Source organism: Diadema antillarum, unplaced genomic scaffold (assembly GCF_040938485.1).
Source record: "Diadema antillarum isolate AM-2024a unplaced genomic scaffold, OU_Dant_1.0 scf00000117, whole genome shotgun sequence".
Classification (NCBI taxonomy): Eukaryota; Metazoa; Echinodermata; class Echinoidea; order Diadematoida; family Diadematidae; genus Diadema; species Diadema antillarum.
Genome location: NW_027271006.1, coordinates 1,518,056 through 1,662,234, shown reverse-complemented (window position 1 = coordinate 1,662,234; position 144,179 = coordinate 1,518,056). Strand labels below are relative to the sequence as shown.

Here is a 144,179-nt window from a genome sequence, read left to right as displayed (position 1 = left end):
ATTTTGAGCATCAGTATGGAGGACTTGATTGTGTCTACATCGCGATGTTACAACTTCAAGAAAATTCCTAAATTTCAGATAACTAGTGGCTGTGAAAAGTAGGTTTCAATAATGGAGTCATAGTTATATAAAGATATTACAAGTTTTTTGCAAGTAGTGTTCTTGAGGCAAACTGTGACAGGGAACGTCACACCATGTTAGAAAAATTGCAATTTTATCAGTACTTTTTCTGCCAATTTTTGGATGACGTTCTGACTGTCAAGAGTGATGTCTCAAATTATCTTGATATCTCAATTTCTCACCATCAGTGTGAATGGGCCTCACACTTCTTTTATTTCTCTTACCTATAATAACTGGCTATATAGATTGCTAGGCAAATTTTGGGCAGACACTATAACAGCTGCTGCTAATGCTGTGATGTACACTATTCCCCCCCCCCCATCCTTTTTGCCTCATATCAGAGTAAACCAGATAAGTTTGCTAATCTTAAGACTACTGCTTGCTTTTGATGACTCACACTAATGGAATATATGGAGACCAGTCCTCCTGGGTTATCTGCCTTCAAAGCATTACAGGTGTGTTTTGAAAAATGGGGACTTTATGAGCCATTTTGCAGCGTACATGATTTAGTAATGTCATATTCGTGACGCATTTTTGCAATCCTCTGAGCTTTGCATATATAGGTCATCCTTTTATATAACACATACATTCAGGTAGATGCATGTAAATTATATGTATATGTATTCATAGCTGTTTTCCCCAACCCTGGAGGATGCAGGGGACCTAGACTCTTTTTTTTTTCAGAATAGTTAAAGAACTGGTAGATTGTGATGAAATTTTGTGATTTACCATAGTATGTTTGCATTTTGAGGTTTTTTTTCAATCCCAGAATAGTTTTATGCAAATAATTGCAGAATGAAAGTGGACAGAAAGAACCTTAGTAGGACCCCCCCCCCCCCCCAAAAAAAAAAAAAAAATACATGGCTACAAGCAGGTGAGATTTCAGATGAGACCTGAACTGATCAAGAGAAAAACATAGTTCCAAACTATCAAGGAGCTGATTCCAGAGAGTTGGGATTACATATTACATATCTTTTAAGCCATAGATTTTGCAGGGTTTTTATTGTCATACGTTTCTTGCATCAGGTGCTGTACACAAAGTTTACAACACGCAAAAATATTAACCCTGATTGCAACATGAATGCAACGTACACGCATACAGTTATCTGTCTATGTCTGTACTCAGCGATCGTGAATTTAACAAATTTTAAAATTGTGGGGAAGTCCCGATTCACAAAAAAAAAGACTTTGTAAATATATGGCGTATACAGTAATCGCTGCACATATGTTTTGTCTTTAGAATGACAATTGCAACAATTCCTTAGCTGATGTTTTCTCCTTCGAGATGTCAGAAAAGCTGTTGTTTTGGTATAGTGGATAATGTAGAGATATTTAGACATTCAAGATTGGCATACAGTTCATATATCATATGTCTTACAACAAGTACACACTTCACCGACACCAGATTTGATATAGAAAAGACTGAATGCCTTTATGGCTCTTTTCAAGATAAAGTTTGTCTGAAACACAGCACCCTTCTCTGTTGGAATTGATGAGCACGCCTTTAAACTCGGGGTCTCTCATGCCTCAAGTGCAGTAATGGACACTGGCCATTTCTAATCTCTAAATGCATCATAAATGTTTAACCAAGGCAAAGACCGGTGGTTGCAATTTCGCATCTGGCGGAGGAGGTTGACGAGCAGGAGGTTGATGGGAGTGGAAACCAGGTTTTGATGTTTGTGAAAAGAGCATTCTGGGCTACCAAATATTGATCTTTGGGTACTTCAGAGATAGCTTAATGGAGAGACCCCGCCAACAGAAATCCTATTAAGGGTCTCATGGCATTATTGATTTTTGGGTGGTTTTTTTTTCTGTCTTTCTTTTAGTCTGGTGGTCCATACAATAGAATGAATGCTCGCCCTTTTGTTTTTAGATTGGTAGTAATTGAAGGTGTGAACACTGTAATTATGCTGGCAGGGTACAATGGGTATACAGGGGATGGAGAGAGAATGAGACGGAAGGGGGGGGGGGTGAAGAAGAGGGAAATAAAGAGGGGGAGATGGGAGGAGGAGAATATAAAGATGACAAGGGTGAGAAAGAGGATGATAGTCATATAGAAATAGGGAGAGACACAGGGAGGGGAAGGAGAGACGGATACAGATAGGTATATGAGGGCAGATGTTTTGTACTGGTAGGAGATCTGTCTTATTTACATTGCATGTATGTGTTGGAGGGGGAATGGGGAGTGGTATTAAGAAAAGAGAAACAGTCGCCACCAATACTTTGGATTGTGATAAACAGGAACACCACGTGAGGGAGCAATATGGCAACATTTTCAGAGCATATCAACTGTCCCACTCATATATAATTGAACATTGGTTACATGGCATTTTTCCCACTAGATATTCATAGACTTTTTTTTTTGCTGAGGAAAGGAAATTCAATAAATGTATAAAATCTAGCTACAGATACTTTTTTGGGAAAAGCTTTACCATGACTGGAAACTATAACAAATGAAGGAATATTCCACAGTAGCATGGGATATACCACCAGACAGTACATCGCACAGTCCACGAGGCTAAGCTGCCACCCTAATGATGGCTAGGACTCCAAAGTCAGTGCCAATAGCAGTGTTTTAAAAGCCAGATGAAATACACTGTTACATGTTAACTCTTTACATGTATTTTTCATATCAATGCTGGTAGTAAGTTTATGAAAAGAAATCTAATTTTCCATGGAACTGATATTAGAGGGAAAAAAGTGTCTTCATTGTTCAATTCAGTTAAAAGATCTTATTCTGAAGTTGTCCTGATATAGCAGCAATGACTGTACTAGTCATTTTGGAGTGTTTGGGAGAGTTTATGTGGTGGGAAATGAAGGATGTCAATTGCACCATGAATGTTTTGCAGTTTGTTGGTGTAGGAACCAACATTTCATGGAGTCTGACTTTCATTACTTGACAAATACTATTTTCTATGTATAGGTACTGCTATAGAACTGCAGCTGCAAAATATGATATATCATTGTACATTCAAATTGTGATGGGATAATGGTACACATTGTTCTCTTATTAAAAAATAAATAAAATGAAAAAGGCACATTTCAATTTAATTCAATTTTTTCCATCAATAGAAGGAAATACATAATACAAGGTGATACATTTGAGTGGTCTGGACAAATCCTGAACAGTTGGTGTGTGAATTCCTTTAAAAAAAAATGAGGAAAAAATGTAGCCAGTTATAGTGCAAGATCTAGTATCTAGTAGTTATTTTTTCCTTCTGGAAAAAAAAAATGACTTTGGAATTTCATCTCTCTGTCAAACTCTGATTCTCTTGTTTATGATTTTTTTTTTCCTTTTTTTCATGCTGCATTAGTAAAAAAAAAATGAAAATAAAGAAAGATAGAAGGAAACAACCAAAGCGTGTGAAAATTGAGTAAAGGAAGGCCAAAGTCCGCATTATGGCCTCAGTTACAGTTCATTACATATCTGTATTAGGCCACCGAATAACAAGAATAAAATATAAAAAATATGAGTAAATTTGAGTTATGATGTAAAACATTGACGTAGTAAGTTATTGATCAATATTGTCGAAGCTCAGTCAGTGTGGTTTCATGGCTTTAATTCTGTTGTAAGTGTTTTGCCTGGCCATGGCCTAAAGTGGTTTCCCTTTGTTTCCCCCTTTTATTCTATACAAAGTTTGTACATTATTCATAACAGCGCCCTCGTGCTTCTGCAACGCATGATGAATCATAATGTTCCCCGCACCGGAGAGCAGAGACAAGAGGCTTTGTTTAATTAGCGTTATTGACACGGCCCCCAAACGTCTCCCCACTGATTGTCGTGTCATGATTGACAATTGGATGCCGTCGCACACCGAATGAAGCATACTGCTGCCATATTCTCCTGCCATTGTTTCGTAACTTTTCGGAGAATATTTTTCCAAAGAACGCAACAATCCAAGAGTTCGAAATTACACGCTCGCGCTCCGAACAATGCAAAGGTCATTGGCAGCTTCAACGTCCAGTCACCAGCCACCGAAATCCAGATGCCCGCGAAAAGCCATGTCATTGGTCACAAAACAAATATAAATAAGCAATTTATCAAGCATGACTTCATTAAGTCTGCCAAGTGTGCTTTAAGCAAGGGATAATTGATTCAGAGAAGAACAGAAAGATAGATAGACAGAAAAGGAGATAAAGACATAGAGAGAGAGAGAGAGAGAGAGAGATAGAGAAGGCAGAGGGGAGATGGAGATGTTCTGTTTCTATTTATTCTGCTCGAGGGGGTTTAGCGCATGGTGTCAATCAAGTTGTGCCGAAAACGCAAGGAAATTAGCAGAACAACATCACAGCCCCAGAGGCAAACAAACCTCATCAACAAAGTGCATGTGAGTAAACAGGAGAGATTCAGAATGGAGGAGGATAAACCAGAAAGATGACTGACTGAAGGGGGAGATGGATAGAAGGAACAAAAGATGAGGAGAGAAAGAAGATGACATGATTGGAACATGGAAGTATGCGAATATGGATTGAAAGATTTAAAGAGCATAACCTCAGTAGTCATCTCTGTTCAGATGGTTATGCTGTAAAACAGGGAATGTTCACGTACATTAAAATTTCATGAATTTCGCGAGAGCCAAGATTCTTGAATTAAGATGCACACAAAATTTCTTGTCTACACTATGTGCATTGAATGCCAGATGCAATTCTCACATATTTCACGCCATGAAAAAGGTCATCGACTCCAATTCGTGAAAACTTTGTGCTGCAAAAATATCATGCTTTACAGTTAGCATAGAGTTATTTAGAAATATTAAGTAAATTTGGTTAGAAATATGATGGAAAGATTGGCAGACAAATATATACATACACACATACATACAAATGAACAGATGTACAAACATACATACATACAAGCATACACACATACTACATGTACATACACATTGAAGGAGACCCAAAGATGTAGAGATGAACCCAAATAATCTCATGTTCTTGTTCAGGTGTGATTAAATTATGTTTTCCATTTGACCAAGATGTTGGCACTTTGGTGAAAGAAGATGTTCACTGAGTAACAATGATGATGGTGCTGTCTTACTGTTGAAATGAGAAATATGATACGATTTTGCCCGGTTTGGTGGCATAGAAGTGTTTAACAACATGTTTAGTGCAAAGTTTAGAACAAAGTTTATTATTTTGCTTTGATTCTTCTATTGTGCCACAATGTGGATCATTTCTGGAAATTTGATCACAGAAGCCAAAGGGATTATGATGCTAATGCAGAAGTGATATTGAGACTGCTGGGGTAGATACAATTTGAATTCAGAGTTAGTGGATGAATTAAAAAACAAACAAACACTGTGTTAAGAAGAAGGTCTATCGCTTACTTGAGATGTAATGAGTTGAAAATGCACAGAATACATCTCTTTATCTTCTTTGGAAGAAAGAAAAACATATAGATTATAAGTAACTAGTAACAAATTTGATTAAGTAGAGCTTTGCTTTTTATCTCACAAAATGATTTATCGAAGTACTTGTGGTCATTGGGGGTCACTCTATGCCTGCCTTGCTCGACAAATGTATTTGCAGTTGGCATACAAATTTGTTGGAAGTTTTGTTAATGATTTAGCCAGTGGATGTTTATTTCCATAGACCCATAGCTCCCTTATCTGAGTACACTATCGGCAAATCCTTCCACAACATTTTGGAAGCTTACCAACCCCATCATTCTTATCCTGTCCATCTTCTATCATCCCCCCTTCATCCTCAGCCCGTTCCCCTTCTACCATTATCCCCACCGGTCCCCTCCCTTCCCTCCCCACTCCTCTACCCCTACCAGCCCATCCAGTAATCTCAAACCCACACAATCGGATGATTACTGATTTACCAGCCCCAGCTTGCCAGGACATGGGGAATGATAATACCTGCATGTAGCATCTCTTTGTTAAAGATACAGTTAACCATAAATCCCCCCCCCCCCCCCCCCCCGACTTCCAGTTATTTTTGTTTAGCTATTTATCTCCTGCTTGTTTACCCCCATCCCTTTGGTGGGCTGTGGGATGCGACCCATTGTGCTTTAATTAGCGGGGGAGTTTGTGACTTTTGTGAGAAACTGGCACATTGTTGCCCCCCTTTGTGGTAGACTGTGGGACCGCTTAGAGTCAATTGTGTCCATGGGTGAGCACCGGGGTAGAGGGGTGCTGTTTTGTGCTTGTAGAGGTGAGTCGGCAAACAATGACACAGTTGCCTAAATTGGTTGCGAGCACATTGTTGCGAGGGCTAGAACAGTGGAAGGGATTGGCCGTCTCATTGAATCGCGACTGATGATCAGTTCTAGAGCAGACTTTTGTTTGGAGCAGGCACGGGGCAAAGTTTTCTCGCGCTCCCACCTCTCTACTGGCAAGAAGCAGAAAAAAAGAAAGAAAGAGATCGGATGTTCTCGCAGGTGCTTTTTGGAGATAACCAGGTTCTGATACATAAAGCCTTGACTTGATGGGATAGTTGTCATTTAGAAGATTGAAGAAGAAAAAATGAGTAGACTTCACCTTGGCATAACCTCTCTGGATGCTGTCGACGAATGCAACCAGGAATAACTTCAAGCGATTTCAAACGTATTGCCACACTTCTAGTTCTTGCAAATGAAACATCTGAAGAATTGTGATGTTAGTGTACTTGCTGGATGATGGTATCTCGGTAGTCGACTGGATAAAGCAGTTTTTTTTTTTCTACCCTGGAGCAGAATTTCTTCGTTAATTAGGCGTGTGGTATTCTTTCATGTGGTTTCTCCGAGGGATGGCAGTGGACTAAGTTGGGATTTGTCATTATTCAGAAACCTTTTCTTTGGAACTACTTTAGTACCATGGATGTACGAGGAATAGCCCCAGGGCCCAACCCACACGCGCCCAGCCCGCACGGGTCCCTCATGCGCAAGCCGTACTTTCGGCTGTGCAACGGCAAGCCCCAGCTGGCCGGCTGGATTGTGTTTGAGAAAGGTATTTAGCTCACTCAGTTGCCTGGGTACAGGCATGTTGTTTCACTTGCTGTCTGTATCCATATCTTTGATCTCTTTCTCTCTCTCTTTTCTCTCTCTCTTTTCTGTATCTCCCGCTTCCTCTCACTCTCCTGTATTCACTCACCAATCCCTCTTTCTTTATTTCAGTCTCTTACTCTCTTGCTATATATCTATCTGTTGCTATCAATCTTTATATCTATCTATCCAAATTATATAGCTATCATTTATCTGGTTATCAATCTATCTACTGTATGTATGTATGTATGTATGTATCTATCTATCTATCTATCTACAGCTGTATCTATCTATATATCTGTCTATTTATCTATATCATATACAATCTATTTTTCATGTGTACACTTGTATTTATCAGTCTCTAGATATCCTTCTCTATCTTTTTTCTCTTTCTTGATATCAATTTGAAAGAATGACATTTTGTTTCCTTGTGTGAAAACACTAAGGACCTCTGTTTTGGATGTGTTGCATCATTTCAAAATGAGTTATATTCTTAGAAAAAGAATCGGGATCTATTTGTGAAGATTATATTGCCCTCTAAGTCATCAGATCTTATGGATGATGGTAGGATAGATTCTCAGTTATGTAGACCAAACTAACAAAAAAAAAATGCTGATATTTTCCCTTGACACTTAGGCTACATGCATGCAATGTACACATAGGCCTACATACTTTTTAGACATTTTAGCACAACATACATAGTGATTTTTTTTTTGTTTAATAATTGATATTTGTAATCAATAATGCTGAAATTTATAGACTTTTTTGAGAATCTTCAGTCTACTGTATTGTGGTACGGACATTCAAGAACAATTTACATGTAAGTGAATGTAACTCATTTGTGTATAGAGCCTCAACTGCAGGGCATTGTTTCATGAACATACTGAGATACATGTATCATGAATACATATGAAATATAGTGAAAATTTATAGTATCAAGTATCTTGTTGTAGATTAGCTTAACTGTATCTTGACTCATTTTATACAAGAGTTGGGAATACATTTAATATGGTATATGCATCCAGAAAAAGAAAATGGGTTGAAATACTATCAGTTGTAGTACCTTGATTTGTTGTTGTTGTTGTTGGTTTGTTGGTTTGTTGTTTTTGTTTTGTTTTGGTTTTTTTTGTTTTTGTTTTTAGGGGGAGGGGGTTTGCTTCAAGTGCACCCCCAAAATCAGGTGCAGCCTATCAGTCAGCAACTCATGATTTTTTTTTGTGGAATTCCCATAAATTGCATTGCCCATAGGTTGTCACATGATCAATCTCATTTAAAGTGCCAGCATGGTTTTTAGCATTGTTGAAACAAATTGTAAGGTTTGTTGTAGAGCGCTGCAAACACGCCAGCCTGCTAGCCCTGGACACCAACTCACCGTATGGCAAATTAAAATAGTGGTAATTTGTCCTGCATAAAGTATGGAGCCCATTGCCTGAGTGACCATCTGGCAAGGGGAGAAATAAAGTGTATTTCTTGCTATGCCCTGACATGGTTAAATTCTCTAAGCTTGATACAATCCTAAACAAATGGACCAACAACATGTTACAGTGTGTAAGTTTCATAAAACTTTTTGTTGACCACCAACCCAACATCATACATGGATATGAGTGTGCTGTCTGCATATATATTTCATTACGTGTGTTGCTCTGTTTCAAATCTGTGAGGAGTGATGTAACTGTTCAATTCTTATGTGAAAAGTGATATGTAGGTTCACCATGCTACTGTATGAGCTACTTCTGTGCGTATTGTACATTGTGCAATGCACATACAAAATGTACTCATACATTGTTTGTTGTGTATTAAAAATTATATCAAATGATATCTTTCTTCATTTAATGATGCAGTAAGGAAAGATAGAAATAACGTTTAGTTGTTTTTTGTTGCTCTTGGATGATGATTAAAGTGTCTCCAAAATCGAGTATTTTATGCCTGTTTTGTCAAAGAAGAGGAAATGGTGAAGACTTGCAATCATTCATATACAGCTGTACATACATGTAGACCTACACATAACCTGAGGCAGAATTTTACCTATGTCCACACACACCTCGCTGTCTGCACATGTAAACACTGGGCGATATTTTTGGTGAGTACACATTCACACGGTATGCATGATATGAAATAAACAAGAGGAATCTTTTCTTATATCACCCCCCCCCCCCCCCCGAGAATTCAATGCATACAGTTTTTAAAATTTGTGAAGGGAGGGGAAAAAATGAGAATGGTATGTTTGCTAATCACCTGTTAATTCCTGAGAGGCAGTCTAGCATAGTGAATGAATGGTTGGAAGATAAGTAAAAACAGAATTTGGTCTCCTGTTTCATAATATGGCATAGAATACCTGCAATATTCCCCACTATTACTGGCAAAAACTCAGGCATATAATGCCCATAATGGTTCATGCAGATAATGGATTGAATAAATAAGAGAAGTGATGTGAGATACATATTTACAGAAGGTATTTCTGTATGAATAATTTGCATTAAGTAGATTTAAAGTATGCTAGTATTTTTCAACTTCCATGTCACTGTAAAGGATTTTTAAAGGTAACATGTGGATTCAAGTTTCATTTCTGCTGTTTTGGTAGCAAGCTTGAACTCTCAAAAAAATTTTATATTTCTGTTATTTGAAAAGCAAGTATACAGTATACTACAATGATTAATCATTGCTTATATTCATATCAAAAAAACAATATGCTATGTCAAATTTTTATGCTAGTGCCTGTTAAAAACAGAAACATATGAACAATGAAATATAGCAACTCATATAATGTACCATGTATTCTCAGCTGTACCAGGGAAGTGAGCACACCTCCCTGACTGTACCTTGGGACTGTGTAAAGTTCCATAAACATTTTGCATTTTGAACCTGTAAAATGTACATGTAGGTGTAACCTGAATGTACATTTGTCTACTTTGGTGTGTTGCTCAATTTTAGTCCTCCTTGGCAACTGGGCAACTATAAAATTCAATCTGCAAATAGATTGTAGGCCTACTGCAATTTGCATTGAATACCCAAATGTGTGCAGACTGTTCATTGTTACCAAATCTATGCTTATATTTTTGTAGTTATATTGCCTTAAAAACACACACACACACACACACACACACACAAAAAAAACATTAGGGCCGACAGAATCTCAACAATGTAATACAGTTTTGGTGCTTGCTATACTTCTACTACTACTATTCAAAAGTCTACTCGTACCACTAGTATGAAATCGAGAATGAGCACCATGCATTTTCAGCTCACAAACAGCAGTTTTGCTCTGAGTAAGTTCAAATCGTGCAATACATTTTTTTTTCCATTCCAAAAGGAACAAGCTGAACTACAATATTGGGCCTATGTGTACATGGTAACATACAAATGTACATGTAACTAACCAGGGAGGAATCTTCCTGGACTATTAAACCAATTTACTTGCATTCTGAAAGAATACATTATTTTTAAGAGAAAGTGTGATAAAATTGTAGCTGTATGCATATTGAGAACAATCGTGCTCTTCATCATGCTGTAAAAACTTTGTTTTGCTACTCCTTTGTCATTATGTGCGAACATGGGTGCACTGCCACTCTTGCGCTTGCTACCTTTCTCTCCCAGAGATGACAGATTGTTATACCACTTGAAATTTCCGTGTGAAATGTGTTTGTTCAGTAAAAAGGTTGAAGGATTTGTGCGTGTATGTGTGTGTGTGCGCTCACTCGTGTTTTGTTTTGTTATGTTGCTCAGATGGAGCAGACAGTAGGCAAGAAATAATTCCATAAGATGAGGTCAGAGGTGATTGGTATTAGGGGTCTGGGTAGGATTGGTTCTTCGATGACCTGTCAAATTTATCGCAGTCTTCTCTCTTGCCCCTGGAGCGGAGGCAGAGGAGAAAATCGGAGCGGATGACTCAAGGTATCAAGGACGGGGTAAACCCAACCAGACTTCTCTGACTCTAATCCCGGGATCTTTGCAAAATTTCCCCATCGCCTGTAGCAATGCCATATCCCTCCATCCCTAAACATCCACAAAAAAGGTAGAAAGATTGTTAAAAGGGGGAAAAGTTGATGAGAATGCTGTTTAAGAAATACCTTCTGTCCTCTGATGGAAGACAGAATATTCCTTGTGGAATGAGTTTTTTTTTCTTTTACACAATGAAAGGAAAGTTGAGGATGTCCTCTCAAACAGAAAGATAAAGACTGGTCTCCGAGAAGAGGTAGAAAAAAAAAATCATCTTGTTTATCTGGTTCAACATGAAGTAGTACAGTAAGAGGAAAAGAAAGATGCCGTTATGTGGTCAGCATTAGCGTTGTAGTTGTGCTTTATCCATTAGAAAACTGAAGTGTTTTTGTTGTTGTTCATTCTGCCGGTACCAAGGGACTTTTCAAGGGTTCGCCAGAAAAATCAGTCAAGGAGATATGATACATTCAAATGTGTGTCGTATGAAGCATCAAATGTCGTAAAGGATGCTATCACAATCAAACAAAATATAAAACTTTTTTTCTTACATAAATGATTATGGAATTCATCGCACCATTACACCATTTCAAACTTGGAAGCTAAGTGATTTGCGGTTTGTTCACACTTGCCTTAAAAATCGCAGATGTACTTTGCAGTCATAAAAAGACAGTCGCACTCTGTCAAACCCATTCATGCAATGCAGCAGTATGCAAACACAAAGATACCTTGTACATTTCTAAGTTTTTCCCACCTTTGCAATGATGGTAGTATGTAATGCTACTGCAAGTTTCTGCGGATGCTGAGCAGAAAGTACATTGCTTTCTTAAAACAGAGTTGCAAAGCACTCTAGGGTGCAGGGGGTTTCATATCAAGTCATGTTATGTTTACCCTCGCTTCTTGTATGGGCGGATTGTTCAGCGAGATGTGAAGGGTGATATCCCGTTGTACCTCTGTTTCCGTGAACTTCTGGATAGATTTTCTGCATTATTGTGTACACTTTTTTCCCCTCCATCACTATACTCATGTATATCCCTCAGTGTGTCAGATGTTATTGAGTTGATATATGAGTGACTGCATTTTTGATGCAGATTAATCCATCCATCAACACAGAAGCTTACAGAATGTCTTGTGTATTTAAGAATATTAAACTTGATAGTGTTGTTCTTCTGACAAAGTGCAGCTGAGTTTTGGATATTTTTAGCTGTTAATGTTAGTACTGCATCATCATTCGTAAGATTCATTCTCAATCTGCAGGGGTTTGTTACACTATTTTCCATCTTACACAAATAAAAGTACACAAATAAAAAAGCAAAAGTGATGCAGCGCTAGTGCGGTGGTACAATCATTCCAAAAGTGGAAACTTTTACATGATTACATTGTGAGAGTTGATGGAAGCAATAGGCTGATGTCAGTGAAGTTCACTTGTTCATAAGTACAATGTATGTACATGAGAGTAGACATTTGGTATCGGTACATAGTACAGTAGGCCTATATTTTACTGTTTACATGAATATTTACTTCTCTCCTTTTCTTCTTTTTTTGTTTTTGTTTTTTGTTTTTTGCTCTATTTCAGGTCAGTGGAGTGCAGAACTTGTAACATTTTCCATAGTGTGAAATATTTGCAAATTAATTCCATGTTTACTGTACCGGAAAATATCATGGTTTATTAGGTTTTGCTGCGTCAATAGTCTCTTACAACGTGGTTGACTGTAGAACAAAGATGAACATTTTTTTTTTTGAGAGAGAGAGAGAGAGGGATAGTTGGGGGAGGGGGATTTTTAATTCCTACCCAACCAATAAATTGTATTGAAACAGAACAACTTAAGCTACCTTTATGTATTTGACTGATAAGGTGGTGTTGATAGTAATAAAACAGTGTTATACATTTTAAATGATTGGAATGCTATAAAAACCAAAACATTGTTCAAATAAAAAACAGAAAGAGCTCTGAGGAAACTGATTTCCATTCTTAAATGTTGGTTATTGAAAACCATCTAATGTACAGAAGTATTAACTTGGTACTTAGAATGTTATCTTTGGTGTATTACTTGATTGTTACATTATTCATCTATTCATTTGAAATGTGACTAATGGATGTCAATAATGAATGTCATGTAACTTCGATGAAAACCTTTAAAAAAGAAAACATAAAAGGAAACATGCCTGTGGCGCATACCAATATTACTGTGCTTTGCTACAAAGGTTACTAAAATTATAAAGGACAATCATCCCTGAGGGGCATAAATCCCTGACAAAGGGGAAAAACTTCAGGAATTTCTGTCCTTGTAAGTAACTGTATGCTGCACCCCCCCCCCCCCAGGAATAAAAAACATTTTAAAAGATAGACATTAGTAAACATGCTAGGGGCTCCTAGTTTTACTATGGAGGTCATGTACACATGCAGGTTTAGCCTATGCCTGTGATTCAAATGAAGATCGAGTTCAAAGAAAGATTGCATTTACATTGTGATACAGAACATATGTGAGGCCTGTTGTAAAGTGCACACGGATTACACAATCTGCATTATCTTCTTGAAAGAGGAAGTTGCCAGTTCTGTTGACTTGAAAACATCAAATCTTGGTTGGGGGGGGGGGGGGGGGGGGGGGGGGAATGGGGCAGTTCTTTTTCTGACATTGGATTTAAATCCTAACTCTTTTAGTGAATGTTTTTGTCTGACACATTTTTGGCTTTGAATGTATACACCAAAACCTAGTCAACTTTGGCAGTAATAGAATTTGCTTCTTTAAAAGAATTGAATGAACTGTGTAGGACTTATGTTAATGCTGGTGCACTGCAGTATTGATTTTCAGTGAAATTGTCCATAAGGTTGACAAACAGAATGTCCAGCTAAAGGACTTATGAGTCTGAAATGCAAAGACTAAATAGTTACCAGCTGTTGTAGTTGAAGTTGATGTGGAATGCTGTATTGGATGGACAGGAACATGGGCATTTGATACATGACTGGTCACAATGAGTTTTGACAGTATGGCCAGCACATTAGCCTCTTGCTCTAGACCCATGTTCAATATCGACTATCTTTTCTGATAGATAATTGTTCTGTCTGATCTCATCTTTTTGTGAAGTACAGTGTAAGAGTATCAAGTGCACTTTTTTTCTTTTGTTTCGGAATGTAATTAATGTGATGGAAAGTAACTTTTTTTAATCAATTCTGTGACGGAAGTAAAAGAACAAAGATGATATGCAATATATTTTTTATTTTATTAATTGCTGGCCTAGACTTTTTGTTAGGTTTTGTAGTGATTTAGAATGTGATCAGGAGTCCATAATGCATACAATGTATGTCTATGTGCCTCCTTTAAAAGCAAAACAAATTGTTTTTATCAAGGTGTGTGTATTTACAACACATTGAAACATAAATGAAAAGATGTGTTGAAAGTCAAAAGAAAATGATTGATACTAGCTCTACAGTTTGTCTGCATCACAAGATATGAAGCAAAAAAAAAAAGGAATCGAGACTCAATTTAGGGGCATAAAAGCTCTCTATTTCAATCGTTTATTCTGAACAGAGGGAGTGTCAGTCTAGTTAAAGACGTGCAAACTGAAAGCATTCTTCATGGCGTCATCAAATGAGTTGTTCCAACATGCTTCTTATTGATTCTTCATGCAGTTTGACCTTCTTTTGTGTCTCTTGGATCCAGACAAAAGAAATGGGAAAAAAGCTGGCCTCCCGCATGATGTTGATTTTGACATCTACCAAACCCCCTTTCTGGTTGAGGTATCACCTTGTCCATAACTTCACACCTCAGATTTGGCATCACAGGTGTTGCGGAGGGCCACGAGTGGGTGAAAACGAGGGGAGAATAGAGAAAAGGAAAGCTGGTGGCTGTGAAAGGAAAAACGGAGGAAAACACACAAACTTTTGATAAACATCTCACTGCAGAGCTTTTCAAAAAGTCACAGGATTTTGAAGGCGGGTCATTTAGGCCCTACTTGATACCCCCATGTTCTCAGAGTGGGATTTTTTCAGGGATAGAGAGTTTGGTCTTCATTTTTGCGCTGTTATTGCAAATCGATATCCTTGACATAATTCGTGCTGAGTTTGTATTTCACAGTTGCTTTGATACGATGTTTGCTTGTATACATAGTTTCACGTTGATATGCGCCTTTGCATGTTTCATCAGTTCTATCCTCTGGAACAGATGAATAAGCCAATTTTGCATTTCTTAAAAAATGGAAGGATTTACTGAAAGGTCATACATGATATCAATTTTTTTTTCTTGTTATTTTGCACTTGTATAGATGGTAACTACCATTTAACAGACTAGTAAAGACGACCATAGCTGGTGATAAAATTTCCTTAGCTCCTGTTTACGTAGTATTCTTGAAATAGCGAGTAGCATGTGAGGTTATGACATGGTGTGGGAGCACTGTCAAGGTTGGAAACTACACATGGTACAAACAAGTCTTTTTCTGTAGGCCTACTCTCTTTTGGTCCTGTTGGTGACATATTTACATTGTATGTTCATAGTCAACAGGAATTCATTATGTTTGTTCCAAAATGGGTTCATGTTAGAGACCATCACTCTCTCACAAACTAGAACTTCGTACCCCTTCGTCTCAGAAAGGTGTGTTAAGATCCCCCCCCCCCTTCTCCCACCCCCATCTTTATCCACCAGTGATCTTAAGCAGGGTTTATTTAGTTTTCCCCTAATGAACTTGCCTCTCTTAAGGCAGTTTATCCCATCAAATGCCTCCGGAGGTATCGCATCTCATGTCACCGTCCGTCCATGGCCGCTGGGATCCCCTCAGGCAGTCTTCCTGTGGCGTATGTTTCCTACCTGGCAGAAGGACGCAAGTGCTACTGCCAGCTTGTGATACAAATTGCATCTCAGCACGCATACTGAGTTAGCATTAAGTGCGAAGGTCAACCTGTCCATTTGCATTACACTTGTCACTTCATCACTTTGGAGAAGGTAGAGGATGTTTCAATTGAAAAGAAAAGTGATACAGAGAGAGAGAGAAAAAAAAAGAGAACTTAATGGCACGACATGATACAAAATAGACATCCCTCATGTACTTTCCCATGTGGGCATTTTGGCAATAGCCCCATGCTTGAAGAGGCAAGTACTTGTTCATTTCACTTGCCCCAGAGTCAGTTTGAGTTTGTTAGGGCAAGCTGAAAAGTGAGTTCATAGAGCCTTGATCATGAATGATAGGAGGGAATCTGTTCCTGCATGTGGACTTGTTCAAACCACGAATAACAAAGCATTCATTGAATCTTTTATTGACTTCATGTCATTGAGCAAATGTTCAGATTAGGCAGTGACTGGCAATTAACTAGATTGGAAATAGAGAAGAATATAGTTATGAAACGATAAGGTCAACTTTTTCTACTCAAGTCATCCAGTTTGAGTACCACAGAAGACGACTGCCACCACCAAGACATGGTGTCTACGTCCATGTCCTGGCAAAGGTGCAGACATGGAGTTAACCCCATCTGCCACTAACATGTCCTTGTGTAGTCCCATACCAGATCTAATGAGGTACAGGGCCTTATTGGATCTTCCCCTTTGCCTTGTCTTTCTTTCTTGCCCCGGCGCTCCCCGAAAAATCTCCCATCCGAAATTGTCCCCGGCCCACCTGACGCGAGTTAGCTCCTGATCCCCGCCCAAGCTGGTCGCTAAATCTGAAACAACATCTCCTGTCGTCGCGGCGACGGTGGCTTCCTTCCCTCCCCGCTCCCATCTCGCTCCAGATCCGGACGAGGGGGATCAAATGTCACGACGAGAAGATTGTTAGAAATTTTCTGAAGGAATATTTGATGAAAAATTTGTGTTGTGTTTCTCTCTTCCCTCTGTTGACCATCCCCATTAACTCCAATCCGGGGGCTCCGGGATGGCCAAGACGGAAGCTCCTGCTAATTGTTTCCTTTGGAGCAAGGCGGGGGAAAGCAACGAGAAGATGACATCCTCTCTCTTTGTCCGTCTGACTCTCTTGCCCCCCTCAACCAATCCTCCAATACTTCCTGGGAGAGGCTGCTTCTCTACCACTTTTTCTATACTTGTTTTAGGCAGAATAGTAAAGCATCTATGTTATCCAGTTTGCTGAAGTTTCTGTCAGCGCCAGCCTTACATTCTTACCACATCCAGTCACTTGTGACAAGTGGGCCTGGATCTATTTCAACTGCCGTGTGAGATTTTTGATGCATGGTATTCACAGACCTACCAAGAGTCTTTTCGATTCTTTAAAAGGCTCCTTGAAATATTATCAATTTCTCCATGTCATGAAAAATTCTATTGTAATAGGCCTACCACCCAGATTCGGGAATCATTATTCCCTTTTGAGATATATGAAACACACCAGAAACCCTCCTCACAGCTCATCGGAACTGCCTTGATTTTGATGAGTGAATGTCGGCAGCTTTGTGTTTATATTGTAATGAAGTTCAATTCTGTGCATTTATTTTGTATTTTTTTGTGTTCTGTGTGTGCAGTCTTTTGTCTCAATAATATGTTTTTGTCCCTTTGCATCATCTTTTCTCCACCCATTGTACATTGCCATCTTACAGAATGAAGATGTAATAATTGAAATCATATTTGATGGTAGCCATAAACTTATATTCACCTGGAGAAATAACTGATGCATGATCAGGTATCAGATCATATTTGTCACATGTGTAGCACATGGAAAAAAAAAGATAGAGAAGAACTCACCTGGTGAAAGTCATACAGTATGACAGTTTGGAAGTTTATGAGGAACATATAAGAATATAAACAAAAATACATATTTCGTTTTAATCTCTCCCATGCAGGCAAAGACAGCAGGAAAGATTTATCGTACCCCTCGGGCGGCAACTTTGACTCCGCCCTCGGCAGCATGGACGGGTCAAACAGCGTCAGCACGTCGACGATGACGACGACCACGGCGCGAGGAGACCCAAGTCATGACCAGCTTATGGAGGAGGTAGACCACTACTTACATGTGAGTTCCAACCGCACACCCACACCTCGCTTCACTGTCTTTGCTATGCATACAAATTGTACAGGCGTAACCGTAACATACTGTCAGACCTGCCTTAGTGGCCACCTGCCATATACGGCCACTAAAAAAAATCCCTCCCCCTCCCGAGAGAAAAGCCATGTTAAAGATGCTGTCTTTAGCAGCCACTTTTTCATCTCCCTTGGTTGGCCACTGTAGACAGGTTTGACTGTACTTGAAAAGAATCTTTGCTTAACCCATTGAGAACGAGTCCCAAGTATACTCGGGTAGGGGTCTATGGGGAAGTGCATGTTGTAGCAAAATTAGCCAGTTCTCAACGGGTTAATGTGTAGGGGGACTCCTGAGCTCAGTTCCTAGAACTTTAGTCAGGCTTGCTCGACTTTTGTTAGAGCTACCCAGAAAGACTACTAACAGCCCTTCTCAGAATCATTGCATGGTATCAGTGCAAATTCTATTCACAATACACTGAGCCTGCCAACAGAGACATACATGGGGAAATCAGTCATGCTATGGGGGAGATGCTGTATGTATGAGTGACTTAAACCACCATTGTATTCATTGTTTTGAAGTCACATTTACAGTCACATCAGTCATACCAAACTCGACTGCGACCAACTACGAATGGATTAATGATATTCTGAGGCTAAAAGTACTTTCCAGAAAAACTTGTATGAGAGAAAGCAAGGTGAACCGGAAGGATGTGTGATGCTAAGGGGGGTTTGTCATGTTCAGCATGACATGATAGTATGTAGGTTAGCAGTTTCCTTGCAAACTGATCTTCAATCCAGTAGACCAGTGACAGGTTACGACTTCCGCTGTCATGTCAAAGCAGTTTCATCACTCGTTTTGTGAGAAGTGGGGGACGGGGATGGGTGATCGAGATTGCTGCAAAAAGACATCAAGATGTTGGGCATCCGTTCATGAAGCGGCTCACATTCATCATCACCACATTCCTCAAAATATGACCCTTCCCTTTAAGCAGTGGTTGAGCGAACAGATGGAGAAGTAATCATAATCAGTCTCCCATGATCAATTATCAAAATGCCTCAAGCATCTATCAACGATCAGTTGTCGCGAATCAGGCAAAGCGGGCCCACGGGAGCGCTGTGGGAGAAATCCAAGTCCAGTTAGAGCACACCAATTAAGACTTGGAAGTAAATACCACAGAACCGTTCTGGGGGGATTACATGGAGGGATTATGTACATATGTGAAGCCGCACGCAATAGTTGACTTAACTTCAGGAACGAGATTTTCAAACAAGGACTGCTTTCATGGTGAGGTTTCTTATGTTTGATCACATCAGAAGTTCTTGTAACAGAGACCAACAAAGTGGTCATTTTATTCGTGCAATATGTCAGCCGTGCTAGGATTATACTGGTATGTTCATTGAGAGGAGTATAAGCAGAAAGAGAAGAGTTTACTGTGATATATAATTATATACTGTAAGTATATGATAAAGTGACGTAAGTGGTATATCTAGTGATTATGATATACAAGCAATATAGTGAAGATACAAAGATTGTAAAATCATCTTGTTCTACTCTGTATTAGCCCTCTTTCCTGTAAGTATAATATTTTCATACTTGATGTCAGATTACATTGTAGTCAGCTGAATTTGATTTTTCCTGTCCCAGAAATTTCCACTGTATTGATCAACTTGTCTGTATTGATTGTAATTTACATACAACATACTGGTCTTTCTAACCAGCTCTCTTTTTAGTCTGTTTGTCTCTGCATCTCTCTCCTTGTGTATACTATAAATCTATTCATCTCCCTCCCAGTATATCTACCTATTGTATCTGTCTACAATATCTATCTGTCTGTCTATCTATCTATCTATCTATCTATCTATCTATCTATCTATCTATCTATCTATCTATTTGTTATCTATCTATCTGCTATCTATCTATCTACCTACCTCCCTGGCTATCTGTTAATCTTTATATTGGTATATCCATATATCTATCTGTCTGTCTATCTATCTTTATGTTTATTTCTCTTCTTACCTATAGATTTTATCCTTTATTTAATCCTACAATTGTACAAACAATTCACTGATTTCTCAACTTTGGTTGTTTGTATTATATCCAGAAACAAAGTATGGATGTCCATTCAACAGGCAGTCATAGCACAAGGTCCAGTCTGACGTTGACCGAGACCGAAATGGATCATGATCACGATATGGGACACCGCATCCCTGATGACCATCCAGGTCAGTTTGGATGGGAGATAAGTTCGGGGAGGGAGGTCTCAGTTCAGTGCTTTTCATTGCAAGTTATGCTTAATCATGGTTAGAAATGATATAGTGGAAAGGTGCTATATAGAATATATAAAGGATTAATATTATCTAGCAGAATCGTTATTATATCGATTCAGGTACATGTCCCAGTATGATGCTTAGATGCCTAAAGTTACAAATGTCTGATTGGTTGTATGCAACTGTAATTACAGTTTATTTGATAGGTTTCTGTAGTAATTGTGCCAGAATGTCCTTAAGTTACAAATGTCTGACTGGTTGTATGCAACTGTAATTACAGCTTATTTGATAGGTTTCTGTAGTAATTGTATCAGAATGTATACAGAAGACTATATCTCCAGTGCACAAAATCATTGCATTTTGCTCAGTCTGATTTGTTACACATAATGCTGGATGTTAATAGTTATAAAATGACTGTTTGCATTTGGGCCACAGATTTTTCCAATGCAGGTGCAATCAACTTTGACCGCTTGACCAGTATGCCTGGCTATCCGCCCATCGGGCTCTCCACCTACCCCCACCTCCTCAATGGTGCATTCCAGGGCATGCCGGCCAATCACGGGCGCGGCGACAGTCTTCCGGCCAATGGGATCCCCTGCACGTCCCAGGGCATCGTCTACCACCAGCTGCAGCCGACCAATGAGGACGAGGAAGAGACTACTTTCTCCGGCTCGCTACCGCACTCCTACAGTACTGGCACGGGCATCTATAGCTCGATAAAAGGTTACCAGTCTCTTCTCTGTTGTTTATTCTCATCATTCAAGCCACATGTCTCCACCAACCCCCCGCCCCACACACACGTGTACACACACACAAACACACATCCCTAGACACTTAACAGACATAGAACCCATCTTTTTCCATGTTATTTTATGTTACTTCAGAAACTGCCAACTGCTAAAAGCATTCTTGCTAAAAATATCTGGCACATTGTTTCACACCTGATGTTGATTTGCTACCTGTGTGATCACTGTATTAAAGTAAATCACATGTTTCTTTTTGACTCAGCGCCCCTTTGAGATTTTAGCCGCACAGTTTGGCATTGTTTAAAGTGTCTGACACTCTTTATCAGGTGCAGTAGACAGTGACTCCAGTGAATATGTCTAGATACCAATGTGATTGTAGCTAGCACTTGCGACGTTCATTGAGCAAGGAATATGGCATGCCCTGCTGACTCTGAAAAGAATCTTGGAACGGATGCGCCTGGTAGCAATGTAAACATTAGAAATTGAGGAGTAATTTATCTGTGAGATAATAGAAGTAATTGAGGTGTAGATGAGGAAGGGGGAGCAGATAATTAGAATGACATGCATTTTGCTCATTGCCCTGAATTAAACAGACATTTGCTCCTACTGATAATGCTTTGATGTATTATCGGCCATAAAACTGACATCACAAGTAGATCATATCAGTGCATGTTTGTTGTTTTAAAGGGTGGATTATTGAACGGAGGTAAACATGCAGAAAAAGTTGTGAAAGAAATCTAGTACAAAGCACTCTTCAAAATACACTTCACATCAATTTTTAAATGTATGGTTCTCTGAAGTAGTAAGAAACATTTTCGATGATGGTTTCTTTTTCTTTGTCATCCAGAAAACCAATACAACTCGATAGGCGATCCCAACTCACTACGGCGGCAGGGGCTGTCAAACACCGCTTCGCAGACTTTACCTGGGGCCAGCGGGGTCTACCTCCAGCCCCGGACAGGCAACATCATCCACGCCGTACCCATGTTAGCCACCTGTGACCTGGCCACCTTGCACACCACCAGCACACTGGCAACCAACAGCAGTACCCTCAATGAGCTCAACAACCCCAGGCACAGGCAAGACAGGTGCATGGCATGACCCTGGGATGTAGCCTGTTCATCCATTCATCTCCATCCCTCCCATACCGTCCTTCCATTCTCTATTCCCCCTTCTCCCTCCAGTTCATCTTCCCCGTCTGCTTTTCCCATTCCCTCTTCTTATTTTCTTCTCTCAATTCCTCTTCCCATTCTCCTCCCCTTCTCTCTTCCTCCCCCACTTCCTCTTCACATTCCCTCTTACCATTCTCTTCCCTCATATTCCCTTCCCATTCCCTATCTTTACCTTATCCCATTCCCTCTCCCCATTCCCTTTTCCCTTCTCCCCGCCCATACCATTCCCATTTTCTATTCTCTCTCTTAATTCCCTCATCGTATTCCCTTTCCCCTTCCGACCTTACCATTCATTCTTCCCATTCCCTCTTACCACTCCCTTCTCCCATTCTCTATTTCCATTCCCTTCTCCCATTCCCTTTTCCCATTCCCTTCTCCCATTCTCTCTTTCCATTCCCTTCTTCCATTCTCTCTTTCCATTCCCTTCTCCCATTCCCTTTTCCCATTCCCTTTTCCCATTCCCTCTTCCCATTCCCTTTCCCATTCCCTTTTCCCATTCCCTTTTCCCATTCCCTTTTCCCATTCCCTTTTCCCATTCCCTTTTCCCATTCCCTCTTTCCATTTGCTCTTCCCATTCTCCCCACCCCCTTCTTTCCTCCTCTGCATTTCCTCTTCCCATTTCCTCATGCTATTCTCTTCTATCATATTACCAGCCCATTCTCTATCCTTGCCTCATTACATTCCCATTCCCTTCTCCCTTCTCCCTTCCCATACCATTCCCATTTTCTATTCTCTCTTATAATTCCCTCATTGTATTTCCTTTCCCATTCCCTCTTCCCATTCCCTTCTACCATTCCCTCCACCCATTCTCTTGTCCTATTCTCTCCTCCCTTTCTTTCCTCCATCCACTCCTACCATTCCCTCTGCCCATTCCCTCTTCTTATTCCCTCATCTTATTCCCTTATCTCATTGCATCTTGTCATTCCCTTCTACTATTCCCTCCACCCATTGTTTCCTCCTATTATCTCCTCCCTTTCTTTTGCCCATTCCCTCATCCCATTTCCATTCTCTCTCCCAGTTCCTCCTCCTGTTCCTTAATTCCCTTAACCCATTCACTTTTGCTTATCTTCTGCATGATTTACTATACCCTGCTTGGGCAGTGCTTCAGACTTGGTGATGTGGATTTTGTAATGAAGTGTTGCATGTACATTCAACCTATCATGTCTTTTTAGCCATTTTATGTTTCAGACTGATATATAGCAATGTATTAATGAATTTCAGAATTAGAACTCAAAGGTTGAACTCAACATAAAAATTGAATAAGAAGATCAGAACAAACTAAATGAATTGTTTGCATTCTCCTTGGTTTAACTTTAGGTTGTTTGAGTACCCTCTTGGCGTGGGCTCCGGTATCCACATGCCGGTCTACCCCGGTGCCATGTGTGGCGACAAGCGCACCGGGGACAGAGAGGAGGAGAAGTACCCCCAAAACCCACAGAAGTACACCTGTAAGGACCACATGTCCTGGCGCTGTCTAGCTGTGGTCCTGGTCCTACTCACCGTGGCACTCTTAGCACTGGTCACATACTTTGCAGGTGAGTCCTGTCGCATCTCGTTCTTGTCTTCATTGTTGTTACATAGACTCTTCCCTTCCTTGTTATCTAGGCCCTGATGAGTAAATGGCATCTTTGGGGCTGAATTATGAATCAGGGTGGAACATCTTCAACAGAAATTTGCAATCATTATAAGTTGCAATAATAATTTGCAGTAACTATATCTGCTGCCAATGAATGTAAGCATATATATTGATGCCAATTTGTTATTATAAATCAATATACTGATAATGAATAAGTCATTAATTTTAAATTTAGAGTGTTCTAAGTTGTTGCCATGGTAACTGTTACTTCTGCAACTAACAAAATAATTGCTAACATCTTCATGAAATGGACTGCAGGAGAAACTGCATTGGAGCATCTCTACAGGAAACGTCCACATACTGGTAAATCTATTCTTGTTTGCATGACTAAAATATCATAGTGCTTTGCCAGTGATCATTAATGCCTTTAGGCACTGTCTTTGATGTCTTGGTCAAACTTCATGTGAGGATCCTCAGATAGGATAAATGTGTCTTGATGTAGAAGCCAACCTTTCCCCATGTGAGAACAAGTCCCAGTGATGTGATATCATGATCAGTATATCTGTTGCATGGCAACCCTCAACCCGTCTCTCTCGATCTCCATCTTCCCCACCTCCTGTTCGACGTGATTTGCCATCGTCCAGTGACCCTAAGTCGACCAATGTCCAGTGTGCCCAACCAAGTCAATGTGGACACGAGACCAACACCCGACATGGGATCTGGTAACCCCGGTAACAGTGGCATGACAACGAGAAAACCCAAGAGACCACACCCCCCATCCAACGATATTGGTAAATGTCGACCGTTGTGTGTCTTTATTTTCACACTGCATCATTGTAACTGCAAGAAGGACACAACTCAGAAAAAAAGAGAAAATGTTCATACCTTCTTGGTTCTCTTGTGACACTTTTGGTCCTAATATGATATTTTTTGGTCATTATGCGACATTTTTGTCCATCAACTGATGATATGACTTTAGAGAAATATCTTTTATATGGACAGCAAATGATATGCACGGTACACATATGAAATTATGCTATATATTGCTCGAAAGACATTTAGAAATTAGCGTAATTACTGTCATCCAGATTGTCATCTATATCTGAAGAAAAATATTCACACTCTGTTCTATACCTGTTTCTTTGCTGATGCTAAGAAATTACGCCGACCAGAGGTACCACAACACCACCCACCCACAATCCAGCGGTTCCATACTCCTTTGGGACTGCGGCGCAGCGCGAGATCCCGCCGGGCCAGTTCTGGACGCTCTTCACGCTCACCGACAGCACGGACCTCATCCAGTTCAACCTGACGCTGTCGCGGCGGAGTGGCTTCGTCGTCTACGGCCAGAGGGGGAGGGTGCCCTCGCACAGTTTCTACGACTTCATGCAGGTCCACGTGGGCACCGGGAGGCGCGGCAGGCGCAGCGTGGGAGAGGACGTTGAGGGAGAGAGTGCGGCGTTGACGTACCACGAAATCCTGCGACTCGGCGGTATGGGCATGGAGAAGGTGTCCAGCAATGCGATCGGTCAGGATGGCAGGGTCAAGAGGTCAAACAGTCACCTGATGCACACGTGGTCCTTCATGGAAGAGCTACAGGCTGGAGAGTGGTACATCGCTGTCTTCAATGATGGTCCCTACGCTGAGGAGGTGAACCTCGTCAGTCGGCACAAAAGTGAGAAGACAACTTTTTTACCTCATGTTTCACATTATATACCTATCACTTGGACATCGGAAGTGTGCTCCAATTCGTTTCTTTTCCTGCAATCCAGGATGTGTTCTTATTGTACCATAACAACAGTTCGTACAAGGCACATAACACTTTTGATATGTTTCCTTATAGGCTACCATAAACATATGATAAAGAATAGAACTGAGAAAGATTTTAGAAGAATGAATGACTTCTTGAATGAGAGCACACATTGGGCAATCATTCCACAAGAGGCTTATTTCCTATTTACATTTTTTCTCCATCCTCATGTTTGAAAACAACTGATAAAGTTTCTTGTTTTTTTTCTTTGAGCGTGTTTCATGCACCACGAGATAGCTTGGCTATGGAATATTATGTAATGCACCGTATTGGGAGAGTTCCTTATGGTTAGCTTTGGTCACTCTCTCTTGGAGTACGTTCTCAAAATGTATTGAGCTAGCTTCTTAGTTGTTTACCTGCACTATTTCACTAGTCACTTAAGTGTTCCAGAAGCTAAAGCTTGCTCTAAATTAGTTTGATGCTGCAGTTGGAGCACCCATATACTGTAAAGCTTATTGGTAAAGTTTCAAGCTATTTGTAGTGCAGTGGCTTGATTGATTACACACTGAATTTTCCGTATATGTACAAATCACAACCCCCCCCCCCCCATTTTCCCTTACTTACAGGTGGGTGGAGCTGTCCGGGAGACTGCAGTGGACATGGGGAGTGTCTGCGTGGCAACTGTCTATGTCAGGAGGAGTATACTGGGGATGACTGCTCCCAAGGTGTGTTCTCTTAACTATCAATGATCTCTCATCATTTTCAACCCAACAATTGTTTCTGCTGTATTAGATAGTCAAACATGCAAGATTCTCTCTTTCTCTAAAGAAAAAAAAATGTATGAACTCGTCCTTGCTTACAAACGATGATATGTCAAAGGTTGAAAAAGGTCAATGAGAAAGTTATGTTGAGCTATAACAAATTTATCCTGCTTTTAATAGGTGCTCTGATAAATTTATTGATATTTCCATACCAGAAAGGATAATGTACCATGTGTCATCAGTGTTCCTGTGAACTCTCCCACAGCCAAAGAGAGGATGATGATGGTGATGATGATGATGATGATAATGATGATGGTGATGATGATGATGATGATGGTGATGATGGTGATGATGGTGCTGATGGTGCTGATGGTGATGATGGTGATGATGGTGATGATGGTGGTGATGGTGGTGATGATGGTGATGGTGGTGATGGTGGTGATGGTGGTGATGGTGGTGATGATGGTGATGGTGGTGGTGGTGGTGGTGATGATTGTGATGATGGTGATGATGGTGATGGTGATGATGGTGATGATGGTGATGATGGTGATGATGATGGTGATGATGGTGATGATGATGATGATAATGGTGATGATGATGATGATACCAGTGCTAGCAATCATGAATATTGTGATCTTTGTGTAGGTTATGATTATGATATTAATGATGATACTAATTGTAAAGATGCTGTTCATAGTGGTATTGATGATGATCGTACTGAGAGTTGTACTAACTGTCTGCATATTACATGATCATCGTAGGTATTTGTCCCGTCCTGTGTTCCGGGCGTGGCCAGTATGTCCACGGCTTCTGCGAGTGCACGGGAGGATGGAAGGGACCGGAGTGCAACATCCCGTGGGACCAGTGTCTTGTGGCAGACTGTAGCAGCCATGGAGTTTGTATGGAGGGAGTGTGTGTCTGCAGCAGGGGATTCACTGGACCGGCCTGTGAAGAGGGTAAGGAGGGGGGCAAAGAGGAATGGCAGGAGCTAGTGGTGGGGAAGGGAGGTAGAGGAAGAGCAGGAATAGGAGAAAGAAGAGGAGAGGAGAGGGTAAAGGGGGATGGTGTAGGGAAGGGGAGAAGGGAAGAGGGAGGGGGAAGATAATGGAAGAAGAATAGGCAGAAGGAATAAAAGGAGAAGGATCTGGAGGAAGAGAAAGGAGAAGGAACAAGGGAAAAAAGGAAAGAAGAGGAAGACGAGATGGAGGAGGAAGGAAGAGGAGGGGTGAATATGAGGAGGAAGAGGGAGGCAGGAAAGGGGAGGATGAAGGAAGGAGGAAGATATGGGAAGAGGAAAAGGGAGACAGGAAAAGGAGGAGGAAGAGCAGGTAGCAGAGAAATGCAGAGAAACAAAGTGGAGGGGAACATAAGAAGGGAGGGGCAGGAGGAGGAGGATTAATAGGAGTAATAAGAAGATGGAAGATTAGGAAGAGAATAAGAAGGAGAAGATAGTGGAGGATGGGCAACTGGTAGATGGTGATGAGGAGACAGGGAAAAGGGTGATAGAGGAGGAGAGAGAAAATTAGTGAGAGGAAGATGAAGAATATGAAGAGGACAGTGTTTTGGTTGATTACCATGACGACCACATTAATGCTTCATAATGATTGAAGTGAGGATGATGGTTATGTTCAGTGTGGGTTTTCAATATCTCATAATCACAAAGTAGAAGCAGTCCTGACTATGTTCATATGATTGTTTCATTCCAAGATACATGTAGTATGTGAAAGTAATAATTACGACCTATTTTTCCTGATAATATTGCTGGATGTTGATGGACATTTGTACCGTTGCGTGTCTCCTTACAGCTTGTTTTCATTCTATATATGCATTGCACTCATTTGTATATCTTACTCTTCTCTTCCAACCCCTCACAGAAGTGTTGGTGGATAACACCCCGCATTGCAACAATGATACGGATTGCTTCAACCACGCACAATGCATCTCTGGAATGTGCCACTGTCTTGAGGGGTGGTCAGGCCCGACTTGTGAGGAGGAGGAGTGCGTCCTGCCCTGTTCCCCTCATGGGGAGTGTGTGGACAAGGCTTGCATCTGTGAAGAAGGCTGGAATGGCGAGCTGTGTGGACTAGGTACAGCTTTATTCCTGCTTCTCCCATTTTAATGTTATGAAAAGCAGGGTGAACAGAGGGAATACTTAGAAGAAAAATGTTGGAGAATGTTTTTCTTATTCACCATGCAGCATAGTGCAAAATTCACACCGTGAACAGAGTGTCACAAAGGTGTATTGTTAACAGAGGTGCTGTGTGGGTGTGACTCTGTTTGTGGTATGTTCTGTGTGTTTTCTTTGCTTTTAGTTAAAGAATAGCAATGCCAAGATTCAATTCATGGGAATGAATGAAAATTTCAGATTCAAACAAATGCAAGTTTTCATCTAGATTTTATCCCTTGTACATATGTGTATTCTGTTTGGACTCCACCTGGTCTAAATTCTAAGTATTTGTTGAGTGTTCATCGCCTTTTAACCCATTGAGGATGGGCTGATTTTGCTACAACGTGCATTTCCCATAGACACCTGTCAAAGTATACTCAAGTCTAGTCTTCAATGGGTTAATAGTTTGTGTGCTTTTTCATCCTCACTCCTGTCAACAGAGGGTTGCCCCTTTGGCTGTAGTGGCCATGGCTCCTGCCAGCAGCTTAATGACACGTGGCAATGTGTGTGTGAAGGCCTCTACCACGGCCCTGGATGCAGCGTCGGCATGGAAACGGACTGCACAGATGAAGAAGACAACGATGGAGGTATACACCTTGCCATCTCTGACACTCACATGACATTTTACTTAGATCTTTATAGAAGATGTGATGTAGATAAAAACTCCTGTGTTAGAATACACTAGATGAGATACAAGCAATGTGATGAAATGGATATCCAGATTTTTAGAAAAAAGAAATATATATATATATATATATATATATATATATATATATATATATATATATATGAAGAGTTTGTTTGCCAAAACCGATAAGTCCATATTTGCCAAATGGAGATATTTGCGATTAAAGGTCAAGAAAAATAAAGAGAATAATAAGAAAATTTTTGCTTCTTTTGACCATAACTTCAAAAATGTACCTTTATATGTTATGACCAATATATCATTTAAAAGGTATTATTTTGTACTCTATGACAGAGACCGTAATTCAAAATCTTGAAAAATGGACTTATCGGTTCTTGCAAACAAACTCTTCATATATATCAGCTGTTTAAATTGTCTCATTACTGTTATTTAACCATACAGTAATCAATTTCTGTCACGAATATGCTTTTCAAAGTAAATTGGTACAGGATCATATATATTTTCGTTTCTAGTATTCGTAAAATTTACACGTATACTAGAAAATATACCTGAGTTTTTGAGTCAATACCATGGGGTTGATGTGGTGAACGTTCGATGTGTGGTGTACTGTTGAACTATGTGCTGGATTAAATTTTGCCATGCCACCTTAAGTCAAGATTCTTGTCTAACACTGTGGTTTCTCTGTACCATGCAGATTTCTTGATTGACTGCGAAGATCCGGACTGTTGCCACACGGCTGCCATCTGCATCGGCGACGCCCTGTGCGAGGCCCCGCCCGAACCCATCGAGATCCTCCAGTCCACCAGTCGACACCTCATGATGACCCCGCCTGTCCTCTTCCACGACCAGGTCAAGTTTCTCATTGAACCCAACAGCGTGCACAGGAGCCCCGCCCAGATCCTCTTCAGCAACGACAGGTATAATGTGCACCATCTTTGCTTTACAAAAACTTCCCATTTTTTTATCTGAAACACATCTAGAGCACAAGGCAGGAATGTGTTCCCTTTAAAGAGGTGTTTGTAAATCAAAGTTATGATGCCAAACAAACTGTTTGTCTTGCCAGTGTCTGTTTTGTTTTGGTAGGAGTGAGATCAATGTCACATCATATAAATTTGTTTAAGTATATCTCACCAAACTGCACTCTGGGCAGTGCAACATAAATATGTCTACAGCTACATATATTTTTATATGAGCGTTTCAGATGATTTACCTTCAGAGGAACATTCATAAAGATTTAATGTGTCATAGGACTTTAGAGTCGTTGATATGTTCGTCCCTAATTGAAATAACAATGAAGACTTAAAATCAGTTAACAATATGCCATTGATAGAGATCATTTTGAACACCAAGCGTTATCCAAAGAACTCCACTACACAGATTTCTTGTTTTTGACCAAGAGCTGTTGCTCTGTTTCTACCTCTTTTGGGGTTGTACAGGCTGAGAAATGATGAATATATTCCACTACCCCATTATCATGCTCCACGTTTACATGATGAGACTTTTGTTTCTTAATCTAACTATCTGTTTCACCACATCTCTCTGATACAGCATTGTTTCTGTTGTTCGCGGAAGAGTGCTGACTCACGAGGGCGAACCTGCGGTTGGGGTCAGAGTTCAGCTGGACAACAGACCCTCCATGGGATTCACCTACACCAGATCAGATGGGATGTGAGTTCATGTTTGCACTCTAGTTGCGATCTGCCAAGCTAGGATCCAATAATAATCCCTTCTAGTGTTTGATTTTCATCAGTTCCACTTCTGTCATTTGCTTTGTGTCAAATGTATCACAGATGTATAGTTAAAGATATATTCCTGCAAAGGAAAACAAAACAAGAGGTCACATAGATTAGTGCATGTAACTACCGGTAATGAAAACACTTTTTCATCAAGTGAAAGTTATTTAATTTTGCTTTCTTTTAAAACCATTCTGAAAGTAAGAGATAGTCTGGGTTTGGTTTTTTTCTGCACCATCTATCCAAGTCCGTAAGTTATTCACATAGAATGATGCAAGCAGTGGTCATAGACACTGTTGAAGTATCAGCCATAACCGATTCATATCGTATCCATGAGTATCTGTATAGATGCCATGAGTGAAATCCACCAGTAAAAATGTCATCTCTGCATATGGAATCCGATGAAATGCATTCAAGTGGCTATTTCTGTTGCATACCCTACAAAAACTTTCAAACATCAGGTGACAAAACTTTTTATATTTTGGTTCTTCTGTCTATCCTAGGTTTGACCTCATGGTGAGAGGAGGTGGTTCCATCTCGCTCTCCTTCGCCCGTCATCCCTTCATCACGGCCCACGTCCCCGTCTACGTTCCCTACAATGACTTTGTCCTCCTGGATGACCTCTGGTTGGAGCTGTTGCCGGGGAGACGGGGTGTGTCCTACTCCACCAGGGAGACGGTGCGCTGTGAGGGTGACGCCTACCTCAGACCGGAGTTCGTCATCCTGCCCCAAGCCCCGATGGATAGCTGCGGGTCTCGCGGTGTGCCAGGACTCGTTCTTGATCAGCAGGTACGGCCATCAACACTGCCTAATTGTACAGGCTGGTGTCCACAGTACATCACCATTTGTAATCCCAATACTCTCTTTTGTTCTGTGCTCCGTGAATGTGTTGGTTTGTATCAGTATTGAAAAGGTCAAATTCACTTGAAGTGTGGCAGAAAGTAACTACAACTATGCAGGTCTGCATGCTGAGAGCCTCGTACAATAGTGCTAAGTCCTAGAATTCATACGTACTGTATGTCCCCTTTTGCAACATAGACGTGATATTATAATTTTACATAAATTTTTACGGAGTCCTGGATTCATTCTATAGGGGACCAAGATAAATAAATGACCCACCCAATAAGGTAGGTTAGCAGAATAAAAAAAAAAATTCTCAGAGACCTCTTCATTCCAGTGATAATTCAGACATGTGCAGCCTTTGACCGCATCTCTGTGTTTTTACCGTTTCTCCCCAGGCGGTCCACGCACAGGTAACTGTCCCCAGCGCAAGGTTGAGTCTGGACTACTACAGCCAGCGGGCGGCAGTCAGCAGTCTGCCGGCCAGCCTCCAGGCCCGACTGACCGGTCCGTCCATCCCCCGTAACCTGAAGCTGGTCCACGCAGTGGTCACCATTGCTGGCCGCAGGTTCCACGATGTCCTTGAACCCCAGCCCCTGCTCAATTACACCTTTTCCTGGGACAAATTCAATGTCTATGGTCAGAAGGTGTATGGAGATGAAGATGCTGTTGGTAGGCACCAACTTCACTTGCTTTTCACCAAAATATTTACTCTAAAGAAGGTTTACATTCGACCTGGTAGGGCAAACATCATGAAGGGATAAGTGGCAGTGTTGCACTTATTTTCTTGTAATTTCAGTCAACCATACTTAATATGTTTGTTTTGCAGCACAAAGTTGTGCATGCCAAAACAGCTGTAAAATAAGCAGTGTGCACCTTTTTGTGTGAAAGAGAGTTTGTCATGATGGTGTTGTTACAACACAAGTTTTTAGGTTCATTTGCTGCTTTGCATGTCAGAGTATTGACTCTGTAAAAACTTTTTAATATTCTGCACATTTATTTGGTATTGGATATATTGTAGAGAGTTTGAACTTTTCATTTCTCCTAAAGTGAAGTCTCCCTTTTCAGAAATCTTTGTTGTGATAGCTGTCATCGTTATTTTCAAACTGTGATGAAAAGAATGCATCCTTGAACATTGCATCCCATTCACTTGTATTTCTTTTTTGCCCATCTGTGCAGTTGCTATTGGTTACGAGTACCACACATGCACAGAGGTGATCTGGGCCAGGCAGTCAACCTCCCTGCCAGGATTCAACTGGGACACAGCGGCACTGGCCGGATGGTCGCTCCCCATGCACCATACCTACAACCCACAAAAAGGTGAGCAGCCAAAAACTCACCATTAGGATCTGCACTGAGAGACATTGATTCAAACAGTTAATGGAGATGCCTTGTGGTGAAGTTGTGAAGAACAAGAACCATCAGACTTTGTAATCATTGAACAAGATTTAAAGGGATGGTACAGTATTGGTGGAGATGAGATTTGGACTTTTAACTTTTTGCAAGACCAAGTTAACACTTATGAAATAGTACAGAGCATACCATTTTAAGAGGAATTCAAAGTTTATTTGATTGAAATCGGGTTTGGAATGACTGAAACAACCAAAAACAAAGTAAAACAAGGCAGTCATAATAAAAGGGTGGGTCCCACTCTTTATTAGAATTGCTCTGTTTTGGATATCTCAGCCATAACAAAACCAATTTTCATCAAATAAACGTTGAATTCCTCATGGAATTACATGCTCTTTCTTATTTTATAAGAGGTTTCTCATTATCTCACCAAAAAATGTTAGAAACCTGAAATTAGGTGTCAACCAAAACTATACGATCTTTTTAAACATAATCATACTGGTGTCACCAATATGAGTGTGATGGAGTGTTAATGGTTGGTAAGCTTGTTCCCCACGAATGTAGAGGTTCTTGTGCCACAACAATATTGAACACAACGACTGAGGTTTCTTTGCTTGTGTGTTTGTTTGTTTGTTTGTTTGTTTGTTTGTTTGTTTGTCTTTGGGAGAGGGGACTTAATCAGATAATAGTAAAAAGTCTTTGCCATTTATTCCTATGTACAGGAACACATAAGGTTAGTATAATATATTACCTGAAATATATTGTATATTACAATTGTATATATATATATATCCTATCTCAAACTACTTTAATTCATACATTCTTCTCTCCTCCCTCCTTTTCCTCACCATCCAGCCATCCTGACCCTCGGCGACGGTTGCCAGGTGAAATACCGCGAGCAACCCCCGGTCATCCAGACCGTCATGGGCAATGGTCGGCAGCGGAACTCGGACTGCGGTCAGTGTGAGGGGAAGGCCAAGGGTACCCGCATCCTGGCTCCCATGGCCGTGGCCAGTGGCCCGGACGGCAGCTACTACGTGGGCGATGCGGACTTTGTTCGTCGTGTCGGCCCCGAGGGCAACGTTACCAGCGTACTCCGCCTTGGGTAAGCTAAAGGGAGCAGCCAATTACACAGTTGTATTCTCATTGATAAAGAAATAGGATGCACTGTATATAACTTTTTGATACATACTTGATCGTAGTTGCTCTGTGAAAATCAAACATATTAAAACATACAAATAAAATCAATTGGTTTTACCTAGTAATTAGAGTCAGTTCTTCTTTCTGTGCCTCTTATTTTTTAATTCTATACGCTTTGAGTAAGGCTTGTCTTTGATCAGTATATTTCTGACTAAAATTACCATGTGAAAGACTTGCAGGTATGAAATTTATAGTAATCCTGGCTACCTTTGTCATATCGGTTGTATTAAATTTGTATTGAGGTAAAATTAGGAGATCAATGTATTCAATATAAAAAATGGAGTCAATTGACATATGCAATATTATTTGATCTAAACTTTTTTTTTGGGGGGGGATTGATTGGAAGATTACAGGCAATAATGTTTAGGACAGCTAAAATAAGAAAAAGATTAACTCCCAAAATGCCGTATATCAGTAGCACCCTTTTTTTGAATGTCAGAGGGATTTCTTTTTAAATAAGATATTTATCACGATGTGTCTTAGGAGTAGTTTTGCTAGAAAGCTGGTTTGTTAGTGGGTTCTAGCTTTTATTTTGCCAGAAGTCATTATCATTTACACCATATTCTTTCGATGTGATTCCTCCCTCCCTTAGCTATATTCCAACCTACAAGTACTACATGGCGGTCAGTCCACTGGACGGCAAGGTCTACCTCTCCGACTCCCAAATGATACAGATCTTCCGTCTCCGTGACAACCAAGACGTCAGCGACATCTCCAACAACGTCGTAGTGGTGGCCGGCACCGGGCAGGCTTGTCCGCCGGTGGACAGCAGCGAATGTGGAAACCACGGAGCGGCCCCTCAAGCAAGATTGATTGCACCAAAAGGTAGGATATCTCCAAAATTTTTCCCACAAGCCTTATCTTTTGAGGACTATCATAGCTCTAGAAAGAAATTCTTCAAAGTAACAGAGAAGGCATCAGCTGTTGAAGTAGACTTGTTTATCTTCTCACCCTGATAAGTGATTTGGCTGAGGCATTTGCCAAATGAAAATAATCCCTGAAGTCATTCTACGTATGCCTCAGGGCGTGTTTTGATTGCTTTTATGATGAAATGAACATTGTGTTTTCACATCCTAAAAGTGAATATATTTTTTTTTCAGAGAGTGTGTGTGTGTGAGTGTTTTAATGAGTTTCTTTTTATACCCCAAGGGAACAAATTCTTTGGGTTTCCCCAATCTCTTGACAATTACGTTTGTTACAAATGTTTGTTCCATCATTATGAGATCAAGTTGCAGCAACTCTGCCAGCAAAGAAGTGATGCAAACATATTTTACTCTAGATTTTGTTGTTGAGACTGCAATGTAGACAAAGGAAAGAACGTAATGAGAGTATTTTGTCCATGAACAACTGAAGTGTGGAAATATGAGTGGAAGTATCACAGTGAAACTTCTGACCAGAATTTGGTGGTACTCCACTAAATGTTTTTGGAAAGTAGCTCAACTTTCTGTCGAAACCGCATCCTTTTTGGTTTGCATCTTTTGTTGAGAAACATAGATGATTAATTTGAGCACATTCTTAAACATACTTTCATTGCTGGTGTCATTGTACAGGCATAGCCGTCAGCAAAGATGGTACCGTGTACCTGGTTGATGGCACCAGCATCCGCAAGATCACCACAGACGGTATCATTCGCTCCTTCCTCGGTACCCCCGGCATCCAGGGACCTCTCAGGCTACCACGGTGTCGTGGTACCATGTCCTTCGACCAGGTAACCATGATTTTTTGTGTGTGTTTTTCGTTGTAATGATGATTTTGTTTTTAGTTGTAATGATAAGAGGTTCTGCTGCATCATGCAGCACATTGTTAATGGTGTGTAAAACCTGTAAATAGAATTGCAAGATATCTGACTTTATCAGATGTCTTTTTGATAAGATTTTCTGTGTTAACTCATAATGTATTGTATCCTTTTTGACTGCTGTAACACGTTGAAATATCCTCTTTACAGCTTGAAATGGAAACAGTTTATATTTTGTAATTTTTATGTTCTATAAGACACAGATTCATTGTATTTTTGGAATTTGAGTTTGCATATGTATATATATGTTTCGATGTGAAAATAATCCAAACCAAAAAAAAAAAAAAAACCCAAACTCTCAAGTAAGTAATAGAGAAATGATGATGGGTCAGCTACTTTCTGCAGTGGTAAGTCATTTGTCTTGTTTGTTCTGTGTTCCTTTCGCAACAGGTCAAGCTTCAGTGGCCAACAGAGATAGCAGTCAACCCACTCGATGATTCTGTCTACGTCGTGGATGATGACATCATCATTCGTCTCGGTCAGGATCAACGTGCGTCAGTCATCGCTGGAGTTCCGTATAACTGTCCCCTGTCGTACACAATAGATCTCGGCCAGGAGGATGGCAGCAACCCAGCAGACATCAGCTCGTATGAATATTTGAAACCGAGGCCCGCTAATGAGGTCTCCCTAGTCATGCCGAGCTCCATCGCCTTCTCCAAGAAGGGCACCCTCTATGTTGCCGAGACAAATCACCGCACCATCAACCGCATCAGCAAGATCACGAGCGACGGTCAGTTGTCGCGTTACGCCGGGAAGGAGCTGACGTGTGACTGCCTGCTGGCCGACTGCGACTGCTTCGCGGGGGACAAGATGTATGCCATGGACTCCATGCTTCATGGTCCCATTGCTCTCACTGTCATGCCCAACGATGACCTCGTCGTCGCCGACCAGGGCAATCTCCGCCTCCGCCGGATCTACCCGCGGACGCCCAAGCACAGAGTCGGCCGCTTCCATGCCTACCAGATCATCTCGCCGGACCGGGAGGAGATCTTCAACTTTGACATGTACGGCATGCACATCACCACCAGGAACGTCATCTCGGAGCAAACCATCTTCAACATCAGCCACTCCGGAATCCTCCTGGATGCTATCGGTGATGCTGCAGGTGTTTCCGTGGTGATACAGCGCAGCTTCCAGGGTCATCCCACCGACATTGCCTTGTCGGGGGTGGGTGTGGTGCTCCGCCTCTCCACTGATGATGCAGGCAGACTACAAGTCATCCAGGACGTCCTTGCTGATGTCACCCATAGGTTTGGTTACCGTGGTGATACTGAGCTTCTGACCGCCCAGTGGGAAGGCCAAAGCTTGAAGCGGATATATGAGTAAGTTCCTCCACTAGTACCTGTAGATTAGCAAAATGTGAAAAGACTTTATAGACTGCAGTGGGGAAGAAGTATGTCTATCTGCTTCAGAGTTTGCGCCATCCCCAAATTTAATTTGTGCAATCCAGTCAGCGTTCATGTTGTTTATGTAATAACTGGTTAAAATGAAGATGTTGGAGTTAGATGATAAACCAGCGACGCCCAGAATACTAGAGAGGAATTTGCTCTTCTTCCCATGCATGCCTCATCTCAGCACAAATAACCCAAAGCTGGCATTGTATTTATTTCTTTTATCCACGGTCCAAGTAGAGAAACAAGTTATTATCAAAATAGAGGAAACATGATTCATACTCTTGTTAGAAAATGTTGAAATAGTAGGTGAGGATAGTGATGTGTTCTGGGATGACTTGTGTGTGGATGTCAGCTGACTAAGATTCACTGTTTCTGTGTTTGATTCATCTGTGGCCATCAGGTACAGCCCTGCTGGTCTCCTAACTTCAGCCAGACGTCTCAACGGCGAGGTGGTCAACCTCAGCACTGTGACAAACTCCACTCTGACGTCGACAACCGCCACCCTGCCGTGGCAGACAAACCTCAAGAACGAGCTGATCCATCTGGGCGGCTACGTCTCCAGCAACTTCAGTCAAGGTAGGGTGATGCTAGGTACCGTTATCTTGAAAACATATTTTTTAGGGTGATGTGGCTTGAGTTTTCTGTGAAGGAGGTCAGAAGTAGAGATCTACTACCAGTTCAGGAACCCAATATGTTCTACCGAGGAATATATTACAATGTGGTATTCAGTGTCTAAGTCTATCTCACCATGTTCTGCCTCTTAACATCATGCACCTGCAAAACTGAAATGAAGTTAATTCAATCTACTGTTGTATTGGCATTTGTCAGGGCACCACAGAGTTAGCAGTGTATATTATATGATGTATCTATCTCATGTCGTTTTACTTTTTGCTGCTGCGAGAAAATAAATTATTTTATCCTGTTGAAAGTTTATGGGGTTGTTTTCTATTGTCACAACTAGACCACCTACTCTTCCTTTGTATTTGTCGTGAACATAGTGTTAGAAAGTTATTAGGTGCTTATGGTTATATACATCCGTCTGCAATCATATTGGGCCCTCGTTTGAAAGCATCATTACTGATGTAATTTGATTGTTCGGAGATGTATGAGAAAACTGTACAACAGAGTAGACTTTCCTCATATGTTTTGATTTTAAAATTCATCTCTCCAAATTTGTGTCTGTCATTTGACTTCCAGCTGACCTCATGGATGCCGTGGTCATCGACCACGACAGGTCCACCAGCATCCGCTTCCCCAACGGGCTCACGGTGCAGACGCAGTCCCAGGTGCACCCGCTGATGGAGAACGAAGTAGAGGGCGCTTTATCCAAGCGCAAGATCAGTCTCCTGGACAACAACCCCCACCGCCTGGACTGGAAGTTCAACGTGCGCAAGGGAGGCGGACGCAACAAGGACAGAGTGCTGATCGTCGGGAGAAAGCTTAGGGTGGGTATATCTGTCTCTCAAAAGAGTTAGAAAGAGTAGGGAAAGAGATAAGATCACACCGCTCCTTCAAATGAAACAAAAAAAACGCAATAGAGTGTAGTCAGCATCAGTTGTGCTTAGTTTAAGTTTTTCTTTACCCTGTGTGATATTGTTGTAACCCAGTATTTTGCTGCTCTAAGACAAAGACACAGTAATATGCAACACATCATCAGCAGTTACATGTAACACTTTCCTTGGACACTGCGTCTGTGATGCTGTAATGTTGAACTTCATCAAATGGAAAGCGGGTTGAGGGAGCTTTTTAATCTGCCCCCAAAGGATGCTGGAGACATTATTTGGACTGCCTCATTACTACTCAGCTGCATAGGATCGGAAAGCTGAGATGATATTCTTTGATTTGTACTCCTGTATTAAATTCTTGTCGCATCATAGTTCACATATTTGCAAGTGTTGGATGAGACACTATTTGAACTACAGTAGTATTGCTCAGCTGCATAGGGAATGAAGATTGAATTGCTGTTGTACCGGTACTATTTATATTCCTTTATTAAATTCTTGGCGCATCATAAAAATTCTCAAATGTGCAGGTGTTGGGTGAGAGTGTGCTGTCCCTGGAGTTCAACAGGTATCTCCGCAAGGACAGCATCCTGGACCCGCAGAACTCGCAGATCCTGGAGATATCGTACAACAACGCCAAGCTCCCCATCGAGTGGAAGCCGGCCTTTGGCTTCATCTTGACCAATGCTTCCTACGACTCTCAGGTGACTAACGCATATGATCACCCACTGACCTTATGACCACGGAGCAGGCAACATCTGTCAAATTAGTGCCAACGATTCTTGTCCCATTGGTCTCTGTACGGGTTGAAAATGATGTTTGAACTTCATTCTTTTGGATGTTTCAGTGCATCTCATTTGTTTCATGGTCAAATCTTTTTTATTGTTTCATGCCCATGACAGAGGAAATTGACTAGAAAAGTCATACTTTCATCTAATGAGGATCTTTGTGAATGTGGTGTCACCAAGAGAGCTAATTTAAATCCACTGGAGATGATATAATTATATGCAAGATACAATAGCGGTTATTTTGTAAAGTCTAACTTCTGCATTTTTTTGTAAATTATCTTTCACTTTGATATACAAGAACTTTCTCTTTAAAACAATCTTGGCACTAAGATATATGTGAGGCAGGCTAAATTTTAATCATCTCTTAGTAAAAGTATATTAGGCCTACTCCATATGTCGTTGAGCCAAACTATATTATGACTGAGGAAGAGACAATCTTTGTGCCATGTCATAATGATGTGCCAAGCATCAGGTCACATGTTCTGAACTCCCGTTCTGATTGGTCCTCACAGGGAAGACTGATCCGCTGGCAGCGAGACCTCTTGTCAGAGGCGTACGGCTACGACTCCTTTGGCCGCCTGAACCGGATCCAGCGCAGCACCAATAGCACGTGGAGGTTCAACTATCAACAAGGCATGCTGGTAAAGACCCTCTCTTCGCTTTTTATGTGCTCAGTGTATTCTGCAAAGTTTTGATGACTGCACATTGCCTGATGTTAAAATTGAAAACAATTCCAAATAAGTTGTCAATAAAATCTGCTTATGAAATATTCCATGTAATACAGTGTTAATTCATAATTCTTCTTTATAACCGTACATGAACAATTTTTTTGTGATAGCAAATATTGAATTTACCTCACTGATTATAGCACCAAATATGCAAGACTTGAGGATATTTTAGGGGAGGGGGATGTTTTGGTTCTCATTAAAATCAGACTTTATGGTGTATATTTTAAGTTCTCATGAATTCCTGTAAGTTTTAGTGATTTTCATATGCATTTTTTAAGCAAGCTAACAAGTTTGATATATTGTGGTTCTCCTTTGTCACATTTCAGCCAACTGAAGTCATACTCCCAAATCAGAGGCAATATGTCATTGCCTATGATGATGCTGGTCACTTGGCAACCGTTACCATGCCATCTGGAAAGCGCCACTTTGTGAATTCCATCGCATCAGTTGGTTACCAAAGAATATTGTATTCAGATGGAAACCAGCCATGGCTGATTGTTGACAAAACAGAGAGTGGTCTACCGCTGCGGCGCTACAGACCAGGCACGAATCGCAGAATGGCGTACGTGTACGACAACAAGGGGCGCATCTCAGAAATCTACTATGACCAGACCAGCATCAAGTACAAGTACAATCGACAGGAGTCGCAGGTCAAACTCCTCGAGCTGCAAGTGGGTGACTTCCAGAATGCCGAGCGTCTGCGATATGACGGACCACTCGTCAGGCAGAAGCTGATTCGCATGAGCGGCTTCGGGGGATTCATGAATGGCAGGTTTGACTACGTCTACGACCGCAGCCTGCGACTGGTCAACATCTTTGCAGAGTTCAACACCACTATTCTTCTGCCCCACAACCGGGCTTACGATCCTCTGTATGGCCGCTTGACCCAGCTGGGTGATTTCAGCATCTCGTATCCAGATGTCACCTTGCAGAACATCACAGACCAGAACTTCCACTTGACAAAGAAGTACGGAGATTATATTCTCTTGCAGAACGTGGGGTACAAAGTAAGGGGAGTGACCGTTGTCAACCTGCAGCTCGAGTACAACGTTGCAAGTCGCATCGTAGGCAGCACGTTGCTTGTCGGTGGTACCAGCCACAAGACTGGCTACAGCTATGACCACAGTGGCCAGTTGATGGAAGTGAGGACGGACGACACGACGGCGTGGCAGTACACATATGATGCCAACGGCAACCTGGCCACGGTCACTCACAGGCAAAACACTACCCAGCTCCACCACAACGAGTTTGACCGCATCACCCGGGTGGGGCAGATCGAGTATGTCCACGATGAGGACGGATTCCTTCTGCGGCGGGGTGGGGAGCGCTTCACCTACGACTCCGGGGGCCAACTGGTTCACGCCTTCCTGCTCAATGTGTATGAGGTCCGCTACAAGTATGACGGTTCCGGCCGGCGCATTTGGCGGAAGGACCACACGGGGCGGCAGATCCAGTATTTCTATGCTGACATCAAGCATCCGCACCGCATCACGCACATCTACGACCGCAGCGTGCAGGAAATCTGGTCCTACGAATACGACCCACAGGGATTCCTCTTTGCAGTGAAACAGCAGCAGCGCCAGTTGTATGTCTGCGTGGACCAGGTTGGCTCACCCATCGCCGTCTTTGACGAGAGCGGGGCCTCCCGCAAAAAAGTCATTTATGATCCGTGGGGGAATGTCCTGCACGATTCCTCACCAGCCTTCATGCTGCATGTAGGCTTCCGAGGAGGCCTCTACGACGCACACACAAAACTGGTTCATTTTGCTGGGCGTGACTACGACTCGCTGAGTGGACAGTGGACTTCAGCTAGAGAGCAGTTCTACGAGGACATCGCCCAACCCAGACAGACTTCGACTTTCAATCTGTACAGTTTCCATGGCAACAACCCAGTCAATCCAACATTGCTGCCAAATTACCTTATGAGTGAGTGTCTGAATCCTTATGTTATACCCTTCTTAGTAAGGTCCTTTGCAGATTATTAAGGATAATGATAATCGTAGTGAATGCAGAAACAACTGACAATGAAATACTCACAGTTTTTATGTTGCTGCGTTGGCATTTGCATTCATTGTGAGTTGTGATATGAGTCTTTTACTAACCCTGTGCTTATTTTTGTGCCTCATTGTGCAGCCCTGGATAATTGGTTACCAGTCCTTGGTTACGACATGGCAAGCCTCGTCCCTCAGATTGATCGTTATGGCAACCTCCTGCATTCGACAAACCTGGGTACATACCAAGATGCAAGTGCCTCACAGAATCCAAGCCTAGTCACTTGGGCAAAGGTGTGTATGCATTCCATCAGCTTCTCTGTCTTCAGGGGATGAGCAGTAGAAGAATTTGCTTCAATTCTGTTAATAACACAACAGCCATGAAATGCTAAATTACTTTGCAATTCTATAAGCAATCTACTTTTATGAATCTTTGTAGTGTTTCCTGATCTTACATTATTGCTGACGTTAATAAAATAAATCATAAAGTGTCTAGTGAAAATCTGTGCATTTGTAAGTATTTTACTCATATTAACATCAAACAGATTGAAGAGATTAAAAGAGTTTGGTTCAGGGAAACTAGTGCAAACTTTCCTCTATTCTTCATCTCATCTTCTTTGTTTCCAGGGAACCTGGGGCTTCGAGCAGCAGGCGATGAAGTCGAGTTACGCTCCCGACATCAACTTCCAGGCCATGCCCAGCAAACATTTTGCAGGAGGTAATGTCCCGCTGGATGTCTCCAGGCAGTCCCACCTGTATGAAGTGCCTGTGAGGTATGCCTCGCTACCAACTCTTCTAGACAAGGAAACACTGCTGGCGGTGTCTGGTGAACGGGTGCTGTGCCAGAGTGCCCTGGATTCCGATCTTTCCGCCTCAAGGATTGCCAGCATCATCAACAACTCCCTGGTGTTGTACCGGTGGCACTACTCTGATGGCCAGCAGGAAGTGCGCTTCCTGGTAAAGTCTGGTATGTGGCAGTACGTCAACGACTTGCGTAAACTAGGCTACGACTTCAACATCACCGACACATCGGAGACGGTGACATTCAATGTGAACTCCGTGAGCGTGTCAGCGCAGCTGTATGACGCTCCTTACGAGCACGTCGTCATCGCGCTCTCGAACAATTACACCACGTGGAAGATATTCTACGGCGTGTCGATGAGGCAGGCGGCGGAGATGGTGCTGGAGACGGCACGGGAAGTAGCAATGCACCAAGCGTGGCTCAACGAGCGCCGCATACTTGCCAGCGGGCAGCGGGGAACGTTCTTCTGGACGAGCGAGGAGAGGATATCCATGTTGCAGAACAATAAAGTGCCCGGCTACGAGGGTCAGTACACGCTGGACCCCATGGAGTATCCAGAAATTGCCTTCGACGGCAACAACATCAAGATTGTGCGATCTGCATCGGAATCAAAAAGGTGATTCTGATTTTAGCACTGACGAAAGAATTTGTCAGATATTTTGGATTTTGAGATTTGGATTCTGAGGTGGAGACCTTCACATTTAATCAACATTATGCATTTTGAGTGCTGGAGACATTGGTGAAGATTAAGCAAATTTTAATCTTGTTGCACATGTAAAGAGGAAGAGAACCAAAACTGTGGCTTGATGTAGGAAGATTGTGCCAAAGGAAGTGATAATGCTACACCTGCGATCCGCAAATTAGTCCAAGTGACAGACTGCAAGGACACAAAGCTATTTTGTCGGAAGAGCGCTCAAAAAAATCACTTCTCTGAGATGGATTTTAACACATATTCATCATGCAATGAGCCAAACGTTGTGAGCGTTCACATTTCATGTGTATTTTTTTTCACCACGCTCCAGAACTATTGTGCTTTGAATGGTGCTGAACATAGTATAAAACATTTTCCGTGTGAAAGATATTATAGAACAGCGTAGTTTTATCATCATTTGTTTTTCCCACTGAGAAATGGCACATACGCCGACTGTGGATGGAAAGTCTGTATGTGGACTGCATCAGTGCCCTGGCAGACAGACAATCTGTGTGAATGCTGCCCTCGCTCGGCAGCTTTGAAGAAGTTGAAGTGCACGGCGAATTGATGCAGTATTTTTGCCGGACACAGTTTTTGTTCTTTCTTCTTTCAAGTCAGCAACTAGCTGAAAACTGAGGGAGTGAAAACGTTCGTAGCATTCGTGGCGTCGCTTTTGGGAAATTTTGCAATTGATTTCAAAAGTAGGAATTGTCTTGATACACACAAAGGCACAATCATTGCTGTGTTGCTGTAACAATCTGTTGCTCGATCAATGTACAATACATGGTCAGTCTTCTGAGTAACAGAAGTATGCCATGATCATGGCCAAGATTTGCACATGGGCAAATGTTTGTACTAATTGTAGAGTCTGAGGTTTCTGAGTATATTGTGGTCACAGCTAAAATTATAGAAGTGAAAAGTACCAAAAATTCCTTTAGTCCCCAGCAAACTAGATGGAGGAAGTATGGAATATTCCCTATCCCTCGAGAGATTTTATCCATTTGTGAGCTTTTAGCATGAGTAGGTTGAGTATAGTTTTGGATCAAAATGACAACTACCAAAATGGTGCCATTTGATGGGGTTTTACTTTTGGTGATGCCTTTGCGCAACTATGGCATGGTCCAGGTGCTCCCGCTTGGACGTGAAGCATGCATGCATCGTGCACTGTAAAGGTTCTTCAAGGTTTTCCCATGATACTGTAAAAGTGGATGTATTCGCGCGACTAATTTTTCACGCTTGGCCGAGCAAGAAGAGATTTGCATGATTTTAATTCCGCGGAATCAAGACATCACGCACAGGAACATATGGCAAGCAAAAATATTTGCGTGCTTTTATTTGCGCGCTAGTTTCTGGTTGCGCGAAATGCGCGAAAATTTCAACACCGTGAAAATTTCCACTTTTACAGTACAGGGCAACCTCATTATAACAAGAATCTTGGGACCACTGAAAATTCCTTGTTATATCTGGTTTCTTGTTATATCAGGGATATAAAACAAAAGAGTGTATTTAGTATGATGGGACCTGCAAAACTACCTGGTTATATTAGGTATCTTGCTATATCCGACCTTGTTATAATGAGGTTCCACTATACTCGATTGAGTAGTGCCAGTGTCCTAGAATTGAGATCCATTTCAGGTAGTGCCATAATTAGTAACCTCATTCAGGACTACAGCGAGCAAACAAAACCCAACTGTCCCTGTGGAAAATACACGGGTGGACCAACAGAAACATTATCCCATCTCGAGTCTTTCAAAGTGGACGCCACGCCTGCGTCCGAGGCGATATGTCATAGATGGTACTTTTTATCTAATGATGATGATTATGATGAATATATTTGATTTGTTCAATCATGTGTCCACTGTGATTCATGATATACTTGTTTGGTGTGTCAGCCATATCTGTGTATCATACGACATTTGGATAGATGACGATATTATTGAAATTGATATCATTATTGTAAGCAAAAAAGTAAATATAGAGGTTTTGGTCCTATAAGTTTGCGAAATATATTATTGTCATCTACCTGGCAGAAGGGTCCCATCATGAAATTTTGATCCCAAAATCAAAGTTTGGTTTGTGGCGTAATTTGGCAAAAGCTTTTGAAAGCCCTTTTATATGATATGAACATTTTTAGGTGGTTTTTCGTACACACACAGGCCTTAGGGTCCTTCTGCCAGGCAGGGACATTTTGAAGTATTCAGGTTTCACTCTAATTGTCATACTTATATGCCCCAACATTAAATCACCTTGATAAATTGAAACAGGACTTAATGACATTTGGAAATACAATTGAGGCATGATTTTTATAGAGACAGGGCAGAATATTTTCATAGGTCTAATCAGAGGTATGACTGTACGTAATGAGGAAATGAAGCCGGTTTCGACGAGTTCAACTACTGTTTAGCTTTGTTAAAATCAAGGTGTGTAGTATTCGTTATGCTAGATCAATGTTCACTTGACAACTGCAGAAACAACAACACAATACTTTATGCAACTGCTCATACTCTACTTGAATTCCTAATTTTGATCAGGGCAGTTTTATGCCTGTGCATATACAGATCAAATTTATTTCATTTTTTTTTTTGTAAGATGTAATTTTAGCGATCATGATCAAATTCCTGAAGTCTTTGTTTGTTGAGTAATTTTACACAACAGTATCATTTTTAAGTACAAATATTTGTCAAACCATGTAAAGTTGTTATATTTGTGCACTGTATTCACATATGCAACAGTTTGGTGCCTCCGTTACTTTGAGGCAGTGTCTTACTTGTGAATGTAGCTACCATTGAGCCTGCCTTGCCAATTTGGAGATCTTCTCTTTCTTGTCTGATTTTTTTTTCTTCAAATTTGATCTATGTTTTTTTTGACAATCATGTGTGCTACAGTAGTCACATTAATTGTTTTGTCCTGCTCATTGTTGAAGAAGGATTGGTCATTGTTGATGAAATAGCAAACACGTGATAGTATTTATGAATTATAGCTATGTATGGGACTAAGAGTGGAATTCAACACTGCTCTACCTACAACGTACGATCCAGATTTTACGCTTGGAGATGTTGTTTAGGACTGTGAAAGAACAAAAAATTGCAGTTTCTTGTAGATAAAGGTTGCCTAGACAGTACAAAGTGTGTTTTATCAAGAGTTACAATTTCATCACAGAATGGAGGAGAGATTAAGTGATAACATTAAAGAGAAAAACAAATCATTGGTGATTAAATGAGTATTAAGGTAATTTCAACAGCTTTCGAACAAAATACTATAGTGCTTATTTTTGTAATGCAATTATGTCTACACCTAGATGTCCAACTCTTGTTTATGCAATAATCAAATGTTATTTGTGATAGAGTGTGCCAAAAAAAAAAAATGGATGTAGATTCTGTCTCTCTGTCTTGATGTTGAAGTATATGAAACAAAAAAGTAATGAAATCTGACAACTATTTTTTAACAAATACTGAATATATTTATGTTTGACTTCCAAGTGTGTATTCACCACAGAGAGTAATTCAAAGTTATCTAAAGTTAGCATGTACTTATAAAAGGGAGAACTTAGGAAGAAGTGCTGAGGTGGTCTACCTTTAATTGAGGTAATTTTCTGCCACACCTTTTTCTGTTTTGCCATTATTGCTCTACATCTCTCACCTTTGCGTGAGATCAAATTTGCACATTTTTTATTCTGTTCAAAGTTGCAGCATCTGTTTGTAACTCTTTGTGATATTTATTGGAAGAGATGTCTTTGTAGAGAAGGGGGTCGGTAGAAGGGAGCTTGAAAGTTTTGACAGAACAAAGCTCAGATAAGAAAATGTAATATTGCCTTGGGAAGAGACTACACCCATGTGTGAATTGTTGAGAGGGTATATCACATGACATCCACTACACTCGTAATGCATTCCCACACACCCAATACTGTAAAAGTGGATATTTTCTCGCAAGCAATTTTTCGCGTTCTGCCGAATAAGATGAATTTCACGTTTTTAATTCTGGGGAATCAAGACAGTACATAGTGGTATGTAAATACAACAAGCAAAAATATTCATGTGCTTTTTGTGCTAGTTTCTGGTCGCACAAAATGCGCAGAAATTTCACCACCGCGGAAATTTCCACTTTTACAGTAATATCACTGGACTGAGGGGACGTGCTTTCATGCTCTGCGCAATGCACATTATGTCATGAAACATATTCATTCTACATCAGATTGTTTCAGTAGCCTGCCTCACATACTGCAGCAACCACTGGACTAGTGATGTTCTTGCTGCACTGTAAGTTCAGAAGCAGAAAGGCACAAGTTCCACCTTCTCATCATGGAGTTGTAGTACTCTGTGGTAGGGCACACTACTACAGGGCACAGAATCAACTGAAAAGAAGAGGTGATTATTATATGCTATCTTCACTCTGTCACTTTCCATCAGTGCTTGTATTCTCATGTATGTCGTCTTGATATGTGATATTCTATTTCTAGACACTGAGGGACCGTATCGGTAGGACTTTACTCTCTTAAGTTTGCAGGATTTTGCTTAATTCCTGCGTGAATGCATTTTGAATAAGTGTACAAAGTGATTTTCTCAAGATAAATATATTTGTAAAAAAGTACCAAATACTTTGTATAACTATATTAAATGTTTTATAATCAATATGCTCAAACTATGTCGTCTGGCATTGTGATTTGTGTTTGCGTTTAGCTTCAGGTTACATCATTCTAAATATAGAGGAAAGATAGGGAGAGAAAGAGAGAGAGAGAGAGAGAGAGTGTGTGTGTGTGTGTATGTGTGTGTGTGTGTGTGTGTGTGTGTGTGTGTGTGTGTGTGATTTGTCTCAGCATATTAAGTTCACATGGCAAATACAAACCATGAATATTAACACAAAGTTGAAGTACCCCGGTGATGAAAATTGCATTATACATATTTGTATGTATGATTTTATATATATGTATATATCTTTTTTCATTTGATCCACATATTAGCAGTACAACAGATTTTGAATAAAAACCAAGGCAATTGGCATTTAACACATTCCTCTATCGTGACATTATTACAATGTATTACTGTATGTGTATGTATATATACATACATATATATATATATATATATATATATACATACATACATAACATACATAGTATATTGTATATTGTATATTTGTGTGCATGTGTGAAATGATAAGGGTAAAAAGGATAATTTGCCCCTCCTTCCCCCCCCCCCCTTAGAATTAATGCTGTTACTTGAAGGGATGGTACAGTATTGATGAAAATTGGGCTATAACTTTTTTGCGAGATACCAAGAAAATACTTATGAATTAGTACATAGCATACCATTTTAAGTGGAATTCAAAGTTTATTTGATGAAAATCGGGTTTGGAATAGCTGAAACATCCAAAAACAAAGTAAAATAAAACGATCGTAATAAAATGTGGGTCCCACACTTTATTAGGATCACTCTGTTTTGGATATCTCAGCCATTTCAAAATCAATTTTCATCAAGGAATTACATGCTCTTTCATATTTCATAAGAGGTTTCTCACTATGTCACCAAAAAATTATAAAAACCTGAAGTTAAGTTTCAACCAAAACTATATCTGTAATTGCACCGCTCAACATATTAATACTTTGTGAAGTTTATAAATACAGCTCTCCCTATATGCTAGATTTAGTATTCCTCAAAATTACATCGCACAGATGCTTTGAAATCACCTTCACACAGACAAATTCAATCTCTCATAAAAAAAGCTATGGTTATACCATTGAGAGGCTTAGAACTGAAAGGTATGATGTGTAAATAATTCTGAATGATTGACATTATTGCACTTCCAATGTTTAACTACGATAGACTCGTTACTAAGTAAATTTGAGCTTGCAAATATCAATAAACATGTTATTCTTGTAAGTAGACGCCCGTGTCCTACCTCCGTCTTCAGACTTTTATCATCTTTATTTGCAAGATGAACATCAAACAGATATTCAGACGTACACAGTCATTATCTGTGTGACAATCAGTGTATGAACTCTGGAATGACTGAGATTGGCAGCACAAAAAAGTTCACACAAAAGTTTGTTGACCGTCCAGATTTAGATTATTGTGATGAAATCTCGACAGCCGACATCTATGATCCTGATTTTCCATATCTGCCTCCAAAGTTTTGATATACATGTATACAGTATCTTTTGAATATTTTTCATGGCACTTTATAGTGAATATTATGATATAATATTTTATCAAAGCCTACAAGAAAACCATCACCAGGGTACACAATAAAACAAATGGCCCCAGCCGCCCACCACAGTTGTTGGGAACCACTCCCAAATTACATGTAGTGCAAACTATATATCTTTTTATTTGTTTTGTTTTGTTTTGTCTTTTATAAGTCGTTTGGAAGAAGACATAATGCGCGATACACACATAAATATCTATGTATTTAAAGCCTCATTAATCACGTGACTGAAATAAAGTACCTTCATGAAAAAAATAATCTCATTCACAACGTCTTGCCCCATTGGCCTATACCCATCTTAGCACCTTAAATTAGAGTGCATTGTTGTTGTTGTTGTTCTTTTTTTTTTTGTTCTTTTATGAAGGTGAGCCCTATTGTTATTTTGCCTTGGCCATAAAATCTTATACACAATCATGGAGATATATTGTTTATTGCATAGTCAATATAATTTTGCAAAAAAAAAAATAATACTCCTCTTTTAGATCCATTTCGTACCCTAATTATATCAGGATTTTCAAGGCTTAAAAAGAGCAGTTTGTTTGTTTGTATGTTTGTTTGTTTTACCGGAATCCTAAGGTAGAAACAGAGTAAAATGCTGAACTCTGGTTGAATACTTCAGCACATTGTAAAAATAGTGAAAACAAAGAAAGAATTTTGTCCAATTGGAACGTCAACGATATATCACTGATAGCTGATGACTAATTGCTTATTATAGGCGCACAGCTAAGTCAAATCACGTGTAAAATCATATCGATTTTTTTTTCTCGTCCAAGAGGCTGCTCATTTCTTTTCCCCACGTGACATTGGAAAACAATACAGATACATGTACTAGTATAGTATGTTTATCTGTCACCTATCATCAAACACAGATAACTTCAGATATAAATTTTTGAGATTGACTGAATTCCAGTCTCGAAATAATTCTTGCTGTTTACCTAGTGGGACACTTGATCTGCTTCTCCGAGACAAGCTTGAGCTTTTAGTGATACACTGTACTTGAATTTGAAGACAGAACATTTTTAGGCAGGTTGATTATTGTTTCAAAGCGCTGAAACAATGGAAGGGAAGTAGAAGTAGCTATTATAATATATACACGAAGTACGTCAAATAAGTAATGGTAAAGGTAACGAGCGTGAATCAAAAACGAAAATCCATAAATATTTAGTCTTTGGGGTTTTTCCTTGTTTGTTTGTTTGTTTGTTTGCTTGCTTGCTTGCTTGCTTGCTTGTTTGTTTGATCGTTTGATATTTCAGGTAGTCAATGCCCTTCACATTACAAAGCCTGCCAAATAAAATGTACATAACTTTTCCGCGAGTCTCCTTTTGACGTATAATAAAAAAGACCTATCATTTGCATCAACCTACTGATGTCTTCTTTACACATATGTGACGGTGATTTCCAAAGGAAAGGAGGTTTCAATTCCTGAACCAGCCACCAAAAATCACACCGTTCGATTGATTTTAACGTTTACATGCACTCAGTTTAAATGTGTGGCATTGCACCTTAAGGATGCCATTAAGTTTCTATGTTGATTTTAACGTGTGCATCATAACTTTCAACCGTATGGTAACCTCAAGACCAACCGTGCTGATCCTATTACCGTCTGTTGCCATGAACACACCAGCATATTCTATTTTCTTCGAAAAGTCATGTTCGAAAGTTTCAGGGTTTGTCTTTTGCTTTGTTCTGTTGTTTGTTTACGCAATGGGCAGCAATGATAATGCTAATTGCAAGTCCATGGGAAATGAAAGTAACCCCAGAGTATACAGATTTACTTTTTTTTTCTAAAATTCTATCGCTATAATTCATTCATTCATTCATTCATTCATCTTTATTGGTCTATTACGGACATAAAAAATATTGTTTCCATTGACATTACATTGTGCCAAAATAATCACGACAATTTAAACAGGTCTCGCATAGCAGTTACACATCTCAATGAAAGGTACAATTAATACAAACAGCACCCCACAAATCTATTACATAATCATACATAATCATAAATTATATCATTTCTTTAACCCAATTATCCTATGTATAAAATTGCAACGAGTGCTATTAAGATAATAGTCTTTCATCGTGTGCCATGATATTATATCACTTCTAACATTCTCTATACCAGCATCCTTGCCTGTTCTTGCTTATTTTGTTGCTATGCCGAGGAGAAGTCGTTGCTTTCACGTGGCACTTATCTATATTTCGAATGGCATTATTTCGTGGAAAAAAAAAGAAATGTCGTCCGTCGATCAAACAGATTGTATGATTACATTTTTTTTCTCTCGATATTTTTTTAGTATTAACACTATAATATGCTCAATATTTGTTTGTTTGTTTGTTTGTTTGTTCTCTAGATATAGCAAGGACACTTCTATCGTTCTTTTTCATTCAGTGAGATGATACTTCTCCCCGAGAACATTTTGGTGTAAGAAGCTCGGAGAAATATTCTTGTTTGTGCGTGAATACTGTATAACAATAATTGTATGTATTTTGCTTTCGAAGCTATATAAGAAAAAAAAAACCAGCAAAATATTTCCAGCTATTCCAAAAAGGGGATACCTGTCTTGAATGATCTTTGACCGTTTTTAATTATTATTATTACACAAATAAAATCTACTTTACCTCACGGAAACGATGTTTTATTTTTCTCGCCTGTTTCTGGCTTTTCACAGAGTTGGAAGAGCGTACCATTATCTGTATAATTCTTTCTTCTTCTTTTTTTAAAGTTTATACTCTTACGTCACTGTTTGTGGAATATTTTGCGATTTTTGTTGATCACTGGGCAACTTTGGGCTCGTCAGGAATGCTGTCGTTAACCGGTGTGAGTCCTAACAGTGTGAAATGTCGCTGGAACTGCTTGGCTTTCCGGAAGTTTACGTCAGTTCCGTGCAGCCAATCCAGGATTCCTAGCACCCCGAAGTTGTTGGTGAATCTTGAAGGATGATGAATTCAGATGAGAACAGTTTCAGTTTTGTTTTGACGTGGCGTCTTTATGACACCGAGCCAATCTGACAATTAATACAGTTAACAGCAATTAAGTTTTATCTTAATCATCTATTTTCATAAACTTAAATTGCAGATTTATTTATTATTTTCGTCAATCCACACGGATGACAATAAGGGAAGAGGACATTAAGCGATTTTTTGCTTCGATCTGGCTCTTGGATTCTACGTCATTTCGACACAATGGAAGCTGAATCCTCATCTCAACCAATACTGTACCATCCCTTTAAGAAATGTATATGGGTCTCACAGTTAGATGGAATGGCTGAACAAGATTTACAGAAAGATGCTTACCTTTTAGAATCTATCTCAGACATGAAAACGTAGTCACAAAGAAAATACAACATGAAATGAAGGAGTGGAAGAATAGACTTAAGGTAGACATCGACATCGACATGGACATCATCATCGAGGCCAGCCGACTCACTTGAGATGGTGGAAGTCGTGGGCTTCCGGCGATGGCAGGAGAGGGAGGTGGTATCCACAGTGAGACATCATGGACGAAGTTTGGGCCACCAACAGCCACACGGACGTTGTGAACAGGTGGGACCCCATTAGGATGGGCCCCACGATGGCCGGGACCATGTTGGCCAGGATATGCTCTACGGGGTGGCAGTGGAAAGAGACGATGCCGATGGGTGCCGTCCACTCGTGGTGCTGTTTGTGGTATGAGGCGTAGAGGGCGGGCTGATGAAGCAATCTAGACAAAAGAGGTAAATAGCAATATAATAAACATGAATTTCGTTTCGTTTCGTTACATTTCATTTCCAGCACATATGATCACAACATTTGAATACTACGCACATCTAATAATACAATAATACAACAATGCAATGAAAAACAAACTATGGATCATAATACAATGTTATAATTTCAAGACAAATACAGAAAAAAAGAATGATTGGAAATGGAGGGGACTGCTAAAAAGCAGAGCTTGTAGTCTACAGTACCCTCATTAAAAAAAAAACTGTAGTTACAAAACTGATAAAACGAGGCAAAGAAAGTAAAGTAAAACAGAGACGAAGGGCACACATACAAACACATTAACAAACACTACAGACATCTCCCTTTTTATGAGAGAAAGAGAAAAGGTAGGTAAGGGTGGAATGAATGACAGAATGAGACTATTCAAATTCATGAAATTCTTCCGTCGAGATGTTTTCATTGCAACTGATTGACAAATTGCCCTACATCGATGTAAATAAGCACTAAATTGATAAGTGTTTTAGTAGTAGCCATGATAAAAAATCATGGGCGTACATTACGCAGTACCCGCTGCATGCTATCAGGATTAGAACCAACACTTGCTGTCGGGCGGAAGCTCGGTGGTCTAGTGGAGGTGACGTCTGTCCGGAGATCAGGAGGTCGTAGGTCCGAATCCTGCTCAAGTATGTACGCCCATGATTTTTTATCATGGCTAATACTAAAACACTGATCAATTCAATGCTTATTTGCGTCGATGTAGGGCAATTTGTCAAGCAGTTGCAAAGAAAGAGACTACCGTCTCATTGGACAGAGAAAAGGGGAGAGGGAAGAGGAAGATGATGGGTCAAAACCAGGGCACGTGAGGCATGAGATATATAAGCTTCCCAAAATAAAGGAGTGTAAAGTGGAGTTGTAGTAAACGATAGACGATAATATCCAAGGATATTTCTTCTTCAACGTAGATTCAGGCATTAGGGCGTCATTCTCCCAGCCTGGTTTTGAAGTCACAAAGATTTCTCTCGTCACTCATGAGCGACGACACTCCTATATTTGACATTTTTGGTTGACAGCTGATTGAGATAAACTGAACTGAACTGAACTGAACGATGGAGGTGGATAAACGAACAGAGCAAGGCCTCTGTCAATTCTTATGTTTCAAAGGTCCCATCGAAACATATGTAATCTATGTTAAGCTTTTATTTTCGCGTACAGATATTTGCGAATGAGGTCGCAGGCATTTTCGCAAAAGGTTGTTTTCGCGATGTGACACCGAGGCTATCATAAGTGCATTATTTTCCTAGCATATGGCGACATTTTCGCGTGTTGTTAAATTCGCGGTCCAACAGTGATTTGTGAAATTTGCGAAACTACCCTCGCGAAAATAGCAGCTTACATTATTGCTATATTCTAACTGTGTGTATTTAACTTGTATATTAATGTCGCTGTTACAATAGGGGAAAAATAATTGTAAAATGAGCCCATCTAGAAGATGGAAAGTAAATTTAGTGTCACCTGTGTGTGTAGTAGAACCCGATCTCTTCAATGATGACGAAAACGGCAAACTCGATCAGGAACTGCGAAAACGTCGGCAACTCGTCGACCGTATGGCCACACCCTCTCCATCTCATGAGGTAGTCGACCATGAGGAGGCTGGGGAAGTTGAACACCGTCTGGTTGATGAAGGCTGTTGCGGTGCCTTTCAGAAGCTTGTCACGAGGAACCTTGCCAACATATAGAGTACACGAAGAGGCCCAGGTTTATACTTTCATGGGCTGTGGAACAGACAGACAGACAGACAGACAGACAGACAGACACACACACACACACACACACACACACACACACACACACACACACACACAAGCATTGGCCCTCTTGGCTATGAAAAGAAAGAAAGAAAGAAAGAAAGACAGACAGACAGAAAGACAGAAAGACAGAAAGAAAGAAAGAAAGACAATGTGACACGTACATTCGTATGCTCGTTGCAATACAATATACAGGTTGTATTGTATTCCTATTCCGGTCATATCCTTGCTTGATACATACAGTATATCATATGGCATGAGGGGGAGACGTACTGTAGGCCCTATATTACATAGGAAGAAATTACGCATTTGTTAAACCGTTTATAGGAGCTAACTGGACGGAAGCAATGTCATGTTCTTACTTTGGTCTGATCTCGTTGAACCTTGAACTTAGCGATGAACGAGGGCCAATGAGTGAGATCTGTGATAAGGAACAGACAGCCAAGGACCCAGTACTCCAGCACAATCATTACAACAAGACCTGGACACAAAGCGGTACAAGAAGGGGTCCGAAGTAATCATAAAAACAGGGAGGCAGAAAAATCAAATAAAACAGACATGGAATTAAGAAATTTATGACACTTTCAACATTGCATCGTTTCATGTATATGTTGCTCAAAACCACGTAATGGATTTCATGCTAATGATGACAACGATCACTGAGAGTATAACTACTACTTTTAATTTGTAATCATCGCTATCACTATTACTGATAATATCTGAGGAACAACTTTCATTATTTCACTCCATACCAACATTATACACATCATGTTTTCCAGCATGTCGATATCGGAAGTTCTTCTGTGCCTGAGAGTTCCCAATCAACCACCATCAAAATGTGAATATATCCAGCTTATACTAAACTCACATAATCCCATCTTTGGCCAGCTTCCTTCGAAGTAATCGTAGTAACTGCCCCAAAGGTTTCGGATGACGTAGCTCGGGTGGTAATAGTAGTGCGATTCGGAGCGATCGTGAAGCTCATGACGTAAGACCACGCCCACGACAACCGTTGCTAGGGCAAACACTGAAAAAGTCCACTTGAGGTCAGCTTCTTGCTTTTCCGGTGAAGTCTGGTGGATGATAAAACGCAGAGGAAATAAAGTGCCACTGTGTGTTCAAGTTTATACTTCAATGAGAAAGTCAAGATTGCAAAAACGAGAATGTCATTATATTTCTACTTCAAACCTACTATTTTTTAACATTATCCATTCTGTATGTCTGTTTGTACTATATGTGTATTCATGAGAATAAAATTGAACATAAAATAGAGTCTGGTTTTAAGATAAATTAGCTAAGGATAGGACCCTAACAGGAGCAACAGAAATGCGAGGTCGAGAATTTGAATATTATTCGGCAAAACGTGATTATATAAGAGTCCTAACTGGAAAACACGTCACCCAACCAAACTATCCCTTGCCTTAAGTGTCGAAATATCAGCCATTCTTCATATCATTACTGCATGTAATGTTAACAAACAAAAGTACATAATTTAAAAAAGATATCAAATACCGGTATACAGATTTAGACACGTTCATGATCAAACAAGGGTAAGATGATATGAAAAAGGAAGTACATTTACTAGGCGAGCTCGCCTTGTATATATATATATATATATATATATATATATATATATAGGCCTTTATTTCTGCCTTTTTCCAAATCACACATAACAAAAGAATACATACATTTAGAAAACAAAAATGTACATACATTTAGAAGACAAAAATATATATCCATTTAGAAAATAACATTACACAACGCATAAGCTAACATACTGTCTCACAAATTAATTCAAAGTACATATTTATAATATGCATACACTGTGAAAACGACAGTATTCGATGTATAAGACGTATATAGCATATCACCAAAAAAAAAAAAAATCAGGAGGAAATCGTGAAAATAACAGTTGTAAATTATCTATATGATAATTACTTATTCACTAAGAATATTTCATGTCGTTACAATAAACGAATTTTAGGGGGAAAAAGAAGGGGATTTGAATGATTTGATTTTAGAATTGAGCATTTTTGGACATTACAATAACAGAAAAGCAGGAGACCGCGATCATAAGAAGCAGCTTGACATGGATCGAGGCCTCGGGGTAAAATTCGAAACTTAAATTCGATATATTACATAACTGTATAAAGGACGTGTCTAAAAAATAGAATCAATAATCAACTCATGAGGTCAAAAAGAATAGAGGGGAAATGCAAAATAGCTATAGTTTATGTGTTTTCAAAAGTCATTCTTTACTATAATACTGTGCTGAGGTGAGTGCTGTGCCGTGCTGTGCATGCCATGAGATACAATTTTGTTAATTTAGTTAATTTAGTTTGGGCATATAATATATAATTGAGTTTGTTTTAGTGTATTTGTGTGTCATGTGTATGTCTGTTACTGCAGTATTGATAAATACATGTATAGTTGATGATGTAAAAGTGAAAAGCTATTCTAATGACCATGCATGTAATCGATATGTTACTTGCCATTGGATGACATTTCTCTGCGGACATCAGACGTTTTCATATTTTGTTTCGCTTAATTTTGCTTTGTTTTGTTTTGCTCTTTTTTTTGGGGGGGGGGGGGAATCCTATCTTTCTAAAAAAATTAAGGAGATGCGTACCTTATCGTCAAGACACTGACCAGAATCTGTTTCTATCGAATTCCGTTGTATATTTCCTCTTTTAGTGTTTGTTGTCCTCTCACGGTCCATGATGGAACTAAATGTTCCTGTTAGGATGTAAAAATTAACACAATTGTGCCAAACGTTGGGAGGGGGGGGGGGGAATGCCGCTCTTAGCAATGGAGATAATTTTCCCAAACTTATATGATTGATGTCAATTCAGCTGGAAGATTCATAGTGACACTCTCATAGAATGTTTCGGAGAAATTTGAGTTCACAAGTTAGCATTGTGAAAGTGATCTTTAATTACATAGTTGCCTTGTACGACATAAAAGCTCTAAACTTTCCATGATGTTACCACAAAATTACAACATGTATTATAAAGAAAATACAGTATGAATTTCTTCACTTTTCAAATAATTGAGGTGGAAACACTCCCTTGACCTTTCACTATAAGATACCATGCTGAGGCAAATATATACCATGCCTCCTGTATTAACTATTATATCAATAGATTTACTGCAATGTGCAAGTGACTTGATATGAAATTTATTCTATGTCATAATCTCTACGTTGGTCTATCACTTTGACTTCAAGAGCTGTTGTAGAGTTTCAATCTTAAACAGTAGTTTTGAGCGAGTCGTGAAAGTGAACACGCTTCCGTTTGGAGTTGTGCTCTGCTCGTACATGTACAGTTGTAAAAAGGGGAAATAGCATTTGCTCGCTTGGTGCGCTCCAAGATGACTCATCCTGGATTTCGGAGACGCTTCACCCTCCGTCGAATGAGGGCGAAGAGCGGAGATAGAGGGCTCACACCTGTAAATAACACCCCTTCACAAATTCGTACCAAAGATACCAAAATAAATGAAGAAAAATTGATTAAAAATCATTAATGCAGTTTGGCATAAAAGTGAATAGCTGCAGATATTAAGTATGAATTCCTCTACAAACTGCATTTTGGTTTGAAGATGAAAGCTTTTCTCATGGAATTTGAAGGGACTATATTTCACTGGGTGCGTGTACGGAAAATGGGTGATTTTTTGAGTGACAAGAACTCGAAGTCTGGCTTTGCGGACCCTTGGACAGAGTTTGAGCCGAGAAACCTGCCTTGATAATTGGATGGATGGCAGGGTATAGCTCACTTATCCAGGTTATTGAAGATGAAACACCTCATTTCTCCCAGCTATTTTACAAAATTTTTTGAAATTTGAATTTTAACACACGTTTCTATGGGGAATTATTTACCCGTGTGAGCCCTAGATTTTGGTCGTGGTGGATGTCCGCCGGCTTGATGTCGATAACCAATCAGCTTCTCCTTCAACAGTCGTCACGATGACCTGGTCAGTGTTTTCCTAATGGCTCTCAGACAGTCTATAGTTGTCATCCGCTCTGTAAGTTTAGCTATTTCCTCCATGTATTGATCGATGTCCTTGCTCATCGAGTTTCTCCTTTTTCGTCTACTTCTGCTTTTTGCATCCCCCTTTTTTATTTGTAAAGTGCCTTTAAATCGTGTGGTCCACACTGCACTTTGTAGAAAGTTACTTCATGAGCTTTTCCCAATCAAACACAATAACTGGGCCAGCATGAATACACTATTCTAAGGCCTCATCACCACTAAATACAATCAACTGTGATGTTCTGTACTTCCAAAAGTCGCTTACATGCCTATTTTCAATATTATCCTCCAGTTTTCTCGGCATCGTTACGTGTGCACAACAATCATTACGAATATCTGTCAAACGTGTGACGCCATAAAGTGTATGTCCGTACATCAACTCACCTGATAGACTGCAGTTTCAATTTCGTACACAGCAAGACACAAACATTCTGGACTGTGTATGATATACGTTCAAATTATTTTCTCGCTTGTAAGTACCTGCGATCCAATAAGCAGTGTGATGCATGGATGGCGCGACCCTTACAATATGGTCCAGTGGCGCAAGTTTGAAGGCCGATTCGTGTCGCTAACTGCGACATGGTCAACAGTTTCAGAACAATGTTTGATAAGCAAAAGCAATAGAATTTATGAAGATTCCACTATCTATTTACTCACGATACCAATCGTGCTGCGCACAGCATTTATATCCCTGAACCTCCCCGCAGTACGTTTCTTCAACTGAAATAAGTAGATGTTGTACGGTTGTACAAACAAAGACATTCTGACAACATAATTTACTCCCGGTAGTGACCTTCAAAAAAGGTAGCGCAAACAACTGGAGACTCTAATGGGCATGCACATTATTACGTCATAATCACACATTCGACGGGTATCAGCCTGTGTGTTTCGATGATTGTACAAAAAGAAATTTCGTATAATCCCTTTGCCAAAATCAAAATGTCTCGATTTGTTTCAGTGGCAAAATCACTCTTTGTGACTATTAATGACTATGAGAAGTTATGAAAATAACCAAGCTTGGTTAGATTGTGATTTTATTTGTAACCACTTAAACAAAAAGACTACTAGATTATGTCCAGAAGTGGCAACAAGATTGGTCTGATATGTAGACTACAGACGATACAAAGGAAGCTTGGCATGTCCTTATTATTAAGGGAAAAAATTCCAGAAATTACTAAAAGACCCCCCCCCCGACTCCCATGGGTATCTAAGTCTTTGCTACAATCAATTAGCCCAAAGAACAATTTGTATTATTTTGTATTAATTGTTTGTCCTTTATCATACTAAGATTATAAACGATATGTCGAATTCATCAAATATTCTTTCTCTTTAATTATTCGCTGACGACACTAATGTGTTTTTATCTATCACTGATCCTGATGTATTGATTGATACTTTAAGAACTGATAAGATTACTTCAGTGGATAGCTACAAATAAATTGTCAATAAATTTACCCCCCCCCCCAAAAAAAAAAAAACAAAACAAAACAAAACAAAACAAAACAAAACAAAACAAAACAAAAACAAAACAAAAACTTAAAAAAAACAAAAACTAAGTGTATGCTTTTTAGTAATTCCCTGGAAATTCTACCAAGGAATGTTCTCCTGGATGACACAGTTATAAAGGAAGTCGTCGATTTTAATTCTTGATAAAACACATACCTGGAATGTACACATTGACTCCATTATGTCGTAGGATATCAAGAAACATAGGTGTTATAGGTAAAGTTGACTTTTTTCCCTCCCAGATGTGGTCTTTTCATGTTACACCCAATATACTTTGATATTGCCCTGTTTAAATTATGGCATACTCACCTGGGGAAGACATATAACTCTTACTTAGAAAAAAATATCATTACTATGCTACAGGAAAAGCTCTTCGTATCATTTGTAAGGAATCATAGAGATGCCATACCGACGCTTTATTCAATGAAAACAACATCTTAAAGATTTACGACTTGTATCGTTTGTACACTTTGGACGATTTATATACAAGCAAGCAAGCAAGTTTGTTTGTTTGTTTGTTGTTGTTGTTGTTGTTGTTGTTTTCGGCCACTAAAAATTTGAAATTAATTTGATGATTTGAAAAAGTTTATGCTAAGCCTTGTAATAAATAACATGGGGTGGGTGGTATTATTGTCAATTGACTCTTGCAGCCCCCGTTGTACAAAGGTCATATTACACCATGATCTCAACATTCGAAGTTCGTGCTCACTGTGCTTGGCCTGCCTGCTTATCAGATCGTGTAAATAATTATCCAGATAGCATTGATCTTGCGTCTTCACCCGGCCTTGTCGTCTGCGCTATTAGGCCATTCAGTGGGGATATTATACGGACACAGAACGCGAGTTTCTATAGTTGAATTTCAAGCAGTTGTGCGTAGTCTATAACCACTAACATCACACGAACAGGTAAGGTTAAATTTTATTACATCACTTGTATATTTTCCAAATGAAGCAGTGTCCATTTTCAATTGCAGCGGTATAGATTAGTTAATGATATGATAGCAAGCGTTGATGTTATAGATCAAAGATCTGTAACATTAACACGTATTATGTAATAATCCTACACGTATTATTTTGTGTATTCCCTTCTGATGAATCGATCGCAGTTGCAACTCGCTTTACTGATCCGTGGTAATCTGGAAACAAAAGCAGGAAAATATAATTTCGACATTTCGAAGAAGAAAGAAGAAATGAAGAAGAAGAAGATGAAGATTGTAGAGAAACAGAAGTAAGAAGAAGAGGAGAAGGGGAGAAGATGAGTCTGAAAAGGAAAACTAGTGAGAAAGGGAGGAGGAGGAGAAGGAGAAGGAGGAGGAGGAGGAGGAGGAGGAGGAGGAGGAGAACTCATCCTGTCCCATTTTGATACTTGAAATAGAACACGTGACAAAATCAAATCTCATTTTCACTATTTATCAATGTCTGTGATGTGTAGAGTTGAGCTCGGCACGCTCGACTACCAGACATAGTCCAGAGCACAAATTCATGCCACTTTGAAATATCAACTATTGTAAGAGAGACATCATAATATAACTCCCATTCAATAATAGCTGGAGAAAGATAATATCACTGCCGTCGTTGTGAAGATTGCCCCGGTATTATACAACTCTTGTTGAGCTTGCTGATCCAGTCAAGATATTAACCCAAAAACTTACGAGGGATGTGCTATATTCAGTTCTTGCCTCTTTCTTTTTTTTTCACACGATAAGCCCTTCTCCTGAACGATTTATATGGCCGTCAGTCGAGTTATGCATTTCAATATAATCGAAATGCAGTCAGACCTGTCTTAGCGACCACCTGTCTGTAATGTGGCCACCTGCCGTATACGACCACTCAAACAATTCCCTCCGAGAGAAAAAGCATATTAAAGAACCTGTCTATAACGGCCACCTGTCCATAACGGCCAACATTTGTCTCCCTTGGGTGGCCGCTATAGACAGGTTTGACAGTGTACATGCACACAGTAAAATAACACAATGATGTTGAATTGATCGCTTTTATAACCACTCTTTTTAATTAATTGTATTTTCTCATACCAATTTATTTTTCCATCAACGTTTAAAAAAAAATTAAAGTTGGTTCTTATTTTCTGTCATTAATTATACAGCTATAATTCATTAGTTTGGATTCTTCAATCATTTCATCTATGTTACTTTCTTTATTATGTCAATCTTGTTTATAATGTAGAATCTTTTCTTTAATCGTTTGTGTGTTATACCTGTACGTGATTTATATGAATTATATTGTAGGCCCTATGAATAGTTCAATGTTTTATCATGCATATGTATACAGGGCTCCCCTGGAGAGCAGTTGAAAAAAAAAAACTGAGGGGACTACCTTTTCGAATAAGACTGAATAGATAAAGAAAGAAAGATAATAAGAAAGAAAGAAAAGAATATATATTTTGTTATTGTTTTACATCATGGATTGTGTAGAGTTTCCTTGTCATACAAGGCAGCTGAGGGAATCAACAAAAACTTACAAAATCCTAACTTGTGAACTCCGATTTTCCCAAAATGTTCCTTAAGCGTATTACCTCCTATTCTACAGGATTGACGTAAATCATTCGATTGGGCAATTATTGTCCCCTTTAATAATAGCAATTTTTCCTTTTCTTTTTTTCAAAGATTTTGCACATTTGTTGTGTCATTTATTTTCTTATTACATCCAAGCTGGATCATCTAATTTCATCATGGAATCACATCGTGAGAGGACAGCTCACACAGGGGGAAACATACAACGGGATTCGACTCGGGCCATTGAAAGAGATTTTGGTCAATGCCATCACGACGATAAGGTACGCATCTTCTTTGATTTGTAGGTAGATAGGAAACATCCCCCCCCCCCCTCCCCTAAAAAAATTAAATCCCCAAACAAAACTAAACTGAACATGAAAACGCCTGATGATGGCAAAGAAATATCAACTACGGGTAATATAGTCATTTAAATACTATTTCACGTTTACATCACTAAATCGTCTCTGGGATGACAAGAACTTGTATCTCACATGTTTGGTGAAGATGACGTTTTTATTAATGGTCAGCTAATCAGTTAAGTGATGGCTTGTCCAAATCCTAGCCGTCTTACCCCAAAAATGAAGCCATCAATGGCATGTCAAAGGAAAGGCCATCTCATTTAGTATTGGATATAATGCTTTGGCTGTCATGTCTTTTTTTGTTTTTGTTTCCCTGAACATATGACGAAATATTAATCAGTAGTTATTCAAATGTCCTTAACCTTGTTTGGTCATGAATGTGGCCGAGTATTATTTGATACGTTTCATTTTCCTTGTTTATAAACATTTACATTATGAGCAGTATTGACATAAAGAATGACGAATGTTTCGGCAATAAAAGACAAGGACATTTTAGCATGGTTGGCTTACGCGTTTTCTGGCTTTGAGTTTCGTATTATAATCATAATTTGTCGAATGATATTCAACTTCTCCAGCTCACATGCCTGCTGTTCCTATTTGGGACCCTGTAGAGCTAATTCAAAATACCAGACTTCATTCCATACTTAAATTTATCATGATAAATACATATGAAGTAAACAACAACAATAACAAAAACAAACTAACCATCAAAGAGAATGGCTAATGTTTCTTAAAAATAGTAGACGTGATTTCATGAGTATAATGAAATTTTTGTTCTTATATAATGTTTACTCTGTTCGTTAAAGTAATTAACTTGAACATACAGTGGCACTTTATTGTCTCTGTGTCTTATCATCCACCAGACTTCACCGGAAAAGCAAGAAGCTGACCTCAAGTGGACTATCTCAGTTTTTGCCCTAGCAACGGTCGTGGTGGGCGTGGTCTTACGTCATGAGCTTCACGACCGCTCCGAATCGCACTACTATTACCACCCGAGCTACGTCATCCGAAACCTTTGGGGCAGTTACTACGATTACTTCGAAGGAAGCTGGTCAAAGATGGGATTATGTGAGTTTAGTGCACTCTAGATATGAATTATTCACTCTTCGATGGTGGGTTGGAACTCTTACAGAAGAACTTCTGATATAAAAATGATGGAAAATGATATTGTGTATACGTATGGAGTGAAATATTGTGAGTTGTTTCTGAAATGATAGTAATATTAATGATAATGAGGATTCTTGTATATAGTCATTGTAAATCATCATCAGTGATAATTATCAATATCAACATGGCATACATAATTATGTGGTTGTGACTAACGTAATAGACTTACAGAATAAATTAGCATAATATTTCTACTCTTATACGTCTCTTTTCTACAATATCTACGCTACTGATTGCGCGATTTGGACCCCTTCTTGTATCCGCTATATACTATTACTTTGACGCATCCGAGATCGAGAACACAATATTGCTTGTCAAATATCTCTGTCCATCGTCAGTGCGTGTGTGTGTGTGTGTGTGTGTGTGTGTGTATGTGTGTGTGTGTGTGTGTGTGTTTGTGTTTGTTTATTTGTTTGTGTGTGTGTGTGCATGTATGTATGTTTGTGTGTGTGTCGGCTAATTTATACCCAATACCTTGTGCAATGCAATCAATATTATGTATTTCTTTTCTTGTACCATGGTATTTATCCCTTTGTGTTCAGGTCTCTTCTTTTTGGCTGTGTTGGAGTACTGGGTCCTTGGCTGTCTGTTCCTTATCACAGATCTCACTCATTGGCCTTCGTTCATCGCAAAGTTCAAGATTCAACGAGACCAGACCAAAGTAAGAACGTGGCATTGCTTCGACTCAATCAGTGTCTAGTGGTTTGCTTGTTTGTTTGTTTGTTTGTTTGTTTGTTTGTTTTTGTTTTTGTTTCATTTTCCATCTGAGAAAATGGCTGGATAGATCAAATTCAGCTGCGCTGCTCTCCCATGGGGTCCAGTTGGATGTGAGGACGGTACCACTTTACCGGGTTTAGCGGGCTTTGTTTTTTAATCCCACCTCCTCCTCCCCTCTTATTTCACGTTCCGTGAAACGTATGGGTAACACTTTGTTATTCAATTCAATTCAATTCAATAGTTTATTTATTCCGAAGGTTCGTTATTCCAAATGTTCATTATTCCGAATGTTCGTTATTCCGAAGATTCATTAATCCGAAAAGGGGGAAAAAAGGTTCATTATTCCAAAGCCTGTTCGTTTGTATGTATCTGTTTTACACTGTCGGATTAACAAACCTCCGGAGTAACCAACATCACCCATCATATGAACCTTGTCTCCTTGCATTCTTTGTTGGTAACTAGGTCCCACGTGACAAGCTTCTGAAAGCGATGGCTACGGCCTTCATCAACCAGACGGTGTTTAACTTCCCCAGCCTCCTCATGGTCGACTACCTCATGAGATGGAGAGGGTGTGGCCATACGGCCAACGAGTTGCCGACGTTTTCGCAGTTCCTGATCGAGTTTGCCGTGTTCACCATTATTGAAGAGATCGGGTTCTATTACGGACACAGGTGAAATCTATTTTTCATCTTAAATTGGGTTCATCCTGTACGTTTTTGTTTTTGTTTTTGTTTTTGTTTTGTTTTGTTTTGTTTTTTTTTTTTGGGGGGGGGGAGGGGAGATATAACGACAAATATATACAAATGAATACATTTATACAAGAAGAAGATTGTCATATCATACGTGTTTCGGAGGGACTTTTAGAACGTAACATAAGCCATGACAGAGACCTTGCGCATGCTCTGTGCGTTCTTCCGCGTCCAATGCTGTCTCAACAACAAAAAAAAAAAAAAAAAAATGCCAATTACAGGAGTTTCATCGTGCGTGATTTATCAGTGATGAGAGAAATCATGATTGTGACTCCAAAGCAAGGCAGGCAGAATGACGTCATAATGTCTCAATCCACGCTGAAGAAGAAGTATCCTTTGATATCACATCGTCCACTACTATGTTGTTGTCGTTGTTTTCTTTTAATAGTCTCATTTACCTCCTTTGTTTAGATTGCTTCATCAGCCCGCCCTCTACGCCTCCTACCACAAACAGCACCACGAGTGGACGGCACCCATCGGCCTCATCACTGTCTACTGCCATCCCGTAGAGCATTTCCTGGCCAACACGGTCCCGGCCGTCGTGGGGCCCATCCTAATGGGGTCCCACCTGCTCACCACATCCGTGTGGCTGGTGGTGGCTCAAACTGTTGCCATGATTACACACTGTGGATACCACCTCCCTCTCCTGCCGTCACCGGAAGCCCACGACTTCCACCATCTCAAGTGAGTCGGCTGGCGTCGATGATGATGTTTATGTTTATGATGTAATTCTAGATTATATTTTATGTGTCATGTTTTGTTGGAAAAAGAAGAATGAAAATAACTGAATGAAATGAAATGAAATGAAATGATGACGTCGATGTCGAATACATGAAGCCCGTTCTTCCACTCTTCCTCTTTCATCTCGCGTGTTCTTTTATGCATGGTTTTGTCTGAGAAATATTTGAAAAGGCAAACCTCTTTCTCTAAATCCTGTCTAGCCATCTGAATGATTATAGGACCTATAAATATCTAAACGCTGTCGGCCTTGTCCAAATCTTCACTGATACCATTCATTTATGAAAATGCAATTTGCAAGCTATCATATTGTGGAAATAGCGTATAGGATTGAAATGTTACGTACAACCGCAACATTTCATCCTGGGACACGAACAAAAACATTTTATTTAGTCTTGTTTCCATTAAAACAAGATAATTTCAAACAAACCGAATGGATGGCGGGTAATTTATCAATTGTCGAAATAAACGAGAATCCAAGGGCCAGATCAAACCAAAAGCACATACTGTCGTTCTTCCTATATTTTCATCAGATTGATTTGTCATCAATTTCATCAGGCAGATTGACGAAAAACAAAATTTTAATCAATCAAAATATGCGATTTTAAATGATATTGAATCGCGGCTAAAATATAGTGTATAATGTATATGCCAGATTGGTGAGGTGTCATAACGCCACGTCAAAACAAAATTGAAACTGTTCTCATCTAAATTATTTCATCATCCTTCAAGATTCACCAACAACTTCGGGGTGCTAGGAATCCTGGATTGGCTGCACGGAACTGACGTAAACTTCCGGAAAACCAAACAGTTCCAGCGACATTTTACACTGTTAGGACTCACACCGGTTAACGACAGCATTCCAGACGAGCCAAAAGTTGCCCAGTGATCAGCAAAAATGACAAATAGTCCACAAACTGTGACGTCGGAGTAAAATTGAACTGCTCACCTACTCCATGATCGGCTAGAAACAGTTTTGCGCGTTCGATATTCAAGAAGATGCAACAGCTATAAACTGTAGCATGATGGACCAGAAACAACGGTGAATTGAAATCTAGTTGATAGACAGACGATGATTTTTTTTTTTTTTTGTTTTTTTCGTAGGACAATTCCACCTGGACAATCACCTCAGACCCTTCTCCTGATTCTAAACCTAACCCTGAGGCCCCAACCCTAACCCTAATCCTGAACTTAATCCTGACCCTTACCCAAATTCTAACCCAAACCATTACCATATTAGTCCTAATCCTAAACCTAATCCTCGCTGACTGGTAATTAGCTGGGGTGTCCTTGTGGTTGATTGTCCAGATACGTTGTCTTTTTTTTCACCAAACAATGCCATTCTAAAAGGTAGAACATAGTCATCACGCGAGAGCGAAAATCCCTCCGCGACGCAGTGATAAAATAAGATCAGTATTACATAACAAAAACGAAATTCGCATTTGGTTTGCAAGAATGCTGGTATAATGAAAGTTGGAAGTGTTTGTCGTGGTCATGATGGTAAACAGGAGCGATTATAGCCGAAACAGGACTCTTTGCAAGTTGCTGCACTGGATGAGATGTTATTTTTATTTGCCATGGATTTGGTAATGTCCCTGTGCGATTAACCCGTAATATTAACGGGTATACGTTTTCGCTGTTCAGCTAACGTTTTCCACTACCTTTTGATTACCGCATTATACCCGGCCACATATTGCGTAAATAACAAAATGATAATCATGATTTTGATATTCGTAAAGCTTTTAAACTTGATTTCCCATAGAAAATACAATATGCCCGAGTCTCCATGGCAACAGTACTCTGGTGTATTTTTTTATACTGCAATGAATGTAAATAAGACGACTTTTGCCCAATCTTAAGACGAGTCTGGTAATATTTCGGGTACAAAATAGATGTAAAAAATATACATGTTTTTATTCAATGTAAAATCACTGACTATGCAATTAACGATATACCTTCATGAATGTCTTTAACCAAAACCCCATGCTGCGGATGGATTAGACTTTCAGCAGCGCACCATTCGTTTTATCGTTTATACTAGTTGTATTTTTTATTTTTTTGAGGGGGGGGGGGAGGGGACATACTGCATACCATTGTGCTTATAATTGTCAGTTTTCTATGGTGCATCACGTCATGAGATCAACACCCACATCATACCCAAATCATACAGCCCACGAGTCTTACAGCTCATGAGTCATACAGTCCACGTTTATAGGGACAGCCCACGAGTCATATAGCCCAAGGGTATAATCACAGCCCATGAATCATACAATCCATGAGTTCGACACTAAGCAAACAATCCCCGCGTTGTGAAGTCGAACTCGTAGGCTGTTTTTACTTATGAAGTATCGAGCTCATGGGCCGTTAATATGCCTCATGGGCTGTCTGTATGATTCGTGGGCTGGATATGACTCATGGACCATTTTTCAATGTCTTACTCGTGGGCTGTATGACTCGTGGATTTCGGGTCCCAGTCGTGCATAGGGTGAACCCAATTTCTTGTAGATTTTGGTGAAAACAGGATGTCTCGAGTAACATGAAAAACATTCAAAGAAATATCTGAGAAACATTGGGGGCAGATAAAAAGTAGCAAATAGATATAATCTGATATGCTACTGTAACCTTAGATATGAGTGTGAAGATTTCATCTCCACAATTGAAATCTGAGTGGTCAACAAACTTTTGTGCAAACTTTTTCGTGTTAGCAGTTATAGCCGTTCCAGAATTCACGCCGGAGTTCACGCACTCTTGTCACACATGCAGATAATTCGTGGAGATCTGAATTTTTGTTTAATGTTCATTTGCAAATACTTAGACTCAAGAGGTGGGCCTGGCATGGGCATCTAACTCTAAAAATAACATGTTTATTGATTTAAATGCACGTAAACGCAAGATTAATTAGTCTAGTCACTCGGCAAACATGGACAGTGTATGTCAATCATTCATAATTAATCACACATACCATTGTAATCCGGTTCTGAGCATGGTAACTGTTTACACATCAAAAGGTTGAATTACAGTGTGGAGGTGATTAAGAATGGCATAGGCCCTAATTGTGCAATTAAAAAAAAGAAGAGCTATATAAAGCATCTCTGGGAACTTAATAGAATTTTTAAAAAAACCGCCTCAGAATTGAGAACTTAGCATACCTGTATTACGAAAGTGCCAAAGTAGTTGAGTGCAATACATTGTATCATAATCTACAGATGACATCTAATGTATAGTTTGTGTTGTATTTTGTTGTTGTTGTTGTTGTTGTTCTTGTTGTTGTTGAAGCCTAGGCATAAGTGTAATATGGGGGCTGCAAAATTGGACTAAATGATAATGTGAGTGCATGGATTACAGAAGACTCCATCTGATATAGGCGTCACAGTACTCTCTCATCAAGAAACGCTTCGCTATAGGCCTAATTTATCATCTTTCCAAGTTGGCCCATTTATGACTGGTTCTTCAGATGGACAAAAAGGGATAATAGGCCATGTCGACAGTTTTGGCTGCAATGGGATAGGGCTTCAGCTACGGTTTCCAACTTTTTTTTTAGATAACGAAAAACCTCCTATTGATGAAAGAGCATTTGATTGTTATTCTAAGAGGAATTCAAAGTCTATTTGACGAAATTGGTTTTGAAATGGCTGATATAAACCCAAAACAAAGCGATCTGAATCAAAGGTGTTTGGGACCCACTTTTGTTAGGATCGCTAATTTGTTTCACTTTGTTTTTAGATAGCCTATCTCAGCCATTTCAGAATCGATTTTCATCAAATAAACTTTGAATTCCTCTTAGAATTGTATGCTCTTCGATATTTCATGCCTATGTCTATGATATATTGTGGTTTCTCACAAAAACTTAAAAGCTTAATCCCCATCTCAACCAAAACTATATAGGCCTACGCCATATCCCTTCACAAAGGGAAATTTACCCCCAAATTACATGTAGGCCCTATGTGGACTGAGTTTATGTACCAGGAAGTGAATGAATGGCAATATGTAGTATAACATATCAGTCTTGTTATATGAAGAGTTTATTTGTAAAAGGGGCTAGATCCACTTTTAGTACTTTGGAGAAAAATTGGTTGGTTTGTTAGAATTTGTATACAAGCCTTAGTGTATGGAAAATCTAAATCTAATTTTGTAATAATTTCTATTCAAACGGTTGTCTGGAGTTGAAATTTTGTGCAGTGATGCTAATAACTCAATTTTCATCAAAAATAGATCTAGCCCCTTTTGCAAAGAAGCTCTTCATATATAGTTCTAGTCCTGAACAATAATTTTAGTGTTCTTAATTCGCATGCAACCAGTATTGGAGATGTCTATGATTATATAAACAAGGATCGAGATGGGCCTGCGTGTGTTTGCGTATACTGTATCTCCCTTTTTCATTACACTCGGGTACGACTTTCATTTATTTCCCAAAGTTTTGTAACTTAATAATCAGAACATGAGTGTATTAAAGTGGGAAATAAAAGAAGGTATCCGGGTTTGAATTTTGCAAAAGTTTATCCAAAGTGGTATAACTGGGCACACGTAGATGTAGATCCGACATGGCTACATCATTATTATTTTTAGCTAATTTTGCCAACTGATCGCGCTATCGCTATCCATAGCAGCAGCCGATACCGATCGCTAGTGATCGGTCATATACCGGTAGAAATCAACATGGCCACTGCAATGGACGTTGATCCTCCGTCAACCAGTGCTGCAGTAAGCAGTACTAAAAGCGAGAAGAAAAGATTTGAAGTCAAGAAGGTAAGAACATTCGTACAGATCGCTAACTGCGATTATATAGGTAGATTAAGAGACGTAATAGTCGTACATTAATTCAGGTTTCTTGAGGCAGTTGTGTCAGTCGGTAGAGACGAACGTGAATTGAACGAACTCATCATGTAATTTATATTGAACTGCGGTGGATTGCATTGCTCTTCACCCATTCATCCCATGGAATGTTGTCACCGTCACCCACAAACACGGACGTAGACGCGACTGTCGTGTAACCCAAGTGCTGTAGAACATTTACAAGTTTGCTGTAAAATATGCCACGGATGGTATGAACGAATGTACAAATGTAGTAGTAGTGTACTACTAGTTCTAGTCTAGTAGAACCTAGTCAGTAGTAAAGTGTGTAGAATCGCCAAAACAGCGAGACAGTGCAGTGCTATCTAATCGAGTATCGCCTCACTTGTCCGAGCTGCAAGAGTCCTTGTGACAGTTGTGTAAGTACACATGTATACTACTTTGCTAGTAATTGCAATCATGATTGTGATGGTACAATATGCAACGTTAGCCTATACACAAGTACAACCAAACATGAAGCTTAAGTTAACGTTAGCGTATTTTAGTTTTAACGTTACAAGGATGTATGTGTAGTTCTTTTCTATGTTACAGAGTTACCAAATTTACTTGAGATAGTTTACAGTTTAGTTATCTGGTTATGGAGAAGGGCTAACTATGACCCTACGTACAACTAACATTAGATGTCTACATAAAAATTTAAAATTCAGTGTTCTCATATGTCATGTGTTTCAACTTCTCTATGATGTCATTATCAAATATTGGCCATATATAATAAAATTATTTAGATAACTTTCCTGCTGAGTCATGTACTGATGTAGAAAAAGCCTCAGAAGAACATGCCCTTACGCCATGGGTACAAATATGATTAGTAGCAATTGAATTTAAAACTCTGACATTTGATACTTTGAAGACAGTTTCGGGAGTAACTTTCCTAGTTGAAATCGCACTTGAGAACTACGGCGACAAAATGAAAAATGATCAGTTCCCGAGGCCTTTCCAAAAATGAAAAAATGATTAGTTCCCTTACCAAGAGAAAAGTTTGTGATTTCCCGATATAGAGGCAATATACTGTACAGGGCATTTCTGTTCAGGAGGCAATATTTTGTGCAAGTTGAACTATATCAGTCAAAATTTTGGAAATTCATGAAAAAATAGAATGCTGTAAGAGAAGCAACATACAGTATTATACCAAACATGATATATCAAGACAATGCTGACAATGTCTTTATTTTACCATCTTATATTTTTCCTTTCAGTGGAATGCTGTTGCATTGTGGGCATGGGATATTGTCGTCGATAACTGCGCCATCTGCAGAAATCACATCATGGATTTATGTGAGTGCAAAACTTCATTTAAACTTCTGGAGCATCCCTTGTTAGACATTTAACTGATGTAAGAATTACATTTTAATTTGCCCTTGTAATTTTCATTCTTGATGTCTTTTACTTTGTATCATTGCTTTATTGTTTGGTTAGAAATATAGAAGATACTACATTATGCCAAATAAGTTACGTTCTCATGACTTCATTCTCTGAAATCATACAATGTAGCTATTCAAAATCCAATTCTAGGACCCGGAGATAATTTGATGATGGCTGATTTACTGACAAATGACACCTACCTTGCCCTCGTAGGAATTCAGTGACTGAAAACAGACAAATAAATAAATAAATAAGTAAAAAATAAAAAAATACCTTGAGCATATGGAGCCTTGACTGTGTCACTCTACAATACATACTTCTTCATGAATGAACCATTTGTGTGTTGTTGTTGTTTTCAATGCTTCTCCTGAAGACTGCTTGCTTTTGTATTGCTTTCGTTTAATACATTTTTTTTTTTTTTTTGGTTTCAGTTGAGAAGATCATTTCCAGGCTTTTACGCGATTGTTACTCTTTAGACTTGAATGTGCATTCCACCATGTGCTTGTAAACATGAGTGTGACATTCTGTTCTGTTTCAGATGTATAAGTCAAATGGGCAATTAAACATCCACCTGTACATTCATCTCAAGACAGAAGCAGCGCTTTTCACTTAAAAGGCCATGATGAGGACAATCTATTTGGTGTGATGATTGAATTATGGTGATTTTATTTCATATTTCTTCCAGGTATAGAATGTCAAGCTAACCAAGCATCTGCAACATCAGAAGAATGCACAGTGGCCTGGGGTGTGTGTAATGTAAGTATGAAAGTTACACACAACACATCGCATACTTTATTCTAAATACAAATGTAGTACATGTAGTTAGGATGTACATTTCTGGGGAAGTATCAAATGCTATGCAGATAAGTTGTAATTGGTCAACATGTTGTATGCACTGTCATGAAAACTATATACCAAACTGAAGTTGTATGCTTGCATATGAGATTACCAGGTATCTTACTATATTAAAGAGTTAACCTATGGAAATCAGTAGAGTTCTTCACTGACGAATCATGCAAATTATCTGTTGCTCTAATAGAATTTTTATATGTTGCACGGTTGTATAGTTATGTAGACATGTCATGTGGGACACATAGCAAACTTATTTGTTGGTTGATGAGTTGACACAGAACATGATGTTCATTGTCAGGGAGTCCATTTCTGTGAATACAGTGTTCATCTTTAGTTGCCATCTGCTGTATGAGGAACACCACTGAAAGATGTCATGTCATTGCAAGTAATCACTTCATTTTGCTGGAGTGTGATTCTTTTTATCATCTTTCCTTTTTCCTCTATTTTCAGCATGCTTTCCATTTTCACTGCATCTCACGCTGGCTGAAGACCAGGCAAGTGTGTCCACTGGACAACAGGGAGTGGGAGTTCCAAAAGTGAGTATATTTGAGTTGTGGATTTTCTTTTGTGAGACAAAGAGAAATCACTTGAGCTTTGATGTTTATGGAACATCCTATGGGTATTATATTTGAGGTTGGTTTGGAAGAAAGCAGCAGCATAAAAGCAGGACAGTGGCAACTTGATGAAAGCCATGAAAATGAGAAAAAACAAAACAAAACAAAACAAAACACCAAAGCTAATATAGAACAAATGAACCCATGTTATTGAGGATGTTTGTTTCAAAAATGTAATGATAGAAAGGTATGAATTCCCATGATCTTCCTCAAAGGTGTGGACTCTTACATTAAAGGTGTGTCAAAACGTCATGTGTTTGGTTTGTCCTGAACTTAAGTCTTGGAGAAAATGAGTCTTAAGAGGAAAAGTACAATAGTGAGATTTCATGATCAAAGCAAACAGAAGAGCACATGCACCAGTACTGCACTTAGCCGTGTGGTTTTTGCCAGATGCCCATACAATCCTAAGTCTGTAGATGTATAACTTGGCACTTGATGGTTTCAGATCATAATAATGTCTCTTGTGAGTTACTATCTGAATGTCAGCTGTTATGTCACTGTTTCTATTCAAATAACAATCTCTTTGGGACAACTTCTTGCCTCAGTTAAAGGCAATTCCACACAGTATTAAATTTGATTTTGATGAATTTGTTGGAATCAAATGATAGAAGTTTCATTGAAATCAGAAATGGAATATCATGTTTCATCTTTCCTCCGAGTAAGCCCAAACTGGAAGAGGGTTGTTGATTTAGCAACTGCATCCTTTTTCTCCCTAAAAGGCAGCTTTGCTAGTTGATTGCAAGACTGAAATAATGTGATGTGAGGGATATATTTTATTTCTGATTTCATATCAAAACAAGGAAGACAAGTGACATAACCTCTGCCAATTTGAGTATATGTTTCAGACGTATGTCACTGACTTTTGAAAACATGGGAAACTTCCCAAACTTTCATTTTAAGTATCCAAGTTGATGAAAGCTCTACCATTCTGTTCATCTGATTTTGCTCTAAAAGCCAATTCATATATGGTGTGGAATTGCACTTTGCCACAACACTCTCTAGGAGACTAAGCAGAAGGGAGAACATATACAATTTTAAGTTTTATACAGTCCATGGACTTTATAGATTTGAGGACAGAAAGGCCATGTATAGTTTTAATTAAAAAAGAAAATGTCTTTTTGAATATGTGAACAAAACAAACCAAAAAACATGGTCCCCCAAAGCTTCACTGAAGCCAAAAGATGCTACAATTCCACTCTGTATGATGTTTCAATAACAGTGTTTACACCTTTTTGTGTGCTTGATATCTGAGTGATTTCATCTTTTTCACCAATGGCATTGTTCTTTGTTTCATTTTGCAGGTATGGACGCTGAGTCTTCGTTGGTTGCTGTATGGGGAATGTATTTATACTAAGATGGGGGCTTACTGCTCCCTGGGATGTACAGAGCAGACTTTGTACATAGCGTAGTTAAAGAGAAATCAAAGGCAATGGGAAGGGGAATACCTGGTAAATAAACCTATCAATAATGTACCTTGCATCTGAGGGCGGTGGAAAGAATTCCAGTATACAAAGTGCCCCTTCTTTTTAATTCAATGCGCCTTTCCCTTCATAACTTGCCCAATCAAACTTCTGTCTAACTGCGTCGGTGGCTTTAATGACTGCCTTTGTACAGACTAAAAAAAAAAAAGGACACCTGTGGCAGGCCCCCACCCCAAGCCACATGCTGCCTGATCTGACCGTTGAAATCTCCACACTAGCTGGATAACAACTCCCTAGACCTCCATTTTTAGTGTAGAGTAAACTAGTCGTCCATACAGGTCCCCACACTTCCTTGTGCATTCCAGTTCGTCTCCATACTGCTTGAGCTGTACACAGGCAGCACCCATTATAACAAAGTCTTCAGGACTGGCAGTTTTCTTTTATTATATCAAAAGTTCATGATAGCCGAAGAGTAAAGTACGAGGTACGTAAAGACATATTGTTGATAATTTTAGGACCTGCATTTTTCCTTTGTTGTAACGAGAATTTTGTTATATCCCTGTTTGTTATAATGGGAGTGTCATGTATGATGTAGGCATATAATGTACTGTCAATAGGAAGAGCTGTTTTCGTACACAGCCCCTCTCAAAGGCTGGCAAGTCCCTTTACTAATGCCTGGATGTAAATTAAAAATGAAACCTTGAAGAAAAACTACACAAAAGACAGAGGACCTATGTGTGATGCCGATGGTGGCTATATTACAACTCCCTATAACCCTGTCGTTTGCAGAGCAAGCCAGTTGCCTGTACAGATCATCACATACCCCACTGAGATCTCAGTTTTCTCAGCCCCACTAGATCTGAGTTAACAGTTTGCATATGTATGCTTACTTGTATTGTCTACAACCAGAAATATATGTTTGAATATACATAATAATCTACGACGATTTATAAAATGATTACGATACGGGTGACTCCTGTTACAGTATAACAAAGTCCTTGGGACCGGCAGTTTTCTTGGGTTATATTTAAATTTTGTTGCTTAATACAGTACAGCTGTATACTGAATTTTTAATTCTGTCTAAAGAGAATTTCGTTATGACCATGTTTGTTGTAACAGGAGTGCTCTGCCTGGTGATATGTATACATTTTACAGTATTTGTCAATACACATGTGTACATTCTGCTGCTCCTGAGCACATCAAGGCTCTTCACAAGTAATTCAATTCCCCAAGGTATACGATAGATAAGGCCAGGGTAACTGCAGTCTCTTTGCACTACAAGGTTGAGCAAATTCTTTAATTCAGGGAGGCATTTGTCTTAGGTAACTTACAAATTAGCATCTTCTTGAAGAAGATGTGTTTTCTCTGTTCAAAAATGTAAGATTTGTGTTTTTTGAGCCTCTTTTCGCAAAGTGCAAGAGGCATTCTTTTTTTTTTTTCATCATGGATCAAAAATAAAGTCCATTATGAAATTACATGTACTTGGAAATATCCACTGCTTCATTTATTGTATGTTTACCAACATGGATGTGGTTGATATGTACATTGTACATGTAAATTGTACAACATGTAGTCTATTGTAATTATTAGTCAAAGTACTTGGTAATATTTTCCAAAGATTTGCAATAATGGTATGATTGAAGGACAAGTTCACCTCAATATACATGTTGATTGAGTGAAAGCAGCAATATTAGCAGAACACAATCAGTGAAACTTTGAGTAATATCTGACAGTCGCTTCAAAGGTTATGAACTTTTGAAGTTTCTGTTCAGTCACTGCTGGATGAGAAGACTACTACAGTTAATGATGTCACAATCGTAGAACAATTTAAGGAAAATATAAATAGAATTCCCTCAAAAAATCAATTTCTGAAAAAAAAAGTACACCAACATTCCCTCGGCTTATATTGATGCATGTTGAGTGTAATCATTATTCATCCTGCATTGTGAAAGAAGCAAGTCAAGTGTTTTTTTATTATGTGAAAAAAGTGCAAGTATGTTGAATTTTCTTTGTATTTTCTTTATATTGTTCTATGCATGTAACATCACAAGCTGTTAGTCTTCTCATTCAGCAATTGTGACACTGAATCTTCCAAAATTCATAACTTTTGAATGGATTGTCTGATTTTCCTCGAACTTTCACTGATGTGTTCTACTAATACAGCATACATGTACTGTACTTGTATTGCTGCATTCTCTCAATCCACATACACTGTACATGTATATTCAGATGAGCTTGTCCTTTGAAATCATTATTCCTCTTAACGTACACACACACACACACACACACACAACCCTTACAATGTACTTGTACAATGCATGTCATCAATATGATTCCACTCTGTAGTGTCAGATGCTTAATGCAGCACAACAACAGTAGCCTTTAATGAGAGCTCAAAGGTGTCGTATAGTTTTGGTTGAGACCCAACTTCAGTTTTCTAACATTTTTAATCAGAAAATGAGAAACCTCTTGTAAAATATGAAATAGCATGTAATTCCAAGAGGAATTCAACGTTCATTCGATGAAACTTGGTTTTGAATGGCTGAAATATCCAAAAAAGAGCAATCCGAATAAGAGGTGGGACCCACCTTTTATTACGATTGCTTTGTTTTACTTTGTTTTTGGATGTCTCGGCCATTCCAAAACTGATTTTCATCAAGTAAACTTTGAATACCTCTGAGAATGGTATGCTCCGTACTATTTCATATTGGTGGTTTCTTGGTATCTCGTTAAAAGCCCAATCTTTATCTCTACCAATACTACACCATCCTTAACTTTTGTGGACACATCAAGAACAAGACCACCATGCAGCTAACTTTTCATAGAAAGATTTATTGACAGAAGGTGTACTGTAGTGTGTAGAAATGTCACATTTTACTGAAATGATGGTAAATTGGATTTATTAATCACCTCTAACACAGCTCATCAAGTTAACATTAATGTCACACTCTTCCTCGCATCGCATACAATTTGTAGGTCACACTCCTTGTGGCTGAGGGTAGTCCATAGACTTGGAACTAAATTCAGCTCCTGTTACTTTACAAGTTGATTTCAATTTGTCTTCTATGCGAGAGGAAATATACAGACATTTGAAGGACGTTTGCTGACTCTTTGGACATGCATTTAGACCAAGGCTTTTTATATGAATTAATGAAAAAAAAAAAACCAAGTATACGTAGCAAGGCTGAGTGATACTAAAAGTTTCATTTGAAATGCACTGGCACTGCATTGATATTCTACCCTGGTATGCACACAGAAAAAAACATAACATAAAAAAAGAACAAAAACAAACAAAAACAACAAAGTCCAAACATATAAGAGGGTAGACATACCTCAAATACATGTACCTCATATTCTTAATTCTTATCCATATTTGAGCGATTTTTTAAATGACTGATCCCACAATAAACATATTTTAACATGATTTTGAACACACTGTTTGATGTCGCCACTGTCGAAACACTTATAAAACGTTTCAGACCAATCTGCCACAGGACTACAGCCATAACCTTTTTGAAGGACTAGTTCATAAAGACGAAGTGCCTCACCTAAAGGGTACAACCACTGTAGCCAGTGGGTTTGAACCAGAGACTTCATAACTGAGAGTCTACAGTCATGCCCACTGAGCCAAAATAATTCCTCTTTACTCATTGCTATCCCAATGCATCTTCCAAGCACACGACGATATGATTATGCAAACTCAGAAATGTGTACAAAGATCAACCTCTTGAATTTACTTCAGCAAAACTACATCATCCATCTTCACTGCTTATCAAGTGTAATGTCATAGGTGTACGGTATGTATTTTGAGTGAAATTGCATGATCATTGATGTGGGATTTTGCTGGTAAGGACTTTCTGGGTTCCAATACAACATGCTGACATAGTACAGTTCACATGCTTTTAGAATGACAGTATAACAAATATATACATATTAACAGTATTTCAAATTGGAATGCAAATTTTTAACGACAGAACGCGTACCGGTACTCTTCCACAAAGGGTAACATACATGTACTTCAAACCTCAAGTGCTGTTGTATGAGAATGCTTTGTTATTTTACTCATAGGAGAGATAAGTGGGAAGGGGCTATGTCTTTAAACCCTCAAGAGAATTTATCCTGCACTGAGAAATTTATCCTTGCTTGAATCAGATGGAATAACATTGAACAATGTCTCTGCTGCCCTCGCGAGTTTGAACTCAAATAGGGCATTCATGAGCACAGGTACACTGAACTACATGTATGTCACTGCTGAGTTTATGCTACCATGTGTACTTACTGCTACTTTGACCATCTTGGGACCACTGCTCTAAATACCGACAACAGTATGATCATTGTAGTAGAAGTTGCTGGTGGATGTGACAGAGTTAACGGTACATGGACCCATGACTCAAGAGGGTACTATTACATGGCCTCACACTTATGCATTTGCCGTGTTTTGAACATCAAAATAAAACTAATTTGAATTTATCAATATGACGTTAATGGTCGAAATAATGTTAATCTCAGTTCGTTTCTTGATTCTGCCCACGTTCCTGGCTGGTTCTGCCTTCTACACGAGGCTCCTAGAAAGACAAGATTTGCTTGCTGGCTAGCCCTGAAAGCTTGCGTGCAAACACCCAATCTTCTTTGACCGACAGTTATCTAGCTTTACATCATCAATGGTAATGATCATCACACCTTCCAACAGTGCCCTCTTGAACCATGATTCCATGTACCTTTAAGAAATATGCACTGTATTGGATAAGTCAACTAATTGCACTAAAAGTTTTCTTCAAACTGCTCTGTAGCCACAAACAAAAAAAAACACACAAAAAAAAACACACAAACAAAACATTTGTTGAACTCATATATTAAAAAAAAAACTGTCAGCATTTCCAATATAGTGCAATGTCAAGCAAAATATGTATATCAGATAAGTATCTTCCTTTAAACTACCGGGTATATATTCTCTACTTTTTACAATACCCATGCTGTCTATAACAATATTCTACTACTTTATTGCATCTGGGTAAGAGACTATTTACAAGACAAAGTTGTTTTCTTTAGAAGAGCAGCATCAAAGTGTAACATGATTCACTCATAAACACACTCCACCTCAACTATCAAAAAAGAAAGAAAAAGATATGGAAAGTTTAAGAAATACAGGCATGACACACACGATCAATATTTCACTCGAGTACACGACAAGAAAAGGAAAAGGATATCAACATATAGAAATACAAAAATGTGCTAGGACTTCCAGATATCAAAACCAATTCTCACACTTGAGAAGCAAGTCCCAATCTCCTTCAAAATCTTGCCATGCGTGCACTGCAGGGCAAAACGAACAGACATGTCTGCTTGCCCATGGCACTAGGAAAGCCAGGAATATCATATTTTGTAACACCCAAAATACAGTATTATAAAATCCAGTACTGATCTCATACAATCACAAGTGGTATTGGTGTCACAGTGTCATAAAAAAGTATACCCTTACCTCTCCAGTGTTGTTCTGATTCTGAAAAATGTAATATTGACATTCGTTACTGAAAGCCGAACAAATAATAATAATAACAATAATAACAATGATAATAATAATAATAATAATAATAATAATAATAATAATAATAATAATAATAATAATAATAATAATAATAATGATAATAATAATGATAATAATAATAATAATAATAAATCCTAACACAAAAACTTATACATGCCACTTTGCGATCCCCACTGAGTCCACTGTTTCTGAGTGTGCATACACTGACCATTACCAACATCATTACCATAGTAACAACACACAGCTAATCGGTTGTCACACAGCTGTTACCAGGGCAACTGCATCTACAGTACGTTGCAAATATTGCACATGGCTCTGCAAATTGAACCCCAGGGTGGCATCTAGACATATAGAAAATCCATGCATTTACGAAATACACTGAATGTTGATTGCCACAATTTCATGCAGATAACATACTTCAGAAAAAAATGATGTTTCAACTTTGAAAACCGTATCAACAGGTTTAGCTCACATCAACTGTTTGTGTGTGTTAAGGCCACCGCACACTATACAACTTTTGGTCGCACGACTGACCTGACTTTGGATCTGAAATAAACAAGCGTATTCATTCTGAGGCTATTGCGATTTATTTCAGATCCAAAGTCAGTTGGTCATGCGACCAAAAGGCGTATAGTGTATAATGGTCTTTACACAGTATTCTGTTCTGCCTATAAGGAAACACTTAAATGCTTATCAGCAAGTTGCCATCGACGGGCAGAAGGCTTCAAGTCCCATCTGAAGGATTTGACAGTGAGGATACAGTGTTGTGTGAAAGGACACTGCCAGTGGACTTGAACCAAGAACCTTGTGATTGATAATCCATGGTCCACTGAGCCACAGTGGCTCCCTAGTACACAGCATTTCAGGAATAGCTTTATCACTCAGTGTTAATAATTGCATCACTGGGCCCCCCATAAATCATTCAGAATGGTAAGGATGCAATAACATACAAATTTATCTTGCCAACTCGTGCATGGGAATCCAACTTCCAAAACTGCTGTCAGTTGCAAAGTTGAAAAATGAAAGCACATTGAATGCACATCCTCAATACAAAGTTACAAAATGATTTACAAAGGAGGCAAAAGATAAATTAGTGTTTATAATAAAAGAAATGATGCCACATGAACACTGTTAGGTCATGAGGACTGTGAAAGATGGAAAGTGATGAATTAGCAGACAACAGAACACATAAATCAATTTACAAACTATACAAGAATCTGGTACCTATTAACTGTAACCAATATAATGGATTACAGACATAAAAAGATTCAAAGATGAGTGGAGAGCATGAAATGTTAGAATGTGAGAATCTGTCAAGAGTTGATATATCTGTTAATTTTACATTTTGTAATATTCTGCTCTATATAGTCACACTTTGGCAATACTGATCTCTCTCCGTCGTTCACTCGTGACGGTTACTACTCAGGTATAAATGAACCAATTTCACAATGAACTCAACAAATGTTTTTCCCCAACAGCTCAAATGCATTAAGAGCAAGACACAAAGTCCTACATATGGAGTCAAGGGTGAATTTTGTCTGCTGGTAAAACAAAGATGAACAATTTGGAAAACAAATGTTTAAAAACATTTACATGTTATTACTTCTGTGGAATATGAATGAGGATAATGAAATCAGAAGTGGTCTTAAATTGGGTAATTCAGTAGGAGAATCATGGATTCAGAAATTTTCACACCAAATGTAAAGCACACAAAAATGACAGTGTTGTAAGTCGTGTTGCTAAGGGTGCAGCCACACTGTCCCAAACTGACACAAGATGGCCATACGATTATGGAATCTTCGGTGTCACACAAAGTTGATCCCGAACTTGAAAGCCAATCAACAGCTGAAGCAAATATGACGCTTACAGAGGGTCATCTGATGACACCTGAAGCACGCTAGAAGGCTACATAAAGACGAGAAACTTCATCATAAAATTAACCTTTGCAAGATCTTTGGGCTATTTTTCAGATTGCCAAAAATGTTGCCGCCACTCATAAAGTTGCTGCTGGAGCGTGAGAAACTCCATCGGCAGTACTACAATGGCTTTAAGATGCCCTCACGAATGACGGGAAGTTTCTACAATCAGAGCCGACTTTGAATGTTTCCTTTATCGTGTGTCCATCTCTGCTCAATTTTGGGCCAGTGTGATGCCTGCATTACTATGAACGACAAAAGACACATGTGGATGGGCTGTTAGTCTCATTTCAGACCACTGTCATGAACAGCTACTACCCTATCTCTAAGTGGTGAAAGATAATGTGTGGTTGATAAGGGGCAGCCTGGCCCGATTTCTTTAAAAAATTTGTAAGCATGGGCAGTGTCTCTTAGACCATTGTCATACATGAACAGCTACTCCCCTATCTATAAAAGTAGTGAAAGATAATGTGTGGTGTATAGTGGGCACCCTGGCCCCGTTTCTTTAAAAAGAGTTTGTACTCATGGGCAGTAACAATATTTGTGGGTTGCCATGGCAATGATTTAAATGCTCAGAGCTTACTGCCTGTTGCCTGCTCACTGCCACAGTAACTGCAGACATCATAATTTCTGCCGTAGCTTTTAGCTTTCGGACAATGCTCTTTTTCTCTGTGCTCCAAAGACAAAACATGAATAGCAAAAACGTTGTGGATGTACGAATGAACACTGGCTGAAGGGTAATAACATGCATCAAATCTGAATACATTAAGAAACTGGTCCAGCTCACACTTCATGTCCACGTGTAGTTATTCTGGAGGACAGCCTGTAGCTGGTTGTCCTTCAGAGTTTCCAGAAACTTCTTCTCAAACTTGTCTCTGATGCTTCCAAACTCCATCACACTCTTGGGTTTGGACGCGAACCAGAAGCGATCAAACTCGCTGAAGATGTAGCCTGCAGGCGAAAGAAATGATAAATGGAATATTAACCCTTACTGCGCTTTAGTTGCCTACCAGTACTAGCACATCCACTTGAGCGCTTTAAAGGGATCGTATAGTTTTGGTTGAGACCTAATTTTAGGTTTCTAACATTCTTTGTGAGATAATGAGAAACCTCTTATGAAATATGAAAGAGCATGTAATTCCATGAGGAATTCAACGTTTATTTGATGAAAATTGGTTTGGAAATGGCTGAGATACCCAAAACAGAGTGATTCTAATAAAGTGTGGGACCCACCTTTCATTATGATCGCTTTGTTTTACTTTGTTTTTGGATCTTTCAGTCATTCCAAACCTGATTTTCATCAAATAAACTTTGAATTCCTCTTAAAATGGTATGCTCTGTACTATTTCATAAGTGTTTTCTTCGTATCTCGCAAAAAGTTAAAAGCCCAATTCTCATCTCCACCAATACTGTACCATCCCTTTAACTACAGATTGGCACAGATGTCTGGTAAACTAACTGCCAATGAATAGAGATTACCTTATCTACTTAATTCCTATTGTGTCACCATGGCCTTCCCGTGGGACTGAGGAACATTTCTATGCCTGAGTTGGCTGGTTAACTACTGAACAATTAGGTAAAATGTGGGGAAATTGACTGATTGCTAGTGACAAAGCATAGCAAGTTGCAGCCTTTAAGTGCCACAGAGAGTTAAGGTGGTAGAAAAAAAATGTAGTATCAAGCAATCTATGATTTTTTTATTTTCAAATAACACAGGTAGAATGGAAACAATGTATACACATATGCATTAGTGTGGAAATATGTGGACATGAACAAGAATGAAAAGAAGGATGCACACATATGCATAAATTTTTATCACCCACTATATAGTGTCCTCAATGAGGTGGCATAAATTTGTGATTTAAGGGAGAGGGCACTTATGATTAATTAAGTTATGCCTCCAGTGCCCTCTGGGAGCAAAGAAAGAAAAAAAAAGAAGGAAAATTGTGATGGATTTAAGGACACCATACTCACAGTAGACTTTGTGGAAGTGGTAGATGGATGGCTGCCCCGTAATGGAGTGGTAGAAGTAGTCCCTGAGTGCTCCATCTCGGAGAAGATGATACGTCATGCTGGTCAGGTTGATACCGACCACGGCATACGAGTACCTGATAGACACAGCAGGGATATATGGGTGTAATGGTGACTTGACATTTGCTTCTGCGACAATTGCTCCGCTCTTATTTTCTCATAGGACTTTTAAAATTTGGGTTTTTTAGGTTAAGGCTGTGATAGGGTTGACAATTGCTCCAGTCTTATTTTCTCCAAGGACTTGGGGTTAGGGTTGTGATAGGGTTTTAGGTTTAATTTGATGTGAGGATTAGGATTAGGATTAGGGTTAGGGTATGTTTGTGGGTAGAATTTATGTTTGGCCTAGTGTGTAGATGTATTCATGAGAGCAATTGACACAGGAACAGATGTCATTGAAACGGGTGTAATTTGTGAGCCCATCAATTGAGACACACACACAAATATATAACTTAACAACAAAAAAGAAACTTATCTACACAGGGGATACAATTCCTTCAATAAGTCAGTGTGGAAAATTTGAGAATTTCTTGCCTGGTAATTACTACCATGATACTTGGTATGTCACACTAGCCACATCGAAAACATAGCTTACACTAGTCTTGTTTCTCATACAATGCACTAAAATGTCACAACTACTTGACAAACAAACAAACAAACAAACAAACAAACACTTACCACAGTGTGGGGTGCTGAGAATGCGTCAGCACTTGCCGCGCCACACCATTGTAGTTCTCGGCAAAAAACCTGAAGGAATCGCAGAAAGAGAGAGAGAGAGAAAATATGCATTATCCCTTTTATGTACCCATGTACTTTACTGACATGTGCCAGGTTATTTATTCAGCGACCTCTTCATTCCCTCAAAGAAAGAAAAAAAAACCAACATATATATATATATATATAATAGTAATGCCTCCGATGACACTTTGTGGCGGAGGCATAAAAAATTGCTGATGATGTGACTGGTAGACATAGCACATCAGTGGATATATGCACATTTAACTATGGAGTGAAAACTAATGCCCAGCAGCTAACAACTACAAAGAGTAGATGAGGATTGAATTACCAATTGGAGCACTTAATTAACTAAAGTGAAAATTCACTACAGTGGGCTCCCATTACAACAAAGTCCTCGGGACCGGCAGTTTTCTTTAATTATATCGAAATTTTGTATTAACCGAACAAATAAACAATAAAAAACACAGAGTGAATAATTTTGTTACCTGAATTTTTACTTCGTTGTAACCGGAATTTCATTATAACTGTGTTCCTTATAACGGGAGTGCACTGTATTAAAATTTGTTTAGTCATTTCAGTTTGTCTGCAAAACAAAGTGTGACAAACTTTCACATGAACTTACAGAACAAAAAAAACAAACAAACTAGCAAATGATCAATCATTTCTTTGTAATGTATAATTGCTGCAATCTGTGACGACAAAAAATTACAAAAGCCACACAAGCAGTCTAAAGAGCTATAACAAAGATTCTTTTACTTTTGCAGAAATGAATTACATCTCACACAAGCAGTCTAAAGAGCTGTAACAAAGATTCTTTTACTTTTGCAGAAATGAATTACATCTCATGTTTTTTTATCATATATTTGGACAAACTCTAACTCCTTATCATCAAGCTAGTACAATGAAAGGGAAAAATGATCTCCACATGTATCATACTTACAAAAGGTTTTGAAGTCCCAGCACACCTGGAAGTATCAATACAAATTAGAAAAGAGAAAAATAAACACAAAGTAAGATATGGCTAACTCTGCATGTAGAGCTACAGAGAAACTTTGAAAGTAAAAAAACAAACAAACAAACAAACAAACAAACAAACAAACATGAAGCAAGAAATGTGTTCTCAAAAGGATAAGGAAAAACATAAACCAAAAAATTCAATGATACAATCTTGCCTCGGTGAACCAGTCTTTTAAACAAATTCAGCATAATCAACTACACATGAAAAATAAAAGATTTTGAATACAATCAATCACTAAACTTATACTGGTGCTTGAATGAAAGTCAGGAGCCATGAAGTGCCACTTGATAAAAATGAATTTTAACCAACTGATCTAAACATATTGTGTCTTTGTTTGCACACATACAGACACCTTATAAAGAGTTTTCCTCTACAAACCAGTCTTCATTTTGTTTAATCTCAGGAGATGCATATTACATTCTTGAATAACCTGCCAAGTTCACACCACTGCCCCTATGGACAACAACTGCTTCCAAGCACTTCCCAGGGCTGTCAACACTTTGGTGTTGAATGAACTTCGACAGCAAAAAGGAATTCCAACTCAGGAAGGCTTGTATACTATACATGCAATATATTTTGCAGGGTTTTTATTTTTATGCCTTTCATGAATTGGGTGCTATTTGTAAATTTAAAAACACACACACAAAATCAATTCTGATCCCTTCTTTAATGCAACATGCACACTTACATTTTTACATCAACTGCTGTGTACACCACAATTGCACTATCTAGCCACTCATGAAAATGTTGGAAAGCCCAGATTTGCGAAAAGAATATATGGCGTATAGATTATTATCTTATCAGGATATAAAGAGATTTTCATGGAGCCCCCTTCAATCAGAGAAACCTGGCAGCTCAGACTTACCCATTCCTCTGAAATCAGTTGCTGGGTCGTCGCCTTGGAAACCGATCTCTCCCCACTGTTTACAGGTTCTCTTCTCAAGCTTGTCATTTGGCTTCAGTAATCGCCATAACTACATGAAAGAAAGGAGAAAGCATTTCTAGGTCAATAACTGTGTGATAACATTCAAATGTTGTATAATCATCATACAAACAACTTGCTCATCATTGGCCTTCTGCAGACATTATGTGTACATATCAATGGTTTGCTTTGAAGTATATTGTGACATTATGCTACATTTTTTGGTGCCCAGAAAGAGAGAGAGAGAGAGAGAGAGAGATACACAGACAGACAGACAGATAGACAGATAGACAGACGGAGTGAGAGAGGGTAAGAAAGAGAGAAAACTATGTTGGGTGAAATACAGGATTACTGACCTATGCACTCAGAGCACGCACTGTCCTGGCTTTAAAAGCATGAACCCATGACCTCGGAATATTTTGACAGCTGCTTTTACCACATCGGCACAGGACCGCGAGCTTTGACTCACAACCCAAGAGCTTTTTCTGTTGCATAATGTTACTCATAACCTGAAAACAACAACTTTCCTTTTTCTTGGCAGGCACACAAGATAGTGCAGGGGCTTACCTTCAACAAATCCTGTTCGTGTGCTGGATTCGCCGTGGAGTATTTCTCTTTCTTCAGGGCTTCGATTTCCTTCACCAATGCATTGTAGCCACATATTTGTCTGAGGGAGCTTTGCAGAATCGGAGAAAAGCTGGACACAACAGAGAGACATTGTTCATTTGATTAGCTTTTTCCTGCACAATAGACACTATTCATATTTAAGCTGAAAGCATGGACCAAACTCACAGAAGAAACTATAAAAGCTGCAATCGCAGTGACTTCATGAGCACAGATCATACAAAGTTTGAGGAAAGCGGGAAACTACAAAGAAAATTATGACTGTTAGAGCTGGGTGATCTAACATGATGTCTAAATGCCAAGTACTTTCAACAGTTTCCAATATGCACATAAAAGTCAGATCACAAACATTAAACAGTGTACTCCTTCCATGCTGTGATTGTTCAGAACATGAAATGTTACTGACTGCATTCCCCCCCCCCCCCAAAAAAAAAAATAATAATGATAGTAATAATCAACCAATTGAAGGGATGGTACAGTTTCAGATGGGATGGGACATCAGGTTTCCAACTTTTTTTATGATAATGTTTTTTAGATAATGAGAAACATTTTATAAAATATGAAAGAGCATATAATTCTAAGAGGAATTCAAAGTTTATTTGATGAAAATTGGTTTTGAAATGGCTGAAATATCCAAAACAAAGAAATCCTAATAAAAGGTGAGACTCACTTTTTATTAGGATTGCTTTGTTTTACTTTGTTTTTGGATATCTCAGCCATTTCAAAACCAATTTTCATCAAATGAACTTTGAATTTCTCTTAAGATTGTATGCTCTTTAGCATTTCATAAAGTGGTTTCTAAGTATCTTGAAACCTCGCCTCAACCAATACTACAGCATCCCTTTAATTCCAAAACTTTGACTCACTCTGGATAAATCTTGGGGTCTATGTTCTTGACTATCATCACATATTTGACAGCCTCGAGTACGTTCAAGTCCTCGTCGCTTGCGAGTCTCTGGAGCGAACCCAGATGGGATTGGCGCAGGGATTTTTCTGAGAGACGAGAAGATGTACAGGTGCACTTGCAAGGTATAATCCACATTCTAATAATGATAATCCACATTATAATAATTAATATAATCCACATTTTGATAATCATAATCCATCCATACACATTCAAGCTTTAACCCTTCACCTACACATCTTATTGAATGATTCTATCTGAATGTGCTATCAGGGGTAAAATACTCACAGAACATCCAACAAAATGGATACTTCCACTAACTCATAGGAAAACTCTCCACATTACAACATCGTGTACCAAATCACCATTCCTGTTTATGCTGGTGGTCGAGTCCAGTGTAGAAATATCAACTGAGTTTACAAAACAGAAAAAGCATGATGTGCAGGTTGCCTTCTTTGAAAAAGGTATGCACTCCTGTTAAAGTGCGTGTACAGAAGTGGGGGAGGTGGCGTTTCGGATATTTAACTACTTTGTCAGCTACGCATATTCTTATTGATGTGGAATTTTGGATGAATGCTACATGTTGTACCTACGATAATGTTTCTTTCTGATGCTTATGTCTCACTGTATGGCATACATACCATGATTGTGATTGCGGCTGGCCTACACAAATGGGAAACATCACAAAATATTGCCCACTCTAAAATAATCTACTGTCACATCTTCTTGTAGGTGGGCAAGAATCATAGATCTACATTATTTTTTTCTTCTGAGGAAGCCAACAACCAGTAACATCACCCCCCCCCCCCCCCCCGCAAAAAAGGGGGGGGGGAATGAGAGAAATAAATAGAGAAAGAAGGATATACTGTACATGTTGTATATACACACACAATTATCTGAAAGATGCACTGATTTATGAGAATTGAATTTCACAAACATTGTAGGTATGAATTCAAACGACCTCAAACTTACCAACTGCTCTGGTCTTGCGGCCCCCTTTCGAGTGGTTGCCACAGCAGATGCGCAGCAGCTCGCACTTGCCTGTAGCACGCCTCAGTGCCCACTTGAACATTGGTCGGAACCAGGTGAAGTACACATAGAGCCAGATTCGATACCACATATCCAGCGGCAAGAAAGACAGGCTGGAATATTTGGACAGGAAGGAGTTAGAGAAGAAGGGGGAGGGGGAGGTAGAGGAGGAGGAAGAAGAAGAAAGATGGTGCACGTGTACCTGCTCCAAAAAACTTACATAGTCACCTCATTTGGCATCAGGTTTGTTACTGTAAATAGAAAAGACAACAAAAGAAATATGAATTCTTAGTGTTTTGTCCAATTTAAATACCCTGTTGTAATAACACGTAACTATACACAGAAAGAAAAAGAAATAAATACAGGAGGCTGAATTATGTATTGTATACACATATGAAGAAGCCTCACATAGCTAAATGTATTTCAATCACTCATCAAGACTGTATTCTGCTCTCAAGACTTGTTGTCCAATTCCAGGGCCCTGACATTAATTTTTGTTTTTCCATCACTTGCCTGTCAGACAGGAAAAATTATCAATTTTCAAATTGTAACTTGCCTGAAAGAAGAAAAAATAACTGCAAAAAAAAAAAAAAAAAATTCACCCATGTACAATTGACTTGATGAGCTTCTAATTTTCACCTTATTTTGCCCGGCCCAATTGGACAAGTAACTTCTAGCATTTTTAAATAAAATATTTTCACTTGCCTATAAAAATCTTACTTGCCAAGGGCAAGGGGGCAAGTGCTACTGTTGAGCCCTGTCTATTCTACACATTTCTTGAAAGTAATATGGCGTTAATGCAACTAATATTGTACACAGCCGGGTCACTGTACACAAGTCTGGTCGGGCTAGCTTTAATGCAGTCATCTTTTTTTTCAGTTTTCAGAGGAAGCTTGTGTCAATCTCGCATGTGTCCGATTGATCTTAGCCTTTTGCCAAGGCCCTCTCGCTGTATGGTGAAGAGAGCCCAGCTGAGTGGGGTTGCGCGAGGGCCTTTTGAGATCTGCTTCGCATCCTTTTGTTAGCCCTTTGAATTACCGACTTTTGCTCCCCGATTTCGGGAGCAAAAGTCAACCAATCAGCGTGTCTGTCTGCTCGAACCCGATTTGAATGGAGCGAATGCACGCCGCAGACCTCACAGAACTCTACACACAGTGATGCAGGGAGGTGTGAGAGATCCCTGAGTGATGCATGCGAACAGGCATGACAACACTAAGACTGAGGATTCGTGGAGCGCGCCATTCCATTGATTGGTTGACCGGAACCCGTTAAAATGAGTATTCAGAAGGGTTCACGTGTCATGAATAATATTAATAATGTGTGAAGCAGATCTCAAAAGGCCCTCGCGCTGGCGCGCTCGGCTGGGCTCACTTTGCTCGCCCATTACAGCGAGTGGGCCTTGACAAAAGGCTAGATTGATCTTAGCTTTGCAACCTCCACATTGTCAATAATTAATGGAACATATGAATAGGCCTTTAACCTAAAAACATTCCTTGAATGTTCTTGATTCTTGTTCGATGCCAGTGGTATCTTTGCCTCGGGTCGCCTTTTAAGACGAGACTACTGTATATGAGTGTAAAAACCAGAAACATTTGCAGCCCCATGCAACAACTAACGTTAGCTAGACCCAGATACATATCGACCAAGAATCGCAATATACCGTACTACCAAGGACACTTCCACTTTAATATTAAATCTGTTTTTAAACAGGAAATAAGTGATATAAAAGCATCAAGAACAGCAGTGCCAGAGCTCATTGCATTGGACAGGTAGACGATAACCCTAGTTTTTGTGTCTTCTCAGACTCAGAGTCAATAATTAAATTTACTTGCTGGCATTTTCTGCGATGGAAGGCCAGTGCCAGGGCAGGGCCAGGGTTCCACATAAAACCCTAGAAATATTACAACTAAATTTACTCTGCAAGATACTGCGGTACCGCTGATTAAACTTGAACAGTCATTCTCATTGAATATTTGGGGAAGTGGAGCTTAATAATACTATGCATGACCATCAAGTAAAGAGCTGAATAAAAGAGTAAAGATGTCGGCATATGCTCACCAGGCAAATAATAAAACGGCGGTGAAGCCAAGTATTTTCCACGGCGGCGCGACCGAAGTGAGACGATGGCTGAGTCGAGATGAGGACGCCACTTTCTTTGCTCTTCAACTGCTTTAAGTTTACCGGACACAAACTTCTTGAAATTCCCACTATTATTACAAAATATTCTCCGCCGTTCACATCAGTCTTGTCCGTCACTTTTGGACCTCTATGACAGCATCCAAAGCAGAAATTAGCTAGGCCACCGACAAGCGAGAACGACTTATAATGAATGTACGCCACCTAGACTACATGTACCCACGGGTTACGGTACAGTCAGTATACTCATACGTGGTTTCCGCACAGTAAAATGTTATGCAGGTACATTTCCATGGGAATCTCCCCATTCCGGATACCGTATGGTGTCGTTAAATGTGTAATAGCTGACGAATTATCTATGCGGATGCTCAGCATGCCATATTGATGAATTAATTTCCTCCTATATATAACTTTTCTGATATTTAGAACGGGGCTCTCATATCTCGGACCCAAAGACTACTAATGCTATTTAGGCCATTGATGGGTTGTTACTTTATAAATTCTTAAAAATCTCAAATTTGCGATATTATTGATTTCAAAAAGGCTTCTGATCGGGGTGAAGTGGGTCACCCCCTGATGGGAGAAGTGGGACATTGGTTGGGGTGAAGTGGGACAAACAGTAGTAACTATGGGCTAGACAATCTACAAGTACAATTGTATATGATATAATAAAATAATGTCTGTGTGTGCACTATAAAACTAGGTTAGAATAGCCTATGTGTGTGTGTTCGTCAAAGAGTTTCATCGCAAAACGTGATATATACAGGTATCAGGGGCGGATCCAGGAATTCTGTAAAGGGGGGGGGGGGGGGGGGCGCAACTAATATTTCTTGTGTCACCTCCGAGTTTCATTTCATTTTTTTTTATTACTTTTGTTTTTAGCGAAAAATAAAGGGGGCGCGTGCTTCCGTTGCGCCCCCCTCTGGATCCGCCACTGGGTATCCATAACATGGTCCATGCAGAGACAGTTGCATGAAAAGCATCAAATTAAAAAAAAAAAAATAATGAGAAAATCTTTGGAATTTTTATCATAACTTTGAATACAGGAAGAAGTGGGACAGTGATGCTGTCCCAGTACACCCCATGGCCCAGCACTCCAAACAATTCAAAATGGCGGCTAATAATGCACATCACAATTTAGATAATTTTTGCAAAACCTTTTAAGTTAAAGAATGCAAATTACTGGAACTCATAATGCCTACATGTAGCATACCAAGTGCCTGCTATTCAAAGCCGTACGATGAATAATTCAGAAAGCACTTCACACTGAATGCAACAAACTACCCCCCCCCCCAAAAAAAAAAGTCCTAAAAATAATTAAACTTTCCTGCAGAGTTGACAGTTACCACATGCTTATACTCTGACGCCAAACATACCGAACAGGTGATAAGACTTACTATAAATATGATTATAATAGTTCAAAGCTTTTTGAGATATGAGAGGTGTCCCACTTCTCCCGCGTCCCAATTCACCCCACTCTCCCCTAGCTTGATAAGTCATAAAAGTCAAGTCAAGTCAAGTCAAGTCAAGTCAAGTAAAGTAAAGTAAAAAAAAATAAAGTAATTATCACGGAAGACCAGTCCTACCAATAAATCCCCCTCTCCTTCTGCACAGTCATCCTGGGTACACTCACCTCATCCATGCATGTGCTGTGAAAAGTATACAACAAGAAGTGGATTTACGCGAACAATCCTGGATTTATGCGAACAATCCTGGATTTATGCGAACAAATTATCCTTGAACATAGAAAAAACTCATTATATGGTATTCAGTAATTCTTTGAATGGTATTCCATATGATATCAAAATAAATGATACACAAAGTTTTTAGGGCTTTGGATTGACCGAAAATTATCCTAGAAAACTCATGTTAATTTTGTAAGTAAAATTTGTCTAGAAACATTGGAATTTTGAATAAGCTCAAACATTTCTTTCCTGTTTATATTTTGCAATTCTTGTTTAATATCTCCACACTTTAATTATGGAATTTTGGCGTGGGGAAATGCAAGTCACTCATTACTAGATTCCCTTCTCCGTATTCAAAAGCGTGCAATAAGAATCATAAACCAAGCCGGATATTTTGCTCATACCAACCGTTTTTTTCATCAAAACAGAATTCTGAAAATTCCAGACCTATTTTATTACAATCTCGGAATTTTCATGTATAAACTAACAACTAATGAATTACCATCTCTTTTTATCCACATGTTCAAAAGGAATCGCTCTATCCACTGTTATCCCACTTGCCAGAGTGACGCCTATCACCTTCCCCGTAAAGAAAACAATATATTTACTGGACCCAGATATTGGAATGATCTCCCTCTAGATATCACTTCTTCCTTATCTTTATTCACCTTAAAACGCAAATTAAAACAGTTATTACTTAGTGGATGCACACTGCCAAGCTTTTAGCAACTTTTTTATGCTCCCAGTCTTTTGTCCTCGTCCGCAGCACCAAGTTATTCAAGTTATTTAATGGTACCGATACATCTTTTAATAATATAGCATTTTTGTTTTTCAAACACTGCAAGATTTGTATGTAGTCTGGTTTGTGCGATATCTATGTGATTCATTAGTTTATTACTTATCGATTTTTTGTACTGGTGTAATTTTAGTTGGTCAAGACAAACATATCCGTTCTCCGTGTAAAATTATATGCCTATGAACTCGGGAACTACAGTTTTACAAGCTTTAAAGCTTTTATGTAGGCCCCATCATATTTCTTATACATGTACTTATTAGTGACATTTTCACACGATATGACCATATACATTTGTGTCAAGTATATTTTTTGTCTTTTTCTTCTACAATCAAAAGACATGATTGTATATATTTTGTATTCTTGTTTTGTTGTCAATAATTTCGTAATCTCAACATTGAGAAAATGGAAATATGAAATAAATTTGAACTGAACAGAAGTAAAAGTTAGTCATCGAAAATAAGCGCTCGAAACGATTTACATTTAGTTTATACCTTTATGTTTACTTTGTGCTCTTCTATATTCAATGAGGTAAACAAAAATCTTAGAAATGGTGGAAATAAGTCATCAAGTAAGGTTTTGAGAAAACATTAGCTACCACACTTTCTTCAAACTTGAACGAGCTGATAAAAGAATATGTGGCACTGGGTTGCAGAACAGCGGCACGGGCTGATAGTTTTTTTTTTGATTTCATGTCAATTGACATTGGTTTGTTTGATTTTGTTTATGATCGGGTTGTAGCTTCGTTGATTCATTATTCGTTAGTTCATTGTTCATTGTTCTCTGTATTTTCTGAGGGTTATAGTGAGACCCTACATTTCCATTCCCATCCTTAATTTGCTTGTATTATATGCATATTTGGGAAAAAAATACAATTGTGTTTTCTTCTTTGTTACTCATATTCATATGTATTTTGTCAATTTGTGTTTTTGCAATTATTATTACAACTGCGTTCTGCTAATACATTGTATTAATTTCTCTGTTTATATGGAAATGAAAATAAGTTTGAATCTTGAAACCCCTCCCCCCCCCCCACACACACACACAGACACACAGACTTTTGGCTAAATAGAAAAAAAAAGATAAACAAAAAAATCCCCCAAAGAGGCAAACAAAGAAATTAGAAAAGAATATTAAAAAGAAGAAGAAAAGAAAGAAGAAATCAAAGAATTCTTTCCTCCGAGGGCGGGGGGGGGGGGGGGGGGGTGTGACAAATTTAGTTTACTTACACTCAGTGCATGGTTGGAAAAATAAATACATTAAGAAAAACTTAATGTTTCAGAGATACAAGTGAAATGCTTGGCAGGCATGAGATTTTAGGGGCCTTGCGTCCTAAAGTTTGTATAGACTGTATTTTCGAGAGTATACTAGAGTATAATCCCACCGTATTTGACCCTATACGACAATAGGCATTTGCTTTTGCGAGAATTGATCTGGTCTTATACTTTCTCCTCGACTTATAATATAGGCTTAAGGTTAGTTGTATAGACTTTTAGGTTTAGTTTGATGTGAGGATTAGGTTTAGGGTTAGGAATGTCCAAGGTAGATATTTTATGTTTGGCTTAGCATGCAGATATTTCATGGGAAGAATTGTCGATGGACCCGGGGAAATGTCATGGAACTAATACAACAATAATAACTTCTTTTTAGATTTGATAGAACAAAACGTAGTAGAACTAAATTCAAAGGTAAGATCAGATTAGATCCCCCAAATTATCCCACTTAGGAAAGCTTCAGCAATAGGATGATACATGTACCATAATAGGCCTAAGAATGAAAACAACCCACCAAACCAAGGAAATAATCAAAATATTAATGAATGGTAGGCCTATAGTGCCCTATAGGCCTAGACATAATGGAACAAGTATCGCTAATCAATTAGGCTCTAATTGATAAACAAATAAATCCCTAGGCATATACTCGTGTAACTGTAAATACATGAAATCGTGATCCAATCAGCCAATCCGATGAGAAATTAAAAAGTTTATATAGGTGTGTGTATTTTTGTTTACATGCTGCTTGGTAACATAAAACAGTATTTTTTGGGGTATATTTATATGTTTTGATGAGTTCAACCGTTGGCATACAAGCTTCATCATCATCATCATTTCTAATTATGGTATATAAATAACACAAGCAAGAAAAATAAATTTTGAGAGAAAAGAAAAAAAAATGATAGAAAAAGAGAATAAAGTAAATTTTGATCTCCATCCCTGCGAAAAGTAGCCTACATGATCATAACTTTGCCTTACTTTTCACGGATGTGAATAAAAAACCGGAGATCAAAAAGCACAGAGATAATCATAATAATTCAAACAACAACAACAACAACAACAACAACAACAACAACAACAACAACAACAACAACAACAACAACAACAGCAACAGCAACAGCAACAATACACGTATACAAATTCAAGTTGTGAGGCCTTCTTGAACATGTATTGCGCGGGGACGAGACACAAAATATACTAGCACTGGCCAGTAATTTATCATCCATTATTATGATCCACGTAGGTACTACACATACCGTGATATACTCGTACACGTAGCACATCTTGCTACAAAGTCAATCATAGATTTCATACTAGAAATTCAGTGGGCATATACTGCAGGCGCATGCGCATTGCAATAAGGTATCCATGTGCATGTGTCATCCACTTTGTGAAATAAGATGACAGGTTGAAGCAGAGGGCTCAATCATGTTTCCTTGTACCATTGAGAATTGTTCGGCAAGTTTTAACAAGAAGTGGAAATTGATTGAACATGTTGCCAAACATACCGGTGAAGTGAGTATCATGACGAGGTGGCAGTATCACTGTAAGACAAGATGCGAAACGACGTAGATCTATGAAGACAGATCGCGGTCCCACTCGTTGAAATGAGTGTTGTGTTGTACCGGTGTTTCCAGTTCAAGCCATTGCAATGCAATGTCAATGCGAAACCAAATGTCGCGGTCGCGCAACTATTTTTAAATTGTAAATTTATTTCCTGAAAAAATGTAGGCAGTGTATAACAGCCACACGCATGCATGGGTGGTTATGAAGGCTGCCTGGCCAGATGGCCTTAGCTTGAATAGGCGTAGCAATCACACACACAACTCACAAGCAGTGATTTATAACTAACTGGCTGGATCCTGCTGGATACAGCTCCATATATTATAGGCCATACGATGCCTCCAGCCAGCCAGCAATGCAATGCCAATGGCAATGCATGGTAAAGTTTTATACTAAACTATAGATCTAGACTCTGAAACGTTAGATATGTAGACAGTATGGCACAGGCCCGTAGCCAGGGGGGTGCGTCGGGTGCTTACGCACCCCCCCAAATTCTGAAAGGTCCACTTTTTCATAATAACGGTTTTTAGCAATTCTCAAGATAACAATCCAAATAAATATAAAGACACATTTATATGCTACGTAAATGTGGAAGAGTACGTTTAACAATGTTAAAAATAATTGTACGAAACCCTTTTGTTGTATGAACCATCGGATCGTCCCCATGCACACAAACACAAATGTTATGTATCAATTTGTGCGAGCTATTATTATATTGGCACTGCATGCCATGGCCCTTGGCGCGTGTGACCGGTGTTTTTTTTCCACTGGCCGCCCGAGTACGTGCGATTCGTGGATGACATTGAGGTTGACACTCGCATTTTTTCACAGGAACATAGGTAAGTGGATGAAAATCTAATAGCCTCAAGTTTACATATATGATAAAAATTAAAGAAATTTCCTCGAAATTACTATAATCGAAAACCTGAGACATTTTAGATCTACGTCTCACAAAGATATAGTACATGTACATATAAGTACATGTTGGCATGATAATGCCTGGGGATAGATTGTTATGTCAACTATTTTCCATTATGAATGCATGCTCCAATCAAATTGTGAAAAGGTGGTCATGAATTAGCATTTCTTATGAACGATCAGGAGAGACAAAACAAAATGAAAGGCCTGTCTTACTCCAGTTCTCTATTAGTTATACATTTTCTCATGTTGTGACAGTTCGATTGGTTCTCATTTGAAGTGAGCCAAAACCTAAGAACATTCTCACTTATAATTTCCAAAGAGTATTATGCAGGCACGCAAACTCAATTTAGTTGTATTTCATTTAAATGTAATGGGTAAGAGGGTATGAGAGAGAATGCTGAGCTATGAAGTAAAATGGTAAAGTAAAAAGTTTGTCAGATAGTATTACAAAAGCCTGAATATTGCAAGAGCTCCGGAGTAAAAACAGTCAGGGAAAAACCCTATGTATGATAACATTGTGAGAGCGTTAGACTGCATTGTGACGCATCGTTATTTAATTTACATTCTTTATTCATATTTTTCATAAAAAACACAGGTAATGAGCCGGATTGGGTTAAATTCTCACTTACAGCTTTGTAGAAGTCTGAGTCAACAGTATCACACAGTACTTCAAGACGTATTAGTACAAACGATTTCTTGAGCCTGCACCGTTTCAGGCTCTGTTCTAGATACGGCGGTAGAAACTCATTCTTTTTTGTTGTTTATTTTATCATTATTTACTAATCTCTTTTCTAACTTACAGGTAGCGGATTTCTTTGCAGGCCAAATTCGGAAATGTACTGTTGATTATTACTTATACATTTTCTCATGTTGTGACAGTTCTATTGGTTCTCATTTTAAAGTGAGCCAAAACCTAAAAACATTCTCACTTATGATTTCCAAAGAGTATTATGCAGGCACGCAAACTCATTTTAGTTGTATTTCATTTAAATGTAATGGGTAAGAGGATATGAGAGAGAATGGAAAGTGCTGAGCTATGAAGTAAAATGGTAAAGTAAAAAGTTTGTCAGATAGTATTACAAAAGAAACTCATTCTTTTTTGTTTGTTTATTTTATCATTATTTACTTATCTCTCTTCTAACTTAAAGGTAGTGGATCTCTTTGCAGTCCAAATTCGAAAATGCCTAGAGACAGCTAGTAACCAAATATGCTACTATGATTTAATAAATAAGAAATAACCATTCCAGTATGTATCTTAGTGTGCACGGTAAGACAGATCAAATCAAATAGGAAAACATCTGAGCACTAAGCCTGAGGTCTGAATTTGCACTCAACTTCTTCCAATGGCTAACGGATGTTTAATTTTTTAATTTCACTGACCTCCAAATTTCACAAAGAAAACCTTCTTAGCATGATGGTTAATATGACATTTGACTGATATTGGAGATGTTTGCGAATCGGATCTACTACCTTTAATATTATTAAATCTAAAATGATTATTTGAAAGTTCGGAAATGCTGGAAATATCCTACCACAAGGAGGCAAAATATAAATGGTTCACATTTACAATTCATTTTGTTTTAAAAATTTTTTTATTTATTTTCGTTTTTGACAAACTCGCATACCAACGGCTGATATACTGTATAGTAAAGTGAATGTTTCATCTTCCAAACAGCATCCAATGGGATGGAAAACTCCAACTGAAAGGTGGACACCGTGACCATACTCGCTAAAGAAAACGCGTAATAGGGGTCGTTTTTTCTCACGGATTAGATGGAAAGTGTGATGTACGAGTGTATATAATCAAAGGGTATCAAAAAGGCCGAAATTTGGGAAAATGGTATATTGTTCAATCATGATGAAGTACTTCTTTAGGGTGCAGGAAACATTTAAGGAATACTTGTTTTTAAGGCCCGAAAAAATCATATGATCATTACTCGTTTAGGGGCCATTTTGAAAGTCCATGTATGAGCATGGTGTCCACCTTTTAATTGTCGCTACCCCTCCCGGGACAGTATCAAAGGACCGTTTTGTTAATTAACGCAATCCCCCCTTCCTTTAAAAATCCTGGCTTCAGGCCTGCTAACGCGGGTATACAATAGAAAAAATAAAAGTTAAAACAACACCAGGAAAATCACTATTCTCAATTTTGCGGCGCGCTACGCGCGCAGAGTCTCGAACACAATTAAACTTTGCAACTTCCTGGCAAAATGAGTTTTTACTATTTCCTAGATGAAATACCGTAACGCGATTGCATGCAACAGACAAAAATACAAATTTCCTCGAGACTTTAAAACGTCATTAAAACAGTAAAAATTCACAATTTGTGGCGCGCTTCGCGCGCAAATTCTTATACAACTTTTGTAGTTCGGTCGTCCAAAGAATATATATATATATATATATATATAGATATAATTTTGTGTGTGTGTGTGTGTGTGTGTGTGTGTGTGTGTCATCATTGGTATTGGTACCGAAGGTCCATTTTTTTAGTGACCGCACCCCCCCTTGAAAAATCCTGGCTACGGGCCTGTGGCAGTAAATTAGTAGTACATTCTGTATTCATATTATTCTTGGATGTAAAGAAAGTTTATCATGTAGTCTAGATTCTTTATGTGACATAACAAATTGTAAATTTAGTTATTTCTAGTAACAAAGAAAAGTCTGGTTGGAAACTTTAGAAAATTTATAACTCCTAATATTTGCTGCATTCACTCGATCGACTCGTATGCTGTATTATAATTGTGGTTTTATTCCCCTTTAAGCTGTATTACTTCATGTCCAACAGACAGAGTCTACTGTGTAAACATGGTAAAGCAGCTTGTTAGCTGCATCAAAACTACTCTTCTCAACTATAATGCATTTCTCTTTGTCAACATTTGCTACACCAGAAACCGTTCAAGTGCACCCACAGTGGATGCACAAAGAGCTTCACCAGACAGCCGCATCTTCAGAGACATCTGGGCTCACACTCCAACGTCAAGGGGTTCCTGTAAGTACCGACTCTACGTATACTCGTTCCTTCACACAATTTGTGTCATGTGTAAAAGCATGTCCTGTCTAGTGGCTTATATAATCTAGAATGGAAATTTGTAGTCATTGTCTCAGTATATCAAAATGAAACCATAAACTCCTGAAGGTATTCAAGGCATTATCCAATTTTCCCTTTGTCTTGGTCTCTGTCATACAAAATACATTTTGTTTGGCAGTCAGTTTACAGCATTTTTCATCTTCAGCTGGTCATCATACTAAATCAGTTATCATACTAAATCAGTTTGTGCAACATATGTATCATACATGATTTTTCTTTTACTTTATTAACCTGGTAAGCGGGAACTGCTGGGCAGTAAATCATCTCTTTACAATATCTCTGTACAGTTTGAAGGCAAATTATTTGTTCTCCCTTTGCTTTGCTTTATACTTGGTGCTATCCAATTTACAAAGTTACTGGTACATACTGTGTTACAGCTGGTGTTACTCTGTGATGAATTGGTATGTCGGTTGAACTTAGCATATGTAAGACACTGTAGATCAGTTAAATACTGACATATGATGCACGCAATGGGTGTTTGCCTTTTGAAAAGAATTATGTGACATTCTGAACTTTGCATCACTGGTAGCTCCCCCCCACCCCCCCCCCCCCAATCCTCATATGTGACTAGTGTAAGCAAGGTATTTGTAAGATGTTAATAAACTACATTAAAAAGTACAACCACAAGCATGCCATGATGAGGATTAATGCTAGTCATTATAGATTAGAGGTTGATAAGTCCTCAGAGTAGCCATTCATGTTTGTGTGTTGGTTTGTTTGTTTGTTGGTTTTTGGTAAGGCAGTCTCACTCTCTCCCATGATATGATTTTTTTTGTAGCTGTGAGGAGGAAGGGTGTGGTGGTGCATTTAGCAGCAAGGATAGCCTGAAGAAACACATCCAGCGGGTGCATCGTGGTCGCCAGTTCAAAGTAACTTGAAGCATGTTCTCTGCATCAACCAGTCAAATTTGTTTCTTTGATAAAAGAAGGCATTTCTGTGACCAAAATGTACCGGTACCTCTCTAGTTCTTTTTTCCATAAATGAAACAAGACTTAAAATTCTGAACAATTCCCTTCTTATTGAAGTCTTCCCAGCGTTTGTCCAGTTGACAGAAGAATAATCCAACAACAGCTGAATGAGACCTCTCTAAAAAAACACAGCTGTGTCCTTTGTATGCATGGCCCTGTACTTCTGGAGGAGAATCAAGTATCTCTTGCAGTGGCAGCATGATAATTTAATATCAAATTGTTATCTAGGGTCACTCTCTGAAACTTAACTCAATTGCTTTGATTTAAAAGGAAAACTTGTGATTCTGTGCTCGATATGATCAAAGAGATGTTTTCTGCACAAACCTTGATGTGATATATTGTGCAGTATTGATATGAAGCAGTACCTGGAATTCAAGTCAGGTTGTAATTGACTTTGAACCTGCTATATTATTCTCTTCTAAATGATACACATACATATTATAAGCTCATGTAGGCTGGTATTGTTTGCCTACGTAGATACAGTGCAATTTTTCTCTGTTTTAACATATGCTTGTAGGGATTTTGAACAAAAATTATTCCAAGTTAATTTTTCCAGTAGTCAAAAATTTTGTATCGCCAAGATATATGGAATGGTCCATGTCCCTAGGCAGCCATAGTCCCTGTTGCGTGCAAAGATCCAAGAAGTTACGAATCTGTTGTGTGATATAAAGATCAAACATAGAGATAGAAAGTCTGCCATACATATTAACAGGGGTCGCACTTAACTTTTTTTTTAACTAGCCAGGCGGACTACTTAGAATCAATTTTGACACTGAAGCAATATTTTGGCTAGCCAGACGGACTAGTTACTTCAGAATTTTATGATTTTTAGCTAGTCCGACATGATTTTGGGTGGCCAATGGCCAGCGGACCATCGCCAATTTCGAACCCTGCATAAGATGGTGAATTGTGAATTGGTAACTCCTTTATCACTGGTGCAAACTCTCTCTCTTTTTCCACTAGTGTGAATGTGATGGCTGTGGGAAGACTTTTCACAAGCATCAGCACTTGACCGTTCATCAGTATGTCCACACGAACATCAAACCATACAAGTGAGTATAGATTAACAGCTCTGATTTCAGTGAAAGAGTCACGAAGTTCTCAAGTCTCGGAATACAAGATTTGTGTATAAAAAACTTTATAGTTTTGATTATTGTTCAAGGTTAACATCATGAAAACTGATTACCTAGATAAGAAAGGGGAAAAAAGAGTGTGTTTGACTTTTTCATTGTCTATAAATTTAATAGTCAATGTGTACTTCATGCCGATGCATTGAGACCTGTTTTCTGTTGAGATTAAGAAGAAACAATAAATCTATTAAGTATAAACTTACAGTGGTTATTGTAGATGGAAGTATGTGCGAGGAAGCCCTATTTTTGAGTCAAAGGTCCACCAGTCAATTCATGCACTGACAGCAGTGAAGGCTCCTTTTGGAAATATGCCATTTTGTCTGCCTTACAACTTTGCTAGATTTACAACAGAAAAGAGGAAGTGATATTGGTTCTAGGACAACTACCCTCTGGACAATATTTTCCCCTGGACCCTTTCCCTTACCCTAAGCCTAATCCTGAACCTAACCATAACCCAAATTCCAACCCTTAACCTTAACCTAACCTTAGCCCTAATCTTTACTCTAACCCTATCACTGACAGGTATTTACCTGGGGGAGGGGGGTAATTGTCCTTGACGGGTAATTTTCCTGATACAGTGATATTGTTTGGATATGTGCGTAAAAATTATTATTATTTTTTTTTAGGAATTCAAACTAGAGTGAATTCTCATGTGCTGTAGAAGCAGTCATAAGTAACAGCATTAGAAGATTTGGTAGCATTGGGAGAGTAGATTGGTCAGATTGAATCAATGTTCTTTGCCCCCCCCCCCCCCCCCCCCCCACTCCCCCGGGGTCATTGGAAAAACACAACTAGCGTAGCCCTGCTAGAATAGAATTAACCCATCAGCGAATATGTGCATCAAAGCATACACTCATTGATAACAGGGTATCCCTATGCTACCGGGTCTGTAATCTGAGATAGTATGGGCTGGGCATACAAGTTGTAGTATCCAAGTAGTTCTTCATTTGAAATAACATATCAATGCCTTTCTCCTGATTGTTCATTTGTTTGTTTGTTTGTTGCTTCATCATTAATGCCAGATGTGAGCATGAAGGCTGTGAGGCCAGGTTTCTCATTCCCAGTAAACTTAAAGCACACATGAAAGTCCATGAAGGTAAGTGCATGATTTACTCCACGGTTTAGTGATCTTTCACTTTTATTTTCATACTATTATGCAAGACACCTTTCTCTGTGGAGTAAACTCCCTCCCAAGGTACAATATTCAGGGGAACCTCTGTAAAATGAGCTGCTTTTGACCACCCAAAGTTACTTGTCATACCGGGTATTTTGTGATGTCAGGAGCAATCACAGAAGAATATAAAAAGAATGGGACCTGCAAAATTAACTTGTTAGACTGGGTATGTCACTATATCTCACTGTAAAATTTCTTTGCTCAAAGATATTTGGTAGTATACTACTGCCTCATCCTTCTTTCACTGAAAAAAAATGTGTGACAAATGAAAGAAAAGTAATCTGTGTGTTGAACATTTTGGCTTAAAACCAGAAATATTTGTGGCATGATATTTTTAATGAATTACCACTCACATTCAGTGCATAAGTGTGCAGAAAAAGATATTCACTTGCACTTTAATTTTGCAAATCCTGGCCCTTTGTGGAATTCGCAAAAAAGAAAAATTAATGCATGCAAAAGTTTCTCGTTTTACAGTATACAGCAACAAATACAAAGAAAGTGCAATGTCCCCCCTTCCCCAATACGTCGTATAAGAACATAAAGGAACAAGTGAGGGAATGCTTTCTTCATTTTCGGCAAAATGACATTTGTAAGAAGAGAGCTGGCAGCCTTTTAGGATTTGCTTATTTGATATATTTTTGTGTTTCTTTTTGTTTAGGTTACACATGCACCCAAGATGGCTGTGAAGCATGGTTCAGCAAGTGGAGTGAGCTCAGGGCCCACATTGCAGCCCATGTGACAGGTAAGCCTTAAAGGGATGGTACAGTATTGGTGGAGATGAGAATTGGGCTATTGACTTTTTGCGAGATACCAAGAAAACACTTATGATATAGTACAGAGCATACCATTTTAAGAGGAATTCAAAGTTTATTTGATGAAAATTGGGTTTGGAATGACTAAAACATCCAAAAACAGAGTAAAACAAAGCGCTTGTAATAAAGTGTGGGTCCCCCACTTTATAAGAATCACTCATTTTTGGATATCTCAGCCATTTCAAAACCAATTTTCATCAAATAAACGTTGAATTCCTCATAGAATTACATGCTCTTTCATATTCCATAAGATGTTTCTCATTATCTCACTGAAAAATTTTAGAAACAAGAAATTAGGTCTCAACCAAAACTGTACGATCCCTTTAAATATGAGGGATGGTTTCTCCCAACCATTGGACATACTGGGTATTTCTACTCGACGTAATTTAAATGTGTTATGCAACCACTACAGAAGCATTGAATGCTTGTTAGCAAGCAACCACAGGATCATGGTTTTATGTTCCTCCGAAGGATGGGTCAGTCAGTAAGGATTAGTACCTTGCCTCGAGGCACAGCCACTGTAGCCAGGGGACTTGAATCAGGGACCTTGTAATTTATAGTCTGTGGTGTCTCCACTAAACCACAACAGCTCCCATTTCTTTTCATGGTCGGACATTTCAACAAACACCTGGATGGTTCCATGCAGATCAACTCTTTGCATCCCAGTCATTCTCATTTATTCCTTCTCATTTAGATAATCTATATTTAGGTCATTCTCATTTATAACAGTCTGTTGGGACTCGTTTTCATGCAAACAATGATAATAATGGCTTTATGATGTGATTTCCTACCACATGGCACAGCTTGAAATATGTAACGAGCTTGTTATTGCTTTGGCCAATGTATTCATTGTATTCACCCACCATGTTGACTTTTTATTGTTATATTGTTCTGCAGAGTTTCGATGCGAGAAATGTGGGAAGGTGTTCACCAAGAAGTACAGGGTATGTCTTGTCAACTGTAGGTTTTCCTCTATCCCCGCATCTTTAAAGGACAAGTCCACCCTCATAGACATGTGGATTGAGTGAATGCATCAATATTAATAGAACGCATCAGCAAGAGTTTGAGGAAAATCGGACAATCCGTTGAAAAGTTATAAATATTTTAAGTATCTGCACAATCACTGCTGGATTTGAAGACTGCTCCAGTGGTTGATGTCATATGCATACAACTATACAAGGAAAATAAAAAGAGAATTTCACAAAACTTCACTTTTTGAATAAAGTGCACATTTCTTCGACTTGCTACTGACGTATGTTGAGGGTAATATTATTCCCCCTGCCTTCTCAAAGAGAGAAGTCGAGTGTTCTTTTGTTATGCGAGAAAAATGGAAATATGTTGAATTTTCTTTATTCTTTCTTTACATCGTTGTACTTATGTGACATCACAAGCTTACTTAGTCTTTTCATCCAGCCATGATTGAGCAGAAATTTTAAAAATTCATAAATATTGAACCGATTGTCCGATTTTCCTCAAACTCTCACTGATGTGTTCTGCTAACTGTTGTATTGCTGAATTCACTCAACCCATATGTCTATAAAGGTGAACTTGTCCTTTGAGTGTCAAAATGCTGTCACTTGTTCAAAACATGTATCACTGCATAGGCATTTAACCATGTGATGTGTTCTTTTAGTTCCGAATGTTTTAATTCATTAATCACCTTGATAGACATCATTGCATTTTGTTCTATAATTGATTCTAGCATTGTTTAAGTTTACTCTTTGCCTAAAGCACGACAAATTTGGTATGTAACATAGGTCAAAATGTAGGCCTCTTGAATCTTTGAGTTACTTAATTGAATATTCTTTAAACATATTGTCGGATTACAATTGAAGACGTTAATATGAGAAGGAGAAACATCTTATTAAACTTTGTTCAAGTAATCATTTTTTTTTCCCATTTACCTTTCAGTTGAAGAGCCATTCAAAAGTTCACAAGGAGGAGCGTGACGCATTCGTCTGTCCAAGAGACAACTGTGAACGACGATTTATGAAGGTGAGAGGGATTTGCTCTCTCAATTCAACCCTCCCACTACAGTGAATCATGCCCCCTTGTGGCCATCTGTTTATAGTGGCCACCTGTGTGTAGTGACCACTTCACATTTCCTTTCACATGTACATAGTCATATACACGTAGGGGATGTTTGTAAACAGGGTTCCCACAGTCATGGAAAATCCTGGAAAATCCTGGAAAAATTTGTGGTCATGGAAAGTCAGGGAAAAGTCAGGGAATTTGGAAACTTTGTGAAAAGTCATGGAAAAGTCATGGAATTGCATTTACCTCTTGGCTATGGCAGCTTTCCAGTTTGTCATGTCTCGCAACTCTCATACTCTGTGATCATACTCTGCTATTATAATTGGTGTTCATGATTTCCATTTTTCCCAGTTTTGTGACATCCCGAATTCTACATAACTCCCGGGACATATACTAATGATAATAGATGTACATGTCATGAGTAAGATAGTGGGTGGAACGGATGGCTGTGAGGGAAGGTGGAGGCTATCATAACGTGTCTGATTTTGGAAACCGTGCCAGAAAGGAAGTCATGGAAAGCAGCAATTTAGTCATGGAAAAGTCATGGAAAAGTCATGGAATTCTTTTTTCAAATTTCTGTGGGAACCCTGTGTAAGGTCTTTAGCAGTATTCTTTTCTCTCTTTCTTTTTTTTCTGGAGTGATCACTATGGCCTAATCTGTCCTTAGCTTATGTATAACCGCAGGCTAGACTATCTTGTTCAGAGCACATGAAAGTGTATTTGTTCTAAGTGCGATTCCATTGTTAAAAAGAATCACAACTACAGCTGTATATGGTGTACCTCTGGAACGCATCATTTGTGGGAGCTGGCTGCCAATTTGGGTTGTTTACTTTTAGCCTTTGAAAATTGAATATTGGCTGTGTAGAATTGTCAGAAATGAGACAAGACCATGCAATTTTGTTGATGTTTGTAAGCTACGTTAGTCTTGCTGGTATGTTTATTTCATTTCCAATACTCATTGCATGTATGAACTGTTATTCATGTTGCATGTGCAGATGGAGAGCTTACAACTTCACATCAGAAATTACCACGAGGGCGCCAGACCGTTTTCCTGCAGCTATTCGGGATGCACCAAGACATTCAGCTACAAAAAGTCCCTCGTGCAACACCAGGTTGTCCACAAACCAGGCTACAAGAAACCTCCAGCTAAGGTACTCCCTGAAATTTTCATTCGAGCTCGGATACCATGCTTTCTAAATACTCATTCCATACCTTCATCATACGGTTACTGTACTTACCCCTCACTATTGTGGTATCATACAATCTATCTACTGTTATTGTTGTTTTATTAGGAAGCGTCAAGAAGAATAGCTTCTGTAGGTGGGTTTATTTTTTGTTTTTGTTTTTTTTTCACACAGCATTGATTGAATTAATACTTTGAAAAGAAATAATGGGTGTGGTTGCTGCTATACCTGCAAATATTCTCACTGTACACTACCTTGATACATGTATTTGTAAGATTAGCAGTTTGATATGGAAAACACTGTCAGAAGTGGCCTTTGTCTGAATGGGAATGCTTTGACTGCCACAAGTATATTTCTTCTAAGAAAATTGAGACTTGTGAATCTAGCTGATATCATAATGACAGTTCTATGTTTTCCTTGAAAAATTTGGAGATTTTTGAGCTTTGAAAAATCTAAAATCAACATATTCTACTTTATCCCACAATGCAGGCCATCAAAGTACGTACATCTGTGTCAAATGTGCATATTCTCGCCGCGAGGAAAATTTTTAGTACCTAACAAATTTGTTTATGGAAGTAGACAATAACTTGTATGTTATCTTTGCTACAGCCGAGAAAGCGTCGCAGCCTGGCCTCAAGGCTCTCGGGGTATGCTGATGCGGAGATGTCAGAAAGTTTGTCCCCATCTTCAGTCACTTCACATGATCCCGCAGGCTTGAACCCTCCAGGCAAATCAAATGCAGATAGAGGGATACCTGCAAGTCCTCCACCACCACCATCTCCAGTTTCTATGGAAACCGCATCCAGACTCCAACCTCGAGAATCTCAAGAACAGTTGCGAGAAACTGAATTAGAAATTCAAGCAGCCAGTGACCCTGCAGACTTGAGCCCTCCAGACAAATCAAATGCAGATAATAGGATGATACTTGAGAGTCCTTTACCACCATCTACAGTTTCTATGGCAACCGCATCCAGACTTCAACCTCGAGAATCTCAGGAACAGTTGCGAGAAACTGAATCGAAAATTCAAGCAGCCAGTGACCCTGCAGGTTTGAGCCCTCAAAACAAATCAAATGCAGATAATGGGATGACACCTGAGAGTCCGACACGACCACCATCTACAGTTCCTATGGCATCCGCATCCAAACTTCAACCTCAAGAACTGCAAGAACAGATGCAAGTAGCTGAATTTAAAAATGGATCAGCGAGTGCCTGTCCTCTGACAAAGGTGGCGCCAACAAATACTGCCAGCACATCAAACGATACCACGGGAACTCGGTTGCGACGACAACGTGAACGGAATACAAGACATCGGAGGAAAGCTCAACTGGAGCCTGAAGTCGGAATTGATGACTGCGCAGCAGCGCAGATCCTGCTTGCGATGCAGAATGCGGACATTCGGGACTATGCGGGATTCTTGTCGAATCATGAACGCTTTGACTGCCACAAGGCAAAACATGAAGTGACAGTGAAGAACGGATGTTAGAGACTATCAGCAGAGATATCAGCACGACGCTATTGGACACACTCGTGTCTGCTTTGTTTATTTAAATGGCCATGTCCTATAGAGATATGCACCATCCGGGCATTAACTAGCTTCAAGAATTGAAAGCTGTCAGGTATTTGTTTTTTGTAGCAAAAAAAAAAAGCTCCTGAAAACTGCCTATCTAATAGTGGCGAGCCAATGGAGTAAAGTGGAGTCAAAAGGGGCCTGAGCTTTTGATCCTAGCAGAATCTTTGTCAGAGGTAAAATGACAAACAGGCAGGGAAAGCAAGCGCATATAAGGACTACACACAAGAACAACAGTCAGGGGAGGGCTAGGGACACAGAACAAAGAAAACAAAAGGGATGGGTTGGAAGTCAAGGGCAAGGGGCCTAACAAGCAAGGGAGGGGGATTAAAGCAGGAAGGTGGACAGACAAAAGGCAAAGGTGGGTTAGTGATGATCCCAAGGACCATAGAGGGTAAACCTTTGAAGGGTAGGGATTAATAGGGAGGCAACATCAAACAAGATGAGGAACAACAGAGGGATAAAGAATAGGGAAAGAGTGAAATAGCAACAGTATGAGTGAAGGGGTGGGGGGGGGGGGGCTGAACAAGCAGCGAGCCCTAACCTGGTGTACCAAGAAGAGGCAACCAACAAGAGCAAGTTATCGCATAATAATATTTGTAATTTGTTCTATGATAGATCATGCTTTGTAAACATCAATTCAAGTTATTTATTAAATGGTATGTGTTGTGTTTTCTACAACTCAAGCGCTGAGGGGTTCTCAATTGACAAAAACCGTTATTGTAGCTTGTGGCTAGTCTTATCTGGAGGTTAAGTGCTCTCCAGGTAGTGCATTTAAACAATGTAGCAGCTAATGTGAGCTGAAGGACCCAAGTGTAGTTTAGGGAACCCATCAAAAAGAATTTGTACCTCAGTAGACATTGATTCATCATGCTTTATTTTTACATATCCATGTATTCTTTGTGTAAGCTTTGATTTTGATATATCATATGAATCATGAAGCTTCAACATCTATTCCTTCTTTGACTTGCATCTTTTGTGCAGGTATTTTGAGAAGTGACTGAAGGCTGTCTTGAGAGCGTGCAGGAATGCAGTATGAATACTTTGAAGATTCTTCCTAATCGATGAAGTGGAATCTTGTTATAACAAGGACCTAAACAACCCCATGACAATTACATTTTTATATCAGGTTTCTCACTATACTGTATAAGATGTTATTTTCGCAAGGGTTTAATTTTCGCAAATTTCGTTTATCTCAGTTGGATAGTGAATTTAAACGACACACTAAAATGTCTCCATGTGCAAGGATGATAGCGCATTTACGTTAGCGTCGGCATCAATATGCGAAACAACCTCTCGCGAAAATAGCTGTACGCGAAAATAACAGCGTATACAATATCAGGATACACAAAGAAATATAAAGCGTTGGGACCTGCAAAATCGCCTCGGTGTATGAGCCTTTTGCTCTATCCGACCTCTTTGTAACAAGGTTCCGCTGTATTTGCAGAATGTTGGCAGAAAGCGAGAAGCAGAGGAGACAGACAATGAATGTACAGATCTGTGAATGTGTTGCACATAGCAGTGTGGTTGTACAGGGGAACCTTGTTCTATCGGGTATCTCATGTTATGAGGGATAAAATCCAAAGAATGTAAAAGGAATGAGACCTGCCAAATTACATTGTTATATTGCGTATCTTGCTATATCCTGCCTCATTATAAGGAGGTTCCACAGTTGTTGCCATGGTGGGAACTACTCATCCCAAAAATAGATTCATGGTTGCCATCGACATTGTGATTGCATATGGATGGTAATGTGGTGTCTGGAGTCAAAATATGACCATGCATGGATAGAGATGAGTGAAACATGTACTCAGTATGTTGGGTATGTTGTTTGTTATTGTTTGGGGTGAGTGCATGTTCCATTTTCCAAAGTGTGTGATCCATGAAAGGGCGTGTCAAGTTGGCGCAAAGTATTCCCAATCTGTGCATCCATTTTCTGTCAAAATTATGTGATACGTATCTTTCCCACTGTTACATGCACACAAACACATGTCTACATGAACGCACACACAGACACAGACAGAAACACACACACACACACACACACATACATGTACACACACACACACACACACACACACACACACACACACACACACACACATTGTGCCGCCTGCTCACCTCTAACCTACATAAAATGACTTTTGCATATTAAGATTTCTGAACCATAATATTTGGCTCATCTTTTTTTTTTTTTTCTTAGAATTAATTTCTCATTTTGAGAAGGAAGTACAGTAGTTTGTACAAAACAGACTTTTGCTAACACCAACAGCAGGTTTGGTTTTAAAAGGATAGTATAGTATTAGTTGACCTAAGGATTCAGCTTTTAACTTTTTGCCAGATACTTAGAAACCACTTTATGAAATGTTACAGAGCATACAATTCTAAGAGTAATTTGAAGTTTATTTAATGAAAATCGGTTTTGAAATGGCTTAGATATAAAAAAAAAGTAAGACAAAGTGATCTCAATGAAAGGTAGGTCTTACCTTTTACTAGGTTTGCTTTGCTTTGGATATCTCAGACATTTCAAAACCAATTTTCATCAAATAATCTTTGAATTCCTCTTAGAACCATATGCTCTTCCATATTTCATAAGAGGTTTGTCATCATAAAAAAAAATCATCAAAAAATATTGGAAACCTGGAAACCTGAAAACCCGTCTCAACTGAAGCTGTACCATCCCTTTAACTCTGAGCCTTACATGAATCGACTGTGCGCGCTTGCATTTTTCTGATCATTACTGTACTCCACTATCACAAAATTGTCGGGAAGTCAAGATTTGCACAAACTTAGACTGGCTAAATATACATGTATGTCATATACAGTACATGACCAAGTTATAGCTAGTAAATATCACAAGCATTAGATCATAAATAGCAAATCCACCATTCTACTTGATCAGATGAAAGAAACTCTCCTCACATCTCGTGCTGCATAGATAATGATTAGTTCCCGTCTTTAATCTGTTCTATTTCATGAGACCGATGGAACAGTACTACACATATTATTTCTCACACAAATCAGTTGGTTTCTGGCCCATGCACAATGATGCTGGAGTCATACACCATGATTCTCGATGCAATTGCAATTGCTTCGGCTGCCATTAAATGGCGGTAAATTGCCATGGACATAGTCGTGCTACATTCAAAGTTTGCTTCTTACAGCACAAATGCAAAAGGGTAGAATAGTCTTCATTTGCATGGCATCAGAATGGAGTTTAAGAGGAGTTGATATTACAAAGCCGTCATATGATAAAAGCTTGCACACATTACAATACCACAATATCATGCATACCATAGCAACACCTGCAACTGCTTCAAGTTCATTACGAATGCGATGCATTATGAAAGAATACATTGTACAAGGTGGAGATGTACAGAGGTAGACACACTAGATGCTCTACATATCCCATACAAATATCCATACGAGCGGATTAAGGTACAGCCAACCTCGCCAAAGTAGGCCTTGCCCAAGTTGAAAAGTTGACTTCCAAGTCAAAGAAAACTTCTACCCCAGATGGTAATAACATGATAATTAAATTGTGTGGGTCAAAATTCATGAAAGTCAAAGGATTTTCTCTGATCCCTTCAGATTCGGCTTGGGTAAGGTTGATTGTAATATTAGGCATGAATAAATTCATTGGCAACGTTCACACAAGGGAATGTTGTCATAAGTCAATTGAGTACATTATGCCCAATAGTCTGTAATACGATATCATTCCTGAGATCATCCTGAGATGACATTCCATGTACACAAGAGACAGAACAGAAAGCACCTTGTACCATGAATTCTTTGTACATACTGCCAAAATCAGAAATAGGTTTATACCAATTGTGGCCTTCTATTTGCTAGATCAAAATCAACTTATTCACATTTGCTGAAGTTGTAGAACATGTTGAATGTGTGGCTAGAAGTGACGATACCAGCTATTCCCACTCCCTCACACTGGGACTTGAATATTGTGATATATACAAGTCAAACGTAAATTACAACTAGTTGGAATGGAAGCTCAGTCTTCCTTAGAAATCATGTGCCCCAAAAAATTGAAATGCCTTCACATCTTGTTGTTTCATCATTAATATCAAAATAATGGGTATTTATTACTCCCGATATGAGGTTTGATGACTAGTATGAGTAAATTTTTGGTGCTACTGTGTATGAATTTGCACAGTTTACAGAGTATTATTTGCAGACATCACTTTGTATCAAAACAACTTGAGCCACATGTACGAATTGACATTTTCAGAAATCAGTCCCCAAACCGTGGTAATGTTCATTGAATATTCTGTCACTTTTTGCAAACATAAGCCTATAGTGTTTTCCATTTGAATGATAATGAAAATACCCAACTGCTCACTTCTCACAATTTAACACCAGATAATGATGACGAATCCCAGTACTGGAGTGTTTACTACAGGCACCAAGAGAATATCTAGTCCTTGCTTGTGAAAGAAATGTAATATTATAGCATCTTTCTTGTAATTCTCCTAACCTTTAACTTCATTTTGAGTGGATTTTTTTTTTTAAGAATCAAATTCAACCTAAAAATTCATTGTTATTTTCATCACTAAATCAAACAGACTTTCTAATACACTGTAATGCTCACGTTTTGTGAAGCTCACATGCTCACATTTTGTGAATTACAAAGTCACTAATCACATGCTGTCCTCGTGGCTTACACAAAAATGCTAATAAGCTTTCAAAATGAATAAGATGTCTTACAAGGAGAATTCCATTTTTTTTTTCACCACCATTAAATACTGTTTGAAAAAAAAAGTATATGAAATTTCGTCTTTGATTAGCTCTTTCCAGCGGATGTCTTTTTATACGCTGCCTTCTCTTTGGCCGACATGCAGCGAATGGTAACCATTAGTGTCCTCTGATTCTTGCCTTTCATCTGGGGAGGGCCATTCAGTGTGAGTCGGTCCTCCATCCCTTCCATCAACTGCTTGACGACATCCATCTGGGATTGCGAAAGAGGAGAGAAAGGGGCAGGGAGACAGAGAGAGAAGGGAGAGGGAGAGGAAGAGAACATAGTTACAGGAAACCACAGCCCAAATATATCATATGTGGATTGTGTGAAAGTAACGATATTAGTAAACATATCAGTTAAAGTCAACGAAAATCGGACCATCAATTCAAAAACTATGATTTTTCTTTTTCAAGTTTCGGTGCGGTTCTTGCTGGATAAGGAGAGTACTACACATCATGATGTCATTATGTACAACAATATAAGAAAGTATAAAGAAATTCAATGTATTTTCACTTTTCTAGCATACTGAAAGAGCACTTCACTTACCTCTTTTAGAAAGCAGGGGGAATAATATCACCGTGAACATACCGGTGTCCATAACATGTAAATGCAGTGTGTACTTTTCATGAAAAATAAGGTTTTGTCGTATTATCCTTATATTTTATTTATACATGTATCTTATGTCCAAAATGATGTCATGAACTCTAGTAGGCTTATCCAGGAATGATGCCCTCAAAGCTTTAAAAGTTCATAACTTTTGAAACGAGCGTCTGATTTTCTTCAAAATTTTACTGCTGTGTTCTACTAATATTGCACTGCTTTCACTCAATCCACATTTACATTTGGATTCCTTTAACCCTAACTAGGCTGGGCTATTTAGGTAGATAATAGAGCCGGGGGGCCTCCCAGGCTCCCCAGATCTCGGCCGTCGACCGCGCAATTGCGACGAAAATTGGCATACACCTTGCCTTTGTTGTAATCTAAAGTACCATGAAGTTAATTTTTTAAAAGAATTATCATTTATGCTAAATTATGCCAATTTGTGCATAATGTGCATGAAATCAGACATTTTGGTATGAATCAATAAATAAAGCTCAAAACAGGCACATTTTTTGTGTAAATATTATTTTTGGTGTCCTTAGCAAATGTAAGAGAAAAATATTGTATATATAATATTGTAAATAAAGTATTTTATTGTTTTTTGAATTTCTTATGTATTTCTTTGTTTTTTCGACTTTATGTTTTTCATTGTTTTTTCGATGAAATTTGTCCGCGACATTGTTACGAACAAGAAAATATGTTATTAACTGATTTTAATCAATAAAACCCCAAAATAATCATGCTTTTAAGAAATTTGCCTGTATGCACAGTTTGCATTGAAATTGTACACGAATTCACGTTTTTGAGCAATTTTTGGTCTGACATGCACGTACATATTTACGCGCAACTTCGTAACCGCGCGCCCGGGCATCGCAAATTTGGTGTCAAAAGATGCGGGAGACTTGAAAGAAAAAAGTCATGAAACGTCGCGGCGATAGCTTTTCGCGATAGCGATACATCGCGCGGAACGTCGAGGGGGGGCCTTGGAGGCCCCCCCCCCCCCCCCCCCCCGGCCTAGTTAGGGTTAAGAGACAAAATGTAAATGTTTGAGAATGTGATGCATACGTGTATGTGTGCCATACCATGTGATCTTAATCCTTATCCTTAATCTAGAAGTCAGTTAAGATCATGTACTGTATACGCCGAATATTTCGGGAGGTTTTTATTTTCGCAAATTTCGCAAGTCAGGTGCTATTCGCGAAATTATTGACTCTGATCCCGATGTGGACGTGACGTACGCGTGTACATTTCTCCGTTCAGTACAGGACTCCACGATCGTGAATTTAACCACTCGCGAAATCGTCGGGAAATCCCAATTTGCGAAAATTTAGGCTCGCGAAGTATATGGCGTACAATGTATACCGTATCTTTCCTCGGGTGGTTTCCTACAACCATTGCAATCTGAAATAAACCCACTTGCTACAGAAATGTATGTGTAATTGGAACTTTTACTTTTCATGGTACATTTTGAGATTAACAGAGAAAAGAAGCCAGAATCCCACACGACTCACCTGTTTACCATCAGGCACGATATCACTTCCTCGTCCGCCGCTGACAGACACGCGAACGTGAATATTGCTGCTTTCATCTGAAAACCAGTTCTCGAGCTGACGCCTTCTCACAGCTACGTCGTGTTGACCAATGTTCCATGATGCTTTGATCTCCTTCAGCTACAGTGTACAAATATGGCAAGGACAATTGATGATAAAGGCTGTCAAAATGGATGACAATTCAGCTGCTTAGTATTCCACAGGCCCTTTTGATCCTCAAAATTCATGCTATGGACAAACACTTAGAATAATACAGTAGCAACCACTTTCCCCTGATTTTCTTTCTCATTTTGTATGCATCCTTCATTTTAAGAAAATCATAATTTTTGATTGATTGTAAGTTAAAACTGATCATGCAAAAATAAAATGAGTCATTAACAATAAGAGAGCAATCTTGGCAGGTTGATAAGAAAAAAAAAGAAGAAATTTCTGGTCTCTGAGAAAAACCTAGATGTAAAGACGAGTTTACTCTGCATGTCAGAAAATTATCTCGTCAAATTCACAGCGAATATATCTATTCAAGAAGTATTGAAGGAAAGTTATTATTGCAATGCTAACATCTTGTTCAAATGACATAGCACACTGCCAGTTGTGTACAGTTTGTTTAACCAGCCTTCCACTCTCATCTGACATATCAAAATGATACCCTACTTTCTCAATACATGTTAGGTTTGGGTGACCAATAAAACAATCGACTCTGCAACAGAAAGTCATTAAGTGGGTCCTGCAAGTCCAATTAATGGCAGATATGTTGAATCCTACATGGAAATTTACAAAATATGTAATCAGGTGATACACTATGAGCAATGAGTACCTCTTCCAATAATGAGAACAAACAGATATGTTAAGCAATGACAGTCAACAAGAATTATTTAAGGCAAGCTGCCCATAATTCAACCATAACAGCAACCAAAATTCCACTGCCAGCTACACGTGAAACCTATAATTTTGCATGTACTGTCAAATTTTGGCATGGGCGGTCAAATTTTGGTGTTGGTTTTTATTCCAACTCAAGTAATGCTTTCTCCAAATGCATACTCTACGCAACCTGTTAAAGACCAGAAGACCCAAATACAAGTACAACTCTTACCTGGGTAGGTGCTGCTGACTTCTTCACCTTTTCGTTACGTTTTAGCTGCTCCTGATGCAGCTCCTGTCCACTCATCAGTTTGTACAGGGGCAATGGCTTGGCATTCGGGTTCAGCAAAACCAGTTTCAATTTTCTCTCCTGACTCAGCGCCACCGCTTGGCTCCTGTTCAGCTTCCCCAGCCTGTCTCCATTCTCATCCATCAGCTCGACGAGTTTGTGGGGCACCATCTTCCCAACGTTGACCATCGAGTTTCGCAGGTCTGCAGCAGCCCGCTTTTGCTTGCGTGAGAGCTTGTTCTTGGCCACGAGTTCCTTTTCGATGTAGTCCAGGTCAGCTTCTGTGGTCTCTTCCGCCCCATGGAGGCGCTGGTATCTGCTAAAGGTTCTGATGATACCGCATGGTTGCGGAGTTTTCGGGCTAAGCAGTGATGACGTGATGCGAGTGATCCTATTGCTTCCATAACAAACACAAGGACTATTTCTCTTCCCTATTGTAGACCCAAATCTCACTGAATATCTCCCCGAATCCTTCATTACCGTCCCCAGCATGCAGTTTGAAGACCTCCCGAATTGTTGATTCAGGACAGATAGGCGTTGCACTAGTGTCCGAAGTTTCTGGAGGCAAGCCATTTTCTTCCTTCCTTCTCTTTCACAGATTCATACTCAAGCAGAATCTTTAAAGCTCTCTTTGAAAATGAGATTTCTTAAAATTCTGTGTTGGTCCTACATGTAGGATCTGCAGAGGGGGAAAACAGGTTACAGTGTATGATTATGGATACATTTTCTCAAAGTGGAGTGCAGGCAGGTGAAATTCATGTAGTATCATGTGGTAGATTCTAGTAGTAGGCAGTCTGTATAAAACCTTAGGAGTCTACGGCATACTATTTCAAAGCAAACATCCCCTCCATCCAGAAGCATGGAAATTCACAAGTTGTGGGTCATGTAATTGACCTGTACAGTTGAGTTTGAGGGACTCTGTGATTGTTTCTTTAATTAGAATCTAGCTTAGGGCCCCTAACCGTTAAATGAATAAGGGACTTGCATATCGCAATCTTGCTTAAACTTACAAAGTGGGGAATGTGTGAAATGAATTTGCCCAGCAAGAATTTAGCTTGTTTGCTCCTGCAGCGTAGTTTGGCTGACTAAATATTTATCAGCGTATGCGTGGACCCAACAAAAAAAACACCCCAAAACAAAAAACCAACATGATTTCCAATTTCAACATTTCAAATACTTGTACGTAGACAACCTCTAGTGTTAGAGGGCGGTGAGTTGGCTCAGTCGGTAGCGCGTCTGCCTCACGATCACGCGGCCCGGGTTCGAACCCGAGTCTGGACTGAGCATTGTTGTGTGTAAGCATACCGTCCCCTCTAGCAAGAGGCAAAACACTCTGTCCCTCGGATAGGACATAAAATGGAGGTCCCGTGTATAAGACATAAGAGAGTAACAACTCATGCACGTAAAACTCCAGATCCCGCTTCATTCATTCATCGCAAAGAGCAGGGCCAGCTGCCAGGGTGTTTAACCCGGTGAAGTGGTCCCACATCACATCCAACTGGACCCCATGGAAGACCAGCTTAACGTAGCTGAATATAGGCTGGCCAGCCATCTTCTCAGATGGAAAATGAACAAAAAAATAAAAACAAAAACAAAAACAAGCCTATTATCTAAGTATCAATAAACTAGCTAAAGCGCGTTGACAAATTTCCAACAATAAAACGAACACATGGGACTGAGTTAAACTTTAATTTTAAAGGGCGTCGCTGACGTTTTTTAATTTGAAAATAAAGAAAAGGAGTTTACACCTGTCTCATAGGAGAAGCTTCGACGAAGAGATTCAAACTGTACAATTAAAAAAAAAGTTGCCGTTAAAACAAAAAAGAAAGAGTACATACTTGAACACGATGCATGGATTTGACGATTCTAGTCTTCCTTAATCTCGCGGTAGTATTCAGAAGAATTGCACGTTTGTGTATGTACCATTCAGCTAAAATTGAATAGCGCCATCTACTGACAAAAACCTGCTCATCGTCATCCTCCTTGTTGACCATTAATGTATTGTTGACGGAATGTCTTTTTACCAACAATTTCTTATTTATGGAACCATAAAACCATAAATCGGAATCGAAATTACCTTATTTTCACGATTATCATTGGCTAATAGACTTTCAGCCATCATTTTCATCCAGTAATATACTCATGAAAGGATGTAATAGGCAGCTTCGAGTACCATGATGAAGAAAGAACATGATTTCCTCGATTAAAGTTAGTTTTTTCTTATATTAATTTTTCACTAGTTGCCCAGTTTTAACTCTTCTCTGATTCGTTTGTTATTTATCTATTAGTATTTCTTTAATCAGTACTGTTCTTCGTTGTAATACTACTTACCATTCACCTTTGTTACTTCGTATGTAGTATTGATGCCACAAATGGAAGAATATTATTATTGATAGTAGGCACATGAGCGTATGTTTGTGTGTGTGTATGTTTGTAGAATATGTGTATTTGTGACATTTTCGATGTGAGACGAAATGTACACTTTGTTCTAAGATCAAAATGATCAGTCTTGATATTTTTTGAACCACGAGATAATTTTATAGAATAGGATGGTGGGGGAAAAAAATCCATTAATTGCATAAAATTATGCGGTGGCGATAATATTACATCTTACAGCACTGACTGTTCATTACCTCACCCTATGATAGTACATAGGGTTCTCACTTTAATTCTACTGTCAATCAACTTGAACAACAGAGCTCTAGAGGAGTATTAATACTATAATACATGCATATAACAATGAAAACTTTGAGCGAAGAAAGTGGGTTTCATTATTCACTATTTATTCTGTATTATTATGTATTCACTATTTATCATTTGCTTCCGGTCAGTTTTCCCTTTGTTTGTTTTCAATATATATTTATATATATATGAAGAGTTTGTTCGCAAAAACCGATAAGTCCATATTTGCCAAATGGAGATATTTGCGATTAAAGGTCAAGAAAAATAGAGAGAATAATAAGCATTTTTTTTGCTTCTTTTGACTATAACTTCAAAAATGTACCTTTATATGTAGTGACCAATATATCATTTAAAAGGTATCATTCTATACTTTATGACAGAGACCGTACTTCAAAATCTTCAAAAATGGACTTATCGGTTTTTGCGAACAAACTCTTCATATATATATATATATATATATATATATATATATATATATGTATATATATATATATACATATATATATATATATACATATACATATATCTGGTGATCTGCGTGGACCTCTGCTGGCAATCCCCGCGACTCACCCGGAACAGGTTTTGAGCATGCTCAAGTGTCTGTTGCACCTTTTCTGGGGCAAGCCTTGCGTGTGACTTGCGGGGGAGCTACCCAGAACTTTTTTTTTCATTCACTATTGGAGTGAAAACACGATTTTGTATAACATAATAAGAACCATTGTTTTAAGAGCAGTGGAATGATGATATTAGCGCCTCATTTAATTTGCATGATCATTTTCAGACTGATTTTAAAGTAAATAGATAATTTTACTGTGAGACTTTGAAGTTTTATGACTTTCTTATTTCAGGTTCCATTTGGGTAAATCTTCTTCTTGATCGTGGAGTGGCAGTTTAAGTTCCAAAGGCGTTCATGTCGCAGACTCCAAGATCTCAGCTCGGGTTGAAGTTGCACCCCCGTCTTACTGCCTGAAACCACTGAACTCTACACTGAACCACAAATGTGTAGAGCGCCACCTCCTGGTCTGGTTTTGCCGTTTTTTCATTCAGTGCCAAGATCTCGATTTAGATGATGGAGTCGCAGATTGAAACTCCGTGATTAGATCTCGCGAACTGAGTAAATCCACATGTCCAACAACAATCATCTTTCAACACAACAACTGTCATAACTTTTGTTGATAATCGTTACTCGTGATGCCGATATTAAAAAACAAAAAACAAAGACACGTGAGCACATTGACTGACAAAAGGTAAACAAGCCTGTCTCTGTGGACTCATTCTAGAGAACCTAGAGAAACTAAATCACCAGTTTGAAAGTGAACACCGTAGTTTTCAATCATATCTGAGCTTATATCCATAACTCACAGACGGTGTGCGCAGATTACCCGTGAAATCTGAACCTTTTCTTCACCTTTAACCCTTCATATCATATATTCCACTCCAGGTGTAATGTAATGGCAGGTACAATCTGACGGGCCACCATGTGTTTCCATGGTCACCAAAGACGCACATCTTGAGTTTTGATTTATGATTGTCGTGCGCATTGGTATGTAACAGTGTAAAATAGTCCTCCCTACATTTTTCTTTTTTTATCTTGGATTTGAGAACAAATGCTTTATTCATCTCTTTGGTATGTCTTCCATGCATGATATGATTATTTATTATGGAAACTTGGAAAATTACAGCCAAACATTCGATATTATAGATTTGTCATCAATCATGTTTATTTCTCTCCATCCATCCATCAGTTGTCGATATTTCTCTCTCTCTCTATCCATCTACCTATCTACCCATCTATCTACTTATCTATTTATCTACTTGTCTATCTATCTATGTACCTACCTACCTATCTATCTATCTATCTATCTATCTATCTATCTATCTATCTATCTATCTACATGTATCTATCTGTCTAGTCTACCTACCCCTATGTATAGCATAATCATATCTCCCTATTAGTATCTATTATACATATACGCATTAACATAAACAGGTGATACCCATTAGATTCTGCTAAGTGCTTTGGGCCCCTGTATTTTTGGGAAAGAGATTTATGCATACTCGTTTACACAATAATGGAAAATGAAAAGGACGCAGATCTCAAGCAAACGAACTGGCGGATGAATAAGCGGAAAGACTGTGTATAAAATCACAAGACAAGCACAGGTACTAATTCTACAATGGGGAAAGTAATTGTTATATAGGCACAGAGGTTTATTTGTTTTCATAACGTTGTATGTATAAGCCATCAAAAAGTTCAGGATGCTGGTCTGCACAATTCCCAGGGTGCCCTTCTAAATCATAATACAAGTCAAATAGATATCACGATACATCAGGGAACAGGAATAATGAACCATGGAGATGGAAAAATATTGTGTCGCTCGTCATTTTTTTTCTCTCTCTCTCTGGCATGTGGTGCTTGTCACGATTTATGATCCAATATGTTTGGGAAAAATCCCCATCCATAAATTCCAGCCATGACCCTGTGGCAGTGTATATAACATCCCAGCTTACGGGACGGATTGGGTATTATCTGAGCAAAACTGGCTTGGTATGATGGGCTCTAGCATCCTCGACTCGAGCTTTCATCATCAAAAGTCGCTGTTGAGTAATTTTGATGGGATGCCGGACTCTTGCTAGACTAGATTTTTCTTTGACTGGCGGCAGCCAACTTTTTGGCTGCATGACAACAAAAGTGCGGGAGAAATGATGACTCACGAAAGAGGAACAAGTGCTGAAAGGAGATCGTCTGTACCTGACGTGCATGGCACTTTAAATGACTTATTGACAGGACAGGAATAGCGGTGGATCTAAATCGCACACTCTCACTCAGCTATCTGATTGAGCTTCCCCTTTTTTCATACATTATATCTTTCTTTCTCTGCAGAGGCGGCTAAAAAATCACGTCAGCTTTCCACGGCATGTAAACGACTGGCTGGAAAGTGGTTTTAGTCGGGCTTATACGTCAACAGGCTACCGTCTGCCGAGGGGGTTGCCTCATAAAGTAAGGGGGCAACGCCAGGGATACACACTTCTCAAATCATGTCCGCTGCTGAGCTGCGCCGGATGGCCCAATAAAAAAGATCTGACTCGGGAACACCACATTACACGCCGGAGCGACAGTGTCCACACCATAGATTTCAACGCTTTCCCAATCCATAACTCACTGGTTTTGTTTTTGTTTTTGTTTTGCTTTTGTTTTCCCCATTGTCAGAAAGTTAACAAACTTTTAATGTGTGTGGAGAAAAGCAATCGATTCTGGCTACCACTTGGGACAATGATTGAGCCAACGGACTGTATTTGCGGGGACGTTTTGATTGCGGAATATGTAAGCAACAGGATATATGGCGTTTGGAACATGCAAGTTGGACAGTTGGACATTTAACTCGAAATCACCGACGGCCAGTTGCGAATGAGTGAGCTACTCGAATATCTGTTGAGGAGAAATTGAGGTCGTCATTACACGCGGGCTTCTATGGAACTTTTATTCTTAAATTGTGCCCTAATTACTCAAGAAAGATTCCTCACCAGCACTTATTTATGTCCATTTCTTTGTTTGTTGTGAAAACAACAAATTAACGCGCCTCTTTTCTCTAAATGGCCGTGGAACTACGAGCAACACCCCATCGGACCATAAAACTTTATCAACCACTTCCAGAGATGGTTTGAAAGTTGTCCAAGTTTCTCATTTTGTCGTTCTTTTTTCCTTCATCATAACTCTCTACAGCGAGATCTTTGTAAGCGATCCGAAACATCAAATCCTTTCGGCAGTCCCCCTGTTTTTCTGCATTGAGCCCCGTTCTGCGGGACACAATGATAAAATCCCGTAAGGAGTGACTCAACCGGCGACCTATTACAATTCTGATTGTCTCTGATTTATCTTTTGTGTCGTCACTTCAAACTCGTCGCGTTTGTTACGTGTGTCTCCGAGGAAATATCAGCAGACGATGGGGGCATTTTCCCGCGTCTTTTGTCCGAAATCGACGGAATGAAGGCCCCAAGACATCGCTTAGGAAGGTATTACTGGATATTTGTACAAGAATCCGTCCTGTTTACTCGCCGCTTGTATTCTTTAGAGAGATTAACGTAAAATACCTGACTCAACGACGATTTAGGTCTTTGCTCGACACGAAAGAAAAAAAAAGTCTTTGTTTGTTTATTTGCTAATTGAAGGACCATCTTAAATTTCCCTTATTGAGGGATTACATTCTCCGGAAATATTTGACAGATGTTGTTCTCCTCGTGGCCGATTATTGCGTTGAGCGGGTTCAATAACCCTGGTGTTTTTTCTTGTTTTGTTTGCAAAGGAGAGTTTTGTATTCAACCAAATTATTGTGCGTGAAAGAGTGTTACGATCGGCGCTCCAATGGCCGAGTTTGGCGGTCGATTTCGTCATGGGGAAAACAACGCGCCGAACGGGAACCCAATTCCGGCAAATTCTCGCGCAGTCTCAAAACTAACAATCGTCTTGGGAAGTAACGGAAATGTTTCTTCGCAGGATGCTGAATACCACACGGAATATACCGAGCATCACACAGCAGAAACTGTGACAGAGTATTCCTCGTCCACTTTTCCCCGCCGGCATGGGGGCGGCAGTCACTCAAGACGGAATAATTTGGGGGACACAGGTGCATACGCCTATGCATTTCGACGAGGAGAGTGTCGACCGGTTCACCCTAATCATATATTAGATGTGGGAGCGTATGGGTCACGTGGCAGCGACTCAGCTGATAGCGGCACTGGCGATCTGGAGTCGTCGTACTCGCGAGTTGAACGCACGACGGAAGTGAGGGTCGCTGTCTCGTCTGCGGATCCGACGGTGCGGTTACGAATTGTGCCCTCATCTCATACACACGCGCGAAACGGTGATAATAATTTGGCGACCGTCACGCACCTCGCTACCACTAGCAGCTCGTTACCAGGATTATACCAAGATTCGAAGAGGTGTGGTAATGAGTCGGAGTTTAAAGACCAAATTCGCGTTCACCGAACTGCTCAACATCACAACGTAGCAACCTATTCTACGGAAGGAGGGGAGCGTGCTGCCTGTGTAGCGAACCGGAGACAAGCTAATGATGATACGGGGATTAGACCTCAAGGTGTGTACAGCGGCGGGGTTTTCGTGAAGCCTAGATCGGAGTGCTTTGTTTTAAAGACAGCTCGTCAATTTGACAATAACGGTGGAAGCCAGCCTGTGAAAAGGACTGCCCCTTCGACAACGGGATCGTGTAATGATGGTGATCGGGGAGGAATTATACCACAGGCGGAGTATCGGGACAGATCATCAATAGAGCGGAATAATTACACGCTCGATGGACACAAATCGAAGCCATACACCACTGCCGCAGCGAGTGGACATACAAGTAAAAGGCCGAACGTTCACCAAATAGTGCAGCAGCTTGAACACGAAACATCAAGCGCCGAATCGAATAGAAATAGAAGTCGCAGTTTCAGCGTCGCTCGTCAATCTGTAACTGGTCACAACATTGACTTCAGTGACTTGGCGGCCGATAGTAAACGTGGTAGGAATAACAGGAGCACGTTGGAAGACCCGCAGTCGCAGCAGTCATTAACATTATCCAATGCCGGAGCCTGGGGCGGCCGTTATCGGGACAGCTTGGATGCCATGCATAGCTCTCGCGCGCCCAGCTGTGAGGGGCAGCGCACCGCTGGTTTAGACATGTCAACTCCAACATTTTCAGCGTCGAGCGACCCCGAAGTAGCATCTGGTGAGAGAAACTATACTGCTACCAGCATATATCTGTCCAGCAACCAGGTAAGGGAAAGCAACCCTCAGTGTGGCAGTCTGTATGTGCGAGATGGGAATCAGTCTTCTGTTAGTGCACCCGTCACGCCATCTTCCGAGGCTGATTTTGATTTGCCAATAGATGAACGGTTTGATAAACAATCTCTTGCTGAGTTGGCCTCTAAGGACCATTCACAACGGTTCAGGGCAGAGACTGAGAGGCAACGGAAGCCAGGGGGGATTTTTCCCAGTCCCTTTCATGGTAGCAATGAACCGAGAGATTATGCTCATGTCGGAATGCACCAAGATACTTCTCATGCGTCACATGCACACAGAACGAGAGTGCTTAGTCCCAGTCGAACGGCAGAAGTAGAAACTGGGAGTAAGCCTCTTACCTCTCCCTCCACCAAAGTATTGAGCGGTGCTAAGACCTCCCCCACTCGACAGCTCAAGCCGCTAGCTGTGCAAAAAGTCTCGAAGAGATCTCTGCAGACCTTTGACAATTTGAGTCCGATCAGTTCGCGCTCGACCAGTCGCCGCTCTAGTGTATCCAGCCAGAGCGGAAATGATTCAAAGGACCTCCAGAGTTTGGCGAAAAACCTCAGTGATGCAGTGAGCAGACGACGGGCTGAAGGACAGGTCTTCACAACACAAAGTGCACAGTTGTTGAGTCATGAGTTGCACAGTGGTCATGTTGCACACCAGGGAGAAGCTATGAATGCGGATAATACCAGAGCAAGTGGCTTGAATCCGCCACTGGCCACTTCGAGTGACCAAACCATTCATAGTGGAAGCTCGCTCAAAACGCCCCTAAGCCCTGCAGAGACCAGCACTAGTCAAAACATGAGTGGACCGGAGACAGTGACTATAAGAAAGGATTACAGCAGTTTGCGGGTGCCGAGACCAAATGTACTTGTACCTTCTGGATCAACAGTGCGCACGTCTCGTTGGGTGTCAAATCCTGAGAAGCCATCAGAGAAGGCGGTCAGCGCGCCAACATCGCCAGATCGATCCAGGCTACATGATCTCACTGCGAAACTGAACCGAGATTTGCCCCCGAAGAGCCCAGAGCCGACGGTACTCCAACACACGCGGCAAGATTCGGGTCTCTGCTCACCGGACGAGGAAGACCAGGGATGTATCATGGAATTAGATCACGAAAAAGAGCCGGAGACCCAATCGCTGCCGCGGAGCTTCAGTCGGAAGAAAGGCATCAATCTCCCGGAAGTTCCTAAGATTTTAGCCAAATTTAATCGTGATGATGCCTTTGCTCAAGAAGTGGGATCTCCTACAAGCATTGACAAGTTTCACTTGAAGGCGCACTTGAAGCCTCTGCGGCCAAAGCAGAAGGCTAGCTTGAGTGAAGATGAGGAAAGTTTCACTGAGAGAGATGAGGAGATGGATATTGAACAAATGAAGAGGAGGAGAAAGAAGAACTCAGCTTCGGGACACCCCTTCCCAGAGCACCAAGGTGGCGGCTTGGAAGGGAATGGTAGGTCACGTAGTGACCCTACGCAGGAGCGAAAGCGTGTCGGGGCAGACATCATTGACAATAATGGCTCAATGGATGCCGACCTCTTTTCTTCCCTTCGTTCGGACGAACCTATGCTGCCGCCACTGATGGACAGTAGTGAGATAAACATCAGTGCTGAGAGTACTCTGTCACTTTCAAGCAACGCTACTTCAATCAGCGATGCCACCGCTGATGCCATGTACATCAATGTGTGCAAAGATGTTACCAAGGCAACCGATGTCATTATCAATGCATCTGTTGAAAATGCAGAAAAGAATGGAAAAACAATGAAGAAGACAAAGTCACTTACTTGGCCGAATGGAGATAAAACCTCTAATGAGCTCAGTCAGTATGCACAGGGCATCCAAGAATCGACGAGTGCCCCTATAGTTTCTGAACGCCAAGAAGAAGTGATGAAAGTGCGCGAAGTGGCGCGACAAAATGCTTCTGGATGTGATGCACAGGGCAGATCCCAGTCGGAGGACATCCTCGGAGATAAGGAGTCTGGTAAACGTTTGGGTCTTACTGCCACCTCGCCTCACCATGCCAAATACCAGTCGGGACGTGGTGGTGCTAATGGGAAACGCCACGGCAGTCTCTCGGATCCTACTTCGGATGTACAAGCCATCAAACACGAGCGAGCGGCCAGCGAACCGGCGACCATGCCGCTGGTACCGCAAAATGCGCCGAGCGCCGAAAAGCTGCCGGAGACATTTGAGAGGACAAAAAGTGTTGGGGAGCAACAAAAGCCAGCGCCGCGGCGACGCCAGCCGATTCTGCCCGACCAACATTTCCTCAGACCGCAAAATCTGAACATGCAAATGTCGGAATCTACTCCTAATTTATCGAAACACAAGTCTCCAGACTCCCCTTCGCTTTCCCCCGGACCCAAACCAGGATCTTGTGCTACCCTCCCCCGTGCCACAGCAGACAAGAAAGGCGGAGAATTATCACCAGCATCAAGGAGGAGACAGAAACAGCAGGTAAGAGCTGCTTTAAATGTCACAAAAATTTTATTTCATGCTTTAAAATGATTGAGATGTGTTTCAGATGTTGTCGTACATTTAAATTATGTACAGTCTCTTTGCTTTGGTTTTGTAATGGTTTTGATTGTGTAATGTGTGGTCTCATAATGGAAAGACACCAAGGTCATCATTCCTGTATGGTAAACAACAAAACTATGTATGAACATTTCAAAGTATTATAAGACATAATATATGATCCTGTGAAATAATTGTATTCTCTTACATGCATCTTCCAAGCCAGCAGTATCCCTGTGACATTTTATCTGTAGCAGAGTGAATGGAGTGATAAACTACAGGGGTATTGATAAGTTTGATTTGTGGGAGATAAATGCAGAAATTTGTACCTGATTGTACTTGATGAGATGATTATTGAAAAGAGATGAAACTTCGGGGAGCAGAGGTACAAGATTGACCACTGCCAGCCAGTATCATGCAAAACAAGAGAGTTCATCACAAAAAGAATCTTTTCTACTGTCATCGAGAATGTCTGGCTGCACGCCAGAGTTCAACAAAGTTCAAAATGGTAGCACTGATGTACCACACCGTCATAGCCGAGTGGCGGAAATCTCATAGGAAGTTTGGCTGGGCTGTGTGATTTGTAGCAGGGCTCATGAATGGAAAAAGGTGAGTGTGAGAGAAAGATACTCAGTAGAATGAGAGAGAGGGAGAAGAGAAAGGGTACAATTGTTATGTGATATCTAGATCCAGTAGATATGTGTGTGCGTGTGCTTATTTTTGTGTGCATATATATATATCTTCATCTATTTCTATGCATTCTTTTTATATCTCCTCAAAGCGACAATAGAAAGATTTTTGCTTGGAATTTTTGTCCGTGTATATTATGTTAGATGATGAATATTCTTTTTTTCTAAAAAACACAATAATTGTTTTTACAAGTTAAGTGCGATGGTATAAGTGATAATTAGTATTTCGCAGTAATCTTTTCCATCTTTTTTTCTTTCAAAGTTAAACTGTTTCTCGAGGTGAAAGTTTAGATGCAAAATTGCATCTTGTCATGAAACAGAAAAACAATTTTAACCATGAAAATAACCAGAAAGACAAGTATTAATGCTGTTTCTTTGTACCTATGCCTTTTGTACTGTGTGCAACAGAAATGTTGGAAAGATTCAATGAAAACTCAATGTTGATTTGAATTATCAGCATAATTTAGACATTCTCAGTGAAAATTGTCATGTTGATAATCCTATCAAATACCTTATAAAGATTGATGCATTTTAATGACAGTGATCTTGGACAAGGTTGACAAACTCACTTCTCTTTGTCTCCTAGTTAAATTAATATCAAAATTGGAATTTATGTATTCAACAAATATGAATCAAAATTCAGGAAAATCCTAATATTGCTAATATTTATGCCTAAAGTTATCCTGCTATACAAAACTGTATAGATGTGTATAAATTGTGTAACAGAGAGAGAAAGAGGGACAGAGGGGGGGGGGGGGGGTGGTAGAGGGAGAGGGAGAGAGAAAGTGGTCCTTCTTTCTGGAGGAATTTGTCTCACAACACAAGAGGAGGGGCAGGAAATTGACTGTCATTTCTGATGAGCGTACCATGTGAATGGCACGCTTACGAACTTGATTGTGGAAGGGATCGCGATGTCAGAGGCAGTCCGCATAGTTGTCATCTAGCAGGGCCCCGCATGGCGGAGAGACGACAGACTCGAGACAAGAGTGGAGAAAGGAGATTTGAGTTTTCCTAGCTGTCGTCATAAATTGTTTGCCACGGTGTGCTTGTGTGTGTGTGTGTGTGTGGATAGATGCCTTGAGATGCAGATAATGTCTAGAGAATGCGGAACTGCGGTGAATTTTGTGTTCCCTCGTATGTGAAATTGGAGAAACATGCAACTTTGGAAGAGCACGCGCATGACATGTGTAGCCAATGAGCACTGCATACAGTTAGTATGCAGGTATCTAGTTGAGGTCTTGGATATGATAGAAGAAACTTAAAGAGAAATATATGAGACTCAGTTGAGGAGCATAGAGATAGGGAGAGACAGACAGACAGACAAATTGGCATAGAGAAGACAAACATATGTTTGTGTGAGTATGTAAGCATGATATGTTTTGTGACAAAAAAACTCCCACATTCCTGGCAGAAATTGTTCCTCCAATGTTTTTAGAATAGAAGTTTATAATAAAGCTGCAACCCTCAATGGGCTGTTATTTATCAGCTGACATATTCCGTTGAAAGAAGGAGGTTGAATGTGTTTCATTTTGGCAATTGATTCCACTTTGTGTGTGTGCATGTGTTTGTGTGTCACTGTGTGTAAGGTAAAGTGTAGTTGGGGGATCATACTGAAACATGGAGTAAAGTATAGTACATCTATTGCAAATACATAGATGTATATATTTCTTAAACCAATCTAAGATTTTTGTGTGGAAATTTATTGTGATAGATTTTTTTTTCCTGTCAATCTGTCAAATATATTTCTGTAAATTTTACCAAAGATATTGCTGTCAGCCCATGACAAAGAATTATACCCAAATGGTATAGCTGAATAGTCAGTACTTTAATAGGGCAGTGATGTTATGCAATGCCATTCATCAGTGCAGACAGTTTAGAATCGTCAGGTTTAATGTTGTGAATCGGACCGTGGAAATAACAGGAAGAAGAGCCTGTAGGCCTACTCATTTTTTTTTTTTTTGGTGTGTGTGTTTGTGTGTGTGTGTGTGTGTGTCTTTTTAACAAACTGGTCAGAGACCCAATGTTAATGATACACTGTACATGGAAGAAAGCATAGGAAGAAATAAGAAATTTGCAAAATTTGAACAAATTGTGCTGACTCTCATATTAAGATGAGCACCAGTAGTGCTGACACAGAAACAGACAGGTGGGACTTGTGCCGTGACATATTTGATTTAAAGATATCATGAGGATGTCAGAAGTTACTTTGTTGAAATTTATGTACACCAACGGTGTTCTTGTTTCAAGTCACTTTTTTTTAACACTGGTATTGATGTCATGATCATAATATACAATATACCATTATACAATAGTACAATTGTACAAAAGTTATGAATAGTTTTCACAAAATGTTAAGAAGAAAAAGTGAATAGCATCATGACACACTAGTACCTACAGCTGCATTTTCCTTTGTATTGATTTCTTGGAAAATCAGTGACACATGACAAGGAGAAAGAAGAATGAAAAATGCAACTTTTTTTTGTTATTGCTTTTGTAGAGTTATGGTGACTCAGTCACTATAAGCCACCCCCTCCATCCCCGTTAAATCCACAACCAGCTCCTTTACTCATCAGTGATAGGACACTACTGTGCTTGATAGCGCTGGCTACACTCCCTACACGTTTGACCTTTGTTCTCCTCCCGAATGTTTCTCCAAAGCTCGGCAGCAGAGCGTGACTCCAGCCTTTCATCCAACAAGTGGGATAAATAAGTACCGAAGGGTTTTCTTTCTCGGGGGCCCTGATACAAAGGAGGGAGAAATAGCAGATAAATCTTCCAACCACTCCATGGCAGTGCAAAGTGCACCTACACCCTTGTAGGATTGCTTTGTCCAGTGGAATCAGATTTGTATTTTACACCATATATGTGCATAAGTCGGTACTGTTGGCGCTCGCTTGAGAAAACACTGTTAACTTTGAGTGTAGTTAAACATGATATAAATGTTTACAATGAGTTAGTGGTGGACCAGACATTATTAGGGGTGGAAATAGTGTTCTAGATTATTTAGGGCCCATTCTTTTTTCTTCAATCTATTCTGTCAGTCGTACTTTACTCCAAACTGAACTTAACTGTCTGCTCACTCATGCATTCTAGGTTTAACAAAATTACAGAACTTGCTGAAAGCCTTTCTTGCTAAGCTACAACTATCATGGAAATGGGTATGTGGGACTAAGCTGTACTGGTGTGCTAAAATATACACACACTTCCTATTTACTCATGCAGGATGTTTGCCTCAGTGATATTTTAGTTGTGAAATTGTAGTATAAATCCATCTTAAATTGTTCTTTTTACTTATGAGCAAAAAATATCTGCATATATAATATGCATATTCATATCAACAGCTTTTATTAGTGCCTATTCCCCATGTGTGATGCTCAGTGTGCGATACATCAATAATTTATTCTATAAACTATTCATATAGTGATAAATCACAGGACTTGTTGTCTCAAGTTGTCTGATTGTGACATAAACTAAACCTATGCAGTGTGTTTGCTTTGTTTTACTCATATGACTGTATGTTTCCTGGGCAGCTCAATACATTGTGAACATTTACAAAAACTTCACAAAATACTCTGCCTGTAAATGAATGCAATGCTTGAAGTTGGGATGTACCGGTATATGTACAATTAAAGGACAAGTTCACCTTCATAAACATAAGGATTGAGAGAATGTAGCAATGTTAGTAGAACACATCATTGAAAGTTTGAGGAAAATCAGACAATCCGTTCAAAAGTTATGAATTTTTGAAGTTTTTGTGCAGTACCCGCTGGATGAGAAGACTACTGCAGTATAAGAATAACTTAGATGTCACATGCGTACAACAATATAAGGAAAATATAAAGAGAATTTCACAAAATTCCATCTTTTGAAAAAAGTACAAATTCCCCTGACTCGTTACCGACAAATGTTATGGGTAATATTATTCCCCCTGCATTTACAAAGAGGCAAGTGAAGTGCTCTTTTATTATGCGAAAAAAGTGAAAATATGTTGAATTTCTTTTACATTTTCTTTATATTGTTGTACGCATATGACTCACAAGCTGTAGTAGTCTCCTCAGCCAGCGGTTCCAACACAAAAATTAAAAAAATTCATAACTTTTGCATCGATTGTCCAATTTTCCTCAAACTTTCACTGATGTGTTCTACTAACATTGTTGCATTTTCTCAATCCTTATGTTTATGAAGGTGAACTTGTCCTTTAAGACAAAAGTTATATTTTTAGTGAAGGCAAAATATTAGAAGATAAAAATATCACTTTGTGAAATATATGTATGTATCATAGACTGCAAATACCCCTTGCATGCTGTAGAAAACAGCCTTGCCAGTGTTATTCTTCATCTTTCAAAGAATGCACTACATTTGGCAAGATTTCCATGGTTTCTTAGGTCTACTTGCTTGTGACTGGACCACTAAATCACTTACTCTATGGGGATTTGTATTTAATGCATAATCAATCATTCAGTACAGGAGTTTAGGCAGCTTTAGCTAAAAATTCACTTGGTTATCAAAACTTTTACAGGGACATTGTAGTCAAGAAGAGAGAAAAAGAAAGGCGACCCCCCCCCCCCCCAGAAAACACTTCACATATCCCCAATGGCTCCACTTTTGTTATGTCTGTGCCCCGACAGCATGAAATGAAGCCATGCAAATGTGCGTGTGGTGCCAGAGTTAATTTGGGCTGAATACTACCTGCAGGATGGTCAGGGAGCCTGCAGTTGGAAATTACAGTTGACCCAAACGGATGGAGTCGTCATGCGCGACAGATTTAAAGGCACAATTTGATCATCACCCGTGGGAGGAGTGGAATTTTATTGATTCACAAAGTGCACCAGCTTTCTTTTTGTGCATAAGTGAACCAATATATTTTCATTACAATTCAGAACAAGAAAAAAATGATACCAGCTAGTAAATGAAGAAAACAACAACAAGAAGCTTAGAGAAAAATCTTACTTTTAGCATTGATGTGCACTAAAACTTTTATGCACACATGTCTTTGCATTTTTTGTGTTTTATCTCTTGTTTCATCTGTTTCTATTTCTTGTTGATGAGAGAACACCATGGTGGTGTGGAAAAGACTTTGGATCTTAATCAAACGGTCCTGGATTCAAGTTCCACCAATGCTTTTCATTCATCCACGGACAAGAAACAAGTATTTTGCCAGCTATGGATGTCCCTCATGACCCAGTTGTGTCAATGGGTATCTGGAATTGCTTGGGCAGATTGTAGGACTGGCAGGGCCCTCTAGTAGAACAGTGGGAACACTGATGAGGCTAAATAAGACCATGATATCACTGATATGATTATTTTCATTGTTATTGATGTTTTTCTTCTTCTTCTTCTTCTTCTTCTTCTTCTTCTTATTATTATTATTATGATGATGATGATGATAATGATGATGATGATTATAATTATTATCATCATCATCATCTTATCATCATCATTATTCTTATTCTCATTATTATGGCATCCCTTTTTAGAAACATTCACCCAGCAGTGTGTCATGTAGGCCTACATAGATTCAGGATTTCATTTACATAGTAAAGTCTCAAGTTGAATGCTTGTGTACTGCTTATGAATGTCTAAGCAACCCCAACTGCTGTACCAATGTCCCTTGTGCGCTAATATTTCATGCTCCTTCCTTTTAAAAGGGAAAAGTTTTTTTTAAATTAAAGCTATGAAGTTTGAAGTTATTTTGTTCTGCTCAGGATGATATAGAATGGGATTGGTTGAAGCTTGGATGCCAAATTCTCCTTCAAGATAAAGGAGGGACTTCTTATAAACCATATTAAAAAGGAAAGACTATCATTTTCTGTAATGCTCAGAGTTTGCAAACTTAGATGACAACATGAAACCTATGCTGAAACAACTAAAAAAGAAACTATCGATACTATTTTCTTTGTGTGAAGACCCATATGTTAGAAACATGTGACTTAATTTTATTGTAATCTAACATGAAGCATAACAAATGTCCCCGTCTTTGATTTTCCTGGGAATTTACTGGGGATGGTCCGTGATGTTCGATGCTATTATGTAAATTGTTTGATGCCATTAACACAACTGCACTCTGTGCTTTAAAATCACCACCCCTCTGGGTGTAATTACATTCGCTTGCAAATGTTAATAGACAGTTATGTGTTTTGAGACCGAGGCCCCTCGGAACACGGGCTTCATCGTGACGTCAACAAGGTACGGTCAAAAAGTTTGGCTTCAAAACAGCAAAGTGTTTCGCCTGGCATTTTAAACCTCCCATACGAAGCACGAATGTTTGCATCGGTACGGCTTCAGACATTCCCAGCGATGCATTTGTTGCTGGCATGTGTACATTTAAGCACGCAAATGCCAGGGAGACACAAAACAATTTTTTTTTTTTTTGGGGGGGGGGAGGGGGGATGAGATGCAAGGGAGAAAAAAAGAATAGAAAATTGTCAGCCTTTAAACATTGATGTGAATATTTCCTTCCTCTGTCCTCCTTGAATGCAGAAGGACGGTAATCCTCAGGTAGACAATTGACTTTGATCAGAGAAGTTGTGAAAACGAAAACAGAGGCAATGTGGCCGGGGTGATTGTAATCGCAAAGAAGATTTGGTCCCTCCCAATATGGGGCGTCCTTCCGCTTGTGTTAGCCTTGCGTGACAAAGGAGTGAGCTAAATCCTGCTGCGCCAGAGTCTGAAGTCACATTCCAGAGTCTGATATTTTCATGTTGTTGTTTTTCCCTCCTCAATGGAGCACACCACCGTTATGTAGAGAAGCGAATGAGTTCATATGTTGTGAATGACGTCCAAAAGACTTGATGTCTAGCTACAAACTGTAATAGAAATTCACATTGACTCAAAGACCCCTGCTTCTGATGCTGGGAGCCCCCTCCCCACCCCCCCCCCCCCCCAATCGTATAGCAACAGAATTTGTCTTGGCCAATTTGTCTTGATGGTTTAATGTTCACAACCTTGTTATTGACATAAATCAAACTCAGCGCCCAAATCACCTGCAGGTTTTATAACTCCATATGAATGTAAGCTCCATCCTGCAGAGCCACTTTGAAAGAGAGAAAAAAAAATCCACAAGGACTATGAGTATGAATAGGAGCTTTGAAGCCTGATGCTGTAATTATGGTCATTCTTTTTAGTCAGTAAGAGTGGAACTTTTGAGGAGATACATATCTCGTGCACTGCAAATTCTATTCTACTACAGTAATATCCTAAGAATATTGCAAATCTCTGCCTGGCCAAAATGTTGGGAGTATCGACTTATTATTGAGTGAGAGTGCTAGGCATACAGTTTGCTTGTGCCTACGATAGATAATCCCTCAGTTATTGTTGCCATAATATGCCTTTTGGAAAATAACCCAGTGAAGTTCTGCTTGTGTGACCATCAGTGCATTGGCTGCAGGTGTTTGCACACACCATGCAGGCTCGAGTGTTGTATACAATGGTACACCTGCACTGTTACATATGTGTGCTCTGGTGTGCTCTTTGCAGATTCACAATGCTTTGGAGATTTTATGTGTTGCACACTATTGATAACACAGAACAAATGGAGTTGGGTTTGTCAACAATTGGCATGCAGGCATGTACAGTTCTGCATGAAAAGACTTTGGGTTGTGTGTGTTGTCAATAACTGGTAGCTTGTCCATGTTGTTCGTCAGTTGTGTATTACACCATGTAACTCCATGATTACACCATATATTATGTCTTCTTTCTGCGTGTGTGTGTGTGTGTGTGTGTGTGTGTGTGCGTGTGCGTGTATGTGCGTGTGTGTGTGTGTGTGTGTGTGTGTGTATGTGTGAGTGGGAGTGTGAGTGTGTAAAAGGGCTAGAAGGGTAAAAGCGTGACAGTAAACAGATGCTAAGGGATGGGCTGACTTTGGGGAGCTTGACAGTTTGAGAAGTAAACTCATGCAGACTGGGATAAAGAATAGATCTAATGAATCAGAAATAGTTACTGTCTGCCGCTCTGTTCCTTTTGTCCTGTCATGGAGGCGATTGGCCGCGAGGTGCAAGATTTTGTCATTGTGCTTTGTGGTTTGGGGCGAGCTTGTCTGTCTCCCGTATCACCGCACAAGTGTTTTGATAACATTCATAGGTATTGCGTATGGGCGAGTAAACGATATGATTTGACGCATTGCGAATACAAAAGAATCGGGAGTCAATGTTATTGTTCGCCTTACAATTGGACCACAATCTTGAATTTAGCGAGTTTGGTTAACTGGTTGGAGGAAAGGAAAAGGCCCCCAAGCACCATTGGGCTATCTTGACGATATTGAGTTCTATTTATGTTACAGTTAGCTGGGGAGAAAGCTTTTTACAGGCCTTTGACAGATACCTGGCTTATCGTTAAACTAAATGAGAAAGATATTCCTTTCAACATATCCAACAGCCAATTTAATCTTAGTCAGGGTGACTGCAATCTTTAGCAACTCCCATAGCAAAAATGTCTTCCCTGGAACTGTGGCATGAAAAAGCTAAACACCCCCTCCCAAATCTTCTGATGTTCCTATACCCCAGTAAGAGCTGACACAAAGATTGTTATATTTCATATTAATAGAAATGAAGATAGACACAAGGAATAGTGACAAAAAATGTTTTTTTTTCCTTCCTACAATTTGTTGCAAAATACTAGAAAAAAAATACTGTGAGCTAAAGTCATGAAATTGGTATTTGAATCATCAGTGGACCATTATATCAAGTTGATATATTGATTGAAATTAGACAGATGTTATCAGTTCATGATGAAAAGTAAAATTGACCGGAATTTGAGCACCGCATATAATGGAAGAGGAGATACCTTAATTTCCAGCTGTTTCTGAGTCATTCAAATTAGTCTAGAAGTCAAGACTAAGTGCTATGGCTAAAGATGGAAACTAACAACATTGGGGAACTATTCTGACCCCCTCTTAATCCCCTCATCTGTTAATCAGTATCACTAAACACCAATTAACCCCATGCCACAGCTGAGCACACACATCCCTATCAGTGCCTGGGGCCTATCTAGGGATGATCCCTGTGTAAGTTGATGTATCAGAATAAGCTGGTAGCAAACATCCATTATTATCTCTCGAATGGTCGCTGAATAGATCAGATTTATTCTCAAGAGGAAGAGAATATGATATCGTTTTGATTTCAGTGGATGTCGCAATGCTATTCTTCATATCAAAATTTCATTCATTTCCTGTGCTTGCCTACATTTCCCAATGTTGTTAAAATTATTACAAAGGATTAGGAGAGATAAATAATATAGCCATACATGCACAATATGCTATTGTCCTGTTGAAGTAAGCAGTGGGCTAGCTGTAATCAGTAGACTCTAGCACTGTGCATTTGATGTGGGCTTCGAAGCAGCTGATTGTCATTTCTGAATTTGACTCATGTCATGCTAAGAACAGAGATATATTCTTATGACACTGTAATGATATGATGGTTAAAGACCAAAAGCTGACTTTTATTGTTACTGTTCCAAATACTTATCATTCATAATCTCATGTATCCCTGTCTTGTTAAAGAACAATGTAGCAAAACATTCATTCATTCATGTGTTAGAAATATTAGTGTGATGAGAAAATAGAATCACAAGGCTTGTCATTCAGTTTCTCTGTGAAAGGTGAAATATGAAGAGACCATCCTAGGGATCCAGGATGCATTATTTATCAACATTGTATCTTCATCTGTGGGATGATGGTGATGATGATGATGATGGTGGTGGTTCTCCTCTTCCTCCTCCTCTTTCTCTGTCCCCTCATCACCACTGCCACGATGTCCATCACCATCATTGTTGAAGGCATCACAACTCTCACCCCCCCCCCCTATCATCTGATATCTCATGAATCAGTCTCATCTTTTCTCTTGGCATCCAGAAGTGCCTCACAGTCGCTGCCTGTGTGAATCATAAATTTCAGTCGATTTCTGTTGCCATGGTGTCATATCAAATCCATCGTTTTCCCAGACTGTTTTAAAGAGATTTTTATGCATTCCATGGTTTGTGATGCATGCATGGGCTGCATCAGTATCAAGGGCGGATCCAGGAATTCTGTAAAGAGGGGGCGCCTTTACAAAATTAAAGGGGGGCACCTGCACCCCCATTTTTTAATATTTCTTTTGTTTTAACAAAAAAAGGGGGGCATCTGGTGCACTCCCCCCTGGATCTGCCACTGAGTATGTTAGTATTCATCACCACGATTGTAATCCGCTATCTATGACCATTTCTTGTCATACCAGTCCTGTGAGTACATAACATGTTCCATCCCCAGTCACTTCACTGCCACATCGACGTGAATGCCATTTTAAAAGGGACCAATCCAACCAGTCGAAATCTTAGCCGCGCTATCGTCTGTCACTGCATTCATTTCAACATTCTTTTGGAAAGGTTTCGTTTCTTTTCTGCAAATCGTCACTTCGTGCCATGTTTATTCAGAGGTCGTGCATTTTACATGACTGTCATCTAAACTTGGTTCCGTTTTTCCTTTTTTTTTTTCAAGAGTGTTTTCTTTTTCTCAGCCCCACCTTCTTTTTTTTCCCCTGACATATATTCTTCATCACAGCAGTGATGTAATGATGGATAAATGTTGTTGCAGCGCCGCTCCCTGCTGGAGTAATTCTGTAATCAAGAGCCCCTTAATTCGGCTCTTGACGTCACTCAGCTCGGCTCCTCGGAAGATGAGCTTCATGGCAAAATCAGGCAGCTAACATTCATCCATCTGCCACCAAATTATATGAAAGAGAGATAGAGGAAGAGAGAGAGATAGCGAGAGAGAGAGAAAGAGATAGATTGATAGAGATAGAGATAGATAGGTAGATAAATAGATATAGATAGATAGAGAGAGAGATGGAGAGAGAGAGAGAGAAAGGGGAGGGGGAAGTGAAAGAAGGAGAGGAGAGAGAGATATATAGAATATGATAAGAGTGGAGAAAGTTTGTGAGAGAGAGAGATCTGGACAATATTGAAAGGAAAATATAATGTAATGGTTTGCTCTTATAGGGTGTGCAGTTTTTTTTTTGGACCCAAGATTCCCATCAAATTTTGTTGATTTATTCTTCATGTGGGTTGCGAGTGACATGTAGCAGGCTTGTGGTATATATTCCAATTTTATGTCCTTCTACTTAGAGGGGTGGGGAAGGGGGAGTAGACATTTCAGAGAGATACATGAAATATAGAAATAATATATACAGTAAGACAGAGAGAGAGGGAGAGAAATCTGTGTTGTGTATGCCTACATTGTTGTGTGTAGGCCCCTATATGTTTTGTGTATATCTCCTGCACAAACATATGCCATTATGTGGGTATAATGTTCCTAGCATCACAAGCAATTCCTTTATAAGTGTTATGCAAATTATTCACTCATATCTCAGAACCAAATCTAGTGGCCTCAGTTTCCACTGATTTGTGTACTTGTAGATTTCATCTATGTTTGTAGTTGAAGCTCTTTTGCTTTTGATGGATTTGAAAGCATTTCTTCCAGCCAGACATTTGCTAGTGTTGATTTCATGGATGTAGATTCCATTCATGTCACAATGCAGAGCAGTCTACCATGCCAGCGCCTTGGGGTGCACAGATATTACATTTATATGAACCTGCCAGACTGTATGTGTGTCATTGATTACACAGGGGCTGCAGGTGTTGGTCCCTGCACACTTGCCTCCTCAAATCCTCATTTCTCTGTGTACCAAGGTCTCTCTTAAAGGGGCTGTTCAGCTGATGGTCTCTATTTCCATCACTCTAAGATATACAATACGTGCACTCAATTGTGATAAGTAACACAGATGGTTAAGTGCCTAACTATGGGTGAATGTATGAAAAGAAGAAATTTAGGTGAAAAACTTTTGTGATCATACTTTCTATTTTGTCCCCTCATGAAGCACAAAACAAATTCTCTTATTCTGATGACCTCAAGAAAAATCAAAATATCTGGCAAGCATATAGGAATCGTACGTGTAACCATTGTGCACAAACATAATATAGTGTAACTGCTTAGCAAGTAGAGAGTGAATGTAAAAACTGTAAAGAAATTAATAATGTCTATACAACTCATTTGATGAATACTTTGTATTCTTTTTTTGAATTTTGAAAAATGCATACATGTTTTTAAATTTATACGCTTCAGTGTGATGAAATCATCAAAGAAATTCATATAGTATTCACAGTAATCACCATGGTTGGAGACTTCACAATTCATACTTATCATCATGGTTACAAGGGATCAAAGTTCGCACTGATTATCATGCCACCTGCTTTCAGAAATTAATGTCTGCACACACATATTGTGGTCATATGTTGGAATGCAGCAGTCATTTAAAGGTCCTGTTTACCTTTGGGAACAGAGATTTAAAAAAATGTCATGATATGACATTAAATGCATATGTGTAGGTCTCTTGTACCTCAAAACATCTTATCATATACAATTTTTCTGATAAAGCCTAAAATATAAGAAGATATCTGTATTTTTCTCAATAAACCATAACTGTAGATGGTTTAATCCGGAAACATTTTTATTATAATTATTGTTCACATTTTGTATATTTAACAATACTTAACATTGATTTTACTGATTCAAATTTATACATTGGTTGTTTTTATCCCTAACTCACATTTTAGAATTGTTTTAAAACACTAGTGCTGGGTTTTTGTTTCATCTGCAAATGATAAATTATGCCTTTAATAGAGTCAGCATGTTAACTGTACAAATCAGTGATCTACAGGTTTGTGTATATTCATGGAACCTAGACTGCAGCAACGGCTTTGGTATTGATGATATAATGTAGGTACTACTGCTTGAGATTAGTTAGGTCAGTTAGTTTGAGCATTTTAACCTGGAAGCAGGGCTTATCCCTTATTTACAGATTTACACTGCCCGGATGAGCTTAAAGGGGATGGCTAGTAACCGATCAGTGGGAATCAGTGGGAATGCTGAGGGATGATTGTTCCAATCCTTGTGGGATTCATTTAAGAGTACATTATATATC

At 39.3% G+C, this 144,179-nt stretch overlaps 6 protein-coding genes and 1 long non-coding RNA gene across 7 annotated transcripts in view; 4 read left to right on the top strand and 3 right to left on the bottom strand.

Annotated features, from left to right (window-relative positions):
• Nucleotides 1–44,942, top strand: part of LOC139719941 (teneurin-3-like) — a 48,953-nt gene extending 4,011 nt beyond the window's left edge. Inside the window, exons 3-29 of the mRNA XM_071631321.1 lie at nucleotides 17,796–17,965; nucleotides 20,076–20,175; nucleotides 20,677–20,964; nucleotides 21,835–22,075; nucleotides 23,477–23,694; nucleotides 24,380–24,526; nucleotides 24,892–25,410; nucleotides 26,112–26,210; nucleotides 27,008–27,202; nucleotides 28,121–28,333; nucleotides 28,854–29,000; nucleotides 29,754–29,976; nucleotides 30,608–30,727; nucleotides 31,296–31,581; nucleotides 32,031–32,304; nucleotides 32,812–32,952; nucleotides 33,838–34,087; nucleotides 34,775–35,007; nucleotides 35,733–35,890; nucleotides 36,368–37,299; nucleotides 37,772–37,947; nucleotides 38,569–38,816; nucleotides 39,404–39,577; nucleotides 40,174–40,302; nucleotides 40,716–42,315; nucleotides 42,523–42,674; nucleotides 43,008–44,942. Of these exons, the coding sequence (XP_071487422.1) occupies nucleotides 17,796–17,965; nucleotides 20,076–20,175; nucleotides 20,677–20,964; nucleotides 21,835–22,075; nucleotides 23,477–23,694; nucleotides 24,380–24,526; nucleotides 24,892–25,410; nucleotides 26,112–26,210; nucleotides 27,008–27,202; nucleotides 28,121–28,333; nucleotides 28,854–29,000; nucleotides 29,754–29,976; nucleotides 30,608–30,727; nucleotides 31,296–31,581; nucleotides 32,031–32,304; nucleotides 32,812–32,952; nucleotides 33,838–34,087; nucleotides 34,775–35,007; nucleotides 35,733–35,890; nucleotides 36,368–37,299; nucleotides 37,772–37,947; nucleotides 38,569–38,816; nucleotides 39,404–39,577; nucleotides 40,174–40,302; nucleotides 40,716–42,315; nucleotides 42,523–42,674; nucleotides 43,008–43,802 (8,228 nt within the window). The 3' untranslated portion in view covers nucleotides 43,803–44,942. The remainder of the gene's footprint in view (nucleotides 1–17,795; nucleotides 17,966–20,075; nucleotides 20,176–20,676; nucleotides 20,965–21,834; nucleotides 22,076–23,476; nucleotides 23,695–24,379; nucleotides 24,527–24,891; nucleotides 25,411–26,111; nucleotides 26,211–27,007; nucleotides 27,203–28,120; nucleotides 28,334–28,853; nucleotides 29,001–29,753; nucleotides 29,977–30,607; nucleotides 30,728–31,295; nucleotides 31,582–32,030; nucleotides 32,305–32,811; nucleotides 32,953–33,837; nucleotides 34,088–34,774; nucleotides 35,008–35,732; nucleotides 35,891–36,367; nucleotides 37,300–37,771; nucleotides 37,948–38,568; nucleotides 38,817–39,403; nucleotides 39,578–40,173; nucleotides 40,303–40,715; nucleotides 42,316–42,522; nucleotides 42,675–43,007) is intronic.
• Nucleotides 44,943–52,846: 7,904 nt separating this feature from the next.
• LOC139719969 (fatty acid hydroxylase domain-containing protein 2-like) lies at nucleotides 52,847–59,913 on the bottom strand. The gene is made up of 6 exons (XM_071631349.1): nucleotides 59,875–59,913; nucleotides 56,453–56,657; nucleotides 55,947–56,065; nucleotides 55,292–55,500; nucleotides 53,502–53,774; nucleotides 52,847–53,003 (listed from the first exon to the last, which is right to left on the bottom strand). Exons 1-6 carry the CDS (start codon nucleotides 59,911–59,913, stop codon nucleotides 52,847–52,849), a joined length of 1,002 nt encoding a protein of 333 aa, XP_071487450.1.
• Nucleotides 59,914–63,803: 3,890 nt separating this feature from the next.
• On the top strand, nucleotides 63,804–68,246 carry LOC139719968 (fatty acid hydroxylase domain-containing protein 2-like). Its single transcript, XM_071631348.1, has 6 exons — nucleotides 63,804–63,908; nucleotides 64,850–65,054; nucleotides 65,696–65,814; nucleotides 66,333–66,541; nucleotides 67,031–67,303; nucleotides 68,090–68,246. Exons 1-6 carry the CDS (start codon nucleotides 63,804–63,806, stop codon nucleotides 68,244–68,246), a joined length of 1,068 nt encoding a protein of 355 aa, XP_071487449.1.
• Nucleotides 68,247–74,255: 6,009 nt separating this feature from the next.
• On the top strand, nucleotides 74,256–76,499 carry LOC139719940 (uncharacterized). The gene is made up of 3 exons (XR_011710132.1): nucleotides 74,256–74,326; nucleotides 74,873–74,958; nucleotides 76,338–76,499. It is a non-coding gene; the product is annotated as an uncharacterized lncRNA (long non-coding RNA).
• Nucleotides 76,500–84,594: 8,095 nt separating this feature from the next.
• LOC139719939 (ELMO domain-containing protein 2-like) lies at nucleotides 84,595–91,415 on the bottom strand. The gene is made up of 8 exons (XM_071631320.1): nucleotides 91,125–91,415; nucleotides 90,115–90,241; nucleotides 89,192–89,321; nucleotides 88,568–88,676; nucleotides 87,625–87,649; nucleotides 86,625–86,693; nucleotides 85,893–86,026; nucleotides 84,595–84,869 (listed from the first exon to the last, which is right to left on the bottom strand). Exons 1-8 carry the CDS (start codon nucleotides 91,270–91,272, stop codon nucleotides 84,709–84,711), a joined length of 903 nt encoding a protein of 300 aa, XP_071487421.1. The 5' UTR covers nucleotides 91,273–91,415; the 3' UTR covers nucleotides 84,595–84,708.
• Nucleotides 91,416–98,477: 7,062 nt separating this feature from the next.
• On the top strand, nucleotides 98,478–111,428 carry LOC139719967 (uncharacterized). Its single transcript, XM_071631347.1, has 10 exons — nucleotides 98,478–98,584; nucleotides 102,442–102,542; nucleotides 103,420–103,510; nucleotides 104,573–104,661; nucleotides 105,762–105,835; nucleotides 106,572–106,655; nucleotides 107,623–107,669; nucleotides 108,637–108,720; nucleotides 109,755–109,910; nucleotides 110,553–111,428. Exons 1-10 carry the CDS (start codon nucleotides 98,498–98,500, stop codon nucleotides 111,426–111,428), a joined length of 1,689 nt encoding a protein of 562 aa, XP_071487448.1. The 5' UTR covers nucleotides 98,478–98,497.
• Nucleotides 111,429–116,310: 4,882 nt separating this feature from the next.
• Nucleotides 116,311–121,463, bottom strand: LOC139719966 (translation initiation factor IF-3-like). Its single transcript, XM_071631346.1, has 4 exons — nucleotides 121,401–121,463; nucleotides 119,506–120,241; nucleotides 118,377–118,535; nucleotides 116,311–116,475 (listed from the first exon to the last, which is right to left on the bottom strand). The coding sequence occupies exons 2-4, from the start codon at nucleotides 120,133–120,135 to the stop codon at nucleotides 116,311–116,313; spliced, it is 954 nt and encodes a 317-aa protein (XP_071487447.1). The 5' UTR covers nucleotides 120,136–120,241; nucleotides 121,401–121,463.
• Nucleotides 121,464–144,179: the final 22,716 nt, after the last annotated feature.

Coding starts and splice junctions, on each gene's coding strand:
- LOC139719966 (XM_071631346.1), bottom strand. CDS start 120,135: ATGGCTTGCCTCCAGAAACTTCGGACACTAGTGCAACGCCTATCTGTC. Junction 118,536..119,505: donor AGTCAGCAGCACCTACCCAG/GTAAGAGTTGTA, acceptor TGTACACTGTAG/CTGAAGGAGATCAAAGCATC. Junction 116,476..118,376: donor TCGTGCCTGATGGTAAACAG/GTGAGTCGTGTG, acceptor TCGCAATCCCAG/ATGGATGTCGTCAAGCAGTT.
- LOC139719939 (XM_071631320.1), bottom strand. CDS start 91,272: ATGTGGTATCGAATCTGGCTCTATGTGTACTTCACCTGGTTCCGACCA. Junction 89,322..90,114: donor GACCCCAAGATTTATCCAGA/GTGAGTCAAAGT, acceptor TGTTGTGTCCAG/CTTTTCTCCGATTCTGCAAA. Junction 86,027..86,624: donor TCTCAGCACCCCACACTGTG/GTAAGTGTTTGT, acceptor TGTGTCTATCAG/GTACTCGTATGCCGTGGTCG.
- LOC139719968 (XM_071631348.1), top strand. CDS start 63,804: ATGGAATCACATCGTGAGAGGACAGCTCACACAGGGGGAAACATACAA. Junction 63,909..64,849: donor AATGCCATCACGACGATAAG/GTACGCATCTTC, acceptor ATCATCCACCAG/ACTTCACCGGAAAAGCAAGA. Junction 66,542..67,030: donor GGGTTCTATTACGGACACAG/GTGAAATCTATT, acceptor TCCTTTGTTTAG/ATTGCTTCATCAGCCCGCCC.
- LOC139719967 (XM_071631347.1), top strand. CDS start 98,498: ATGTTTCCTTGTACCATTGAGAATTGTTCGGCAAGTTTTAACAAGAAG. Junction 102,543..103,419: donor TCCAACGTCAAGGGGTTCCT/GTAAGTACCGAC, acceptor TTTTTTTTGTAG/CTGTGAGGAGGAAGGGTGTG. Junction 103,511..104,572: donor ATCGTGGTCGCCAGTTCAAA/GTAACTTGAAGC, acceptor TTTTTCCACTAG/TGTGAATGTGATGGCTGTGG.
- LOC139719969 (XM_071631349.1), bottom strand. CDS start 59,913: ATGCCGAGAAAACTGGAGGATAATATTGAAAATAGGCAT. Junction 55,501..55,946: donor TTCAACGAGATCAGACCAAA/GTAAGAACATGA, acceptor TATGTTGGCAAG/GTTCCTCGTGACAAGCTTCT. Junction 53,004..53,501: donor CACGACTTCCACCATCTCAA/GTGAGTCGGCTG, acceptor TCATCCTTCAAG/ATTCACCAACAACTTCGGGG.